This window comes from Rhamphochromis longiceps, linkage group LG4, assembly GCF_057381845.1.
Source record: "Rhamphochromis longiceps isolate RC_006_pf linkage group LG4, R_longiceps_female_GT1.1, whole genome shotgun sequence".
In the NCBI taxonomy this organism is placed as follows: domain Eukaryota; kingdom Metazoa; phylum Chordata; class Actinopteri; order Cichliformes; family Cichlidae; genus Rhamphochromis; species Rhamphochromis longiceps.
This window is the reverse complement of record NC_140560.1, coordinates 13,679,926-13,824,104: the sequence shown is the minus strand read 5'-3', so window position 1 is coordinate 13,824,104 and position 144,179 is coordinate 13,679,926. Positions and strand designations below refer to the sequence as shown.

Here is a 144,179-nt window from a genome sequence, read left to right as displayed (position 1 = left end):
GTAAGGGAAAAATCTATTTGCCAAAAGTTTTAACATGAAGTACAATATTTATGTATTTTTTTATAGGTTTTCTCCTTTTGGTGGGACTTATTCTAAGAAATCAGGTGAAGTTTAGTTTACAGAACTGCCTGCAAGCCCCCTATTAAAGGCTATGACATCACTTTAATAGACTCTCGTACTAAAGTGCTTTTTTTAACACTGTGTATCTCAGTTGCCATCTTTGCCCCTTTGCCAAACTGTGAAAATGAGTGCTGCTGTTGGAAATAGTTGCAATCCCTATTTATAGCTATAGAGACAACGCCAAAACAGACAAAGGGAACAAAGAAAGTGCAGTTTTGAAAGGTGAGAGAAAGAGCGATATGTTGTGAGAGACTCCAGGAAGAGGTGAAGGGGGAGATGAGAAAAGGGTGCGTGTAAGGACTCAGACATGCATGTGTTGGAGTGTGTGCACTAGAACATTTCGGTCCCACCTGGACCAGAGGTGAGTGTTTGGCAGTGAAAAATAAAAAGATATGAGCTAGTGAGAGAGACCGAGGGAGAAGACAGAGAGCTCAGGAGCAGGAGGGAGGAGAACAGAAATAGCTCCGGCCCATTATCATCACCTCTACCTGTCTGGCTGTCACACTGCTGCAAATAGCACTGAGTGAGGGAAGTGTGTGTATGTGAATGCGTGCGTGTGTTTCTCCTTGCGTAGGTATATTTGCGTACATAGTATCTATATGTAAAATATGGTTTCCGCCCTATTTTTGTGCTTTTACACGACATGTCAAGTCTCTATGTCTCAGTGCCTGCTTTGTTACTGCGTGTGCCTCTGTGTGTGTCTGCGCACACGAATGTTTGTGTGTACGCGTACGGCGATTATACCTCTCCAGTTAACCACCTGACGAGACGCTGCCTGGTGACAGAAGCTTAATCTAATCTTTAATATGACAGCAGCATTTCTGCAAAACTACCGTCGTCACTAAACTGTTGATCTTCAGTGTGTGCATGTCTGTTTAAACAGACTACAGTCACACACACACACACACACACACACACACACACACACACACACACACACACACACACACACAAACATGCTCTTGAAAGCAGATATTTTTCAGAGAGAAACAGTAAGTGTGACTTCATGTGTCGTCTTAAGCACACTGTAAGCAGCCAATGTAGGTCAGGCGTATTGCAAACTGTGTCTGTGACTGTTCTCTGACTTATGCTTGAAACCAAATTCTACCAGCGGGATTATACAGAGACAGGCCACCCACCAACCCACAAACACACACACACACAAAGCATGTGCATCATCATATGAGCACATAAAGGGGCCTTTTAAATCTAGGTCAGCCAACTGGTGGAGACAGTACTGACCTTTACCACAAACAACACACATTACCTGGAAAAAACTACAGGTGAAGTAACAACACAGCAAACAATAAAGGAAAATGAACCAAGTCTCACAATTATTTGAGACTTTCGCTGTACTGTTAATTTGTCTACCTAATAATATCTAAATCCTCACATGTTGCCAAAAAACATCTGACCCATCAGGGCATGAACCTTTGGCGGTGTCCTGTGGGTTCTGGCACAGGGACATGAATCAGGCTTGTTTAGGCTCCTCCCATGGAGGCTCAATACGCTCTCTTGTGTGTATGTGTGTTTCTTTCTTTTTTAATATAATATTATATTGTGGAGGAATGATGGAGTACATTGTCTAGTTTTAAAGCTGTTGCTTACCTCCACCTTTAACCCTGTGTTTCACATTCACTTATCTGTAGGAGAACCCTTTTATGTCTCTGTGTCCTTGCCATCAATCTCAAGGTCTGTTTCTGTGTGTAAACTGCAGAGGCAGCATCATATGGCCACTGACAGCTTCCATACTTTCCCCCTCTGCTCAATAAAACTGCTGAATCCTTGCCAGAGCCTGAGAGCAGAGAGAGAGAGAGCCTGGTAGCTCTGCATCCAGGGCTCCCATCTGTTTACAGCAGTGTGCAGTTTTTCTTGTCAGCGTCTCTGTCAGGTTTAAATGTTTGCTCTCAAAAGCCTTCATGTCCTTCCTTCCTCTGGTTGTGGAGTGGGCGCCTTCAGACATAAGGTGTGCTGTGTACTGTATATGACTGGTGTTTGTATGTAGCTACTGTATGTAAGTATACATCTAGTCTATAGCATGTACGTTTGTGTTTATAGTACACTTTAATGGAAGATAAATTTAAGCATTTGTTTTAATGTAATCATCTGATATGATAATGTGCAGTATGTAGCCTGTGCTCTCTGTCCTATGAGGTCACTGCGTGAGCACCTAACAGATGGCAGCTGAACTTTTTGCTGTCTACTCACAAAGTTAACTCATCTCACTCATCATTTTCACTCATGTTGATTTGTCTGTATTTGGCATCAATCCTCAAAAGCCCAAAATCTTGACTCAGATTTGTTCTACAGAGTTTATATTACTTTCATTATTTTTGCCATGCCTATAACGAGTCACTTCCTTCACACGTTACAGCCTGCAGTTGTTGAATCCCCATCACTTTTTGTATTCATTACTCACGCAGTTGAGTAATGAATTAGATTTGACACATAAACATACATTAAATGCCTTACTATTACAAACTGATGGGATTTTATACAGTTTAAAAAGCAACTATAAAACCCAGTCCATGCTGCCAAAACTACCCCTGCAAAGCTCGATGATAATAACTCATTGTGATGGCTGCACTTACAGCCACACAGTGGGAATATCACCATATTAGTGTAGAGGCTTTTACACTCAACAAAAATATAAACGCAACACCTTTGTTACTGCTCCCATTCCCCATGGGATGGACGTAGAGACCTAAAATTCATTCCAGATACACAATATAACCATCCCTCCCAAACAGTGGTCACAAATCAGTCCAAATGTGTGGTAGTGGGCACATCTGCTATATTGAGATAATCCATCCCACCTCACAGGTGTGCCACATCAGGATGCTGATCTGACATCATGAGTAGTGCACAGGTGTACCTCAGACTGCTCACAACAAAAGGCCACCCTGGAATGTGCAGTTGTGTCTCACAGCAAAATGCCACAGATGCCACAAGCAATGAGGGAGCGTGCAATTGGCATGCTGACAGCAGGAATGTCAACCAGATCTGTCGCCCGTGCATTGAATGTTCATTTCTCAACCATAAGCCTTCTCCACAGGCGTTTCAGAGAATATGGCAGCACATCCAACCGGCCTCACAACCGCAGACCTCGTGTAACCACACCAGCCCAGGACCTCCACATCCAGCAGGTTCACCTCCAAGATCGTCTGAGACCAGCCACCCAGACAGCTGCTGGAACAATTGGTTTGCACAACCAAACAATTTCTGCACAAACTGTCAGAAACCGTCTCAGGGACGCTCAACTGCATGCCCGTCGTCCTCATCGGGGTCTTGACCTGACTCCAGCTCGTCGCCGTAACAGACTTGTGTGGGCAAATGCTCACATTCGATGGCGTCTGGCACGTTGGAGAGGTGTGCGCTTCACGGATGAATCATGGTTCACATTGTTCAGGGCAGATGGCAGCTGAGAATGTCCCAGTTCTTGCATGGCCAGCATACTCACCGGACATGTCACCCATTGAGCATGTTCGGGATGTGCTTGACCGGCGTATACGACAGCGTGTACCAGTTCCCACGAATATCCAACAACCTCGCACAGCCATTGAAGTGGAGTGGACCAACATTCCACAGGCCACAATTGACAATCTGATAGACTCCATGCGACGATGTGTTGCACTGCATGAGGCAAATGGTGGTCACACCAGATACTGACCGGTTCTGGGTCCCCAGACCCCCAATAGCGCAAAAAACTGCACATTCCAGGGTGGCCTTTTGTTGTGGGCAGTCTGAGGCACACCTGTGCACTACTCATGATGTCAGATCAGCATCCTGATGTGGCACACCTGTGAGGTGGGATGGATTATCTCAATATAGCAGATGTGCCCACTACCACACATTTGGACTGATTTGTGACCACTGTTTGGGAGGGATGGTTATATTGTGTATCTGGAATGAATTTGAGGTCTCTACGTCCATCCCATGGGGAATGGGAGCAGTAACAAAGGTGTTGCGTTTATATTTTTGTTGAGTGTACATAACATTGCATTCACATTTGTCTTTAAGTATAGGAATTAATTTACAGGACAAATAACTGGTTTGGTTCAGAATTAATTCACATATCCATGTAACACTGCATTCTAAAATAGGTGCGCACATTTTAGTTTACACTGTTATGTATGATTCATCTTTTGTTTTCTGAGTTACCTTAGTTGCAGCTGCTCCAGTCCCTTGATTGAGGAGTCAAGAGGTGGAAAAGGGGCAGAGCAAGCTTTAAAGAAAGACTGCAAATTGGTTCATTCCATAACTCGGGACCATGGGGGGGGGGGGGGGGGGAATTGGAGTTCATTATGTTAGTTTCAGTTAGGTTTTGTGTGTTTTACCCCTTTGTATTTTTGTGGGCTGATCAGCCACTATTTAAGTTTCCCCTTTGTCTTGTTAAGTTAGGTCAGTTTATTTTAGTTATCAGTAGTTTTGTCAACTTTGAGTAGAGTGCTGTTATTTTGACCTCTTTTATGGGCCCAAGATTTTGATTCTTTTTGCATGATTTAACCAATTGTGTTTTTGGGTTAAATAAAAAATCTTTTTTTGGGGACTTTAACCTGTGCCTAAATTTCCTTCGCTGCTCGGTCCATCACACTCATACATGATAAAGTGGCCGACTGTTTGAAGATCTTACCATCCAGCTAATATTGAGTATTTGAGCAAGTAGGTCCTTGGTCAGGGAGACTGCAAAGTCCTCTGCAGTGACGGAAGAAACTGTCAAAAGATAACTATTTGAGCTTCTCACTGTCAGCCAGGTCTTTATGTTAGTGTATCTTGGCCTGATTGTTTTTGGCTAAAGTCCATTGAAGTTTACCATATTATATTCAAAGAGCACTCAAGACACTATGGAAACCATCCTCTAATGTGAAGAGTCAAAAACTGAAATATCTGAGCAGAAGTCATACCCATCAAACACAGAACAATGCTCATTATGTGGCTACAACCACAGATACAGCGAAGCATGGTAGCGATTGCCTCTTGTTATGAGTGTGCTTCTCAACGGCAGTGACCAGAGCAGCTAATTTCAAATAAAAACAATGATTTACAAATGTGTTTGTAACAAAGACAATGATAAAAAAATATATATAGCAATTTCTACAAATGTACAAATAATGCAAAATCCAACTTGTGTGCTTTTCAGTTGTCTTTGTTGTATCAATACTCGTAAAATATGTTACGTCATGTTTTTGATTCGCGGCCCGTCAAACATGCATTTATCACCAGTGCTGAGACAAACAGAGGGCCGAACGATCTCACCCTTTTATCTTTTTCAGAAGCAGTCTTTTCCTTCCACCCTATCTATCATGTGAGTTGCAAGATGCATGACTGTGGTGCAGGTGTTGCCTGACCTACTTTAAGTGGAGCACATGCACCCCCGCAATTAGAAAAAAAAGATGAGAACAGCAGAAGAAAACAGGGGAAATACTACCATCTTACTACAATGGGCAGTGCTGTGGATACTTACTCTCTCGTGTGTTACCTAAACACCAGTCTGCAACTTTCTAATCACATACTGTTTTTCCAAAGATCCCTTCCACTGTTGTAAGTATATATTAAATTACTAAGAATGAGCTAATTACAAGCTGAGACTTTGCTGACCAAGCCAAATGTGTTTTTCCTGTTTTGTTTTTTTTTATCCTTAATTGCTTTAAGACAATGATAAAATTCTGCAGAGAAGAAGCCATTCAGGTCGAAGCGATACACAAGCTTGTTGGCAGGATAAACGTGTTCTTGATTTCAGTCTATTATCTCCCTGTCCAGATTTCCACAGTGTGCACCATCTTAAATGAACACAGAAGCAAAACCACAGAATGATGGGAGTCTCTACTTTACCCCCGGCCCGCTCACGCTCTCTGAAAACCTTCTGGCATGATCAATGAGTCAGTTGCGCTCCCTTGTACTCTCAGTCAAGGATATTAGAAGGCGTTTGTGATATTCCCAAAGAGTAAAGATCAAGGCAGAGAGCTTATCCTCCTCCTGTTCTGCAAATTCACATTTCCCCTGACAACAGCTTAAAGGTGGAGTTTGAATCTTATTATTTTTCCTCTGATCTCATCTTTCTCCTCATGTCCAAAGTTTTATGTCATAACCACAGAGCCACAGAGTTTCTGGTTCTGGTTTTCTGTTGAGCTATTATAGTTTCTTACATTTTCAGCTGCTTCTTTTATGCAAAAATATCAACTGTGCAAGTATTATATTGTTTAAATACTATGCTTGGCTTCACAGGTATTGGATTAACATTAGAGTAGCATAAAAATGATTTGGGGAACTAGATATGCTGGTAATTTAGGGCAGCTGTGACATAAACCCTGGCCTTGCTGGTGGTCTAATAAATTTGTTAAGCACTGCACATACAGATGTCTGTGATTGATCATTTATCAGACTTCCTCACTGGGGAAGGAAAAGGTTAAATTGCAAGGAAGTGAGGTGAACACATGTGAATGACTGCAAATAGAAATGTGCTGATGTCGGCACTCCCACAAATATCCTCATTTCATGTCTTCCTCCATCTGAGGTCAAACTTACACTGTGCATCAGACCCTCAGGCTCTTTGCTCATTCTCACAATCTCTCCTCTTTACTCGTATTCCTCACTCGTTCCTCAAATTTCAAACATCTCCTCAGTTTCCTCCGCCCCTTTCCTCTGTCTGATACTGAGTCCAGACTTAAACCTGTTTCCACACAGATGCCAAAGAAGATTCTCTAACAGGAGGAGGTGCTGCTAAAAGATTAGATGCTGTGACTAACACAAATAGCAATCCCACAGAGCACGCCTCACTACACAACTTGCTCTAAGCTACAATTAACCTACCCAGTACCTATAACACTGTACAGTGAAATGGATTTTGCACCATAAAGCTGCGCTGATGTTCCAATATTTTATTGGGTGAGACATTTCTGACCTCGCTCTTAAAACTGGTCTGCATGAATTAGCATTGCTCTGATAATGTCATTAGACCCACAATGGCCTGAAAAAACAAACAAACAAACAGAAAAGGATCGATATCAGAGCAGGAGAGGCAGAGCTTTTTTCTTTTCTTTTTATTCTCAACTCGTGGTCGTCATTTCCCGCAGAACAGTCAGTCCAGCCCAGTGTATGGATGTGTTAGTTTAGTGCTTATGTCACTTACTTCAACTGGAGCTAAAGAAGCTCTGGAACCCTTGAAACTCACTGCGTCCACCTAGAGTACAAGATAAAACCACAGCGCTGTGATTTTTCCCTTTCTTTCATCCTGACGTGTTCATTCTTGCTGCACTTTGCTAAAACGGGACTTACATAAATTTAGTGCAAATCAAATTTCACTCTTATCTGAACACAACATGAACTCAATCTATACTTAACTTTGCCCATTTTTACCAAAGGATCCAGACACCTCTCCATAATTATTTTTAACACTTTATCCATGTCCTCCAATTATAACTTTCTTCTTTTATAATTTAAAAACCTTATCTTTGCAAATACCATTCTGGATATTGTTCTTCCTCCCGTCCCAGCCTCTACCGTCTCATGTGGCTTCTTTTACCCTCTCTACACAGCATCATTTTGTATTTTACTTATTCACAGATAACACCTGCCAGTTTTAACACTGTAAACAAAAATACAATGAGGGGATTTTATGTATCTGTGAAATACAACAAATAAGGAAATGGGTATAAGCTGCGGTGATGAGAAAATGACATCTTGAGGATCCATCTTTCTAATTTGAGGTGAAATATGTGTACAGACACATAGGAAAGCTTTGCATTTTATAAACCACTCATGGCTTTGCATAAAATGACACTGAATACTCTGTCAGCACATGAAAAACCCAAAGACACTGAAGGTATGTGTTCTTACACGGAATTCAAATGGCAATGCGGTTAGATATGCAAGTCTATAACTGGTCTGTTTCTTATCTATGGTACAGGTGTAGTACATGATCACAGAGCATGATCAAATGTCCTCTTCCATGCAGACTCTTTGGCATGCAGTCCACGCAGTACTTTTGTTGGAGATAAGACAAAAGGTGGGATGAAAACAGCTGGTTTAATTAAGGAAGACGTGTTATTGAATCCAACCAAGCAGGGTCAGTGTTATGAAGGAGGGAGAATTAAAATGGAAATGTATTTTCACTAACAGGCACCACATCCTGAAATTAGACAGTGTTTCTTGAAAGACAATGGTGGATGGAACAAAAAAATGGATCTAGGGTTGAGACTGTGGTTTGGGAAAGGCCTCAGTGAGGAGTGGGCTGAGCCGATCCTCAGAGGTGTGACAACTGAGGATTAAAGTAAAACAAATAGGCTGTGCTGCAGAAAGTCATATACACTCTCAGAACCAGAGGGGAAGTGTGTGAGGTGTGCTCCCGACCATGAAATTCCGATAAATTATCTTCAATTGTTGGGAAAGAGAAATGAAAAAGAATGATCTAATTAGATAACGGTGAACAAATAAAGGTATACTCTGCCTCCAAAAACATCTCGTACACACATAAGCAGTCATTGATTTTTTTGTGCTGTTTTTCTTTAACGTTCTGCTATTAAGTAATAAACCTATCCTTACACTAAGTCATAATGGGATCACACTCCCGCAGGGTATGACTGAAGACCTTAAGGCTGATGACCTGTGTCAGGCCATGCCTCCTGGGTGGGGTCAAAGGTCCCAAGTATTCCCAGAGAGAAAACACAGTCCTCCGGCAGCTTTGGCACCGAGTAGAAGTGGATCCAGTCCCAAAAGGCATTCAGTGTTCCATGTACATCACCCCCATGCACCCTAATACAGTTTTGCTACCTCAGGTGGTTGCCTATATTTCCCAGGTGATCACAAAAAATGTTTACAGCGCTTGCCACTTTTCCATTACACCTCCAGACTTCTGCAGGTCAGTCAGCTATAAGTTCACCTACTGAGTGGCTCATATGTTCACCTGCTTATTGGGCAAAGAGAACTGTTGCCATGGGTTACCAATTGCAGGTCCAGGGCAGAGCACCTCATTTCCTCTCAGAAGTAAACCCTGCTTTAGGGGACATAATAGCAGCAATAGCTATCGGGGAGGAAATAAACAAGCTGCTTAAGAGGAGACAAAGAAGAGGTGATTTAAAAGTCACTCTGTGAAACTCAACAGTTTCTAAGGTTTGGACTAAATGATACAACTTAACAAATTTTGGGCCTGTCACTCAACCCCTGCTGCAGGGCTCAGGCACCAGCACAGCTCTCCCTAATCCTGACACACTGCGCTTTCCACACTGTAAAACCTAATAAGTTCACAGAACTCAAAAATTGTTGTGTAACAGATTACACAACAATTTTTTAGTGATGTTTTTAAAAGTTTTAAGTTTAACTAAAATAAAAATTATAGTTGCAGTTGCCTTAAATTACCTCAATGTTAACTCATAAATGTTGATATTCCTCAACTTATAATTAGGGAGTAATAAACTCAAAATGTTCAATTTTTTCAACTTAATTAAGGTGGGAAATACACTCAAAATATTTTACATATTGCAACTCATACGATGTGGGAAATAAACTCAAACTTTTTCATATTTTCTAACTTATAATATGGGAAATAACACTTAAAATCTTCAATATTTTTTAAAATACTGTGGGAAATACACTTACAAATAATTCTAAACTGTTTACCCAGTAAATTATAATCAGCTAAAAGTGTTAGAAAACATGAAAGTAACAACACTAACAATTTAACAACTTTTTATTAAACACAATGTGCTTTTAAAAAGGCACAAACAACAGAGCTCACTCATAAAAAAGTGCTTCATAAATAAAACAAGAGAAAAAGACTCCAAGGGTCTCCATCTCAATTCTAAAATTCAATAACATTTTCAGTATTAACAGCAATTGCAGCTATTAGAACATTGATGCATTTAACACTTACTGTACCTTGACAGCTGCAGCTCACTTTCTTTTTTAAAAATACATAAAAAAAACAGTACTGGTTTCCACTGCTGTACTTATAGGGAACAAACATCAAGGCAGTGCATTTACGTATTAGGCAACAGAACATTAAACATGAATAGTGAACTGAACAGTCATTCATCTTAAATGTGAGGTAGAAGAGGCAAATGATTAGGAAAAAAACAAACAAAAAAGCTTCCTCAATACTCAGCTTAACAAGTAGTCCATTCTGAGTGATTCACTCATTGAACAAATCATTCTTCAGCATCAGTAGACGCCCTTTCAGTGGTTTGTTGTCCTCAAGGCACATCACAACCTTCTGGATAAATGTGAATGTAAGCTCAAGTTTCTTTGGGTATTGTAGGTCTAATGCATAGATGTACCCAAAGAGCAGGAGAAATGAGTCAGCCAGATTTGTGGGACCATTCACAAGTATTTCATCCTCAACGACAATGCAGATGCTTTCGGGACTGAAGAGGGCCGAATCAGTAGTGTCATCCGTGACAACTGTCAGCAGAGCCACAGGAGTGTCAGTGAGGTCTGGACCATCTGCTGACTGCAAAACAAAAATAATACAAGAATGAGTTCAGCCCCACAAGGACACAAATCATGCTATTGATTAGAGGTGTGAATCTTCATAAGTCGCACGTTTCTTTTAGGATTATAATGTCAACGATTTAATTTGATATTGCGATACATCATGATGCATTACAATAATCTTAATTTGGGTTTGGTTTCAAAACATATGTGTAAATAAATGTTTTCAATAATAAATATATGCCAAGATATTTGTTTTTGTTATTTACCAAACATTTCTCTGACCACAACATGGCACCTCCAAAAAAATAGAACACTTGAATTTTAAAAAGGGAGATAGTTTTTATCTGCAGATTTTTTTTGTATAATAATCTTTCAACTATTTTCATGTTTTCTGGTTTATGCGTAACAATCTTCTTGCAATCTTATTCAACAATAGTTGATATATGGGAGAAAACAAGTCAGATGAGGACTGTGTTGAACATCCTTCCTGATATACACCCTGGTTCTCCTTGAGTTCTGAGCGATGTCATATGGTTGATGCTGAGGCCAGTACACTTACATCACAAGTCCTGAATAACGTGGAGGCATCTTCACGCAGGTACACAGGAAGTGCACGAAGGACGAGGGCCCGTCTTGTATTTACATCATGCTGTTCCTAGATGAACACACAATATCTATTAGAATAGTATTTACACAAATGCAGAGTAAAAACAAAGTGTTGGATAGCCATGTTCTGATTGTCATTGTTATAGATCAGGGGTGTCCAAACTTTTTGTGTAACGGGCTAAACCTGTCAATCTAGAAGGGTAACCCAAAAAAAATCTAAAAATTTTGAATAATTCAAGGCAAAATTCTCTAGTTTCTTTGTATTTATTTTTTATTTAAATTGGGACACAAATTATAAAACTCACCCACTGACAACTGGTGAAATGTTGACTCTCTGTAGCGCTCTTTGCAGTCTGATATCTGTAAACAATATGTGCACAAAGACGACTTATTAATGTTCAAAAACATTTTTTGCACAGCACACACACACAAGTAGTCAGCTGATCTCATCTGATGCAGATCTGCTCCTTGATCAAGTGACATTTGTCCGGATTTTTGGCACGAGTGACGTCGAATCAGCACCGCAGCTGGATGGCCCGATTTACATACCCAGCGCAGCTGATACTCACTACAATAATTTACTAAGATTATATGCACTCCTGTTATTAAGTCCAGTTCAGTCTGTTAATGTTAACCGTTTCAAACTAATGTTGATAGGTGTGTTGCTAAGCTTAATAACTTAAATAACAAACTTGAAATTTACCCGTCCTATTTTCCCTTTTATTGTTTTTTCTCTGTGCTGTAAATCTTCTGTCTAAGAAGAAATCTGAGGCTGCTGTTCTGAAAATAAGCTACCAAAGCTTTTTCTGAATGAATCAATAAAGATCCATTTATGGAAAGCTGTGATGAAAGCAGTTTTGTCTTTAATTATATTCAACAATATAACATATTCGACCACGATTTTGTGATCTTTAATACACTTTAATACACTAAAGTTAAGGTTATTTACCTAATTTCTAGTAAGTAGCCCTCAGTGAAAAAAGTTTGGACACCCCAGCCTTACAGGTTAGGGAGTATTTGTGATCCGCACAGTCTGCATCAATGATTCTTTCTTAGCCTGGGAGCAGAACGCGGCTCTTTATTTTCATTTCATTTCAATTTATCTAGCAAAGATCGATAGGGTCTGGCTTAAAGGTGTCAAGGAGGCGCCTCAGTCTGGCTGGTTGAGCCTTGTCGAATTAGCGCGAACAATTTAGCTGAACTTCGTTCGTAGCACCGAGTTCGACCAGTGTATAATGTTAGGCTGAATCAGGCGATGCATTTTTCCGCAAGGCTTGACTTGTAGAGCTCGCTTAGTGGAATACCCCTCTAAACTGTTAAAAGGATTTCGAGATTATCTCACAACCACACATTTGAGACTACGAAAAAATACAAACATGTCTAATTACCATCATGATAACACACTCATGTTGTTTATTATTGTTCGCTTCATGCTAGCACACACACACAGCTCAACAGCGTAAACTACTGACTGTGTAACACGGACACTTATTGAAATAAGTATACTCACAATACGCACGTACATTACCGGCGAATACGACAACCAGTGGAAAGTTTTAGTAGAAAGTTCAAATGCATGGAGCTAGAACTGCCACCGTCAACTTCCCGGGCAAGAATACAATGCATTATGGGAAATGTTGTCCCCCACGGAAAACCGCCAAAACGTTACATCATTCTAATTTGAAATAACATTACGTATTTGTCACATTAGAAAACTTCTAAAATTACAATTACTTGGATTCGAATTCATTTATAACAAACATTCACTGTGCACAAAGTACGAATATATTTCCAGTAAAAAATAAAAAAGAATGTTTATCGAAATTAAATTTAAACAAAACAAAAACACGTTAGACTTACCAAATTTAGGGCAGTTGATGAAAAAAAATAAGGTGGTGGTCGTGGTGGGTTGAAGTTGGGGACTCTTAATCCACACGGGCTGGCCAAAACTTCCCCGTATCAAGGTAAATTCAAGATGGCTGACTAAGCTTTCCTGAGGGAGCGACAAGACTCCACCCACCAGAACGTCACTAATATATGCTTCTTAAACTTTTTGAGCGTTCCAAAAAATTTAGCTAAAAAATATTGAGCCCTATTCAATTAAAGCTGCATAAAAGCCAACAGAGCTCAATACTTTATAGTTTGCTCAACTACAAAACGACATTTGAGTGTTATGAGCTTATTAGTTATGAGCTAGAACAACTGTTAGGGATTACAGTGCAGTGAACGCTCATAAAAGCATGCTAACTCTCTGAGCGGTGTTATTGTGTCTCATTTTAAACCTCTGACTAAATCACCGCATGCATTAAATAGAGGTAATATCTTTGCTGTAATTTTGGCTACATTTGCAGGTAAAGAGATTTCTGCAGGAGAGAGTTAGAAGCCACAGAAGGTCTGTGCAACTCTGCTCTCCATCACTCTCTGAATCTTCGCCGCTCACCCCATGAACACTGCAGGGAGAGAGAGAGAGAGAGAGAGAGAGAGCAGTTTTCCTGCACCAAGAGAGCAAGACATCATTGCAAATCAGCAGTCCTCTGTGCACAGATAATTCACTGGGCCTTTTTTGAAAAAGAAAAACGAATGGTAAAGAGAAAAGTGGCTAATTATAGCAATAATGAACGAAACTGAAGCACAATGATCACTTCTGTGAGTGGGAGGGATGTCAGATACACAAATTGAGACAAAAACAAATATGCGAAGTCCGAAATTGAAAATCAGATAAATGAACAAACATCCAAGCAGTAGAATATTTAAGTATAGCTTTACTAAACAAGCTAAGATCTCTCATTGTGCTGTGATTAAAGGCTACCTTCAGCTTCCAGCAGCAGAAGCCTGCTGCAGCTTTTATGCATTTGGCGTATTAGGCATGATTGGCATCTCACATTGTGAGATACCTTCGCTCCAGCTGGTTAGTTTTCGTCACCCAATTTTGTCTGCTTTTTCACATTTTGGATTTGAGAGCCTCGTCTGGCCTTTCTTTTTGGTTTACAGAGCACAGGAGGCATGGAGGGTTTGTAAATGAATTTTTGCCACCAAACCTTCCTTCTAGGTGTGTGGTGACAATTCTGGAAGACCTGAATATATGATAAATGGTAAATGGATTGGTAACCTACCCCTCACCCCAACCGATCGCGGCAGATGGATGCCCCTCCCTCAGCCTGTTTCTGCTGGAGGTTTCTTCCTGTTAAAAGGGACTTTTTCCTTCCCACTGTTTCCAAAGCGCCTGCTTATACGGTGCAATATGATTGTTGGGGTTTTCTCTCCTATATAAAGCACCTTGAGGAGACCGTTGTTTGGATTTGGCACTACATAAATAAAATTGAATTGAATTGAATTAAATAGCACCTCTCTAGTCAGCTTCTACTGCAAGTCTCATTCATCCAGTCACACACATATTCATGTGTGTGACTCTCACACACTCCAGTAGATGCATCTGGGCCTGTTTCTGGGCAGTTTCTGTCATTTGTGCTCCATGAAGAAGAGGAAGGAGTTATAATATCTGGTTTGCCCCATTGTACAGCTGGGCTCTGTGAATAGTAGCTATCAAACTGAGGGAACGGCCCACAGTATTCATACAGTCAGCATGAATACTGTGGGCCATTTAGCTTGAATATTCCCTTTAAACTTTTAAGCAGTATATTTTAAACCCAAATTTGGTCTAAAATAAGCATTCTGCAGTTTCATAACAGACAAGCAAAAGTAAGACAATAGTGTCAAATGTACACAGGACAATGGATCAGGTTTGGCTGATCATATTTCATGGATCTCATTTATTTTTGCCTGATTTTCTTGCATATTCTATGCCAAAAAAAGGGAATAACAATTTTTGATTTCCATCAACATTTAAAACATTTAACTCTCACTAATTATTTATTTTGACAAGAATTTAGACTGGGCTTTCTTTAGCATAGCAATGGTATTTACCTCTTTAGCACATAAGGCAAAACAGGGACATCGGAAAGCCCCTCTCCAGTGCTGCATGGGTTGCCTGCACAGAATTGATTTCCAATACATGCTTCAGCAGGCAGGGTGATTTGTGTCTGGCAGCATGCTATTTAACTTGTGATCACAGTGTCAGGCCTGCCAGATAACTGCAGCCGAGCATGTAAATACAGAGGCTGCAGTGATGCTGGATGTAAACAATGTTTTGGTATTTTCTGTAAAAATGCAGAGCCCCGTGTCACCACTTTCTTTGGGAATTTTTATAATATGAGGGTTATTCTCTAAATAACCATCTTCTATGATCATCAGCTGTCACAGAACGTGCTTTTCCAACAGGAAAGTGGTTTAAGCAACAAACATTTTTTGCCTCAGAAGATTGTTCCCCAGTCTTTCTGTTTCCTCTCTCATCTTCTTGTTATCCTGATATAACCGCAGCATCAACATATTGCAAATAGTAACTGGGAATATCCTGCTGTACAGCACAGTAAGAAAGGAATGAGACAAAATTGGATAAATACAGATAACTTGATAACCAATATCAATCCATGATGATATTTTTCTCTTTTACAAACCCTCTCAGAAAGGAACTAATCGACCCTCATATTGTCCGTAACCCACCGAACAATCACGCTGAAACCTGAAGCCACTCCAGAAGATTATGATAACATTGAGAAAAATGAAATTATAAGAAGAATAATGAAATACAGGCACAAGGAATGATTGTATGCCATCACTTGGAAGAGTTATCAGCGGGCTCTTTCTTTTTTTTTTAAAGAAAAGAAAATTCAAAGAAAAGAAAAGAGATCAAGTCCTCCGGCCATGAAAGAAAAGGCTGAGTGTGGATTCCAACGGTTCCATAAAGGGAGAATACAACTTCAAGCATTAATGTGATGGAAAAAGCCGTAATATCTCTCTCTCTTTAAGACCAGTTGAATTGCCTGTCACACTGTAAAATGACAATTAAATATTCATGATGGCATAAAGAGCTTTAAACAAAATGGTACAAAAAGAGATCAAAGAGCCTTTTATCTTTATGCGGGAATAAAACACGTGTCATCTCAGCAACCAGCTTGCTGATTGTGCTTTTTTGTAAAAATATCATCTAGAACACAATCAGACGAGAACAGCGAGACCTGCACTAGGACTCTCTTTCTGATCCATTTGAATAAAATGTGTCCATTACCCAAGCCTTTTGCTTCTTGCATGCAGGAAATCTATCTATCTAAATGTTACTACGTAACATATTGAAAACACACACACACACACTTACAATGCTATAGACGATACAGATTTCCAGTTGGTGTTAACATTTGCCTCAGTTGCCTGTCCCATCTATACCAGTCATTTATGTATTGGAGAAGACAGAAGGAGCATGTCAGCATGGGTAGCGACACCTTGGCCTTATGTTTCCATTGTGGAGGTAAGCACAGACGACACGGGAGCTCTCAGTTCTCACTTCAGCTTTATTCTCCACCTCACATCAACTGAACACATAGCGCCACAAAACTCAGCAACAGACTTCCTCAACACTGGGTGTGAGTGGAGCCCTCTAGTGGTCCACCACACCATCACCATATATCTTTGCCCTTTAGTGAAACATATCTGTCCCGTGTCTTTAAATGATTTGTGGCATTCAATATATCCAATACCCTACTGTTAATACTGGAGGTCACACATTTCAACTATCAAGCCAAACATTCTGTGTTTCAAGTGTCCATCAGATGTTCACTGCTTCACTGCCGCTTGTCAAGTGGTTTATGAGTGGTTGCAGACAAGCCAGCATCTTCCATGCAAAAAAATAAAAGGTGACAGCAGCAACCAGCTAGCAACCAAAGCAATCACAAGGAGGTTTTTCGGTGCAGCACTGTATATCTTTGTGAGCAATTTCATGCTAGAAACTATCAGCAACATCCTGCAACCAGTGGAAACCTTTTTGCCTTTCTTGACTGGTGGTTGCCCGGTGGTTGCTAGGCTCTAGGTTTTTGTTACTGAGGCCTTATACAGCTCAAAAAATAAAGATAAAAACAATTCCATATTTGTAAAATCCTTTTGTCATAGCAGTTTAAGTGATGTTCACAGTCCAGTTTGCAGCCAATCACAGAGCAAGCCTTCCTGATCAGTTTATTCAATCAGGTTGTTTTCGCTGCTAGTCTCAATGTGTTTTTCTTTTAAGCTTTTTAATTGATTTCATGGTTTTTTTTTTAAAATATAATAAATTAGGACTTATTGGCCTTTATCTTAACCAGGCTATGCCAGTGATGTTCCTATTTACCACACCCGAGTCTTCCTCGGCCCTGTCCCTGTAGGTTCATCTTTTGATGATCATTCATCCTCAAAATGAAATAAATGTAGCCAGTCAAGTGAGCCTCTCAGTCTTGCTAAACTTCTCAAAGTACAGAAAACTTTGAAACTGAATTAAGCTCCCCAGGCAAATCCCAGGGCAGCAAATAAGGAACACTCAAGAAACAGTGGAGACGTGATGAATACCTCACTGAAGGCAGGATTTTCTGGTCGAGTGCATTAAATCTGATCACTGGCAAACAGGTGCAGTCAAACCAAAAGCTTCTTCTAGGAATTTTCCTCATTGTCTCCTGCGTTATTTACTTGGGTTATTGTTTGTAATTTTCTCTTCTTACTCTGTACCAGTTGCAAAAGGTTTTTATTTTTGCTGTTTTGTTTATTTGTTTTATTTTTAGATTTTCTTTGCTGTACTTTTTTAAGTGTTATACTTTCCTCTAAGGACTTTTAATAATACACAAAATTATTCACACAAACAAATATTTTTATAGTCACAAGCTATAATTTGAAATTCTTTCATTTTGGTTCCTAGACTTGAGTTTCACAAATGAAGAGCACAAAAATTCAAGAATATTAAAAACATCTTTATCTTCAAGTTTTACAATATTAAGGGCACCGTATTACATTTAATTACAAGTTTATATAAAAGCTCATCTGTCTGAGCTCATTTGGTGTGATGCAAAAAGACAGTAAATAGGCTGCTTAGACTGGCTTACAGGTAATATCATCCTATTACCTAACCTTAAGTAAAACAAGTGAGAGCTTTAACATATTAATTTCAATTAAAAACTGCAGCAGCAGCAACATGCTCATCAGCTCTCACCACAGATAGGTGTGTACATTAAAATTAAAATTGGTAGCGCTTTTTGCATGTGCTTCATGTCACGTAGTCAGTACTGAGACAAACATTTAAAGATATTTGACAGACACACACAGCAAAATGCAAATGACATGAATCAGTTTGCATCGACAAGCAATCAAACTCAACACGCTTCCACCTGTGCTTTCTCTGACACACACAAAAAGCTGACAGCGTGTGCTGAGGGGAAGCCTGGTAATGGGGGCAGTGGGGTCGATAATAGAGCAACAAAAAAACATGCATTAAAGCCGTTTGCATCAGTGTGACCCTATTGCATTAGAAAGCTGAGCTCACAATGATCACAGCTCAGCAATAGTATACAGAGGGTCAGGACATATTAGGACACACACAGTCAGTGAGACAGAAGAAGTTAGCGTGCTAGTAATTTGATTGTAATACACTAGCATGGCTATAGCGTGCGTCAATGCATGAGGTCAAGCACTTGGCAAAATGTACAATACAGTATAAAGCAGCTATAATCTATTAAATGATAATGTATGACAACTTGACAGCAATATGTGCTGTGGGAGGTCAGCTGGTCTGACTACCCCTAGTACAATTAGCAGCTAGCTAGGGAACAGAGCCATCTCCTGTATAATGCTTAAATGTTAGCAGAAAGAAAATTAAATTAAAATTTCACTCATTCCTCTCTGAATCCTAAAAACAAGCAAATGTTTGCTAATGCTCTTATGCTAATGTTATGCAAACAGCTTGTTCCCATAGACCAGGGGTGCCCAATCCCGGTCCTAGAGAGCTACCGTCCTGCAGCTTTTAGATGCATCCTTGTTCCCACACACCCGAATCAAATGAATGGCTTGTTATCAGGCCTTTGCCAAACACGATGGCCTGCTGAAGAGGTAATCAAACCATTTGATTCAGCTGTGTTGGAGTAGGGATGCATCTAAAAGCTGCAGGATAGTAGCTCTCGAGGACTGGGATTGGGCAGCCCTGCCATAGACAGTATAAAACACTCCAGGTTATAAAAACGAAGCCACCGCAGAAGTGCCTTAAATTTGCATTCAATCTGACTGCCACCAGGGGGCGATAGCTGTGATTGTTTCCTGAGGAGTCTTGGGCCCAGTCACTTATATTGAGTAATATTTATTAAAAAATGGAATCTGTTTTGTAAATCTTGGTCATACTGTTTCAAAATAGAGATGTGGTGTGTGGTATGAAACACACACACTCACTGGCCAAAAGCTTGAGACTGACAAGTTGTTAGCTAGTGAGTATGCAGTTTCACAGTCAGTTTCCTGCCTCTTCCTTTAAATCCGAGTTTTTTACAATCAACTTAGCAACTGCAGAAACACTCAGTATGTGGCTTCAGAAAAACTTCTCAAACCAGTGGGTGACAAGGGTCTGTCTTCTATGGTTATATGTCTGTGTAGGTTCTCAGTTATCCAGGTCATCATAGTAATCTAAGAAGCTTGAAAAGAAAAGCAACGCACACACAGATGAGTACCAGTACTCTTTGACTCCCACAACCCTCTGAAACACAAACTTGGAGCAATCAGGATCCTGCAACACCGGGCAGAAAACATTCCCTCTAAGCCAGAAGCGAAAGAAAAGGAACACACATATGTAAAGAGAGCTCTTAAAACATGTGGTTATCCAAACTGGGCTTTCATCAAATCAGCAAAAATGCCTAGTAAAGAAGGTCAGACACCAACTGGGGAGTAACAGTAGGACAATCGGAACAGCATTGTATTGTATCCCAGTGCACTTCAGACCCAGCCACACATTCTGACAAAAAACAGTTCATCCCAAAGGCAAAACTCCCAAACACAAGAGGAGTGAAAAAAGTCATCTATGTTCACTGTGAACGACCATCTTTAAAAAGAGGGGGTGGTTTTCGGCACCAACTGTCTGCCACCTACAATCCAGTTTTGAGGTCCCTTCCCAGACGCCTTAACGCCCACTCACATCTCGCATCAGTTGATCTCTATAAGTCACATGATAGAGTGAGGCAAGGTCTTGCTTCAGCAAGTGCGTACACTAAAATTGGATTATGATACACAGAAGATTGACGCACACCCTTTTTCACACCTTGGCTCATGTGATGAGGCAAATGATCAAAAATGGGTCAGCCATCTTCTTAAGGCACAACTCCCGCTATGGATTAAATACCTGGGAGTCTCCATGATTTGGATGAGAGGTGAGACGTCTTTCAGAAACTTAAAGAAGTCCAATTACTTTTTTTCCAAGCTCCTTATATTATGGCTGTTCCCCAACTGTTGCATTTGTATGTAATGTAATTGAGAATTCAAGGACAGTGAATGTTTATCATGGCCTCATAAAATGTCCTCAATCATATGATTATAAATTAACTATTATAAATGACTCTTGATTATTTTAATAACTAGTACTTTTTGAGGGTTTTAGTTATGAACTACAGTAGAATGTAAGAGAGCAGACAAGTCAGTGAATCACCACAGTCATCTGGATTGATCCCCATGTGACCGCAGAAGTCGAAACAAATTTCACAGCAATCCAAAAGGATCAAAGTGTTGGATTCAGACCGAGCGTCCCTGGAGCCATGCCTCCAGAAAAGCTAAAAGGATGTGAGATTGCAAGGAGGAAGGATTGTGTTATATGTTAGAGAGATAAGAGAGTGTTAGAGAGAGGTGGGATGAAGAGAGAAAGAAGGGCGAGGTAAATTGCAGACGTTCTATATTTAGCAGAGGGGCTATTGTTTTCTGGCTACGGGGGCTGGGAAAGGCAGATGCCTTGCCAAAATGAGCTTTCTCACTAAACCTTTTTGCAGCGCACTGTTGCTCACATATAAATCCAACACATACAAACACCTACAACACATATACAAATGTCCCATACGCGCTGTGTAACAGCTCCACTCCAACAATTTTAGTCTCCAAAGGAAATGTCCACGGGCTCTGTCTCGTGGCTGGAACTCATTATTATGAACATTATTCAGATGCTGACCTTATCAGAGTGTGATTTATTGCTGACTCCAGTACAGTATTATTATCATCCCCTCCAATCTTACAGATTTGGTGGCCTGGCCTCTCTGCATCTCATCAAAATCTTCTAATGAGGATTCCATATTTCCATATTACTCCATATTACCCTTGCATGAAGATATGTTGTTTGTTTTTTATAAAACTTTGTCACGTATTTTCAGGACAAACAACTGTGGCTGGGACGATATAACCACTGATGGGGTTTTTTTCCAACCCTTGTGAAAAAGCCAGTAGCCTTGCTTCAGTCTACTGTAGCTCATAGCAATCTACTCGATGCTACTGTGAGTATGTTTACCTTTAAATCAAGATTTGTAGTTTCCACTGGCAACTTCTGAGTGACTTCTGGGTGACAATTGATAGAATTAGGAATAAGGAATGCAGAAAAATACCATCAGATTTTGATCCGCAATGCAATACCATCTGGAAAGCTTCTGATTGGCAACAGCTTCATTTTTCAGTATGAAAATGACCACAAATGCACTGCCAATGGATACATGGATAGAAAAGCACACAATGGAACACTGTCAGTCATGGATTGGCCTCCCCAGAGCCCGGATGTCAACATTATTGAAGCAGTGTGGGATCATGTTGACAGAGAACAGAACAAAAGGCAGAAACATCCAATGAAGAGCTTTGAATGTCCTACAAGAAGCCTGGAGAACTATTCCTGAAGACTACTTTAAAGAAATTAGCAAAGCTAGCCCAAGAAATTTCAGACTGTGTTGAAGAATAAAATGTTCCCATATTTTTCAGTAAATCACCTGGTTGCTACGTTCCTGGCAAAACTTAAAGAAACGAGGGGTGGATCAAAACCTTTGCACACCAACACATTTAAATATACAATATACTGTATAGTGGTTGTGCAAAAATTGTGTCATGATTCATATGCAGTGTCATTAACATTGATCAGCGGCTGCAGTAGTCAATGGCCTGGTGGCAGTTGTGTGAGAATGACTTCACAGCAGTCAGAGGAATCAATGGTCAGCCACAGCCTGATGCTACACAACCAGGCAGAGCTGTAGCAAGTACTCAGTGTTATCACTGGAGGGCTTTTATGTAATAGTGTTGTGTCTTAAAGCAGCATGTCTGATTTTGTTGACGAACCAATTAATGCCAACGGAGTCTCATTAACTCTGCTGTATCTTTCCTTTTTTTTTTTTTTTTTTTTTTTTTTTTTTGGCCTGTCCCGTTTGGCTCTTTTGCCATCAGAATTGTTGTCTAAAGGCAAAGAAAGATGCCCAACGGATTTACTTTACCAAACTGACCATCCCAGCCTTGCCATAATGGTCCATTTGATTCACCTTTTATTGTTTATTTTATTTTCACTTACTGAATACGGGACAGACTTGACTGGGGGAAAGAAGGGGAGAAAGAAAGAGGGAAAGAGAAACAGCTGAGAAGAGGGACGGGGGAGAAGGGCAAAAGACAAAAACCAACAGAACGGGCAGAGAAAAAAAAATGCATATATCAATCACCTGGGTCACCTGCTGAGAAAGAAAAAAGAAAGCAAGCAGAAGAGAACAAGAGTAATAGAATAAACAACATCACAATGATATATGGGAATATGACAGTAAATACTAAATATTAAACATTATTGTGCAGCACATAAGATCAACAGAACACAGTGTGCTTTGAGGTAGGAGCCAAAAAGGGTGTAGTTTGTGGGTGTGATCACCAGTGTGTACACCTGTGAGCATGGACGCGCTTGTTTTTTGTTTTTTTTAAAAGGTTCCTTCATGTAATAATCTGCTAGAGGGTGTGGGGGGGCCACAGCCCCGTCCTCCAGGGCGTGAAGCAGGTGTGGAGGAGATCAAAACTCCAGACATCCAGAGGCCCCCAGAACACAAGAGACCAAGGAAGACCAACAGAGGGGCAGCTGCGCCACTGTCCCGGAAAGAGCTGAGGAGAGTCCCAGATGAGGGCTCACTCAGCAGCCGCGGAGCAGAAGCCAGGGGGAGTTGCAGTGACGCGCCCGTGAGCTCCGCCGGCAGCCAGCTGCGCCTGAGTGACCGAGCCCCAGGCCGAGAGGCCGGGGGCACCCCACCTCCGAAGTGGCCCGAGCGAGCCCCAGGCTCCAGGCCCCGATAAGCGGCCGCCAAGGAGTGAGCCGGTGTGTACCTGGACGCCCATCCCCGGACACAAAGAACCACCAACGCACCGATGTCTGAGGGGGTCCGCCACTGGCAGGGAAAGTGGTGGTAGGGGGAGATAGGCCTCCAAACCTTGGAGGGCCTGAGATGTCCCCAGAGAGGTGGCGCCTGACACCCAACCTGACATATAGACACAGACATACAGGCACACACAGATACAAACATCCATTCCCACCCTCATGCTCTCATATGCACTCACTCCACACTCAACCAACGTGGAGACAGACATAAAGAGACGTTGTACACACGATCACACTCCCCAAGTGTACTCTACAAACCGGGTCTAAGTGCCCCCGCCCCTGGAGGGGGGAACTGCACCCAGACCCAGGTGGTGTTTCCCTTTTCCCTGCGGTGGGGGGAGGCAGACCGCCCCGACTCCGCAGCAGCAGGAAGGCTCCACACTCCAGACCGCAGTCGGACGGTCAACTCCTCCTCCTAGTCCTAGCCCCCCTGCTCCAGCAGGTCGCAGAGAACGGGGGTGAGAGAAGACTCCGAACCTCCCTCCACCCGCTCATTGTAATGTTGATGCATGTGTGTTCTAAGGTGCATTTAAAACCCAGGAGGGCTTGGAGCTACCTGCCAGAGAGCAGCAGGTAAGCGCATGGTCCCTCCTGCTAGCCCTCAATGTCTACGTGTATTTAAAATTGAGAGGTGGGCAACGATGCCAGGGGTGGGGTGTACACCCTGATGGTACTTTGGACTCCGTGTATCGTGCCCACCCCCAAGATCCTATATGTATGTGTAATGAGAGTGTGAGTAATGTGAATGTCTAAGTTGTGGGATAAAATTGAGGCAGAGGCAGCCAGAAGGGGACAGAGGGGGGGGTAGCCTCCTCTGCACCCTGGTGACATACCCCTACTCCAAGGCCCTGCATGTGTGGGTGGTTGTGGTGGAGCGGGAAGAGGGAGGCAGCTGGAGATGGGGAGGGAAGGAAGGGAGGGGCAAGTGACCCCTCCCTGGGGCCAGCTCCCCCGCTGACCCCAGTAGGCACCCCCATACTCCGCGACCCGCCAGGGAAACGGGGCCCAGGCCCATCCAGACCGGGCCCAGTGCAGCAGCGCCGCCCGGCCCCACAGAGCCCGGGACAGTCCACCCAACCCCACCACAGAGAAAACTGCACCCACCCCACCATCCACTCATCTTCCAGACTACATAAGACAATAAACACCCAGGCTGAGATCTTCCTCCACCTCTCCTGTATCTCCCCCTCCTGCAGAGGCAGCTCCTGAGGAGAGGAAAGCTCCTGCAAGATGTGACAATCTCCCCCACCAGTTGAAGAGCCCCCCAGGTGGCTCGACGCACCGGCGGCACCCTGCTCCAGGGCTGGGCCCCCATGCACCCACCCGCCCACAACCCCGGCAACACACCAACCAGGACCCAAGCCCCCGAGGCCCGGTCCGGGTCCCAGCCCAGAGACGGAGCGCCCCCAGAACCTCACGCCCATCCCGGACCCACCCAGGGGCAGCCAGGCTACCAGGTCAGTAACCCACGTCCGTCAGCACAGACCCTCCCCTAGCCCCGCTGCACGCAGTCGCGAGGAAACAGTCACCGGAGAGCCAACAGAGCCCCTAACCGGACATGACCGCTACCCCGGGTTGAGCCCCCCAAGGAAGATGCCTCCGGGGAACCCCCCGACGCCCTAAGCCTGTCCCTACCCCCACACCAATCACAACAGTGAAGGCGGGACCAAACTATGACCCCCCCACCCCCACTAGGTGATGGAGCTGATCAAAGGAGCCCAGAGCAATTGATCTGATGTGGTGGCAGAGGCTGTATCAAGACTAATGTAATCTAATAGATAATTTCTATATTGGTTAGAATTAAGATTATTTTTATTTTTCTAGTTCATGAGGACTGTTTTCTTGGCTATGCATAGGGCAGTGAAAACCATATGGGCGATATTCTTTTCTGAAGTGACATTATCTAAGCTGCCCAACAAACACACTAAGGGGGAAGTTGGAATGTTACATTTCAGACACTTCGATAAGTCTTCACATATCTCGCGCCAAAACTTCTGAACTGGTGGACAGAACCAAAGAGCGTGGATGTAATTGTCCGGTGAATTGGTTTGGCAGTGTGAGCAGTTGTTGGTAGACGTAAAGCCCATCTTGAACATCCGATGACCTGTATAGTGCACTCTATGTAATATTTTGTATTGAATTAATTGAAGACTGGGATTTCTAATTAGATGAAAGGTTTTTAAGCAAATCTGAGACCAGAAGTTTAGGTCTAAGTTAACTGATAAATCCGCTTCCCATTTTGCAATAGGAAGTGATATTGATTCATCTGTTTTAGAAAGCATTCTGTATATTTTGGATAGTAATTTGGGGGGTTTAAGAGTAAGAAATTGAACCACACTTGGTGGTGTTTGTAGTTCAACTTGACCCGGTTTAAATTTCTTTTTTACTATGGATTTAATTTGTTGATATTCTAAAAATCTTTTCTTGTTGATCCCATATTGTGTAACTAGTCCGTCAAATGAAATAAATTCTGTTCCTTCTAGTATATGTTCTAAATATTTGATTCCTTTATCACTCCAATCTGAAAAGTTTATCATATTGTTGTTTTGTAATATGTCAGGGTTGTTCCAGATAGGTGTACGTTTGCATGGGATTAATGAAGACGCCGTCAATTTTAGAAACTCCCACCATGCTGTCAGAGAAGAGCTGATGTTGATGCTTTTAAAGCATTCATGTCGTTGGATGTTTGAGCTGATAAATGGTAGGTCTGAGATCTCTAGATTATTGCAGAGTGCTTGTTCTACATCTAGCCAAGGTTCATCTAAGAGGGTGTGTTTTAGCCATCCTGAGATAAACTGAAGCCTGTTGGCTAAGAAGTAGTGCTGAAAGTTAGGCAGTTCTAGTCCTCCTTTATCCTTGGTCTTTTGTAGTGTTTTTAAGCTTATACGTGGGGGTTTATTTTTCCAAAGGAATTTGGACATACATGAATCTAGAGATCTGAACCAATCTTGTGGCGGTTTAGTTGGGATCATTGAGAATAAATAATTTATTTTTGGTAAGACCATCATTTTTATAGCGGCAACCCTTCCCATGAGTGATATGGGTAGAGATTTCCATCTAGCCAGATCATCTTCTACCTTCTTTAAAAGTGGGATATGGTTTAATTTAGTTAGATCTGCAAGCTTGGGAGAAACATTAATACCTAAATATTTTATATTTCCCGATTGCAGTGGTGTAGAAGAGGAATTATGGAAGGAGCAATTAATCGGTAGGACTGTAGATTTTGACCAGTTAATTGAGTAATCTGATATTCTTGCAAAAGAGTTTATCAATTCAATCACCCCAGAGATATTGGTTTGTGAATTTTGGAGAAAGAGTAACACATCATCCGCATAAAGGCTGATTTTATGTTCCACGTTCTTGCATTTTATGCCCTTAATTACTGAATTCTGTCTAATTGCTGCTGCTAGTGGTTCAATAAAAATTGCAAATAGTGAAGGGGAGAGTGGGGATCACTGCCTGGTGCCCCTCAAGAGACAGAAGCTGGAGGATGTCTGGTCATTTGTTCTAACACAAGCTGTTGGGGAATTATATAATATTTTTAACCAGTTTATGAAAGAGGATCCAAAACCAAATTTGTGTAAAGTTGCAAATAGAAATTTCCAGTTAACTCTGTCAAATGCTTTTTCTGCGTCTAAAGAGAATATTGTAGTTTCTAGGTTTTTACTGTATGAGTAGTCTATCAAATTAAGTAATCTACGTGTATTTGTTGATGAGTGCCTACCTTTTATGAAACCAGTTTGGTCAGGATGAATTAAGAGGGGGGTTATTTTCTCCAGTCTCTTTGAGAGAGCTTTGCAGATTATTTTAAGGTCTACATTTATAAGGGATATTGGACGATAGCTTGAGGGATATACAGGGTCTTTGCCTGGTTTTAGCAGGAGATTAATGTTTGCAGAATTCATATTTGATGGAAGTCTGCCCTTTTCTTTAATTTCCAACAACGTTCTGTAGAAAACTGGTGCTAGAATCGACCAGAATTCTTTGTAGAATTCTGCAGGAAAGCCATCTGGACCTGGAGCCTTATTATTGTGCATACTTATCAGGGCTTCCTGGAGTTCACCTGGTGTCAGTGGTGAATCCAGTGCCATTGCTTGAGTGTCCAATAATTTTGGAAGAGTTATGTTGTCCAAAAACTGATCAATTTCTTTTTTAGATGGGTTTATTTGTGGTGAATACAACGTTTTATAGAAATCCCTGAAAATGTTGTTTATTTGTATCGGATCATATATTGTGTTCCCAGATAAATCTTGAACAGCAAATATAGTTGTTTTTTTTTTATTTATTTTTAGCTGGTTTGCTAGAAATTGACCGGATTTATTACCATGTTCATAATTTTGTAAGCGTAGTCTTTGTACTAAGAATTTTGTTTTTTTTTTATCAATTATCTCATTTAATTCTAGTTTTGTTTTGCGTATTTTGTTCAATGTTTCCTGATCTTGGTGGGACGCGTAGGCTTCTTCTAGTGATTTGATGTTTTTTTCTAATTCCTGAATGTTTTTGTTTTCTTTTTCTTTTTATGTGATGAGAAAGAAATTATTTTACCTCTCATCACAGCTTTCCCTGCTTCCCATAGAACAGAAGCTGATGTTTCGGGAGTGTCATTATAGTTCAAATATGAAGTCCACTCTTTTTTAAAATATTTAATAAAGTCTTCATCTTTAAGTAGTGATATATTAAATCTCCAGTTTTTTCTTGGCGTAGTATTATTCTTGTGCATTAGTGTTAAAGATACAGGACCATGATCGCTGACAGCTATAGGGTGAATCTCAGTGTCTGAAATGTCACACAGCAGTGAGCTGCTGACCAAAAAATAATCCAGACGAGAGTAGGAGTGATGGACATGTGAGAAAAAAGTATATTCCTTACTGGTGGGGTGAAGGGAGCGCCATGCATCGCAAAGACCAAAGTCGCTCATATACTGTTTGATTATATTTGTGGACTGCCAATTACGCTGAGTTCCCGCTGTATTGAGCCTATCCATGTCTTCATTTAGTCCAAGGTTGAGGTCACCTCCAAGAACAAGTGTGCCATCTAAGTGTTCAGAGAGTGCACTGAAAAAACCGTGAAAGAATGAGGGATCATCAACATTTGGACCATATACACTTGCAATACATAGCTTTTTATCACGTATAGATAGTTTAATGATTAAGAATCTGCCCTCTGGATCTATAACTGTATCGAGTACTGTGAAATTAATATTTTTATGTATTAAAATTGCTGCTCCCCTTTGTCTAGAATTATAACAAGCTGAGAACACATTAGGAAACTCAGGTGTTTTAAGTTCATTCGAACCTCTAAGAGGTCTGTGGGTCTCTTGTAATAGGACAACATCTGCCTGTAGTTTTTTGAGTTGGTTAAATATTTTTAACCTCTTTTCTCTGGAGCCAGCTCCATTTATATTCCATGTAATGAACCTCAGTGTACCCATAGATGTTTGTGTATAACTAGGGATGTATGCTGTGTGCGTTGCTTAGACAGGTGGAGAGAATACGTCACTTGTTCATAAATAAAGAGAAGGAGAGAGAGAAAAAATGTGTGGCGAGATGCTCCCTGAGTCTGACTTTGTGTATGCATAGTTACTAATATGAGTAGGCTTGGCTTAAGTGTGTGTGTATCTTATATGACTGTGTGCGCTGTCTGACTGATGTAAATGTGCTGCCGTTGAGCGCATGGTGCGTATGTGTCGAAATAAAGGATGTTATCTTTCCATTTGACAGAGCAACCGAAACCAGCTGCTTTGGTGACAAGCTAGACGAACGTATGAGAGAAAGCCTGCTGACATTTTACAAATGTATCGCAAATGAGAAAAATTAACAAAAGCCACCTGCTTTTGACTGTTTTTGACTCCCAAATCATCAGTGAGTTGCCAGACTTGAAAGCAACAATACCGCAACTTTATGCCTTGAGGCAGAAATGCATCCCTAACATCCTGCTTAGTTAGCTCACTCCCAGCATTTCCCTCTCATCTTGGAGCTGTCTACAACAAGACGGCATGTAGCCTGAGGCTCAGGTGAGCTGCATGTTGGGGAGCTGTTGCTTTGCTTTCCTCTTTTTTTAATAACAATAATGATTTGAAGAGTGTTTGGAACAGGTGGCTCCTATAAATATACTTTTTCCATCTCTATCTTTTTGCTTAAATATTTTTTGGAAGCTATTTATACGGAAATAACATAAAGGGAAACATTCAAGTCAAAGGTTTCACGTATCATTTTATTTGTAATCAGTACATGTTACAAAAAACAAAAGACTGTGTTGAAGTCTCTTTTTTCTATTGTCTTGGTTTCCGTGGTTACCTGAAGGCCACCAATCACGTCTTGGCCTGGAGGGCAGAGGGTGCACTGCTTCCTCAGGTTGAGTCAGGAAGAGAGATGACAGATTCAGCTCACTGACCCAAACATGGAAGATATTTCAGCTGCGGTTTGCTCTGCAGAGCCACCTGGCAAAACTAACGGCATTCCCATCAGGATCGTCTGTACTTTCTTAAATAACACAAACACGTCTTAAATATTAACGTCACATGTTAGCATTGCTACAGTCATGTTGGTATTTAGCCAGAGACAATAATCTTGAATAGGAAAAAAGAATTACATAATGGCAAAGATGGCAATGATCTGTCTATTCCCCAAAACAGTCAAAACCAGAAAGCAGATCTTGTCCACAGGAGCGGGTTGTGGTGGTTTTTCTCTCTTACTTTGTGAGGATAATTTTTGCTCATTTGTGACGATGAGAGCACTTGATTGTGTCGACTTTCGGGATTAAGCCATTGATAAAGCCATATTGTCATGTAAGCCACAGAGGGAAGGTCTTTCTCCATCCAACCGTTCCAAATAAGCCACAATGTTCAGTCTTTTTCTAATTGTGCTGTCATGAACGTTAACATTTAACATGCTAACCGAGGCCTGTAGAGGCTACAGATTGTTGCCGATCACTCAATCAAGTGCATTTGATTGGAATTCACCTGGCTGAGAGATTATAGAGGGAGGGACATGACTTTTTTTTTAATCCATTTTAAATATTCGTATTAAAATATTTTTATGTAGGCAATCTTTTAAATATTGAATGCTATGGTATGGTTTATGTCATAAACAAGAGACAGAAGAAGAAATTGATAGGTGATACAAAGCCTACAAAACTCCCACTCTACTACTTCTATGAGACATGCCTATCAGTGTGGAGAGCCCCATGATCCTCCTTCAGTTCAATGAATCATCAGTGCATTCGACACTGGGGTTCTTAATCTTTTTTTTTTTTTTCAGAAAAGCAAAGCAGTAACCATTTTCTGAACCGGCCAATTCATTGTGCACTGACCCATTCATCTATATCAACCTGGTTATGTTGGCTGTAAAGCAGTCAGCAGAAAGTACCAGAGCGAGAGCACGGGGAATGAGATAGCTTTTAAAAATCAATGAGGATGTCAAGCAATATTCTGTTTCTTCGTCTTTTTCATTCCGGGTTTAATCTCGAGACAGAAATACTTAGAAAAAACCTTTGTAGCCTTGTTGCTCCTTAGAATGTCCTTAGGGGGATAATTTGGGTGGATGCACAAAGTAGACACATAAAACAGGATCCGTTAATAGCACAAATGGGCAACACAGTTCAATTACAAAATGTCTCTATCAATATCTATATCAAATTTCTTTTTCTTAGGTGCAATAAAGACAAAGCGCAGGCAAAAATTACAGAGAAAACACAGACAGAAATTGAGGGATAGAAGGGTGCTAGAAGCATTTAATTGCTAATTAATAGGATAATGTTTGGGTTGCAACAAACTGTGAAGTCTTGTGGGACCTCTACAGTGGCTCCTTATGGCACTGCCTTTAAACTGCCAGTGGAACACTAATTAATTCACATCCTGCTGCTAATTAATTTGGCAACACTAATTAAACTGAAAGGCACCTTCTTTTCACCCAGTCCTTCCTCATCCCATAGCGCCTCTGTTCTTTTCTGTTTTCTCATCCTCGTGCCTTAGCCTCCATTGATTCAAGAGCTCTTCCACCAAGCTGAAAGCTTGCTTTCCCCCACAGTGTCTTCACGGCTGACAGCTGATGCTATTATTGTGTTATATGCCCCCAGCTTAAAGTGAAACATCTTGCTATTTGTACCTTTAAATGCTTTCACCACCAGGGCAATTGTTAGCAGGATGTCAAATACAATCACTCTCTAAGTCCCAACACCACACTCAGCTTATAGGATTCAACCTCTTGTCTCCCACAGTGACAGTCAGCAGCAACGCATGTGGGGAATGGCTCTCACAATTATGCAGTTATACAAGACTTATTTTGCCCTAATGATGAGAAATGCTGCTAATTGCTATGCCAGAAACAAAGCTGTTTAACAGAAATGTCTTCTCACGTCTTGTGACTTTTATGGGAATGAAAACCTTTGCTTTTTGAGCCTGTAATTATTTTGTTGGGCACCATCTCTGTAGTTAGCTGCAGCACACTGTGGTTCAACTGCAGACACCGAATGAAAGAAACCTCCTGACAACAGCAGTCTTCAGTTTTGCACAAGAAAACCTAGATGCACAGTTGCTGATTTGTGAGAGTGCTGACTGGTGAGTCAGAAGACAAATGTAAGGGGATCGTCTGTGTTTCTGTGTGTGTTCACATTTTGGCTTCATGACTGCTGCATAGTTTCTCTTAAAAAGGTACAGTCAGTTGTTTTTTGCTGTTATTTGATTTTTTTTTAAAGAGAACTTTGTACTCATAAATATAGATTGGTTTATGAGTAACTACATCTTCCAACAAACTGGTATTTCATAAACTTTTAATCCATTAAAAATACATAAGAGCAAGTATAGGTTTGTGGAAGCCACATGTCGCCCCCTTTTGAATAAGGTATCTGAGATGGCCATTGCCATTCTGCCCAATTGGGTTTATGTATGTGGCTAAAGACTGGACACATGCATAGTACATCTTATAAGCTATGTTATAAGATCACAGATGGCTCCTTCTAACATTATATAACTACTGAACATTTCTACTTGTATATTTTCATCCTCTGTTTCTCATTATGTCTTTCTCCTCCTCCTCTTCAAAACTACACTCTCTTCTCCCTCATTTCTAGCTCATCCTCTTCCTCCTCACCCCAAGCATCAAGTCCTGAACTGAAGTCAGGGCTCTAACACATGGAAGCATGCACAAACATGTATATTCATATTGCCAAAACCACTCCGCTAAACAGCCACCACAAAGCAACAAAAGAAAAACACAGTTCAACAGTTCAATCCCCCGGTCCAGTGGCAGCAAACACAGTTCTGGCGGCCGACCTGTAGGACGGCAAAACAAGCGGGACCCGCTGCGGGTTAGGCAGTGGCGGCAAAAAAGTTCAGGTGGCCTACCTCTAACCCCTTGATGGAAACGCAGGAGCTCCGGCGGGCGGCCATGGGTCCGGCAGCCGCGGTGGAACGGTTCTGGTGGCCTGCCACGGGTCCGGTGGCGGCGGCGTTGTAGCTCCCGCCTCAGCACAACCCATGATTCTCGATGTACCGGCCGGGCTGCAGGACGTGGCGGCCGGGCTGCAGGACGTGGCGGCCGGGCTGCAGGACGTGGCGGCCGGGCTGCTGGACGTGGCGGCCCCTCCGGCACGCCGACCTCCAGCTCTGGCTCAGCGGATCCCTCCGGACCTCCGAGCTCCTCCGGTGGCAGCGCGGGCTCACCAGGCTCGCTGAGCTCCTCTGCTGGCAACGCCGGTCCCTCCGGCTCGTTGAGGTCCGCCAGCAGCGGTGCGGGCTTCTCAGTGGGTGGCTCGCTGAGCTGCTCCAGCTCACAGTGCTCCTCCGGCATTAGCTCGCTGGGCTCCCCCGGCTCACAGTGCTCCTCCGGCATTAGCTCGCTGGGCTCCCCCGGCTCACTGTGCTCCTCCGGCTCGCCGAGCTCCTCCGGCTCGCTGAGCTCCTCCGGCTCGCTGAGCTCTACAGCTGGCGACGCGGGCTCCCCTCGCTCACTGAGCTCCTCCGGCTCGCTGAGTTCCACAGCTGGCGACGCGGGCTCCCCTCGCTCGCTGAGCTCCTTCGGCATGCTGAGCTCCTCCAGCATAAGCTCGCTGAGCTCCTCCGGCTCACAGTGCTCCTCCGGCATTAGCTCGCTGGGCTCCCCCGGCTCACTGTGCTCCTCCGGCTCGCCGAGCTCCTCCGGCTCGCCGAGCTCCTCCGGCTCGCTGAGCTCTACAGCTGGCGACGCGGGCTCCCCTCGCTCGCTGAGCTCCTCCGGCTCGCTGAGTTCCACAGCTGGCGACGCGGGCTCCCCTCGCTCGCTGAGCTCCTTCGGCATGCTGAGCTCCTCCAGCATAAGCTCGCTGAGCTCCTCCGGCTCACAGTGCTCCTCCGGCATTAGCTCGCTGTGCTCCTCCGGCTCGCCGAGCTCCTCCGGCTCGCTGAGCTCCTCCGGCTCGCTGAGCTCCTCCGGCTCGCTGAGCTCTACAGCTGGCGACGCGGGCTCCCCTCGCTCGCTGAGCTCCTCCGGCTCGCTGAGTTCCACAGCTGGCGACGCGGGCTCCCCTCGCTCGCTGAGCTCCTTCGGCATGCTGAGCTCCTCCAGCATAAGCTCGCTGAGCTCCTCCGGCTCACAGTGCTCCTCCGGCATTAGCTCGCTGAGCTCCTCCGACACGCTGAGCTCCTCCGGCCCGCTGTGCTCCTCCGGCTCGCTGTGCTCCTCCGGCTCGCTGAGCTGCTCCGGCACGCTGAGCTCCTCCGGCTCGCTGAGCTCCTGCTCGAGCACGCTGAGCTCCTGCTCGAGCATGCTGAGCTCCTCCGGCTCGCTGAGCTCCTGCTCGAGCATGCTGAGCTCCTCCCGCTCGCTGAGCCCCTGCTCGGGCATGCTGAGCTCCCGCTCGCCGAGCCGCTGCTCCCGCTCTCTGGGCTCCGGCTCGCAGGGCTGCACGGCTGGCCGTGCGGGCACCTCCCGCTCCCTGAGCTCCTGCTCCGCTTCGCTGAGCAGCTCCTCCCGCTCTCCGGGCTCCTGCTCCGGCTCGCAGGGCTCAACAGCTGGCCGTGCGGGCACCTCTGGCTGCGCTTCAGCCACAGATGGATGATCCGGAGGCGAAGATGGTGATGCGGTGTCCGCAGGTGGGGAAGGTGAAGGTAGAGCCGGTGAAGAAGATGGCCGAGGGGTGACTGCATGCGGATGGGATGATGACGGCGCTACAACCGCAGATGGTGAAGCCGCCAGTGGCGTGGAGACTGCTGAATGAGGCCACGCTAGTTGTACTGTTGGCCGGCTTGCAGCAGCGTCAGCGGTGTCACCATCCACTGAAAACAAAAAAGCAGATGGGGTGAGAAATGAAAAAGTGTCCTTATTACTCACCACAGCCGGTTCTTGAGATGTCCGGGAGGGCGGCTGCGGTGAGGAACGCCGGCGGCGCGAACGCCGTTTCCGGGTAGACGTCGGGGCCGGCGTATCAGGCTGAAGAACCTCAGGCTGGCCGAGTGGGGGGGGCAGCCTGGATCGGAGAGTGGAGGTGAAGGGTGTTGAGCAGGAAATCCGCCACAATCGGAAAAAGATTGTCCAACACCCAGGGAAAACAAGTCAGTGTTTCCTGCAACCGCTTCTCCACAGCACAACGTAAACCCTCCGCGTGCGCTTCCAGCCACAGTTCACATAGACGATTTACTTTGTCTGTCACCTCCCTCCTGAACCTCTCCGAAAAGTCCGCTGGGTCCATCTGGCAGGATCGTTCTGTCACGGTCTGGAGGGCAGACCGTGGGGGATGTAGGAGAAAGGACCCAAAACGCAGACTTAATGGAATGAACAGTGGGTTTATTTACAGTGAGGTAATTGTACACCACACATTAAATCTCCAAAAGTGCTCCCTCGACTCCCGTGACGTGTCTTCTCCCAAGTGCTGGTATCCCGTGCTCTCTGCCCCTGTGCCTTCACACACCCCGTGTGTCTTGCAGTCCTGTGTTCCGCTGTCCTCCTGGGGAAAAACACAGACACAGCCGTTATGGCACCAACTCCGGCAGGCATACACTTTAACAACACTAGAAACACTGACATGGAGTCTAACTCAACGATCCTGCGCCGGAGGAAGCTCCATCGCTCTGTTAAGTAGCTCCCCCGACGATCCTGATCAGAAGCAGGTGTGTGGTAAGCTAGGCGTGACCAGCAGCTGGCAGGGCCACACCCATCAGGCCTGCAGGTGGCTGTCCTTCATCCTCCAGCCTCACACACACACACACACACACACCAGCATGGAACACAAGAGCACAGTGCAGCAAACATACATCCAATACACTAATAACAATAAAGGTCCACACTGTTCACGAACCCCGAGTCCCCGGCACCGGGTCCGTGACACATTCACACCTAGTGGCAATTTGGATTATCCAATTAACCTATCCCCACAAGTTGCATGTCTTTGGACGGTGGGAGGAAGCCAGAGTACCCGGAGAGAACCCACGCAAACACGGGGAGAACATGCAAACTCCACACAGAAAGACCCCGGCCTGATGGTGGAATTGAACTCAGGACCTGCTTGCTGTGCGGCAGCAGTGCTAACCACCATGCATGCCAAATACCCTTCAGTAAGATACTAACCCCAAGTTGCTCTATGGTGCATCTATTGGAGTATGAATGTTGGACAGAAAGCACTTGCATTGAAAAGGATACAAAAAGGTGGTGGTTGTGTCAATTGGTGAAAGAGGCAAGTGGTTTAAAGCACTTTAAGTGCTCAGGTAGAGTAGAAAATAACTACGACTAGTTTACAACAACAAAAATATTTTAGAATAATGGGTTGAATGTACAGGGTGGGCCATTTATATGGATACACCATAATAACATGGGAATGGTTGGTGATATTAAAGTCCTGTTTGTGGCACATTAGTATATGTGAGGGGGCAAACTTCTCAAGATGGGTGGTGACCATGGTGGCCATTTAGAAGTCGGCCATCTTGGATACAACTTTTGTTTTTTCAATAGGAAGAGGGCCATGTGACACATCAAACTTATTGGTAATGTCACAAGAAAAACAATGGTGTGCTTGGTTTCAACGTAACTTTATTCTTTCATGAGTTATTTACAAGTTCCTGACCACTTATAAAATGTGTTCAATGTGTTGCCCATTGTGTTGGATTGTCAATGCAACCCTCTTCTCCCACTCTTCACACACTGATAGCAACACCGCAGGAGAAATGCCAGCACAGGCATCCAGTATCTGTAGTTTCAGGTGCTGTACATCTCATATCTTCACACCATAGACAATTGCTTTCAGATGACCCCAAAGATAAAAGTCTAAGGGGGTCATATCGGGAGACCTTGGGGGCCATTCAACTGGCCCACAACGACCAATCCACTTTCCAGGAAACTGTTCATCTAGGAATGCTCGGACCTGGCACCCATAATGTGGTGGTGCACCATCTTGCTGGAAAAACTCAGGGAACGTGCCAGCTTCAGTGCATAAAGGGGGAAACACTTCATCATGTAGCAATTTCAAATATCCAGTGGCCTTGAGGTTTCCATTGATGAAGAATGGACCCACTATCGTTGTACCCCATATACCACACCAAACCATCACTTTTTGTTGTTCCAACAGTCTTGGAGGGATCCATCCAATGTGGGTTAGTGTCAGACCAATAGCGGTGGTTTTGCTTGTTAACTTCACCATTCACATAAAAGTTTGCCTCGTCACTGAACAAAATCTTCTGCGTGAACTGAGGGTCCTGTTCCAATTTTTGTTTTGCCCATTCTGCGCGCCGATCTGGGTCATCCTGGTTGAGATGCTGCAGTAGCTGGAGTTTGTAAGGGTGCCATTTGTGAGTAGCTAATATCTGCCAAAGGGATGTTCGACTAATGCCACTCTCCAGTGACATGCGGCGAGTGTTACGCTGTGGGCTCTTGCTGAATGAAGCTAGGACAGCCACTGGTGTTTCTCTATTAGTGACAGTTTTCTTGCGTCCACATTTTGGCAAATCCAACACTGAACCAGTTTCACGAAACTTAGCAAGCAGTTTGCTGACTGTAGCATGGGAGGTCTCGTAGGGTGTCTTGCATTGAAATGGTAAATGGACTGGTTCTTATATAGCGGTTTTCTACTCTGTCTGAGCACTCAAAGCGCTTTATACAACTAATTCATTCACCCAATCACATCCATTCACACAAGCACTTCTAAGCTTAAGTGCTAAGTATCTAACATTCACACACGCTCTGCCACCTGAGCTACAGCCACCCCATAAAATCTGCTGCAATGACCCGGTTACTGCGTTCACCAGATATCAACACAATTTCGTTCCGCTCCTCACGTGTTAACCTCTTCGACATGTCAATGGCTGTGAACAAAGAGAAACTTGTAAATAACTCATAAAAGAATAAAGTTATGTTGAAACCAAGCACACCATTGTTTTTCTTGTGACATTACCAATAAGTTTGATGTGTCACATAGCCCTCTTCCTATTGAAAAAACAAAAGTTGTATCTAAGATGGCCGACTTCTAAATGGCCACCATGGTCACCACCCATCTTGAGGAGTTTGCCCCCTCACATATACTAATGTGCCACAAACAGGACTTTAATATCACCAACCATTCCCATTTTATTACGGTGTATCCATACAAATGGCCCACCCTGTACTTATATGGAGATCACTTATAGAACTTTTGATATAATCAAGCACAGTGGCCTGGTTAGCAGCTCAGGAGACTACTGCAAAAGCACAGAAGCCACCAGTGAAGACTTCGAGGTGTACTGCAAGCAGGGTCTGCAACTGTGAGGTTAGTGAAGTGAAAATATGATTCAGGACAGGATACAGGGAACACAGGAGGCTGAAAATCAGCGCAGTTGAACATCTGATGGGTCGTAGCATTCTGGAACAGGTCAGATGTTGGTTGGGAAGGCAGACTCTAAATACTTGGAGGTCAGCTAACTCAGCTACGAGATTCCTAACTCTTGGAAGTAATTTGTTGAAATCATCCAGCTCAATGGCAAGCTTGGTCAACTCTTGGGTATGGGGGACAGCAAAATCAGTCACTCTGGCTTTGGTGAGCTAGAAAGTTCACTGGCAAATGAGGACGCTGATAGTTAGTCTCAGACTTTTGTCAGAAAGCTGCAGAGTTACCTCTAAGTTACCTCAGAGGGTTACCTCTGATGACCTGTAATTGTCATAAATGAGCTTTGATGATAATTGTCACTTGACTTAAGGCACACGTGTCCAGCTTGTGCTCAGTGTCCTTAAATTTTTTAAAATTCCAATAAAACAAGTCTCTCTACAGCAAGTTTCTTTTACAACTTTTTTCTTTTAGGATCTCCAAAGTTTTAAATAATCAACCTGTCCAGTTCAAACCTACTGAAATAGGTTTATTTCACACATAAAATCCACTTATAGCCATGTCATGTTTAATCTTTTTATAAGACACCAGCAGAGTCTGTTCAGTACTGTAATTAGAATATTACAGTTTTCACAACGTATCCTCCCACCAAATGATCTTCCAGAAGACGAGTGCTGCGCTGTGCTTTAAATATCCATCCACTCACATCAATAACAATTACGATGATGATTATGATGATAAAGGATTGTGCTACAGTCCTCTCGGGCTATCGTGTGATTACATTAGCAATGACAAAGATAATGAAATTCATACACAATTGATTATATTTCCGATATTTCCGATATTGTAATATATATTGTAATATATCTATATCACTAAAGCACTTCTGGATGGATGCAAACTGCATTTCGTTGCCCTGTACCTGTGCATGTGCAATGACAATAAAGTTGAATTCTATTCTATTCTATTCTATTCTATTCTATTCTAAACCTTTATGGTGATGTCAAATTCAGATCATTATTCTGTATGAGAGAAAGTTTATGCGTGCTTTGGCTGACTGTATCTCTGCATCAAGTGTCACTATAGATATAACAATGGCCCGCTAAGGACTAATAATGATTGTATAAGTTAAGGGCTCGCAGCATGCAAATCGAGCTCTTCGTTTGTGCATGCATCTGCTTATTTAATGCATTTTGAACTTCCTGTTAATGAAAGCTGGTGAAATATGACACATCCCATTCACAGCATTACACCAGCATCATACTGTACACTGTACAGACATGACATATGGTGGAAGCGTCTCTGTGTGAAGCTGTGTTTGGGTGTGAAAACTACCAGAAGTATGTGTGATAGGAATAATGGGAATTGCTATTTAAAGATGTCTCAAGTATAAAGTCAAGCAAATATTATTGTAAAGGAAATACTATTTTTCATGTTCAGTTACATTCAGCCCTTTATGATATGTCTGCACTGAGCCCGCTGGGAGATGTTAAGTCTGCATATTAAAAAAAAGCATCTGCCTTTCTATCGCAGATGTGGCCTGGATCATTTTTCTCTGTCTTCATTTTCAAAACACTGCAATCCTTTGGGGAGGCCTCATTAGCAATCTCACAAAAAATATCCTCAAAAGTTAAATAAGTGTCATCTCTATTAAACATTTCTTTCACACACTCAGTTCAGATGTTATAAGACAATAATTGTTCTTCATAATTTGGTCTCAGTTTCATACATGTCAGGGGTAGATTGTGATATAACCAGTCGGCTGCAATCATCCATTGTAATCAGTAATAAATACATCCTGAGCCAGATGTTGTAAAAGAAAAAACCCTGTTGTGTTACATGTCTTATTAGGCGAGAGTTGGGAGTTCGCCTTGTAATCGGAAGGTTGCCGGTTCGAGCCCCTGCTTGGACAGTCTTGGTCGTTGTGTGCCAGTGTCTGGCAGCCTCGCCTCTGTCAGTGCGCCCCAGGGTGGCTGTGGCTACAATGTAGCTTGCCATCACCTTTGCTGTTTTGGTGCACATTGTCGGTCTGTGTCTTTGGCTGGCTTTTCCTGTGCTTCATAACAAACATCCTTTAAATTTTCTTCAGTTTTATTTATATAGCACCAAATCACAACGACAGCCACCCCAAGGTGCTTTATAGTGTCAGGTAAAGATGCTACAGTATTAATGAGAACAGGCACTAGGTAACGGTGGGAAGAAAGAACTTCCTTATAACAAAGAACCTTGCTGAGAACCATTCCAATGGACAGTCGGGCATCTGACTGTCCATTGATCGGGCTGGGGTGTGAAAGAAACAAGGAAAAAGAAGCGCTTTGTCAACCTGTGCATCAGTGGTGACCTTTTATTTTATAAATCTGGGTTTATCTGTCTATTCTCTATCTGCAACAATAAACGGATTGACTATTCCCACTAGGAGCTCAGTCTGAGTGGAGTTTTTTTTCTCCTCCTCTTACCTCATGTAGTGTATTTTCGTTGTTTTTTCCTATCAGCCTACCTTTCTGACATGTCTGCCCAATGTGATGTTTGTGTAAAGTTGGTCAGAAGGTTCCTTTGTAAGTGCGCATGCGCCATTAGCGTGCTGCCTGCTGTAACCCTAATTTCCCTCGGGATGAATAAAGTATTCTGATTCTGATTCTGATTAATACAACCTGATATGCTGTCACCCTACTACCAGATAAATGGACTTGTGCACTGCTAACATAAATGACTCCAACTCAGGGCTAAACTGAAGTGTCAGTAGTACAGCTGAAGCAAGCGTCTGTGGTGAAAATTGCAGCTGCAATCTCAGGAAAAATTCATGTGGGTCATTTTAAGTGTTTCACAGTTATTCAGCTTGTTTAAGGAATAACTGTATCAACCTATTCCAGCATATTTACAGGGAATTAAACTGAAATGTAATAATGATGCAATTTTTTCTCCCTTAGCAGCGATTCAGATATTCCTGTTCGCTACACATGAGGACATCATTTTGATTCAGATTTTTATGATAGGTCGAGATAGTTCTTGCGATGAACCCATTACAGAAGAGCTTTGAAACTTGAGTGGGATAATGAGGTCACTGCAGCAGGCTTTGATGACGACAGAGAAAACCTTTCTGTCGCTGTTTCTAGCTCTGAAGACTAATGAGTTCGCAATATGAAACACCAAAAGGAGACTTCACCTTGTAGGACTTTAATCCACTTTGACACAAGCTGGTTTGACTGTAGCCTAACTGTTTTCAAAGCTTTCCATCTGTCGGGAAAATGTGTTGTCAACATCAGGGGTTTATCAGAACTATGGTTCCAAGAAAGCTCTGATGCACTCAATGTGCTGCCAGACTGTTGGTAAAAAATAAAAAACACAAAAAAAGAAATCTTTTTAAGGAAATGAATAAAACTCTTGGTTAAGTAGCTGTATTTGCTTCTCTTTATCATTTGAGAGCAATAAGAAGCAGACATGCTTCGACTCCTACTGCTCACTGACACCAGATGTATGCAAAATATGTTGCCTAGAACTGTTAATTACATATATATCGTGACTAAATCGGGTCTGTCTCATTGAATTATATATGTTGGACCTCTCTGAATGAATATTTGAATGGATACATTAAATTATTTGGGGGTAATTTTGAATATTCCAGTGTACAGCTCAACCATTAAGCATGCTCTGATCTAACCTCTCTTACGGAGAAGGGAAAAAAAGTAACTCAGGCATTGCCATGAGCCTACTTCACTCTAGTTTCCCTTTGAAGAAGTTTAAAGAAGAGGAAGCCCTGACTTTGATAGTGCTATCTCAGCATGAACATTTTAGATTAGATCAGGAAAAATATCCCTTCAGAGGCAATTTGTTTTCCAATATGCTACATATTTACACACTATATGGGATTTGGTCTGGTTCACCCTCCTTCATGAAAGCTTCCAGGTGCTCATGTGCTCTTTATGGCATGTATGTAACAGACTGCACAAGAGCCGGAATGCGTTTCTGGAAGTGTGGCGAGATGATAAATATAGAGTTGGATAAACAGCTCTGAGGAGAAGCACTGTGAGATGCATGGTGATGTCATAAGCGGTTCTTTTAGTTTAGGAGCCTGGGTGATGAAAACATCAGCCCTAAACTAGGCTAATCCACTGAAAGCCACAGATTCACTCACATACAAAACACAGACGTTCTCTAAAATCAAACGAGTGCCTGCACAGATCCTTTCAAATTCGTTAGAGATTTTTTTTCACATGTGCTAATGCATGTGATTTACAGTCCTGACACTGCATAGCTTATCAAACATGCTAATTTAATGACTTTACACCTCCAGCCATGTGCGTGTGCGTGCACACATCACTAAGCTGCAATGAAAGTCTAGTGGATTTCACAAATCCGCTTTGTGTCACAAAAGTTTAACAGAAACAGAGAGCCGAGGAGCAGGGAGAGCAAGTCGGGGAGTGTCAACATTAGCTCCATCCAAAACGAAAAGATTCAAACGAGAGGGAGTTACGAAGACATGAAAAACGACCACAAAGAAATGCAAAATGACATGGGTGGACGTAGAAAGCACACACACAAACCCTGGAGGTCTTTTATGAGATGCATAATGAAAACGAAGACACATAAAATGACAACATGCACAAAATGAGAGACTAAATTATCTTGAAGAAAAGCACATTAAAACATCAATTTCACTCAAAGTCTAAAAACTCTGAACCTGATTAAGATGGATGGAAGTTTAATGAACTATTTAAAGTCTGTTGGGGGTCTCTTCTGACATTTGTGCATCAACTCTTCTTTATTTCAGCCTCTCCTGCCTTATTAGTTTCCCTAACGTCTTTGTTCATCTGTAGGTGACCTTATTATCTTTTTCACACACACACACACACACACACACACACACAGATTCTTTCAACACCCCTCTTTACTCTAACCCCTTTCTGAGGCACAAGCGAAGACAGATCACATCTCTGACTGGGTGATTGAGTTACTGTGTTTGTCCCCATTGCCACATACACAAACACACACACAAACACACGCACACACACTCACACACACTGTGGATGTGTGTGTGTGTGTGGATGGCTGTCCGGGGGATTCAGACTGCATTAGGAGGAAACAGAGGCAGACAGCTAATAATGACCTAGACCTCCTGTAGCGACGCAGCAGGATAATGCTCTCTGTACTGGCTGAATTTACAACTAGCTCTCGACCCTTGGTGCTCGTGTTGGATGATTAGGAGTTCTCAGTTCGTTCATTATTGATCACTGAGCAGCCGTCCAGTCATCCATTATCAACTGGAAGAGTCCAACTCACGAGGCACTGATGCTATGAAGGGCCAGTGCAAGCTCAATACTTATGCTTTCAATCAGTACTTTTGTAGTTATTGCAGAAACAAGCAAATTTCAAGTTGCTGCTGCTCAGTCAAGAGTTAAGCTTGTATATTGCATCTGGTTTGAGTGAATGTAGAGTGGTGTTCAGTTATTAGCAGAACACCGGATCATTGATTATCAGCTATAACAGCCAAATTTAGTTAATGCTACCACAAATAGTCAGAAAGTGATCTTTTATTATGGAGTTCACCATAGTTCTCATAACTCCACGCTACTAGTTACCTGCATTGCAGCCAAGCATTCATGTTTTATTTGAGCTTGTTGTTGTCTCCATATTTGCCAGTAATGTCTTTTGCCTTGTTCATTGTACATCCAGTGACTTTCAGGTTCAGAGGTCTTGATGCAGCTGTTTTGGTCTGTTAATGAATTAGAGTTTGAATGAAAGGGATTAAACACCACAAGTGTGAAAACACTGTAAGAGTAAGAAATCTTGTTAGGACGTTGAAACATGTTCACCGCAGGGGAACAGGGCTGGGAATTTATCTCTGTATCATAGTCTGACTGAAAGCAGTCAGGGTATGAGGGGCCGTACAAGCCAAAATTCATTCTTTCACTCTCACACACATATATTCTTCGTTCACATACATACACTTTCACTCTCACATAGTTTTATTTTAATTTTTATATTTAGATATTGTTATTCTCATGTACACATATTTAACACACACATTGCAATATTGTGCTCTCTTATACATGTATTTCAATGTACATATGTACAAATTTTCACTCTAACATGCAGGCATTTTCATTTATGCATTCCTACATTTTGCTCCCATTTAAATGCATTCAATATGCATTTAATCTCACAAATAATATATGTATGTAAGAAGAGAATGTATGTGAATGAAAGAGTATAGTGGAAACGTAAGGCTGGGTGTCTGTACCGCTGTGATTGGCTGAGAAGCACGCACGGGTCACTTTCAAGTGTGACAGCATGGAGGGGGGAGAAGAAACTTGAGTTCTTCAGCAAGCTATCGGGGTGTTAAGAAATATTTTATCATCTCCTGAAAAGGTCACATCGTTGTCCTCGTCACTTGATCGAGATGGGACGGGCTCAACTGCACCCAGTGTTACCCACAGCACAGTGGAAAGTGAGATGAGGGAACTTTTTAGACCAGCTAACATCCAGGTAGCTTCAACAAGCCAAGTAGCTACACGGAGTTCGACTGGAGTGGGGCAGTCGTTTAAGGTGTTATTTTTGTGACACTATGAGCGCACGTAAAAAAAATTGCAGGTGCAAGTGTTGCATTTTAAGGAGAAATTTATTTTGGCATCTCCGAAAACGTTAGAGCACTTTTGCAAATATGTGATGTCTCGATAAATCGAGCAGATATTTGAAGTTTACACAGCACCATTCTGGCATGAAAATATCTTAAAAGTTTCTTTTGTGACCCAGAAAGAGTAATATTTCAAACTCCGCCACTCTGTGTTCCTCCGCCACTGCCTCGTTTGAGTTTTGGACGAAATGGATTCTGGGATATTGCATTTCGTCATTTCGAGCTGATTGGAGACCAAAACAGCCAATCAGATTTTTTTTGCATCCAAGTCTGTGATTGGCTGGTTTTGTGGCACAAATATAACGGTGTACAGAAAGAGTTGAGCGCGCACGGGCAGAAATGTTGAGACCGCGAGCAACACATTTGCGCTTGCTCGCAAGTGCAAAAACTGAGCAAGAGGGGCTGCTAGTGTGTGTGTGTGTGTGTGTGTGTGTGTGTGTGTGTGTGTGTGTGTGTGTGTGTGTGTGTGTGTGTGTGTGTGTGTGTGTGTGTGATAGCAAACACTGAAATACATTTTTTGCACACAGCAATGAATTTTGTTCACTCAAATTTTGCTTTTCTTCGCTCAAAATAAATTTCTCCTTAAAATGCAACACTTGCACCTGCAATTTTTTTTTACGTGCGCTCATAATAGTGTCACAAAAATAACACCTTAAACGACTGCCCCACTCCAGTCGAACTCCGTGTAGCTACTTGGCTTGTTGAAGCTACCTGGATGTTAGCTGGTCTAAAAAGTTCCCTCATCTCACTTTCCACTGTGCTGTGGGTAACACTGGGTGCAGTTGAGCCCGTCCCATCTCGATCAAGTGACGAGGACAACGATGTGACAGTTTCAGGAGATGATAAAATATTTCTTAACACCCCGATAGCTTGCTGAAGAACTCAAGTTTCTTCTCCCCCCTCCATGCTGTCAGACACTTGAAAGTGACCCGTGCGTGCTTCTCAGCCAATCACAGCGGTACAGACACCCAGCCTTACGTTTCCACTATACTCTTTCATTCACATACATTCTCTTCTTACATACATATATTTGTGAGATTAAATGCATATTGAATGCATTTAAATGGGAGCAAAATGTAGGAATGCATAAATGAAAATGCCTGCATGTTAGAGTGAAAATTTGTACATATGTACATTGAAATACATGTATAAGAGAGCACAATATTGCAATGTGTGTGTTAAATATGTGTACATGCGAATAAAAATATCTAAATATAAAAATTAAAATAAAACTATGTGAGAGTGAAAATATATGTATGTGACAGAAGAATGTATGTGTGTGAGAGTGAAAGTGTCACGGCTGGCGGAGTGAGCCGTGTGGAGTGGAGGAAAAGGAGGACCCAAAATGCAGCAAACTGATGATACGAGTGAAGTTTATTTACACGGTGGCAGTGGCAAAAACAGGCAATGAAGCATGAGTAATGACAAACCTAAACTGGGAGAAACTAAAGAGCAAACCTGAAATCTTACAAAACGGAGAGCGGAGCAGAGAGACGCAGACCAAGGACCAGGATACCAAGAAACACAGACGAGCCGACCACGAACACAGACAGACACCCACTATATATACACACACACACACACACGGTAATCGGGTAATCGCACACAGGAGGGAAGAACAGCTGATCTGAATACACATGATGACTGGAGGACACAAGCTGAACACAATGACAACAGACACAGACTTTCAGAACAAAACAGGAAATCTAGAACCCGAACCGGACACAAGGGGGGAGGACACAGAATAACTAGAACAGAGGGAAATAATCACAAAACACAAAACGCTGGGTCAACGACCCAGGACCATGACAGTACCCCCCCTCCAAGGGCTGGCTCCAGACAGCCCAAAACAAAAACAGACGACCAACCCAGGGCGGGCGGCGGGGGCCCAGGACGGAGGGACCAACACAAGCTCCAGCGAACCGAGAGAATTGTCCAAAACAAAAACACACATGCTGGAGCACGAGAACAAAACACAGTTCAGGAGGCCGGCCCGGAGGCTGACAACTCAGAAGTCCAGGACAGTTCATCTTCTGAGGCCGGCCACGTCGGCGACGTAGATCCATAAGCCGACCGAGCGGAAGGCAGCGGTGGCGGAGTGGAGGCAGTTCAGGGGGCCGACCGTGCACACGGCAACGGCGGCGACGAGGAAACCGTTCAGGCGGCCGACCGTGCGGACAGCAATGGCGACGATGACACAAGTCTGGAGGCTGGCTAGGTTCTCCTGAACCTCCAGCTGACGAGTCTTGAGGCTGGACGGGCTCCTCGGGCCCCCCAGCTGACGAGACAGGAGGCTGGACGGGCTCCTCGGGCCCCCCAGCGAAAACAGTCTCTGGACCAGTGGGCACCGGGGCCCCTGGAACACACAGGTCAGAACCAGTAGGCGCACGGGCCTCTGGCAGGCACAGTTCAGAACCAGCAGGCGCACGGGCCTCTGGCAGGTACGGGTCAGAACCAGCAGGCGCACGGGCCTCTGGCAGGTACGGGTCAGAACCAGCAGGCACACGGGCCTCTGGCAAACACAAGGCAGACTGCAGCTGCACAGAGCATTGACCCAGCTCGGGCAGCGACAGCCGGATACAGTCCTCAGCTGGCTTCTTAATCTCCAGGGGTCCAGAGTCGGCCGGGGGCTGGGACCCAGCCTCTGGGGAGGCCCTGGAGTGTGTCACAGTCTCTGGGCTGGCCAGCTTTTGAGGACTGATTACAATATTATGTGGTGTGTCTCTCTGCTTGACATGAACAGGTGAAAAATAGTTCTTTCCGGGTTGGATGGACTTAACTTGTTGTGCAGGAGGAGTTGGTGACAACGATGGCTGAATAGGTGATAATAAGGCGGATGAGTCTCTTGTCAACTGAGCTATTGACTGAGCTATGGATTGTAACCAAGTGTCTAATAGGTCTGGCTGTGACTGTAATGGGGGTGACGGTTGAGTGGCTAACTGAGCTAGTGGCTGCTGGGCAGCTAACTGAGCTACCGGCAGGGCAGCCGACTCAAAAAACACAGCCCCGGAATAAACAGACACACAGTCCAAAACAGAAAAAGGGTCCTTTTCACTCACCACAGCTGGTAGTTCCAAAGTCCTAGTCTTCGGCTGTGGGGTGATGCGCCGACGGCGCGATCGTCGCTTCCTCCCGGGCAAAACCTCCGGCGGGCCGGGCAAAACCTCCGGCGGGCCGGGCAAAACCTCCGGCGGGCCGGGCAAAACCTCCGGCGGGCCGGGCAAAATCTTCGCCGCCGGGCTGAGTTGGGAAGCGGCTGGTGGGTGAAGGTGCAGTTCGTTGAGTATGAAGTCCTGTGCGAGCGGGTGAAGAGAGTCCAGCAGCCAGGAGTGAGCAGAGATGAGCTGCTGTAGCCTGGCTTCTACAGCGCGGAGACACTCTTCCCCCTCATGCTCGAGCCATAGGTTAACCAACCTGGAAACAGAGTCAAGTAGTTCCTCCCGAAGCTCCTCGGGAGGTGCGGATGCCGCTGGGTCCATGTTTGGTCGGCTCGTACTGTCACGGCTGGCGGAGTGAGCCGTGTGGAGTGGAGGAAAAGGAGGACCCAAAATGCAGCAAACTGATGATACGAGTGAAGTTTATTTACACGGTGGCAGTGGCAAAAACAGGCAATGAAGCATGAGTAATGACAAACCTAAACTGGGAGAAACTAAAGAGCAAACCTGAAATCTTACAAAACGGAGAGCGGAGCAGAGAGACGCAGACCAAGGACCAGGATACCAAGAAACACAGACGAGCCGACCACGAACACAGACAGACACCCACTATATATACACACACACACACACACGGTAATCGGGTAATCGCACACAGGAGGGAAGAACAGCTGATCTGAATACACATGATGACTGGAGGACACAAGCTGAACACAATGACAACAGACACAGACTTTCAGAACAAAACAGGAAATCTAGAACCCGAACCGGACACAAGGGGGGAGGACACAGAATAACTAGAACAGAGGGAAATAATCACAAAACACAAAACGCTGGGTCAACGACCCAGGACCATGACAGAAAGAATGAATTTTGGCTTGTACAGCCCCTCAAAGTCAGGCAGTCAGTGTCGATACTTCTATAGTTAGCATGTTGCTCAACAATGCTTTCATAGTTGTGGGATGATGTTTATACAAAACATATAGTTTAATAGATGAAGCATCTGTTTATTGCCATTTCTAAAAAAAAGTGCTGTTAACTAGAACCTTGTTGGCCCGAAGGATGAATGTGGTTTTTTGCTGGAAGCCGGACGGGATGATGTTAATCTGCAAATCATACAAAAACTGAACTGCGTCAAAAGGTAAATAGGTTCAAAATGGTTTGCATTTCTCGAAAAAAAAAATCATCAAATATAGCATATACTCTGTGTGTGTGTGTGTGTGTGTGTGTGTGTGTGTGTGTGTGTGTGTGTGTGTGTGTGTGTGTGTGTGTGTGAAACTGAAACTGATCCACACTGTTAATGTGAGTTTAGCACAGGGCTCTCCTTACAGCGCAGACAGACAGGGCGAGCTCTCCACACAAACAGTGATCACAGTACGAAAGGGGCCACAGCTGGGAATTAGACCCAGCTGGTCCACATGGGAGATTCTTCAACTAAAAAAGAAAAGAAGAAAAAAAATACTTTCGGCTGCTCTCTTATTCACGAGCGGTCGCCACAGCGGGTAATTCCGTATATTTGATTTGGCAGATTTTTACATCGGATTCCCTTCCTGATGCAACCCCCAGAGGGATCTGAGACACATTCTGCAAATAAAAATTTTATTTAAAGAGAACTGCAATGATGAGAGCAGAGAAAGACATTTAAACCTCCAGCGAGACAGTCTAAAATGTCTTATTTTTGATATTAAAAACTGAAAACTGGAAAAAAAAAAAAAAGTAGAAAACTAGCTGTAATAGTAAACTGAAGTAAACTGAGTTTGTTAGCTCAGGCCGAATAACTGCTCATGGTGGTTTGAATTTGTGTAACTTGGAGTATCTGTTTTTCCGTGCATCCTCTCATGGCCTGGCCTGACTTGCTGTCATGTATCTCCATCCATTTACTCTGCCCTGAAACAATCCTTTGGGAGTGCCTAGCTATAGCAAGCAAAAGAGGAGTGACACGGTGCCGAAAGAATGCTACATTACAAGGAAAAACAGAGTGGAACTGACAGGAGTGGCGTGGTGCTACACATGCACTGGAATCTGAGAGACACGGGAGACAGTTTGATGAGAGGATACGAAAGAAAGTGAGGTGAGAGATGGAGACAGACTCAGGAAAGGATAAAGTAAAAGTAAAGAGGAGACGTGGTTTGAAGTGGCAGCGGAGATGGCAGGTGACAGAGATGAAAACTGAGGTTAGCTTTGAGGAAACGCTTCTATCCTCCTTAAATTTGAAATGAAATTTTCCAAAGGGTGAAGAAAAGGGAAGGAAGAGAAAGTAAAGAACGGAAGTGAATGATGAGGAACGTAAGGGAGAAAAAGAGGGGAAGAGTGAAAAGCGAGGAGGATGAAAAGATAGAGGCAAAGAGAAAAGTGAGAAGAGATGACATTTCTGCTGTCTTTGAAAATGATCCTTCTGATGGACTTAGGTTCATTTCACTATAGCAGCAGTTCCTGTTTATACAATGCAAACCGGAGCTACCAGTAACAAAAAAACTTTGAACCAGATGTTATGAATTCTTTCAAAAATATGTAACTTTCACTGTGGACTGCACTCATGTCTAATTTTATTGACCACCAACAAACAAACCGACAAACAAATGAGCATTCTGGAGCAATAATGAAAATGTGTGCTCTGCTGATTAAAACCCAAAGTAAAAGCAAATCGAGTGCTCCCTAAACCAGGACCTGCCACATGCCGGCATGTGCCGGTCACAGCTCTTCTCTGCACTGTGCAGCTTGAAGTTTCCTGCAATTTTCTGGATAAGTAACACTATGCAAAAAGGCAGACATGCAACAAAAATCAAACGCCTGGCACAACAGAAGGTGAAGCGCTTGTCCCTCGAAGCGGATCATCATCTGTTGTCTGCAAATACTTTTGATTTAACACAAATAATGTTCCCTAAGAAGAAATCATCTGCAAAGAGTGCTGCATGTGTGCTGCAGTGACACTGACTCAGACGCCCATGAAAGCGAGCCTGTACAGCATGTCAGCGTATTCATCCAGCTCACAAAGACGCACCGACAGCTGTTGATTATTTTGCTTCCAGTTTCACATCCATCATGCAGACACAATGAAATGAGTGAAAGACTTTATATTATTTGTCTGCAAAGACTATTTTACAAATTTTGCAAAGACTATTTTAAGGAATTTAAGATTCCTTAAATGAAATATATAGCACAAAGTAAAGGTGACATGGAATTCTTTTTGGTAGCACTTTATAATAATGTCACACTTTTAAGCATTAGTAAGGTATTAGTAAATGTGGAGGGCGTGGCCTGCGGCTGCGGGGGAGGTGGACGCACCTGAGCGGCATCCACAATCACGCCTCGCTGGCTTAAAACAAGAATGAAGGTCTTGTGGTGCTGCTGATGTGTGCGCGGCTGGCGACTCTGAAAGTGTTCGCTCTGAGCTTGTGGGTGTTGCACTATCAACCAGTTGGTCCCAAACTCTCTTAACTCCTTCCAATTAAGAAAAACCAACACAATCATTGGGCAACACTCCACTAATTTTTTCCACTAATCACAAGGACGTTGCCATCCTGTTTCTACTCTAGTGTAACTGAACTAAGTAGCTTATTTGTACGATTGGAAACAATCAGGCTGCAAATTTTCCTAAAGTCTGACAGGTTTGCATTAAGCTAACTGTCTCCAATCAAAAGCTGATTTCCATGTTTTACACAAACTGCCCTGATTACTGTTCGCTGTGAAACAGTGCAAACAAAAAGAGCTGTTGGTTGGAAGGGAAAGAGAAGCTTCAAGCAGTGAGCAATGAGTGAGTTTGCATGAATGAATAAGGTTAAGTGATTAAATGAAAACTGCTGTTATTTGACTAAATCACTGTGCTTACTTTCCCAGAATAAAACATCGTGCTACATTAAAAGAATGGAACGTTTTTAATCAGCACGGTGAACTTATTTTACATACACTGCTATATCTAATTAATGCTAAGGAGAGTTTTAGTTCGCAGACCTGAACTGATGGTCTGTCCACTTAACACACATCTGTATGGTAGTTGATAATTAAACCCAAAAGTCCATGCGGTTACAAAAAATTGGCATCTTCAGCATCTGAGTACAAAATTTACTTTATTGGAACCCAAGGTTACCTGAGCAGACTCACCCAAACTGTAACACGGCAGTTCTGCAGAGATGTGTTCAAGTTGTTCAATCAACACATTCATGCTGTTGACTTTTGTGCATTGTAACTTTCTGTAAATCAAATGTCTTTTGTAGAGCACAAATGTGTGCGCTGGCATTCTCAGTATCTGACACAAAGGTCCTTAAATGTTACTGTAAGGCTGTCCTTGTTAAGGGAGAAAATAATACATGCGTATGCATCCTAGGTAACATCACCAAAGAGCAAAGCTATGCAATGCAGAAATGGGAGTCTGCGTGCTGTCAGACCATAGCCATGCAGAAAAGAAGAGAGAAAGTGAAGTGATTTAAGATCTCCCATTCAATCTGTTCTCTGCCCGCCATCGTTCCCCTGGGGCCATCTTTGTACCTCTTCATCCATTTTCATCCCTCTTTGCCTCCTGTCCTGCTCTTCAGCCAACACGCTGTGCACCTATGTCTCACTGCCTTTCTGACCACTGAAAAGCAGCATCTTGCCTATCTGAAAGCACACCAAGCTTTCAATCACACTGACTTTGAATTTTTTTTCTTTCCTTTTAATTAATGACCTTCTTTAAATGAGAGAAAATATGCTGAGGACACTGCCAGACAGGAGGACGGAGGAGGAGGATTAGCTGATTTGTGCCACGTAGCGGTGGTGTGAAGTCACCGGAGCGTGCGTGTCGGCATGAATGTTTTCGTGTACCTTTGAAGTATGCACATGTGTGTTTCTTTGACATAACTCCTGACGCGCTTTGCCAGAGATTTTAAGCGAATTTAGGCCGAGAGGGTTGGACAGAGTACACACAGCAAGAGAACATGAGCCTTGGGCTTGCAGGGGCAAAAAAAAGAGAAAAAAAACAAAGGATAGCGTGACTCAAACACAAGAGTCTGTAGTGAATGTGTGAGAGAGGGGAAAAGAAAATGGATGATAAGAAGATAAACAAAGATAAAATAGAGAGGGGGTGAGAAGGAAAGTATAGGAAAGCTTTAAAGCTTTTATGCAAAAATGATGATGCTTGGCCCCTTCAAAGCCAGACCCAAAGGCACTACTTCTTTTGCTTCTTTAAAAATCTGGCTCACATTCCGCATTAAATCTGTAAGTATTCAAAATTCATAATCGTCTGCTTCGCCATCTCTCTTCGGTTCATCCTGGAAATTTTCTTGGAGACTGTCCGTCCCTGTTCCTCTCCTGCCTTTCCTGTTTCTTTCTCTCCACGCCCAATGTCACCTTCCCTTGAGATGGTTTTCCTCCTACCTGTCTGCTCCCTTCCTATGTATATCTCTCGCTCCCTCCCTCACTCCTACTATCCCTCTGTCAGTTCCTATTCCACTAGCTTTCTCCATGTTTCTTAATCCCCCTCCCTTTCCTATGATAATTCCTCTTCTCTTTCCCTCCCCCTGCTCTATTCTGTCAAGCCACCCTCTTTCTTTGGCAGCCGCTGTCCTCTTCTCTCCTCCCCTCTTTTCTCTCTCTTCCTGCCTCCTCCTTCTCCTTCCTCTCTGTTTATCTAAGTCTTGTTTCCTCTTCCTTCCTTCCTTCCTTTCTTCTTTACACCCTCTGTCAGTGCGCCCCAGGGTGGCTGTGGCTACATTGTAGCTTGCCATCACCAGTGTGTGAATGTGTGTGTGAATGGGTGGATGACAGGTTGTGTAAAGCGCTTTGGGGTCCTTAGGGACTAGAAAAGCGCTATACAAATACAGGCCATTTACCATTTACCATTTCTCACTTCAACCACCGCTCGCTCTTTCCCTAAATCAGCCCTAATAGACTGCAGTGCCACGCATGGTCCAAACATGCTCACACAAAGACGAACTGTGCAGAGGTATTAGCGCAGTAATTACGCTGAGGCACAAACACGCACACATTGCAGATGAACACACCAGCATTCCTGCACATTACAACGTGCTGCTCAGTCAGCATCAATTCTTCCTATATGTTGAACTGTGGCATTTTGGAAAAAGGAAAACAGCACAGAGGAGGGAGAACCATGGAAAAATGGGCAAAGAGAGTGGATAAAGCATAGGAACAATGGAAGAATGAAAACCCAGGCACAGGGCACCGGACATAGATAAAAGAAACTGAAAAGGTTAGAAAGACAAAAGGCAAACGGAGATGAAAAAGGACAGAAATAGAGGTAACCTGAAACAAAAGGGACAAAGAGTGAGTGTTGACGAGGCCGAGACAAAAACACAGGAAAAATCAGGAGGAGGGAAAAAGAGAGAGGGAGAGAGTGTCAGTGACACATAATGAGGGAGGGAGGAGGAGAGTGAAAGGGAGAGTCAGCAAGCGGGAGCTGTGTTCATTTGCGCACAAAAGATATGAGTGAGTATGGATGTGTGTGTGTGTGTATGTGTGTGTGTGTATGAGAGAGAGAGAGAGAGAGAGATGCTGAGAAGGAGGGGAGGAGTGAGCAAAAGAGGGAGGAGTGACTTGGGAGAGGGAGGAGTGAGAGCGAGAGTGCGCGGGATATTGTCATCTGGTCCTGCCAGAGCAGCAGCAGCAGCAGCACTGCGAGCATCACCAGTGGACGGGATACACCCGCTGCAAGCAGAGTGAGGCGACGAGGAAAGGATGGAATACACACTGATGAGGAAGCAGCAGCAACAACAACAACGGGGAAACATGGAATAAAAAGAGCATTTATAGCGTCTCCTTTGCTCTTCACTTCTGTTTGGAGCATCCCACAAGCAGATCACCAGTGAAAACACATACATATGATATATATATAAAATTCCTATACATATATATCAAATTATGCCTGTTTTCAAAGAAGCTGCAGCCGGACAAAGGACTTAATTGACAGCAAAATGTATGAAAATTGGGGGATAATGTGCAACATTTGCTTAAAAACTGTTGCATATTAATGCTTTAAGCTTTTTTGTAATTCATTCTTTTTTTTTTGTTCTCAGTGGGGAAAAAAGACAAATTAAAAAAAAATATATATACAATGATGCTAACGGAAAAATTGAAAAACCTGCCAACTGAATAGTTGAACCAGCAAGAGCGAAGCTCTTCTGCTGCACGCAGCTCTATATTTCCAAAAGGGGGCTTCTTTTGAAAACAGGATATTTTTTGATCTGCCCTCGGTGCCACTCTGCTGTTTGGCTGTCGCATCTCCACTTGTCTTTGTCATCCAGCTGGGCTGCGGGAATATTTATTCCAGCAAGGCTCGTGCAAGTGCGCTGGCTGAAAGTGCAAAGGGCAGTCCACGGGCTCTCTGACCTCACAGTGATATTTCCTCAGCAACAACAAACAGCCCTACTTAGAGGCTGTGGGCAAACAGTAAGGTAAGTTGTGGAAGAGACAGAAAAAGAGAAAATTATAAAATAGAGAAGATAGAGCGAGATCAGAGTGTAAAGAAAGAAAAGAAAAGACTGAGCCAAACACAGGAGCAGACACAGCCATTAAAGAACAAACCACTCCACTCCTGGTCAAGTATTTCCGACAGGTTTATCTTTCTCACGGCTTCTCCAGAGTCTCGGCTGCAGCAGCACCAAGACATTAAGATCACGACATCAGCCCTCCCCTTTCTCCCCCCCTCTCTCTCATCTCTCCTCGCCTAAGCACTTGAAGGGCAGGACTGAGCGGGCTGATAGACAGAGTACCCAGCTGGTGTCCTGGGTCTGTTAGAGACCCTGGGATCCACGGAGAGGAGGGGTTTCAGTGGAGCACACACAGAGCAGCAGCAACAGGAGCCCGGTGCCCGCAGAGCACGAAAAACCACTGGACTCTTGTGGGTCGCTTAAAAGAGACTGACACTGACAGTGTGCTATCACCAGGGGGATTGGAGCTGTATGTGTTCACAAAGTGAATGTGAGATTACGTGTACGCGAAAACACGCCTCAGGTGCAAGAGGGACGCTTTTGGACTGTAATCACCACAGGATTTTAGCTTGACGAGACCCTGGAGTAATTTCCCCAAAAAAACAGAACAGCTGTTGTTACCTGTTGGCTCTGACTGGAAATAGAAAGGAACTATCCAATACTGTCTTTAGTCATAAAAGCTGAATATTTAACAATACAAAAACTTCAGTGGATGAAAGACTGGAGCTGCGCTTCTAGGAGAGGAAGTAAACACCCACCAAAGTGGACTCAGGTGACAGCAAAAAGATGCCCACTACAAAAATAAAAAAGCTTTCTGTGAGCGCCGACGGTGAGAGTAAGAGGATGATGGATGCAAGTTAAATCTCAAGAGGGAGTAGTGGGTGACGAAGACAACTTAAGTGAAAAACTATTGATCAGAGTTTTTTTTTATTCCCTTTTCTTTCTTTTTAATGATATCGCAACTGATTTGGCTCCATTGCCGAGCATTAGAGTTTTTTCCCCACACCGGAATATGAGTCCATCTTTGGAGTGAAAAGTTTTCCACGTGGGAACCCATGACTGCCTGCAGGTTTCAGAGATATCTGCCTTTACAGCTAGCAACATCAGGACCCCAGACTTCCCACTTTTTGCGGATTATTCGTTCACTCTGCGGGGGAGCTTACTGTCAGAAATGCCAGAGGCGAGTTCATCCGTAGGTAACGCGGCCTCCTAAACTGGATTCCCTCCAAGCCACCAGCTTTGGATTTGTCTACAACCGCCTCTGCTGTCTGCCGATGACATATGGCTTTGTAAAAGGTGACAGAAATTTTAGAATGCGCTTTGACACACACACCTACACGTATTTAACTGCCGAGGACTATCGTGTGTCTCTGCATGTGAGTTTCCGCTCACAAGGGCCCACGTTTACTTTAGCTAGGAGCATGTTAAAATGGGAGATTCTTTTTCCTCACTTGTTCTGCTCCCACAGTGACAGTTTAGTTTTCTGTAAATCGGAATTTTAATAACTAGTTAATGAAGGCTTTTTTAAAATGCTTCTTCAGATTATCACTCTGGGAAAAATCTCTTGATCTCTCCTCTTCAGCTTCCTGTTTCACTGATACTGTATCTCATTAAGTTGCACTGCTTGCACAGCAAAAAGATTCATTTATTTGCTATAACTAACAGCTCTGGGCAAGGAGGATATTTAACTCTCTATTTCTTTTATTTCTAACACCTAGGTGCTTTCAGTTGGAACTGTCATTAACTCTTACACATCAGGACTAACATCACAAGATACTGGAGTAAGACCAAGATGGCTGCCATCATTCATCCACTCTTGGTGAACTTATCTTTAGCCGTCCTCCTGGGTTTGATCTCTCTGGGAGGTCTGAACTTTCAGCCGTCAGGTCAGGCTTTGGCGCAGTTCTCTTCCAACAACCAGACAACAGAACCATCTACGTCACCAGAAGCAGCGCTAATAACCCCGACACCAGACACAGAGGAGCAAGCAGGTCCGACTGGGGATAACCGCTGTTGGGGTTACTATGATGTGATGGGCCAGTGGGACCCACCTTTTAACTGTAACGCAGGTATCTACCTGTTCTGTTGCGGTTCCTGCTTCTACCGCTTCTGCTGCCAGTTCAAAATCCACAGTTTGGATCAGACATCCTGTTCAAATTATGACACACCTGTGTGGGCAAACACGGGACGACCGGTGGCACCTGTTACAGAAGCCCAGGAGGAACCGGACCGGGATCGGACCCACATGATTGTGTATATTATCTGTGGAGTGGTGGCCATCATGGTGCTGGTGGGGATTTTCACCAAACTTGGGCTGGAGAAGAGTCAAGGAGGGCAGACCGACATGACCAACTCTAGGTAGGAACTGAGAAAAGTAAAACAATGAATGAAGTGATATGCAATAGATGAATGATACTGGGCATCGACTAAAGAGTTAAGTAAAAATATTTTTGAGGAAATTAAGTTTTTTGCCAAATGAGAGATAAATGTCTTTAAAGTTGCTAAAGCTAGCAGCCAGTTAACAAAGCTGCTTTTCTGGGTAGTATTCTCTATGTGAAGCTAAGCTAACCTTCTACTGGCCACACCTACATATTCAGACAATAAGTTGGTTCTGATTTTAGCAGACTATAGGGCTAGCATGCAACTCCAACAGAACCAAAGTAGCAGTGCAACCAAATTTTATTAGACTCATTTTGGTAATTTCCAGCTCTACATTTTATCCACTAAATCTACTAGCGTAGCTTTGCATGACTGGGTATTTGTGCAACTCCCTACCTAGTATCCTCTCTCTTTTAGACAGCACTCCCTTTAAGACAGCGTTTTCCTGATTGGTTGCTTCTTGCAAACAACGATTTTGATGATGGGTGGGGTTCCTGTGCTCTCAGCCAGAGAGAAATGTCAAACTATGGAGTTGTATCACAGAAAAAGAAGAAAGTTTCTTTTCTGTGAGAATAACCCTGCTTATTTGCAAACATGTCTTTGAAACTCATTTCAATTCACAGCCATAACATCCCATCTCCGTGTCCAAGTCATTCTCTGAATGTTCAAGTATTTATTCTCAACATATGTGAAATGGGAAAACACATGGCTGAGAAGGTCACCAGCTCGGTAATGAATAAAGTGAGTGAATCACAGTGAGGTGATAATGGGTGTGAAGTTTGCAACCACGAGGGAGCAATGGATATGGTGATAGGGTGGGAAAGAGCGAAAGACCACAGGATGGAGGTCAGGCAGCAGGATGGAGATTCCAAAGGACAGATGATTTCGGAGGAAATGACAGTGAGGTTGCGTTGTGTTTTCTCTGCATCAGTGTAGCTGTTTCACATTGATGGGTGATTGATTGCTGTGACACAACTATGACTGTGGCAATGTGTGGCCTCCAGAGAGCAATGAGAAGAGAGAGGTTTTTTTTGTTTTTTTTTTTGGAAGGGTGGAATATTGAGCGGATCTGACTGGAATGCAGCCAGTGGCTAATTCTAGTACAGAGAACGGGTGGGGGTGGGGGTGGGTGTATGTGCGTGGATGTGTGGGTGTGTGAGAGAGAGGGAGTGCTTGGTTTGACCGGATAGCCTGTTGGGTGTTAAGAGTAAGAGCTTCTTTAAAATCCTGTCATCGCCGCGTTTCCTCTCAACCTCCCCAAAGCATGATGAAGAGGAGAAGAGGAGGAGAAGGAAGAAGCAGTAGACATCAGCACTTGTTAATGTTAAACTGCACCATGCCACCAATAACACAATGAAAGATGGCATCGCTTGGCACATTTTATTACCCGAATCAAACAACTGCGTGAATTTGAATTCTTTAGTCCAAGGATTATTTGAGAAATCCTTCGGAAATCTGGTTGACTGTCTTCACCACATTCAAGGCATAATGTGAAAATAAATGTTCAGAAATGTTACGTGTATCCCTTTAATCGGCAGAATAGAAGTGACATAGGTTGATCACATGGTATTTACTGTAACTGTCCATCCTATAATAAAGCAAACAGCTTCATGGTAATAGTGCAAATTTTTCATGTAATGCAAAATTTATTTAAAAAAAACAATCAAGTCAATTTTCTAAGTCTAAGCAAATATCACCCCAGATTAAAATAATTAATATTCATTTTCAGCATTTTTATTAACAAACAAGCAAAACCACTTACTCCCTCCAAAAAAAGCAAAATCAAAGAAGTGCCAGTTAGATTGTTCATTATTGTAGGCTCATTTTAAAATAAAATATCTCATTTTGTCAGTTTAGGGTTTTGTTTCCTATGTTATGCCAGGCGATGGAAACATACTCATTATAAAAGTAATTTAACTGTTTTAAAGTATTTCTACTTTTCGTCACAGTTTTGCCAGACATAAATCAACGCAGCAGATAAACATCATCCACTGCTTTCTGTTAGGCTGATATCAGTAAACAAAGCTAATATCAGCCAAGACCAGTACTGCATACAGTATATACGTATTGTTACATAGACAACCAACAGAAGATTTTTAGATACTACAGCAACATCACATTATCTCGTCTAATGCTTCACTCCCTTTAAGAGTAAACATAGGATAACCTCCTTGAGACCAGCAAAAATAAGGGGTTGCCGGTAATTGCTGTGAATTGTTTTGCATTCGCCAACCCATTTGGAGTAGTTATGGTGACCAATTGTACATCTGCAAAGGCAAAGCCATTGCCCAGGTTGTCTAGTCTGACCAATCACGTTTTGACTTGGAGTGACTGGAATCACTCTCACACCGATTGCCAACATGGTGCAATACATCTGAGTCAGTCTGTGTGGATGAGCTCAATGTGTTTCTATGCGGTCCCCAACCCCCAGGCCATCAACCGGTACTGGTCCGTAAGTTGTTTGATACCAAGTTATGAGAGTTGAGGCTCGGCTGTGAAATTTATGGTTTTCAGGGTTTTTATCGGTTTTTATCGTTAACTCGGTTTCCCTGGGTCTTTTCCCTTGTGTTATGAATAATTCTTCTCTTATTTCTGATTAATGTGAATTTATGTTTATGTGGATGGCCACAGATTTGCAACAGAAAGCAACAGATCTGTAGTTTTTGCACATTTATCACAGTTAATAGCTGTATCATAGCAAATACTGATACTGTTGGTACTGTCAGGCTATCAGGTTGTTTCTATGATGAGGTATAGTTTCCGGTTCACAGCAAGTCAGTGAACATGTCACATCTTCTTCTTTTATCAGATATTTTATATGCCATAATGTATTTATTTATCTTAGAGACAATACTGTATACCTTTTTCTTAAATGAAATATATATTTTTATGTCATAATATACATTTTCTGAACCGAATAATAATTATCCAATATTTTGCCTGTGTACTTAAACTTATCATCCTTATATTGAAATAGAAAAGTTCAGAAAAACAAAATTTAATCAAGTATCCTATTAAGCTATTGTAGTGAGACAGTGTGCACAGTACTGAAGAAGATCTAAATGTAACTGTAATAAACTGGGGTTTTTTTTATGTTTGCTGTAGGCCCATGTTACTTGCATCTTTGCATTTTGGAATGAGGGCTTGTTGTTTGGTTTATGCTCAGAATGTAAAACTTTCAAGGGTTGTACATGATCATAGAGACAGCTAAAAAAGACAGGAAAAGATATTCTTGTGTTTAAATGTCACATGAGTCTGACAGTCAGCGAGGAGGTAAAATTTCCATAATAGCGACACAAGGTGAACATTTGATTTGCTTTCTTTAACAGATTCAATAGTTTTAAAGTTTCACACTATTGTAAAAGCAAATCTGTCTTCATGTGTTTTTTGAAGCACTTGTTCATTCACCTTGAACATGCTTGCCTTTAATGGAAGCACAAAATGAATGCAGACATCATGGATTCAAGCAAAGGTCTCCAAGCAAGCTTGTTATTAACTCACAGGATGGGAAAGAGGTCAGAGACAGAGTGATGACCACTGCAGGAGAGGGACAAAACCAGGAGTGAGAAGATATCCAGAGGGAACAGAGGGATGATATTAAGTCACACCGGGGACTCGCTCATTTTACTATCCCATTGTTAAACACAGCCATTTACCTCATATCTGCCAAAGTATGTGTGTGAGTGTGTGTTGGTATAGGAGAAAGAGGAGAACCCGAGATATGACACATGAGCTAACCACTTCACTGATGTGACCAAAGACCAGTAATGAAAGGACAGTCTGTAGTAGCATTATTATGTGGTGGATGGAAGGATGAGAGGAACAAGCCATGAGAAAGGAAGCTTTTCCGATGAGTGAATGATTAATCCAGAGGGATTCCAAGACATTTTCACTCACAATGTGCCACAGAGAAACACCATATTTTAACACACAGGTACCTCTTTAATATCGACGTCCAGCGTGAGGTGGCATCTCCTACGATTTCACAAACCTACCATTCTTTTTCAGTTCTATAATTTCTATCACTGTTTGCTTTTCTGACATTAACTTGTTTACCATGACACTCTTTGGTTAGTGCTCCCTTATTGATGACACCAGCAGACCACTTTCCCCTGCAGTCAGATGTTAAGGGACTCCTATCGAACCCTATTGAAAAATGACACTGAAAGGGAACTCACTGTGTTACAATGTAAAGGCAACAGATCCTGACCAGGGTTCAGTATGTGATAGTTTGGGAGTGTGAACAGGCTATCAGTCCTGCTGACAGTAGTAGCCACTATAAAGTATACCTTGCTAGCATCATGTTGGACTGTCATTTGCCTTTTAAGCTAATGACGTATTCAACAAGGTGCTGGAAACATTCCTCAGAGATTTCAGCCAGTGTTGACATGATCCCATCACACGGTTGCTGCAGGTTTGTTAGCTGCACATCCATGTGAATCTCCCGTTCAACCACAAGGTGCTCTATTGGAGTGTGCTGAGGCCATTTGAGCACAGTGAACTCAGGTTCAAGAAACCAGTTTAAAAATTATTGGAGATTTATGACATGACATGTTATCCTGCAGGAAGCAGCCATCAGAAGATGGGTACACTGTGGTCATAAAAGGATGGACATATTCAGCAAAAATATTTAGGCAGACTGCGGCATTAAACCGCTGCCACAAGGCAGTGCCAGATTCTGACCTTATCATCTGAATGTTGTAGCAGAAATCAAGACTCATGAGACCATACAACATTTTTCCAATCTTCTATCCGGTTGTTCAGTGATGACGCGATGAATCCTACTTCCGGGCCTAAAGTAGTCTGCGTTTAATATGGCTTTTGTGTTGTTAACATGTTTAATGTTATGTATTTTCTTCTATTTGATCTCAAAAAGCTCCTAAAACAGTCAGTGATCACTGTTGACCTCCCTCGGCTTTTATTACCTCTAATCATTTATTTAAGCTCAGTTTTTAAAACCTTAGGATGTAGCTACAGCCCAGCCCATGCAGCAGTATATGAATGACTAACCTCGTATTGTGGATGGATTATCTCAGTTGTTCTCCTGGCTGAAGTTTGGTCCTTTTACAGCATCCTGCCATGCGATTACATTTGTTCCTGAGCACCGAGAACACTCACGTTAACCTTTATCGAGTGGAAAAAAAGTTAGCTTGTTTATAGTATGCTAACATAGCTGTGTCGCTAGCGGTCACGTAGCACATCATTATATACCAGCTAGCCAAACTTCAGTAACCCTACAAATGTCACTGCTTTTTAGTTTTCTGTCTTCATTTATGTTGGAAGTGATAGCAGAGCTGTACGTTTTAATTTGTTTCCAAAACCCCGCAGTCAGGACATGCTATATTGTATTTAGATAGAAGCTAGCGAGCTAACTCCCTGCTAACTTCTAACTCCGTTAAATGTCATAAATTCCATTTTCATGGATGCCTGGATGTTAAACTCAATTGTTACACCTGGTAGAGCAGAATGCTGATCATTTTATTAAAGATGAAAGACTTTAGACAGTTTTTCAACTCTCAGTAATGCCATAGTGATCGTTTGATATATGGACCTGCAGCGGAGTTTAGGTCCAGACACGGCTAGTGACGTCAGACTGAACAATCGGATTGTCCAATTGTTGACCATTCTGTTGCCCGTCTGTTAGCACAAAGCTCTGTGGCTTCTGACCTTGGGCATCAGCAAGGTGTTTCTGCCTGATAAACTAGAACTACTTACTGGGCCATTCTCTGTAAACCCTAGAGATGGTCATGCAGGAAAATCCCAGTAGATCAGCAGTTTCTGAAATACTCAGCCCAGTCCATTTGGCATCAACAACAATGTCACTCTTAAAGGCACTTAAATCACGTTTCTTCCACATTCTTACACTCAATTTAAACTTCAGGTTGTGTCAAACATGTCTACAAGCCTAAATGCATGTAGAGATAGTTATTGGCTGATTAGATATCTGCATTAATTGCACTTGAACACTTGTACCCAATGAAGTAGCCAGTGAGTGTAGTGTCTGTTTTGTCTGTAAGAGACACTTTTCTGCCAGGAAAGGCTGCGCCTCCGTGAAACTGTTTATCACATCGATTGCATGTCCATCAACAACTGAAAATTCATATTCAGCCTGCATACATTTGACCGAGAGACACCTTCACCTGGTTGCGGGCGACAAATCTATGCGTGTATGTGAGTTTGGGTGCATGTGTGTGTGCAGTCAACGAATAAATCCAGCCACAAAGCTGTTAAGGTGGTAATGCGCTGAAACCCTGGGTCAAGCAATCACAACAGCCAGTGGTGCAATGATAGAGCAGAAGACACACATGTGCACCTGGGCACACACACAAACCTCTCATTACGACCCTACAGTGAGCCCTCTCCCCCTCCTCTATTGCATAGCTTTTCGCCTCCCCAGTGGTTCTTGGTATTTTTGCTTTGCCGTCAGTCTGTCTGTGTCTGCACCTGTTGTGTGGGAACTGCTGCGAAGCAAAATTAAAAATGAATTGTATCTTTTGATACGTGATTCATCTGAGGGAATTAAAATACCACATTAATAAGAGCTCAGCTTGTGATTTTGTGGACTGCAGCAGCACTGAAGGCGCTGGAGGAAAACAAGTTGCTGTAGACAAGGGCCATTCATGGACCTGTACAAGATCACATTACCAAAAAAAAAACAAAAAAAACGCCTAAAGATATGTCTCCAAATAATCTATGCAGAAAGCACATTGGCTAACATGCTGATAATGCCAAAAATTAGAAGGCACTTGTATTGGGAATGCCTTGTTGTAAGCCCACCTTGCACACTATAGTCAGTTTATTTGTACAGCATTAATCAAAACACAGTGGCGCATTAAGCAATTATCATAAAACAATACTTAACAAGCAACAGCATTAATAATCCGAGTGCATGTTGTGAATTAATGGCAGAGTTAGCAGGATAAGCACAGCATGAAAACAGGTCAAATAAAGTGCATTCAAACTCATAGACTCTCTCAACAATTAATACTGTTTCACATATTTTTTTTATACATATCAAGTTTGCTGGGACATTTATACTGGCACCACTGTTTTTGCCAATTGATACAACCTCACTGGTCTAGTAGTACAATTTTTCTTTTACTGACATCAAACACTACGTTTGATGTCAGTAAATTAAGATTTACCGAAACATGCTCCGGCTTCCTGTTCGGTAGCTTTTCTGCCAGTGCTGATTGGATGCAACGAAAAACCATTTTTAACATTTCTGTGCCAATTTCGGTGAATGCTGGAAACAAACCAAAATAGAACTATTCTTATAACCTTTCTATAAAGTCCAAGTTGCAGTTGCATTAAGTAAGTGGGCTCTGGTCTGAATATCATTTAATGTTAATTTTAGTAAATATTAGAAATAAAATGAATCAACCGGTGTCTCATGTAGAGATGGCACGATACCACTTTTTTATGTCCGATACCGATACCGATATCATAAATTTGGATATCTGCCGATACCGATATGAATCCGATATAATGTTTTTTAATCAACAAAACTGTTTTTTAAATATCTTGCTGCATTTTGTATAAGTTCATACTCAAGTTTAAAACAACAACTACACTAAAGCTATTCTGTTATACCTGTATGCAAAAAAAATATTTCATAGTTCAGCAATACTGATCAATCTAATAAACTCAAACCTGCACCATCCTCCCTATTCTGGTATTTTAAAGAGTACTTAGCATAAATATTAAGCAACCTAACTAATAGGGTTCCAACTCCCAGCAACAACAAAAATAAATAAATAAAAAATAGGGAACCACCCCTCACGCTCCACCTCATGATGCTTAATCGACGTAATCAACCTTAATTTGATGCAGTGTGAAAAAAAATGCACAGAAATCAATTATTTTTCAAGAAATATTAAATAGATTCAACATCTCTCTTCAACAAAATTGCAGACTGCACAGATGGTACCTTCCCAAAGGAAAAAGTACTATAGCTTACTAGGGTATATTAGACTTAACAGTTACTATATACAATAATGGACTTCTATACATTTTACATCAGATTAAAACTTTGGGTGTAAGATTCAGATAATTATTTAATAACAGCCAGACATTTTAAATGAGAATAAGAAAGAAAAGTATGTCTTTGTGCCCCCTTTTCCCTGTTAATGCCCTATCGGCCCCCCTGGCTAAACTTTGCTAGATCCGCCCCTGCACAGTTACCAGCGTCAGCTACGTAGAAAAAGATCCTGGAGTAGAAAGTAATATTAAATAAATTCTAACAACAGCTGATCAAGCTTAAACGTGCTGCTGTTGTTCAGCCGCTGGTTTCCTCTTTCTGGTGCAAAGTGGGCCAAAAACAAACAAGAGACACGGACTTGCGACAGAAAAGCCGATCAGCTGATCATTAAGCAGTTTCATGATTGAAGTAGCAGCCGGAGAGCGAGAGGCAGTCGCTAGTTAAGCTTAACTACAAACATTCAGAGATGGACTTACACACTTGCTTTACTTCTCTCGGGATAACTTTGTCAGAGATGAAATGCCGGGTTGCTAGCGAAGCTCCACATGCTATCCAGACCACCGACAGGTCCCGCATGCCACAGCGGCTCTATCACGTGATGCATACTGCTCCGACGTGCTAACGTTCTGAGGTGAGTTACGGCGTGTTGCAAGTTTTGTGAGGTGCTTTCGTGATATTTAATGGATCGGATTACATTTTTTATTTTTCTCCGATATCCGATCCAGTAATTTAGGTCAGTATCGGACCGATACCGATACGTAATATCGGATTGGTCCATCTCTAGTCTCATGTCATATGGTTATAAAGTTACAGGCACAAGAGTACGTGAAGTGCACACATGAAACTTGGTGAAAATAATTATGGGAATGGCAGAAGAAGTGAGACAGAGTAGAAAGTAGCAACATGTTGCCCCCAATTTGTAAGGATGATAGATGTACTTACACACATACACACACACAGGGCACAATGCACCACTTATCGGAAATTGTTCCACTGGAGGGCTGCGTGTTCAAGGTTACAGGTGATTGAATGACACACTGGGGATCTAAACAACCGTTTCCGTCGGCCATTCTCCTCCTTTACAGTATTGTGTTTCATCAAAAGTGCTTTCAATTTCAGTTATTGTTCAGGCACAGTGCCACTTTTTATCATTGCCTGACAGGTGTTTAGAGCCACTGGATAAATATGTGCACACAGCTCCAATTGTTTTTCTGCTTTTCTTGAAATAGTCAAAGCAATAACCAGATGAAACAACACTTAGTGGGTTGTGGAGTGCAATTAGTGTAATTGGTTTGTTTCTTAGACTATAGGGTGATGATGAGACTTAAATTTGTTAAAATAACAAGATATATATTTTATTTATCCCCAAACTTAGGGCACTACAGTGTTACAGCAGCCAAAACATGAACTGTCATAGAAAGAAGCTCAAAAAGGTTAAAAAAAAAAAAGAGAGAGAGATTAATGAATACAAACCTAAATATAATATAATAAGGGGATCTTAAATCTCAAATTAATGCAGTTTTTGTTGTATGAGATGGTGAAGCTTGTGTGTATCTGTCCTTGTCAAAGCACTGCTGTCTTCATCCCCTCACCAACAGCCAGTCATAGCAGATGGCTGCTCTTCTATTGTAGGGTGACTGTTGTTGGCGCCATAGACATAAAACTGAATTGAACTGAATACTGGAGAAAGTGATCAGCTGCACATCCAGTAATTAGAATAGGGGGTAGTCAGGTGGATAAGCCACTAATCATGGCTACAGTCAGTTTAATGATTGCTGCGTCAGCTGATGGAGGAATCCAAACCATGTGTTTACTCAAAGATGCCTCCTGAATGGAGAAACTAGTTGCATGCATTGCTCAGGTTTAATTTTGGCTTCAAATCCTGCAGGTTCCTTCTGGGACAACTCTGAGTTGTAGTTCTGCCCATAGATTTTCACTTGGATTCAGTTCAGGTGATTGGCTGGGTCACTCTAGCAGCTTCTTTTTCTTTCTCTGAAACCACTTGAGTTTCCTTGGCTGTGTTTGGGATTATTGTCTTGCTGAACTGTCTTCCCTGGTTTCATCTTCATCATCCTGGTACATGGGAGCAGATATTTATCAAGAAAGTCTGGGTACATTTTTCCATTAATCCTTCATTCAATTATATGAAGCGCGCCAATGCTGTATGTTTAAAAACAGCCCCGCACCATGATGTTCCTGCCTCCAAACTTCACTGTTGGTATTGTGTTTTTGGGGTGATATGCAGTGCCGTTTGAACTCCAAACATGGTGTCTATTCTGGCATCCAAAGAGTTAAATCTTGGTCTAATCTGACAGACTATATTCTCACAGTATTTCCTAGGTTTGTCTAAATGTTGTTCAGCAAACTTTAAACACACTTTTTTAAGATTTTTACTTACTGATTCCACCTGGTCGATTTATAGTGAAATAATGTTCTTTCCACTTCTGGGTTATGACCCCAACAGTGCCATAATCCAGAACCTGCAGTAGTTTAAAATTCTTCTCTAATCAATGCCATCAGTATGTTTCGCAACATTACAGTTTTGAATGTCTTGGTTTTAACCGTCATGAGCGGTTTCTTGTGTGACACCTTGGTAATAAGACACGTTTTTATAGGCCATCAGTTGGGACTGAACCAGCTAATAGGCACCTCCCTTTCTTCATGTGTTCAATACTGTTTCCCTGTGTGATTTCTCATTACTGTACATGAATTTATTTATGGGCATCTATAGCTTGATTTCTTTGGATGTGTGGATTGGATGTGTTGTTACCGAGAGCTGGTGAGAATGTCATGTCAATAGCACCTTTAGAAATATACTTACTTAGAAAATTGGTGACGCGTTCAATACTAATTTTACTCACCGTATGTCTGGAATAACACCACTTTTCAATCACAACCGCTGCAATCCCTCCATATTTCTTTTTAGATTAACATCCCTGTCTTTCCAAAAAAGTCCTGAAGCTATGTAAGGTCACACTGTGGTCTGAGAAGTGTGAATGTGACAATGTCTCGCCACGATGCTCTGTGACACTTCATGAAGCTCCATGATAAAGTCATTATAAATAAAACAACCACAATGGAAGCTGCTGCAACAGGCAGAACAACACCAGGAAAAAACAACTTGATAACAAAATAATGTGTAAAGTAGTTACCATGAAGATGTTTAGTGACGAAACCTGACAAACACAGGGAATGCCTTAAAACCAGGTCCTTCCAACTGACGTGTCTGTAACTCATCACTGATGTAAAGCATGCAGCAGTGCTAATATCGCCTTTGTTGTCAGTGCTGTTGTTATTCTCACCTTTCATTAACATAAGCGTGTTTTGGCTTCTATCTCGAAAACGCAGCAAGGCTGAGTTAGCTCATTAAATGCACGTCTCCCTCAAAGCTTAATCTGAAAATAAATTCTTTGATGCTGCTGCGGTATGAAAAATAGACTTTGCCTTTCCCAAAGTGCACAGCTAACTCAAATCAGCAAGGAATTATTGTTTATCCGTTTTATCGTCTTCTTTAAGGAGATGCTTACGGTTGTGAATATTTTCTACCTCAGTCTTGTTTGTGCCATCAAAGTCCATTACTGACTTCACTTTGTGTTTCTGTTCTTCACTTTGCCACTAAATCCACAGTTTAAAACACATAACAATGCCAAAGTTATCACCAGCAGCTCAACTCTAAAAGCGGTGAGAATATGCAAACATAAAAAGCACTAAAGCACACATTTTGCTTTTAGCTGACTCTGACTTTTATGTGCCAGCCTTAAAATTTTCTTTCATGTGTTTCAGTTATTGGAATGCTGCCCTGGAGGATATCAGGTCCATGTGTTTTATCCAGAAACTAGACTGACACATTCAGTTTTCTGGATATCACGTCTTTATGTGCTTATATTTCCATAAAATTATGTATGAATATCTTTTACTTGTAATAGAGTACTGTTTTGCTTTCATCATTGCTACTCTTGGTTGATGCGTCCTTCTGGAAATGCTTATCAATACTTTGCATTTCCGCTTATACGGTGTGAATTTTTTACCTATTAGAGACGGCTGTATCAGTTGCGTTGTGATTGTAACTCCACACCACACCTCAGTGCAGCAGTGAGACCAGACTGCTGCAGAGCCCTGAAGTTCTTAAGCTCAACTGTTGCTGCAGTGGCTGTGAACCACATCAGCCGATTGCCAGACTTTCTCTGAATCTTAAACGTCCCCCTTCCTTTCTCTTTCACTATTTCTAATTTCCTGTTTGTCTTCCCATTTTTTTCCTGTATTTCCTCCTTCTACCTGGTTCCCCTCTCATGTTTCATGCACAACATCAACACTCTTTGTGGCAAAAACTGGGCAGTAAAATGTGCATGATAATTGATATACAGTACTGGTGTGTACATTATGCACACTGTTAAAATACTGGAAACTGTTGAAAGAGTTTTAAGAAACGTATTTAATTGATTAGTACCAAAATATGTGAGATAATCAGATGATATGCAAAATCTGTACGTCTTCAAAGGTGTAATTTCCACATTTTACTTTAGGTTGATCTTCATGCATCTTAAGTTTCAAGATGATACAATCTTTGTATACTAATTTCTGTTGCACTCAGTTATTTATGCCCTTTCTCCCTGGGTGTTGAGTTTTAGGTTGTATACAGACTGCTCTTTCTGATTGGTCAAGGTTTCTGGTAGATTAAAACAAAAACACTTTATCTATGTATGTTTCAGCAAACACCTATATCAAAAAACATCAATCCTACAGACTTATTTTCATTTAAATAAGCGCACCAACGTTACGAGAGTTTACAGCACGTTTACCATAAAGAGCTAAAGCACCACAGTTCACTGTCTGTTCAAAGAGAAACCACAATACAGATAAATGGAGTGTGATCGCTTCATAATGAGAGGTTTATTTTTGAGCCTAGCTGTGGGCTGTTAACAACAATCTGTGTCACTTTTGACTTTGCAATTTGGAGGCTCTGTAGGAGGTTTGTGAAGGCACAATTGCAAGTGGATATACTTACGTCTATATTTTCTCTGAAAGTACTTCAGTTAAACTCCGCTGACTGTGTGAGTCGCATTGTGTGTCTCTGAGCTTCTTTGTGACTGTGTATATTTGTGTGGGTATAAGTCTGTGTACAGTCTACATGGAGTTGGGAACATGCCGTCCAGCATGGGCTCTATTTTCACTCCAGTGATCCTAGTAATGGTCTTGTCCCACTGTAGACTGATGCTGGCTACAAGTCGACCTGACAGAATATCAACTGCTTACATGTAGCTGTTTGCTGAAGCGCACACAATAGAAAGCATTATCACTCACCCTGTGCTCTCTCTATCTATCTATCTATCTATCTATCTATCTATCTATCTATCTATCTATCTATCTATCTATCTATCTAGAATATTTATGAACTAACTACGGCATTTACAAGCATATTGCAACATGTATTTTTCAATGAAATAAATATGCGTGTTATCCTCAGTCTCATATTTTCCTCTTCGGCTGCTTCAAACAAATGCAACAGTACAAACAGCTTAATTAAAAGCTCCTTCCACTTGGCCAGCTATGATATTTAACTTCAACACTTAAGGTTTCAAATAGTCTACAATTGCAAAAGCCCAAATGCTGTCAATTTAAAATGATAAATAAGTATTCGTCTATATCGCAGCTACTAAAGATTCCTATAAAGCAGAGTTCAGTATGCTTCGATTATGCACTTTTTTCAGCTTTCTGCAGGGCAAATCTCCATAAAGGGAAGGAAGCAACTCTGTTACATTGACTGAACTCAGCAGCAGACCCTTTCAAACTCTAATAGTTCTACAGCATCTTGGACCTCAGTTTTAAATACTAGCTGCACAATAACTGGCAATGGCCTTCATAACTGTAGGATGTCACAAAACACAGCCCAGGCATTTACCTGCAATTTAACAAATTGAAGGAAGAGGCTTTACAGCCTGAATGCAGTTAATTCTTTTTTATTTAGTTAATGGTAGTTTCCACTGAAACAGCTGTTCATGGTGGTTTAATGAAAAGTTGGAAAGGAAGACATCTGGATCCTTTGTGATAAATACTGCTACTAAACCACGTATGGTGATATTTAGGTCACTTAAGTTAACAGAAAAAAAACAGCCATTCATTTCTAAATGGTTAAAGGACAAAATCTGTATCATCCAGTTAGCTTTCTCCATGGGAGCTCTGTATTCACAACTAGCTCACTACTGTGAAGATAGCCATCTGTAAACAGAGCAAATTTGAGTTGAAAAATTAAGCTCATCAAATGTTTACCAGTTGATGAGGCCCGCATAGATGATTAATTAGCATATTATAATGTCCTTGTTATAGGGCTGTGCTATATGACCAAAATCTCATATCCCGATATAAGACATCTATCGTCCGATAACGATATAAATCACAAAAATGTAACATTTTCTGTAAATTCTGTGAATCTCGAGCAGCTCGACTTGCGTGAAGTGTTTCCAGCTGCGTGTTGTGTAGCTGGAGTCGAATGTTTTAACCGATGCATGAAACGATACATTTTCAGACATAAGTTGTAACGGCCGCCGTTTTCTTTGTGAATATTTATTACACGGCGTGCTGCAGGGAAAAGCCTGTTCTAACGTTTGAGTCTAAGGTTTATTTTTAGCACCTGCCGGGCCTTTTTTGCTTCCCATCCGTAAACACTGCATACTCTTTCATGTGATTCAGTGTATTTTGAAAAGCCTCAACAGGATCTTGAGCTTTATTGTGAAAGGTTTATGTGGAAAATAAACAAGCGGACACGCGATGGTGGTGTGGTTATATTAAATATAAGAGAAAGAGAGAAAATTAATATAACCACTACAGTGACCATCAAAACGATGAAAAAATATTGCTGTAAACAGTTTATCTTGTAACACCACGAAACAAACGACAGCGTAAAATGAAACGATAGATGTTTGTATATCGTCATCCGATATATATCGTTATATCGAACAGCCCTACCTTGTTACTATATCATCAATCAATAACACAGGAAGTTCAAACACTTTTATCACTGTCCTAATTATCCTACGTGCATGTCTGTGTGGTTACTAATAACAAGCAATAGGGATATACACCTTATACTACACAATTATTTCATTCAAGGTGTTGTATTCTAATACAAACTTTAATTTTCTTTACTTCTCCGTTATAAATTGTGAGATCCCAGCCACTATTTGGTGTTTGGGATGTTCCAAGTGTTTTTCCCATTCTTTTATCCATCTTTTGATTTCTTCCATGGCCCTTGTCCTTCTCAGTAGTGACTTTTCAGCTCTTATCTTACAGACACTATCAAGCTTACACATCACAGAGGATAAAATAATCGAGAAGGACCTGTTCTCTGTGAAATTTATCGTTTCCCCTTCATCATTCTCCCACATAAACTTCCCACTGTTCCATTTCTATCTGTCCGTTTGCTTTATAGTCCCAAAAATACCTTCCTTCAAATCTTTGTGCAGTTTCAACATTGTGCAGGAACAGAGATGAAATAAAGAGGAAGATGAGTGCCACGGAGGGGAACCACAAAAGGAGGAATGGGATAACACAGCAGGGAGGAATTCACTTCTTTGCTTTGCTATCTACATTCATCCCCTTCTTGTTCAGCTTCCATTTGCTTTTCTTTTGTGTGCTCGTCTCATTCCATTGTCCTCTCTTCGTCTCAGTCTTTATCCTTTTCACTTTTGACTTTTTTTCTTCCTCTCATTCCCATTTCTTCTTATTGCAAATAAAGACACCAATGCAATCATCATCTACTAGTGATTCTCTTAACATTGTAGCAGGATCAAAAGACACAAATTAGTCTCATCTAACTGGCACGCCTTGCTTTAGAGAGCAGTATTGTATTGCTGCCATCTGTATTATACATGTGTTTTTTACACAAGTTAATGAATGTGCTTTATCGTAACCATGTTTGTTTCTTGTCAGCAGTAGCAAACACTTACATACTCACCCATTCCTAACCTTTATAACGTTGTTATATATTTAATGCAGGCAAAGTGAGCATGCAAATCGATTAATTTCCCCACAGCATGCGTTATGCAAGTGCACCTGCCTGCACAACAACACACAAATATCTTGTTAGAGACCATAGAGTCCAGCACCTATATATGTTGTGACCAATCTATCCAGTAGTTTCTCACATTTTTGACTGAAAAGCTGGGTTGTCCATCTTCCTCCCACAGAAGCTCAAATTCAGAGAAAGAGAGAGAGAGTGAGAGAAAGGGGGAGGGAAAAGTGGAAAGTTCCTACATTTTTCCAGTGCGGCAGTTTTCCTGGTATTTACTGCAGCTCAAGAAAACATGGTGTAACTATCAGTAAGATATGAATAAATCTGTGTAATATCCGCTTCAGACTGCTTCATTGCTGTAATCAGAAACAAAACACTGCGGCTGCCTAAATCACGGAGAACTGACCTAGAATGCAGAAATGAATGAACTGAAAGTGCTGACTGAGACTGTGTCTCACAGAAAATAATGACACGCCTCAGTCTGATTTTTAAAGTACATTTTTGTGCGAGATGCCAAATGCTGGTGCACTTTTGATTGTCGTTATGAGTTTGTGCAAAGCTAGATGGCTGGATATCTTTATAAAAGAAAGGACAGCATCATCTTTAACCTCCTAGGACCTGGCGTCAACATATGTGGACATCACATGCTTTTGCTCTACAGGAGCCTGGTATCCACCTACCAGAACATTATAACTGCCACTGTTCTATCAAAATTTAAAACGAATGTCCTCATATGTGGATCTCATTTTTCTCAGAAACAGAAATCAGGTAAAAAAAAACAAAAAAAACCCCAGGTAATTCTTTGTTTTTACATCCATCAGGTCCCAATTAGCCCAAATAACAAAGAGAAATTGTAAATCTATGCCATGAAAGAGTTCAGATCTTAGGAGGTTGAAAAGAGAAAAATGTTAATCAAAATCCTCTAAGAAAGAAGTCTCTTCGCCTGGAAGCCATGTTAAACAAGTCCAACAATTTCAATATCTGGGGTCCCTCGTCGAGGAGAAGAAAGTGGGATCATCAGCGGAGATACGCTCCAGAACTGGGCAGGCGGCGGCAGCATTCGCCTCCCTGCGCTGGTGCGTCTGGAAGAAGAACAACATCTCATTAGCAACAAAGATCCGCCTTTACCAAACCCTGATCCTGCCCATTCTACTTTACGGTGCAGAGACGTGGACAATGCTCAAACACGACCTGAGCAAGCTTGAAGTTTTCCAAATGCGTTGCCTTAGATGCATGCTCGGCGTTTCCCTTCGCGACCGTCATTCGAATGACACCATCCTCACCAGCTGCGGCAGCCAACCGACGATCGACGACCTAATCCAGCGCCGCCGACTCCGTTGGTTTGGCCACATTTGTCGAATGGACCCGAGCCGCTACCCCACCGATTGGAGGGTGCATCGAAATGCACCAAAGAAGACATGGATGAAACAAATCCAGGATGATTTGAAGGCCCTTCGACTTGAACCCGAGCAGGCAAGAACCATCGCCTTAGATCGAAAAGCGTGGAAGATAATCGTTGGTCAAGCAAGAGAACCTGCGGCACCTACACCTACACTGGTTGCGCGGCAGACCACCGCCGCTGGTCGCCTGCTAAGGACAAGAAGAGGAAGCCATGTTGGCAACAGAGCTTTGCAGTTATTCCAACAGTTAAGGAGAGAGCCATTAGATTAATTGGTCACGCAAAGACGATGTAGAACCACCAGATACCAGTGTGATCTCTCTTTCTTAAAATATCTTTTAAAAAACATCACCAAAACCTTTAAATGTTGTGAAAACCTTAGAGATGATACAAAATTGAAAGAAAGGAAACTAAACAGGGAACTGCAGGTGACCTGTCTGCCCCCTGAGATCCTCTGCGGCTCTTATAATGTATCAGAATATTTTCAGCTCCCCCGAAACAGGAAGCCTTGTTAGTGCTGATCCTAAAGGAAAGCTCTTCCTGCTTTGTCTATTAATAAAGCCTAAACCTTGCCACAGCAACACCTGCGCCCTGATATTCTTACTTTAAAAAGGAGTGCTTAGGGGGTTGAGATCAGCTTGACTCTGCTCAGGCTGAGGGAGAGTAAAATGTATGAATACAAAATGAGCTACATACATAAATACACATCATACAGAATAATCAGTGTATTAATCAGACACATAATCACTTCTACGTCAAGCAAAGGTTATGAATCTGTTCAATTACTGTTAGGCAGCTTAATAAGAATTCAGCTAGAGGTTACTGGTGTGTTAAATAGCCATTCAGTGATGCAATGGAACTAAAAGAGATACAGTGTGAGATCAGAATCATGTGAGAGCTGTTCAGGCTGGTTTTCTTCCTACAGCGTGTTATTTTTCTATGCTTTACTGTGTATATCAGAGGTGCAACATGCCGTATGATCGATGAGTCCGCAGAGTTTCGGGGCTTACAGTCGATACCACTCCTATATCATTTCTGTCTTTGGCTCCACTCCCTTTAACCTCTCCCTTCTTCCTCACACCCATTCACACTCATAAGAAAACAGCAGCGATCTACAGTAGCACAGACAGCACAGAGCTGTGTTTACCATTTGCACACTTGCCGTCTCCAAATAGAAGTTTCCTGTTTTACTAAAGGAAGCACTTTGTTCCTTAAAAAAAGGAAAGAAAGAAAGCAGACTGGAAGAATACAAGCTGTTTTCCAGGGAATTGATGCCTTTGCAAACTAGCAAACATGTATCCGATTAGCACACACACTCAACCTTACTTTCTCGCTCTCTCTGCCTCTCTAACAAACACACACACGCACAAACACACACGTATGCTCAGCCTTTAAAAATGCCTTGAAAACGAATTTGTTTTAAAAAGCCCAGATATAACATCTACCCCCGCCTCTTATTGTTTGTCACGCCCCACTTCTGTCACACATGCATACACAAACGCACCAAAGCACAAATCCCAGGAAGAACACTGGTTCAGTTTATGCTGAATTTTCATACAAAAATTAAAAAATGTACAAAAGTCTGCAGACAGACTTCAGCCAGCTTCTTTTTTTACAAGACGTCAAAAACACCTTACAAAGTGTGAGAAAGCGTCCCTGCCCTGACCGTGGCTGCGTGTTTTTTTGCACTCAGGAACAATAACACTGTGTTTGCGCTATAATGAAAATCAATCAGGACCGTGCCCTGCAGTTACAGCACATGACGACACTGTCATAATCCGCAAGAGCCCCTGTGAGCAGGAGCTGCCGTGTCTCTTGCTCCGGCTAATGAGCCAAGTATTAAATTCAGTATGTTACCTGGCTATTTGGAAGTCTCCCATCATCACTGGAGACATGCCCAGTTCTCTAAAACGCTGTCATCTCTCCATCTCCCTTTACTTCTATTTTGGTAGGCTAATGATAGCCAAGCTTGCAAAAAGCTTGCAAAAAGTGTGATAAATTTAACCCTTAAGTGAACAACTACCTTGAAAAGTATCGCATAAAAATTGCTGTTGACTTAATATGACTGTTCTGCAGACATGTGAAAAAGCATACAATCACACAGTCATATTTGGCAGCGGTGAAACGATTGATATACGTGTTCTAATTATACTGATGTTGTATCAACATTTCAATGTCAGCATGACGCAACACTGGTGCTGCCGGCCAAGGGAAACCTGGCACTGTGGGTAGAGCTGGGAGTGGAGTACAGTGGGAGACACAGAGAGTGAGAGAGAAGGTGCATATTGGCATTTAGATAGACAAGGGAAGAATGAGAGAGGAAAAGAGATTATGATGTCTTGCCCTTGAGCTGGAGTGAAAACAATATAATATTCCCCATGGGCAACAGTGAAATAACACAAAGTCAATGGAAAATGACAGGGGATCTGAGAATTGTCGTCCCTACACGACAGCCCTGATGGTCAAAATATAATTCACCTTATCCATCCGCTGAACTCTTTCCCCAGTCATCTCTTTTTCCATTCATCACCTTCTTCCACGTTTTATGCTTCTTCGTTCCCTTCTTTCCTCCCCGCCTCCTCTGTTATCTTTCTCATAAACTGTCTGGGCCTCTCAGGTGTCTGAGCCTATATTACTTGCCAAAATGTCAACATTGAACTCGCACGACGATCGGTAATCTTTAAATCTACAGCTGCAGCTGTGCCTCCGAGTCAGTGGCCATCCCGTGTCCGTGTGTTTTAACACGTTTTCGTCTTAGACGCCTGAATAAAGAGGATTTTTCACAGACTTTACTTAAAAATACGCAGATCAACACATTCTAAAGTCAAATATATAACTAAATGCACTTAATACACATACATTTAGCCTTGAGTTTAGCCACAGGAGCTAAACTTATTAACATTTACATGGTGCAGACTGTAAAGTCATCCATCTGTACAGGACGCTCAGTTGTGGTGGCCTGTTGACAACTTAATTATGAGTTTTTTCTTTAACCCTAAGCCTTGTTCTTACCCATACACTGACGACATCGCACATCCACAAGAATCAGAATTGAAACATTAATGAGTCGCTGCACTCTCTCATGTCAAATTTATCCATACTCAGAAAACCTAAGTAGTTGTTAGGTGAAACAAGTATGCAGGCAAAAGTGCAGGTGACTCAGACTAAGCAGGCTGAGTTTAAATGTTTAAATGAATGGCATTAATTTAATGTAACTAAGGGCAATATTTGCATTTACACTCTTTCAACGTTATATTAAGTACACCTTGCTAAGTACTGTGGAGGACCCCCTTAATGCTTGTGATGGAAACATCCCTCAGAGATTTTAGTCCATATTTATACGACAGCATCACACACTGGCTGCAGATTTTTATGGATGCACATCCATGGTGTGACTGTCTCTGTACCATAGCTGCTCTATTGGACTGAGCTCTGGTGACTGTGGAGGCCATTAAAGTACAGAGAAGTCACCGCCATGTTCAAGAAACTAGCTTAAGATGATCTGAGATTTGTGACATGCTGCTGGAAGCATCCACCTGAAGATGGCTACACTGTGGTCATAAAGGGAGCGACATGGTCAGAAACAATACTCAGGTAGACTAATGTGTGGAAGTAATGCATGATTACTTAGAGTTAAAGGCCCTGACCCTGCCATCAAAAGGTCAAAGCAGAAATTGATGCTCATCAGACCAGCTTCATTTTCCTGTACTTAGCTGACAACAGTGCCACCTGGTGTGGTCTTCTGCTGCTGTGGCCCATCTGCTTCAAGTTTAAAGTTCTGTCTGTTCAGAGATGATCTCCTGCAAATACCTCGGTTGGTTACTGCTGCCTCTCTCTCAGCTCAAAGAAGTCAGACCATTCTCATCCTCTGAAATCAACAAGTCATTGTCAGTTAAAGAACTGCTGCAGACCACTATCTGTAAACCCTACAGATGGTCGTGTGTGCTGATCCCAGCAGATTAGCAATTCCTAAAATACCCAGGTGAGCCTGTCTGGCACTAACAACCGTGTTAAAGACAGTTAAATTACCTCTCTTCTCCATTCTGACACACATTTTGAACTTCAGCATCTCATGAGATGCTGATACCTAAATGTATTGCATTCCTGCCATATGGTTGGCCAATTAGATGTTTGTGTTAACAAGCAACTGAACAGGCTTACCTAACAAAGTGGCAGTTAAAAGTGTATATTGCAGCTGTATATAGATAACTAAAATTGGAGCCCGCTGAGTAGAAAAAACACTTTTACCAGATCATTAACAAGCATTACTGGGCGCAGGCTCTCTGGCAGGCTCTGCTGAGGGCTGGAAACACAGATTTGAAATGCTTTCTCTGTTCCAGGTTCTGGTAACATCCAAAAACGCTGGAGGACAGAATGAGGTGCATTCTCCTAAAAAACATGTCTGGGACATACTCGGGCTGCTGTGTGTTAAGCCATTTGAAAGGAATTGGCAAGCAGAGAGGAAAAGATTTGTCCAGATAGGGGATGCTATTTCTAATAATAATAATAATTTTTTTAATGAAATTTTCTACATGATGGATCCAAAAATACTAAAATTGGCACAACTCTGTGTTTGAGAAATAATTAACAGTTTGCTCTCCATTTTATTTTCCATTTACTATGAGTAAAATAAAGCCCAACAGTGCATCACAACTATTATACCACTCTACTGTGATGGGAATCTTGGCAGGCACTACACAAAATCCACAAAGGTATGATATCTACGAAAAAAGCCCTTAATGTTATGACTGTCTTCTGGGTTTTGCAGAAACTAATGTGTGAAAAGCACTCTTGAGTGCAACTGCAATTCTCCAGCAAACAAAGACACTTCATCCAGCCTGCTTTGTCTTCAGGGAACAAATAAATACAGCTAAAGAAAGCTGCTAGACCCATAACCAATAAACCCTCCCCTCATTCCCAGTATTTAGCTTCACTGTTAAAACATACAGGGTCTTTATTATCTTGGTGGAAGTGGCAGAGACCATTTTGGTAAGGATCTGATATCTAGTAAATACAGGGCTGGTATTATCGATATCCAGGGTAGTAGCTACTTGCGTATTTATTTTTCTAACACCTTTTTTATTTCACACAAATACCTGTACTTTCTACAACTTCCATTTTCAAAACAGGCTCGTTCAAACATCAAACTTAATTTGAGCCTAAACAGTGAAAATGAAAGTCAGTCCTAATGCTGAATCACCAGAGTTATCAGAGTAAGGTTTTCTAAGTAGCAGGTCAAACACACAAATGGTTTGTGTGCAGTCTGCAACACACTGTGTCTGCTAGCTAAAGGTCCAGCTGCAAAAAAGAGAGATAACCTCACACTGAGATAGAGAAAGATAAGACAGGAGAGGAAGACAAGAGGTTATATTGAAAGATAAGGACTGCTCAGTGGCATTTGATGAAGTGCGTGTATGAAATTTGCCCAAAAAAACACTGATTTGCCAAATTGTGTCTTTTGTTATAATGTAGCTATCAAACATGGCCTGTCCAGCCTCTTTTTGACAAGAGGCACGGTACATCCTGCACAGCTTGTTAGTCAACAAAATGCAAGTGGACGCAGGGTTCATGTTGCTCAGGAAGATGAACGAGTCATCTACTAATCGGAAAGCAAGATACTGAATCCCAAACTGCACCATCAGGGTGTGAGTGTGAGGGTGTGCATGATAGAGCTTAAAGGGACAGAATAAATTGTTATGAATGGATGAATGAGGCTGTAGTAAAAAGTCCTTTGAGGTCTCTGTTAGAGTACAAAAATATTGGCATCAGCAAATGCTACCCCTCAGCCTCCTAGTAGATCCACTTATGGCATCAACTAGATCAACCTGGTTCTCAAGTTGTTGCAGTCAGGACACTTGACCTCTGACCTTGACCTTGAGGTCACTGATTCTGGCATTAGTCCACTAGTCATCCAACATGCTACAAGTTAAATAAGAAGCTTTTTCAAATCATAAATGATTATAAATCATAAAAATCATCAATAAAAATGAACAGGCAACCTGAAGTGACTCTTTCTACTCCCCCCCCCCCTCTTTAAGAGCTTTTTCTCCTCTGCTCACCTTTTTTGCACATCTTCCGTTCACTCCCTCGGTTACTCCGTGTTTGTCAGTGGGAAATGTGTTGAGACATTGACATTCCACTTACGTTCCCACTCCTCTTCACTTTGGGACAAATGAATGCGATAAATCTTAAGAGGGAGGAGGAGTGATATGTGTGCTGCATATGTAAAAAAAAAAGGTATTAGAAAGCTTTGTTTTTCTTCCCGTAGGAAACAAAAATGAAAAACTGCAACCTTCATTGGGTCAAAGGATGCATACATATTCTCTCAGTGTTCTCTCTGTTGAGACTCTAAATACAAGACTGGGTTAAATTATCTTGAATCAATGTTTTTTCTTCAGTATTTGCTGTTAGTTTTAAGTGTTTGAGTTGTGGATTTTGTTTCAGTTAAACAACCTTTCCTTTAAAAAAAAAGTGCCCAGTCACTTGCCTTGCTCGCTGCATGTAAAAACTGATATTTGACTTGAATATTGTTAATGGGAAATGTCTGAAATGACTGACTGAATGCAACTGTCACCTCTCTGCCTCCCTGACTTGCCTTTTCCTCTTCCATCTCCAAGACACTTAAAAAAGAGGCCATTTCAAAAGGCACGTCCACCCTGTTGACAAACCTCCAATGCTTCTAAGAGCTTGGAGATGAAAAGAGCAGGCCAGCCAGCAAGATGCACAACACTCAAAACATTATAAATTGTCAGTGCAAGAAAAAAAACCCAAACAGAACAAATGTCCAAAGCCATAATTACTCAGGGATTTGCAATTTTAAAGCACATTTAACCACAGTATGTTTGTGCATTGCTATAAACATTTTTCTACACCTCTAGCTCAGTGGAGACATCCACTACATCGGGTACGCCCCCTCACCTGCCTGCTCAAAAAGTCTAATCAGCTGATCACAGCAACACAATGCAATTAGATGTGTAGACATGGCAGGGAGGAAAGGGGATTACAGTGACTTGGAAAGTTTAATGACTACTGGAATTTTTCCACACAGCCATCTCTGTGCTTTACAAAAATGGTCTGAAAAAGAGAAACTATGCAGGGAGAGGCAGTTCTCTCAGTTAAGATACCTGGTTGATATCCTGTCAGAGGACAGGAATGGCCAGTCAATAACTCAAATAACCAACCAAGGTATGCAGAAGAGCATTGAGGGACTGACCTTAACTGAGGCAAGTGATGGCTGCAGCTCTTCATGAGTTGTCGATGCACTCTTGGTGTCATTTTAGTATGCTCTTTAGGACGCCAATCCTGGGAAGGTGCACTAATGACTCACGTTTTCTCCATTTCCGTATTAAAGTACTGAAAATTTTGGTTTTAACCCTTTAAGACCTTCCATAGAACCAAGTCCCCCAGAGCTTATATTATATTTTTACATGTTGTAGTGCCATTTCTGGGAGCATTTCAAGTTGATATACATCAATACAACCGTTATAGCCCAAATTTTAATAATATGTATGCATTAAGTGCATAGTACTTACATAAATTGCAAAAAAGTGCAAAAAAACTACAAAAACATTGAAAATTGTTTTTTTAACATATATTTCTATCCATCCATCCATCCATTTTCATCCGCTTTGTCCGGGGCCGGGTCGCGGGGGCAGCAGCCTAAGCAAAGAGGCCCAGACCTCCCTCTCCCCAGCCACCTCCTCCAGCTTATCCGGGGGAATACTAAGGCGTTCCCAGGCCAGCCGAGAGATATAATCTCTCCAGCGTGTCCTGGGTCTGCCCCGGGGCCTCCTCCCGGTGGGACATGCCTGGAACACCTCACCCAGGAGGCGCCCAGGGGGCATCCTTGTCAGATGCCCGAACCACCTCAGCTGGCTCCTTTCGATGTGGAGCAGCAGCTGCTCTACTCTGAGCCCCTCCCGGATGGCTGAACTTCTCACCCTATCTCTAAGGGAGATATATTTCTAGTTAGACAAATTTAAGAGGCTTATCCCTCAAAACTGTAAATACAAAAAAGTTGCACAAACTAGTTTCAGGAAATTTATTTTAAGTGTCTTCATAGTTTTATTTTTGAAATACACCAATTTTTATATACTGCAGGAAAAACAAAAATAAATATTGTAATGCAAATTTGCAAAATAACAGCATCTGCATCAAAATAAACTATTTCCAGCAGAAACGACACAGAAAGTCATAAAGTCAAACATAACTTTTAAAAACACAAGTATAGGCTCATAATGCCCCGATGGTAAAAAAACTACATTTCCGCAAATGTTTCATTTCCGACGTCACTTCCTGTTTTGGGCAAGTCATGGCGGACATGCGATAGTTCACGCTGATGGACGTAGGAAGTGTTATGAACAGCTGATCGGATCGGCAAAGTGTGTTTCTGGAATATTATGTTTTTATGCAGTTTTTGTAAAGCTATATGTGGAAGGAAACTGTGACTTAGGACAAGCTGATGGCATAAGATGTAAGTAAAACTCCTCCGGTTTCATATGCAAAAAGAATTATTGCGCTAGCTTACGTGGTTGCAGTGCTACCGGGATTTAAAAATAGTTATGCAAAATGGAGTGTGTCCGCTCTGACCGGCTTTGATTTTCCAACACAACAAAATAAACTTCCAGCTTTTGATATTTTTTTTCTTGGATACTGACCGTAAATGTGCCTGCGTCTTTAAAGGACTTTAAAGCTCAACTTCGGTTATGGGTTATAAATATGTGATAGACATGGCAGTCACGGCAAAAAGGTTCAGATGTTTTTCATAGTGCATGTTTGAGGCATATTTTTTCATTATAAAACATTAATAATTTAACATAATTCAGCGAGCTACATACTAAACTTGGAGCTTAGAAACAAAGTACCTATTGCGCTGCTATCAATCCTATACCAATACCAGCATTGGTATCGATGCTATCAGTATTTAGATTTTTTTTTTTTTTTTTTTTTTTTTTTTTTTTTTTCTAAATGACATCAGAAACAGCAGTATGCGACATTACGTGATGGCAGAGCTTCAGTTCATCCTTTGTCATTTTTTTTTTTTTTTTTTTTTTAAATGACATCAGAAACAGCAGTATGCGACATTACGTGATGGCAGAGCTTCAGTTCATCCTTTGTCATTTTTTTTTTTTTTTTTTTTTTTTTAATAAATAGGACAGGGGGAATGAATGAGAGAGAGAGGGGGAGAGAAAGAAAGAAAACCAAAGGGGAGAAGAGACGGTGAGAAGGGGGGGGAAGAGAAAAAAAAAAAAAAAAAAACTCCTGGGTCACCTGTATGGAGAAAAAAAAACAAACAAACAAACAAACAAAAACAAACAGAGGAGACAGCAAACAACAAAGAGCAACATAATAATAGAGAAAACAAAGCACCATCACAATAAACTAGCTAGTCATAGATATCAGTATTTACTAAGTAATAAACGATATTGTGCAGCACGCAAGATAGACAGCGCACAGTGTGCTTTGAGGCAGCAGCCAAGAAAGCTTTAGTCCGCGTCTGTGAATACCCATGTGTGCATACCTGTGTGGATCAGCATGCTTGCATTCCAAAGGTTTCTCCATGTAATGATCTGCTAGGGAGTGTGGGGGGGCCACAGCCCCATCCTCCAGGGTGTGAAGCGGGTATGGAGGAGATCAAAACTCCAGACATCCAGAGGCCCCCAGAACACAAGAGACCATGGAAGACCAACAGAGGGGCAGCCGCGCCACTGTCCCAGTAAGAGCTGAGGAGAGTCCCAGATGAGGGCTCGCCCAGCAGCCGCGGAGCAGAAGTCAGGGGGAGTTGCAGTGACGCGCCCGTGAGCTCCGCCGGCCCCCAGCTGCGCCTGAGTGACCGAGCCCTAGGCCCTATTTAGATTGTCCTCTAATGAACTTTTACGACCAGGTAGGCTTGGAGAGGTTTTTTTCCCTAATAAAACAAATCATCATTTATACTTTAAAAATTGTTGTTCACAGCACTGCAGTTGCTGGCTGATGTCAGGGTTGGAAAAATTCACATTATGTTAATAAGTGTCCTCATAAAGGCGTTTCTCTGTCTATCAAATCTATCTTCCTTCACTCATCTCTACTTCTGTAAAAGAGATAAGCATTTCAGACGGTTAGCTCATGCTAAAAGCTTCAGCCATTAAGGGGATTTATATCCGTCCTTTGCTCTGCCAGCTATAGGAACTTTACTACTCCTAATCAATCCATTTCCCCTGCATATACGGCATGTAGGCTGTTTTGAGAGAAGAGCAACCATTAATGAGGTGAGCACAGCACAATCCCACATACACCTAGAAATGCTGACTTGACTCACTTCAATATAAATTGTTTAATTAAATAAATGATTTCTTTTAATGAACACAATGATTAAATAAATGGAAAACGTTCTAAAGACTGAACAAAGGATCTGAAAGATTTTTGTAATATGAATAAAGACAGAGGAGATTAAAAGGAGAGGAAAAAAGATTAATAAATGAGTTGTGATGGTATGTGAAGCTGTAAAACAGACAAACAAGCTCCAGGACACTCACTCAGAACACAAGAATATGTAACATCAGCGTACTATATGAAGTCTGCTTATAGCGACACAGCTGTACAAGGATACTACAAGAGCACTTCTTTCAATTTACTGTTTCAGAGGCAGTAACCTCAAATTTCTCAAGAGTAATTCATAAAGCAGATTCTAAAGGTGCCACTAGAAGTAGGCTGGAAATTGTGCATCACTGTATTATTGTGTGTATGTGTGTTTATCTGTGCATCATCAAATAAACGCAGGGAGCGAGAGGTGGTTAGGTCAGAGTTTGAGTCTGAGAAGACGCTGCTTGCGTGTGCGCTTATACGCTCGTGTCTGTGTGTGCATCTGTGTGTTTGTATAAGTGAATCAGAGGGCAGTTTGTCATGTTGCTGCTCCAGAGCCTTGATCCGAGCTGACAGGTGAAGCTAAGCGCAGAGAGAGAGAGAGAGGCAGCAGGAAAGTCCAACAAGCAAATAAATGGAGAATTGGACAGAGAGTGTGGGAGATGAGGAAAGAGGGATGACAATAAAGTAAGTGTGAGAAACAGAGGGATAGTCGTCAGGGTTAGAGAGCCAGAAAAAAAGAAAACGAAGAAGTGGGAGATGGAGAGTGAACTAGGGCAGAACAGAAAACTTGGAAGGAAAAGGCTGGAACTGAGATTAACTGGTGAAAGAGATTGGTTAATTGGCATTTCATCAAAAGAAAGAACTGGGCGAGTTAATTTTTCATCCCCTCGCTCCATTAATCTGGCTCCCTACCTCTCCTTTTGAATGTTTTCCTCCTTTCCTCTCCTCTATTGTAAATGTAGGAGCAGATTCATTAAATGGTAAGCATTAATGTGATTTTTAATCAGCATTTTTTTAAATGAAAAAGAAAATGAGAAACTCATAAATAAGTCCAGAGGAGCTTTGACTATGCAATGCAGGTTACAAAATGTTTTAAGGTTAGAAAAATGGGTTTTGAATCAGTTTCTAAAACCAGGAGAAGTGAGGTAGAGAGTCTTCCAGGTTATCTTCCATAATATGAGAGAGGGGAGAATTGGTAAATAAGGTGTAAGGGCAGAAGCAGCTTTAGTGAAATGGAGCACCTCAATGAAATTGTGAGACAAAGACGGGTTGGGTACAGAGGTACGCAGAGAAAGCAAGAAAGGGAGATGTGTGTGGATGGAATTAAAAGCAGTCAAGCTGGACAGGTTGATAGATTAGACTCATTGATGTGACCCACCCTGCAGGACGGCACTCAGTCATGTGAAGGGAAAAGTCAAGATCATAGTCACAGACATGTTTGTGTCTATGCGTGTATGTGTGTGTGTGTGTGTGAGTGAGTGTTTGATTAATGACAAATTAGGGGCAAGTACTGGCTGTGAGAGCTGCTAATCCATTAGTATATTATACAACACTGTCAGCGTGCCCTTGCACTGTTTGTAGGTGTGTCCGTAAACCCTGTGACAAACTACGTAGTGCGCATAGCCTTGCCACGCATGTGTTTGTGCGTGTGCACAAGGCTGAACTTTGAGTTGTGAAGGAAATATCTGTGCATGTGTGAATGCGCTATGAGCAAAACATAGGTTGACTGCTGACTCCTGTTTCTGTTGTGCCGCTCTGCAAAGCTTTTTGTTGATTTCTGGTGTATTACAGCGCATTGCATCAAATATATTGAACAGCATCAAAGAGAGCACGGAGTTTGTTTTTCAGTGTGTGAGCAACCCGGCTGCAGTCATCAGACGAGGTTAATTTAGTCTTTGGGGACTGAAGGCAACAAACCAGGAGAAGGTGGTTCATGTAGGTGTTATAACAAGATTACTAGTGAGATATCTGGTACACAGTTCATGTTTTCCAGGGTGTGTAAAGCTTAGTCCATAAGCAATAAGAGTACGAGTCCAATGAACAGATGCTAGTTCGTGGAAACTAAAAGACTAGTAAAATATTAGAAGTTGATTGCTGAGGTTTTCCCTATACAGGGAGTGCAGAATTATTAGGCAAGTTGTATTTTTGAGGAATAATGTTATTATTGAACAACAACCATGTTCTCAATGAACCCAAAAAACTCATTAATATCAAAGCTGAATGTTCTTGGAAGTAGTTTTTAGTTTGTTTTTAGTTTTAGCTATTTTAGGGGGATATCTGTGTGTGCAGGTGACTATTACTGTGCATAATTATTAGGCAACTTAACAAAAAACAAATATATACCCATTTCAATTACGGTATTTATTTTTACCAGTGACACCAATATAACATCTCCACATTCACAAATATACATTTCTGACATTGAAAAACAAAACAAAAACAAATCAGCGACCAATATAGCCACCTTTTGTCGGGATCTGCGGAGGCAGACCGTGCGGCGGTGTGTGTGGTGGACCCAGGTGCGAACACAACGAGAGTAGACTGGAGTAAACTTAACTGAAAGCGAGCCTTTATTTTGTCTGGTGACAAGGAGTGCAGACAAGGCAGAAACGCAGTGACAAACTAAACTATGACTAAACTGAGAAAGTAAAACTAGGAAAAAACTATGAAGACACAGGAAACCATAACTATGAATACTAAGACTGACTGTGACAACATGGAGGGTGGGAACACAGACGACACAGACTACATGAAACACAGAGACTAAATACACATGAGGGATGATCAGGGGAAGTGGCCACACATGGGAGCACAGCTGACACACATGAACCTAACGACAGGACAGGAGAAGTGACACTGAATACGCTGACAATGAATACAGACTTTCAAAGTAAAACATGGAGATTAGACATGACAAGAACTAAACATAACCACGCAGACATGACACATGAACCAGGGAGACTTAGTACAGGGGGAGATGACATAAACAACTAAGGAACAAAACTAAACTGCAATCTAGAAATTAACTAGGTGAACTAAGCTAGGTGCAAATGAATACAAAAGATACATGAAACTCAAATACTGGGTCGCTTGACCCAGGACCATGACACCACCCCCCCTCTAAGGGCTGGCTCCAGACAGCCCCAAACCAAAAAACGGACCACCGAGCCCGGGCAGGCGGCGGGGGACCAGGACGGAGGGCCCAGAACAGGAAACAAAACAGCTGACAGGAAACATTGGAGCACATGACAAAAGTCCAAACAAAGTTCAGGGAATCGGCCTGGAGGGCGGCAATACAACAGGCCACGCCATCTCATATCAGGAGGCCGGCCGTGCAGAAGGCAGCAGCGGTGCAGTTCAGGAGGCCGACCCGGAGCTCGCAGGCACAAGAGTTCATAGGTCAAACGGTCGGGGGGCCGACCAGGTGGGTGGCACAGGCGATAGAGCTGGTCCGGAGGCCAGCCGTGCGGAAGGCAACGGCGGCGATGACGTAGAGACAGGTCAGGGGGCCAACCGTGCGGAAGGCAACGGTGGCGACTCAGGCGAAGGCGGTCTGGGGGCCGACCACGACGGCGATGACGTCCGGCTGGAGGCCCAGAAACTGGCCGACGATGCCGAGGCGCTGGATGTACTTTGGACGGGGGTGTAACAATCGCTGGGCCAGGCGTGGAGGACGAAGGCTCGGAGGCCGGACCAGGCGTGGCAGAAGCGGAGGCCGCGGCTGGACCAGGCGAAGCACAGGCTGGAGCTGGACCCGGCGAAGCACAGGCTGGAGCTGGACCCGGCGAGGCAGAAGCAGAGGCTGGACCAGGCGAGGCAGAAGCAGAGGCTGGCCCAGGCGGAGCAGAAGCAGGACCAGGTGACAGCGAGGCAGCTGCAGGTGGTGGCTGGACGGGCTCCTCGGGCCCTCCAGCTGAGACGGGTGGCCGAACGGGCCCCTCGGACCCTCCAGCTGACGAGGCATGAGGCTGAACGGGCCCCTCGGACCCTCCAGCTGACGAGGCATGAGGCTGCTAACTGGTCAGGGAGCTGAGCTGCTAACTGGTCAGGGAGCTGAGCTGCTAACTGGACAGGGAGCTGAGCTGCTAACTGGTCAGGGAGCTGAGCTGCTAACTGGACAGGGAGCTAAGCTGCTAACTGGACAGGGAGCTGAGGTAAAGGCTGAGGAAACACAGGCTGTTGAGGCATAATCCCACACAGAGAGAGAGCAGGTGGAAAACAGTCTATAGGGCTTACTATCTTAGCACAGGAGTCAAAGTGAGCAGTGTTAATGACCACCAGTTCCGAGCCAGCAATCTTTAGGTTCTCAGAGTCTGCATCAGTTGTAAGTGGCTTAAAGGCTAATGGCCCAGTCTCTGTAGTCACAGGAGGACTCAACATAAGCTGGTTGGACTTAATCAATGGTAGTGTAAGGCTCAGAGGGGCTGGTTTAACCATATGAAAAAGAATCGCCACTCGACCCACAAAAACAAGGCTTAGACCATCAGAGTGTGGCTCCTGGACAAACATTAAATACTCAGGTATGGACCTAACTGATGGCATAGTAGTAGCATGACTGTGATATGTTGGACAGATGCGTTTTCTGGAACCCGCACCCGTAATGATCTGTGACTTCGGAGTGATAGCTATATTGAGTTGAGAGACAGACACAGGTAAAACAGTACTTGAAACATTAACTGAAGCAGGTGACACTTCAGGCTGTGAGTGCGTGGTAACACCATTGTTCGAGGCCAAAATCTTATCTAGTGATGTGTTCACAGAGACAGGAGAAAATGGTGTAGACTGTGGTTTGGTTAATAGTTCATTACTAACCATATCTCCGGCTAAGTCTGTATTCACTTCACACGCCTTCCACTCAGAGGTAACTTGGGGTGACAGAACAGTTTCACTCACCTCCGAGTGTTGGGCGGTGTGACGGCGACGCGAACGCCGCTTTTTCTTGGCTGTGGACCCCGTTGAAGTGGACGGTGAGGCCTCCTGCAGTGTCGCAGAGGCTGAGGAGGTGGGTGTTGGCGGAGCGGTAGGCGGGAGCTCCTGGCAACTCTCACCGTAGTGAGGAGCGAGCCATGGCTCCCCCCATAGCTCCTCCTCCAGTTGTGCGCATGCGGCGCGCTGCCGCTCCTCGAGGTCGAAATCCATTACCTCCACAGCATCCTCGTGTTGCTCAGTGGAGGGCGAGACATGCCGTCGCGATGAGCAACGGCGACGTGAACGCCGCTTCCTTTTTGAAGTGGACGCGGACGGAACTTGGATTTCTGTGGCGACCGGCTCCTAGTCTTCCGACCACATCCGTGCCAGATAAGAAGCGGGAGAAGAGTAGTCCGATCGAGGCGGCGAGGGTGGGCGGCCGGTCCGAGGGTGGGCGGCCGGTCCGAGGGTGGGCGGCCGGTCCGAGGTGGGGCGGCTGGCGGGAGCCCCTCCGCGGAGATAAGCCAGGGCTTCCAACGGAGCTCATCCTCCCGATACGCCTGTAACACCTGCTGCCGCTCCTCCTCACCGAAGTCAACAGCCTCTGGCATCTCCGTGCAGTCAGGCGGTGGCGAAGATGCGGAAGCCGATGAAGTGTGAGCCAATGGTGTGTCGGTGGTGAGCCTCACTGTTCCGACTCTGACCGCTACTGGCTCATGAGGCAACGGGGCAACGGCGCAACGGCACGGCTCTGGTGAAGGTGCACGCACACCGGGCCGCTGCTGCTGCGGGCGGAGTCGGAGAGCGGAGACAAGAAAGTCGCTGATGAGGGGGTGCAGCGTCTCCCATAACCAGGGGAACACAGACACGCACACCCCTACCTGGCGGGCTAACTCCTCCCGTTCCTCCTCACTGGATCAGTGCAGCCACTTGTCGCATAGCGACTCCACTGTCCGGACAATCTCCATCCTTTGTGTCGCTGGGTCCGGCATGGTCGTGTCGTACTGTCGTGATGAAACTCAAATACTGGGTCGCTTGACCCAGGACCATGACACCTTTCTTTGCAAGGACACTCAAAAGCCTGCCATCCATGGATTCTGTCAGTGTTTTGATCTGTTCACCATCAACATTGCGTGCAGCAGCAACCACAGCCTCCCAGACACTGTTCAGAGAGGTGTACTGTTTTCCCTCCTTGTAAATCTCACATTTGATGATGGACCACAGGTTCTCAATGGGGTTCAGATCAGGTGAACAAGGTGGCCATGTCATTAGTTTTTCTTCTTTTATACCCTTTCTTGCCAGCCACGCTGTGGAGTACTTGGACGCGTGTGATGGAGCATTGTCCTGCATGAAAATCATGTTTTTCTTGGAGGATGCAGACTTCTTCCTGTACCACTGCTTGAAGAAGGTGTCTTCCAGAAACTGGCAGTAGGACTGGGAGTTGAGCTTGACTCCATCCTCAACCCGAAAAGGCCCCACAAGCTCATCTTTGATGATACCAGCCCAAACCAGTACTCCACCTCCAGCTTGCTGGCGTCTGAGTCGGACTGGAGCTCTCTGCCCTTTACCAATCCAGCCACGGGCCCATCCATCTGGCCCATCAAGACTCACTCTCATTTCATCAGTCCATAAAACCTTAGAAAAACCAGTCTTGAGATATTTCTTGGCCCAGTCTTGACGTTTCAGCTTGTGTGTCTTGTTCAGTGGTGGTCGTCTTTCAGCCTTTCTTACCTTGGCCATGTCTCTGAGTATTGCACACCTTGTGCTTTTGGGCACTCCAGTGATGTTGCAGCTCTGAAATATGGCCAAACTGGTGGCAAGTGGCATCTTGGCAGCTGCACGCTTGACTTTTCTCAGTTCATGGGCAGTTATTTTGCACCTTGGTTTTTCCACACGCTTCTTGCGACCCTGTTGACTATTTTGAATGAAACGCTTGATTGTTCGATGATCACGCTTCAGAAGCTTTGCAATTTTGAGACTGCTGCATCCCTCTGCAAGATATCTCACTATTTTTGACTTTTCTGAGCCTGTCAAGTCCTTCTTTTGACCCATTTTGCCAAAGGAAAGGAAGTTGCCTAATAATTATGCACACCTGATATAGGGTGTTGATGTCATTAGACCACACCCCTTCTCATTACAGAGATGCACATCACCTAATATGCTTAATTGGTAGTAGGCTTTCGAGCCTATACAGCTTGGAGTAAGACAACATGCATGAAGATGATGATGTGGACAAAATACTCATTTGCCTAATAATTCTGCACTCCCTGTATTATTGTGCTTTAAGGTTGAATGCTGTTGCAATTTGGCGTTATATACTGTAAATAAAATTAAAGCTGGCAGCCGGCAGCAACATCTGCAACAGACTGTATAGAAGTCTTACACAATAAACTGAGTGGCAAGCAGTGTTCATGTGCTTCTACAAGAAGACAAATCAATCTATTAAGTTTTATGATTACTTCACAAACTGCCATGTGACTGTGCTGTCCTTGGCAGCAGCATTGTATTTATCATTAGCTGAGAGATTTCTTAATTATTGTTAATTGAAAAAGCATTTCTGAGAGGGTACGAATCTGGAACAAGCATCTGTGCATCTGGATCCAAGCATCAAGCATGTCGATTAGATCAGAGTGTGCTGCGTGCATGTCCATTGACAGCTCGCACTGCTGGCTAACCAGCTGCATCCCCTCACCCACAAATAGCGCCCATCTGGGAGGCGCGGCGCTGCTGCATCTCATTGCTCATGCAAAGTGCGTTCAAAACGAGCAGAGTTAAGATTTGCCATTCATCCATCCGTCCTGTTGTGTTCTTTCAACTGTGTGTATCTCACCTTCATGAGCAGAGCACACAGCGCTCTGGGCAAACTGGCCATGCCAGTGCCATGTGTCCGTGCCTGAGGTTGCAATCCAAGGTCACTTAACTCCTCGGTTCACACGCATTTACTACAGCCTGTCACTGTGGACAGACGAGGGAGTGCTGTGGTGTTTCTAATTTGTCAGTGCTGCCTTAGCCGTGTCATATTCACAGTACATACCATGAACAGATGGGGCACTGCATTCATAAAATGGACAAAGGAAGACTTTATCCAATTTTAAAGGGTGGGTAGTAAACTCAAATGGCAGTTTTGCACAACTGCAAGTTGAATGTGCAGTTAAATTCAACCCTTACAATCGTATTAAAACCTCTTCATATGAGATATATAACTGAACCATGCGTACAAATCTAAATATTACATAAGAGATTAAAAAAAGAGTAATGAATGCATATGTTAGAAGCTCCTGCAGTGAGTGGTTCAAGATGTTTAGACAGAAATGTGGCAGAAAAGATCAATACCATCCAGTCTATGTCCACACAAAGATGGCCGGCGCTGAGTCGATAGCACGCTAAGTACCTGCGTATCGTCGGAAATATTAAGGCTTCACAGGACGATAGGTGTTCTGCTGACAAACACGCGTCTGTGTGTGGAGGTGTATTCATGCGTGGGTTATGTGTGCGTCACACTGATGAATGTTTGAGAACAAATCCCTTGAGGAGAGTGAATCTTTGTGTGTGCATGCGTGTGTGCGTTTTGTTGTTTCTAAAATAAAGATGGCCCAAAATAATGAGTGCAGGCAGTGACTCAGAGGCTGACATATGGTATTTTTCTGTGACATCATCTTTAGCAACACCACAGCCTCAGCATTGAGATGCTGCCAGCAACTGGTTCATGCAGCTTGAAGCAAGAGGGCTTGGATTTGTTTCCTTTTTCAGTTTTTGTACTTAGTTTCTTTTTATTGCGTTATCAAAGCACTTTAGCACATTCAAATTTAATTTTCAATAATCGTATGTAGCTACCAGGAATATCTATATATATGACGAACTGTATTTAAAAGGCACCTCACATGAGAACTTCAAATTGTTGTTCTGAAGTTCTCACACTGTTGATGTTAATCAAAAACAAACTCTACTGTTTGTGGGTCACCACTCAGATTAAGAGGATAAATTACCAGCTCTATCAGATAAAGCTACTTGCTACAGTTTAAAATTCAAACATTTCATTCAGCTCCTCCAACATTTCCTTGGTTACCACAGTTAGTGCCCTGCAGTTACCGCAGTTACTCGTTCCACCACAGGGATGACCCCAGCAGAGCACTTTTGCACTCTGGCTCATCACATCTGCTTCAAGCATTCAGGGACTCGTACTGAACTCTATCAGCTGGACCCACAAGTTGACAAATGATACTAATAATCTGAAGCTGACAGATTCTGACCAACACACACCATCTGGTGTTAGAGTGTTAGGGGTTCTGTCTGCGGTAACAGCATCAGCTTTGCCATTGCTTCCTGAAATTTAACAGTCTGAAGCTATATCTGACTATAAGACAGGCCTGAGCTTACTTAACTAGATGTGAAGCTCATGTTGATTAAGTAAGATGCGAGTTTAAGTTTTTGAGTTATTTCATTCAGCTCATCTCTTTTCCTCTCGCTTTAGCTCTTCATTCAGAAAGTTTTCAGTTTATTCTCAAGTTTGTGTGTGCATCTCCGCACTGTGGCCCCCAATAAACTAAATTCCTGATTAAATAGATGTTTCTATTCAAAATATGATACTCATTTTAAAAAATAATCTAAGTGGACCAATGACCAGTGTGTGGTCATCCAAATCTACACACACGCTCATGTAAGCGGATGAGAGCGCGCGCATGAATGCAAACAGGCCCTGGCACAGCAGGCACTCAGCCATGCCAAGGGACATTATTTGGCAGCTGTCAGCTCTAATAGGAATATAGCAGGGTGGGAGACAGATCCAGGCTCTGTACCAAGCCTACAACGGCGCACTATCTGGCAGCAACGGCATGTTTGTGTGTCTGCTGTGCGCCTGTATATCTGCTGTGCGCCTGTATACGTGCATGCATGCGTGGCTGTTTATGTGTCAAAGGTACTGGGTTATCAAACACCCCTGTGATAGGATACATGCTACCACTTATCCCACTGCAGTGGCCTTTATGTGGGGGATCTTGTCCTCCTGTGTGTGTGTGTGTGTGTGTGTGTGTGTGTGTGTGTGTGTGTGTGTGTGTGTGTGTGTGTGTGTGTGTGTGTGTGTGTGTGTGTGTGTGTGCGCGCGCGCGCGCGTGTGTGTGCGTGTGCATGTGCATGTGTGTGTGTGTTGTCTTCCTCTGACAGCAGTAGTGGGATGAAGTGCTGTGAAAAACTGATGAAAAGTGACTTCAAGTGTTGACTCTGTCATTTCATAATGCTCCAAGACAAAGAGAAGGAAGGATAGATGAAGAGGCAGATAAATTCATGCAGCGCGCGCACACACACACACACACACACACACACACACACACACACACACACACACACACACACACACACACACACACACACAAACACAAACACACAGAGCTAGGTTTGAACTCCAGTAAATCTAAATTTCTGCCTCCTCCTGTTAGTTTCAAAGGTATCATTTTGCATTTTTTGCTTTAAACAGCCGGTTCAAAGGCAACACTTTAGAAACAATAACTCTGAACTTTATTTACATAACAATCAGCTGCTTAAAAAAAACCTACCACTACAGCAAAGGTGCAGGAGTGTGGAAATCATGTGTACTGTAATCAATTTGCTTGTGAAGTTATTTTTCCTGGACATAAAAAAAAACAAGCAAAAAATACACAAGCACATTATGTAATATTCATCATGAAGCTGGGAAATGATTGAGAAGTGGTTTGTTTTGTTTAATTTGAGGTCTTAATTAATAATGACTTAAAAAAAACTGTTTATGGGGTCATAAACCTGAGTAAACTCTCTTTTGTTCAGTTTTTAAATCTGTTTTCTGCCCCCCTGAAAGATTCAGGGTTTTTTTTTGTGAAATCATTGCTAACTACACACTTCCACTTGTACAATTCCCGCCTACTGTAACCTCGCTAAATTACCACCCCTGGGAATTAAGGGATGAGTCACATTTCTATGTGGCATCAATTAACTCCCCCTAGGCACAACTGTAGGTAGGAGACTGGCAGCTGCGCGTGTGTGTTTGTGTCTATCTGCGTGTGCATGAGTGGACACAAATCAGTGTTTGTGTAGGTTAGTCAAATGGCACAACTGTAGGTGGCAAGCGCCATCACACACAATTATACAGCATACAGTCGTTGGAAACAGCAGGGCTTCAGCTCCATGCTCTGTTTCATGCTAGGTTACTGGCCCCTGGAATCATCCACGGGGAGGGGGGGCCTTGTAATATAAACTAACCTGCTGTGACAGTGAAGAGTGATTCAGCCACAAAATGCTGTGGTAAAGACCCAGGGGAGTAAATGCGTGCGTGTGTGTGGAACAATACTGAATGTCTTATTACATGACCGCGGGGTATTTTTCTCACTTTATTTTTAGCATCAAACGCTCTTTGACAATTGAAAACAATAGTGCGGATTTAGTTATACAACAAGGACTGGGCCACGGCAGGGTTGTGAAAAACAACTGTACAGATGCAGTGAATTAGTTTCACAGTGTTTGACTCTATGGCCCTGTTTGATATGCAATTTGACCATGAAAAAACAAAATTGGCCTTCTTCCTCTCGGTGGAGGGAAAACTGTGTTTTCCTGGAAGCGAGAGCCGTGCGGTTTTGCTGAAATTGCCTACAGAAAGAGTGCGTCTTGAATATTTCTTTTCTTTAAAGGTGGCAAATTGCACTCCATCACAAACCACTTGTTAAGCTGATGTCACAAATTCCCACGTGCATGCAGCTGAGTGATTGAGACAAGCAAGTCAGTTGTGGCTTGATTATTTTGGACTTCAACACACCCGTTTGAATTTTCTGTCATGACACAACAGCGAGAGAATAATTGCTTATAAGAGCTTATAAAGATAGCCTTTAGCTGCTCTGCTGCTTCATAACTGTACAAAAGTCTTGAGCTGCACATTGTTTCTTCATATTTTGTTGGAAAAATGGGAAAGAGATGCAGCAATTTATTAAAATATGTACACATGCACACAAAATAGTGTTCAGGAATAGTTCTCCAGGCTTCTTAAAGGTAATTCAAAGCTCTTCTTTGGATGCTGGCTGCCTTTTATTCTGTTCTCTCTCTAGATGATCCCACACTGCTTTAATGCGTCATGATAAGGCTGATTACAGACCCAGTGAGCAGACCAGAACAGCAGACAGTTTTGGAAAGTTTACTAAAAAAAACAACAAGAGCAGCAATGAGAGGGCACCGGAGAAACCACAGTTTTACAGATTTACATAAGGTGAATCTGTCAAACAGGAAACAGGGAGATAACAGGCGATCAGAGGGAAACAGGCACAATGTGGTCAGTGTAATGATAGTCGCCTTTCCTAAGAGAAATGTGTGGGGAGAAAGGTCTGGGTGGCCCAGTGTGAGAGTGGGCAGGCCGGGACACAGAGAGGGAATACTGGTCAACTAGCAGAAGCAAGGAGAGACAAAGCTGCTTTCAGAAAAGTAATTGAGTACACCTTAAGGATGATGACAATCTGACAGGGGACCACTGCAACATCTCCAGAATGAGAAACGGGTGCAAAGGTGTTACTCCAGGATAGCCCTTCCCACAGGTGGACTCAGCAGAAGGACTCGTCCTTTCCACCTCAGACTACAAAAAACAAAACGCAAGATCACCAGTCGCACCACGACACATTAATGTTGAGTTCTGGGCTCTGGGGAGGTCAATCCATGACTGCTCCCCTGTGTGTTTTTCTATCCAGGTATATTTTTCTTCTGGATTAGAAGTGTATTTGGGATCATTGATCATAATGCTGAAAAATTAAGCCAGTGCCATTAAGATGCTTTCCACATAGTGTTGCATGGTGGATCAATATCTGATGGTACTTTTCTGCATTCATAATTACATCATTGTTGACAAGATCTCCAACACCACTGGCTGAAACACAGCCTCAAACCATGGCAGAGCCTCCACTGTGTTTTACTGGTCGCTATACGCACTCAGTGCTGAACTCCTCGGTTAAGATTTGACCAAAAAATTTAAATTTAAAAAAATCAGACAGAATAGTTGAGTAGATAGTAGATAGTTTGTTGGGTTTTTTTTAGAACTGACACTTCTTTTTTGCCCTCCACTTGTCCAGTTTCCTTAATTTTTTAAGTGCACACTGTACACCACGCTGAGATGTGGCACACTTTTCAGTTAATATCTCTTAAAGAGTCACCGTGTTGGTGCAAAAATGCTATTTTATTTCCATCAAACTGTGTTATCTTTGGTGTTTTTATAGACTACAAAAATGGGAACAAATACCAAAAATTCCATTTAAAATTGGTCTATTTGTAGGCAGCAAACAATTGTAGACATGACACTAGTTAATCCCTTGAATTGGTCTCTTTTTTATGCTTTAATGATTCAAAGCATTCCTCTGAAATGAGTCAGGTACAAGGACTGCACAGAAAACGAGTGAAAAAGCAGCCAAGGTTCAAAGAAAACCTTTGAACTGACAGAACTTCAGAGATCAAGGAGCACGATCGCTCACTTTTAAAAAGTGCCAATAAAGTCTGGCATTATATAAAGAAATTAGCGGTGCTCAGGATGTTTCACAGTATTATTAAACACACTGATATTTTAAATCCCTTTTAACACAAATCACATTTTATATTAAATCCAAATGTTTCTAATTCAACACATCCTGTGGGTTTGTTTATCTTCATGTTTTGAGGATTTTAAGTTTTTTTACAGTTGAAGACCGACTGCAGGAGCGAATAGAGTAAAGGCAAGGCTGAGGGACAGTTAATCTCAAAATATTAAAAAATCTGGAGGATAAGAGGAGTTCCATCAACAGTAGTTTAATGCCATTTCAGGTAAAAAGCAAAGTGGAACACCTTTCATAACTGTTTCCTGATGAAATTACAGCTGTGAAAATGAATATCGCAGGGACATGAAAATGAATTCTCTCTGCCACTGAGGTAAAATAAGGCTACTATTTGAGAGTGGGTTTTTTTCTTGGAAACTTCACCCACACACCCATGTGCTGCTTTAATTTAATAACTGAATATTGTGACACATCAACAGAGTTGACCTAATAAAAATATACATGTTTTTATAAACTTGTGTGGCTTTCAGTGCAAACCTCTTATCAGCCTGTCAGTGTGTCTCGCACCAACATGTGCTTTCAGTAAAACAACGATCTCTTTCTATAAGAAATTACTCACATCACACACTCCTTGGTGTTGTGAGGTCTCTTTGATTCTATAGAACAATACCCTATAAAAATCACAGTACACATTATTCTATATTTTTTTAAAGGCAGCTTTGTCAGTCTCCTCAGCTTCCATGTGTGTAAAATTAAAGAGAAAAACCTTGTCAAACACACTGACTAATCAAGCGCCACATGTTTCACCCTTGAGAGGGTTCACGCTGCGTGAATATCAGCGCAATTTCCAGAGACTAATCCTTTTCCCTGCAAACGTCTGAATGATCACTAATTGCGCACGACTGAAAGGATTCTACGACGGTAGATGGCTGACTCCATTTGAAGCAATTACCGCACATATTAAACTGCTTGACTGGAAAACACACTCATGCTTGGTTGGTGGGCTCATAAGGGCTTTTAATTTGTCCCTGTTATCAGTCTCAACAGATCCACGCCTGCTAGCTTTTTAAAGTTGATTATGTTTTATCAAATATAATTTCGGGAGATATCAGGAGCAGCTTTTGTGTTTTCTTACTCTGCGGTGTTCAGGAAGTCCTGTTAGGGAACAAACTGGGCATGTGGTGCTTTGAGCCTATCAGACTGCCTGGAGATGTTTCTTTGGAGTTTTCCAGAAGTTCTTCCAAACCTCACTGGAATAATCTGTATTATCTGTAGCAGATATTTTTGTGCATTCTGCTGTTTTTTAAATAGCATGTGCATGAACTTTTATTTATTATTCAGGTTATATAACATCATGTGTTGCAGAGGAAGTCCATTTGGAGTGTATATTTGATAGCATAAAGTTCTGTATGGCTGTGTATGTAAGAGTAGAAGAGCACTATATAAACACAAATCCATTTACCAACGTCATGCCTCCAGAAGGACTCATAGCTCTAGGAAATGAATGAATGAAGGAATTTAAAGCTCACATTTCACAGAGAATATTGGTTAACCTCCAAAATGCTCACTTTGGAAAAATAACCTTAATTGTTCTTATTCAATTACAAACTTAGGCAGGCGCAGGATATAGTGTGTACTTAATGTGTGTCGTGTGTAGGCCTACCCACATGCATCTACCCAACTCTTATCGCTCTTCCCCTTATGACAAAAGGGCCAGATTTCCCTCAGCGTACAGACTGGGGGGATGCTCTTCTGATTGGAGGTCTACATGGTATCTGAATTTTTTTCCACAATTTAAGCATTTTTCCTCTACGTTTTAGCCGTGCTGCTGTGACGTACCTCATACAGCAATGTAGAGATAGTCAGAAGCAGGAATTAAACGTATGCCTTTAATGCAAAGTCCGATCAGTGTTTGAGCCCTTTTGTGAATCTGAATATGCAGCTCCGATGTCCTCGCATCACTCAGTCTCATTTCAAGAGTGCTAATATCGCAAGTTGGGATAGTTTGTGACAGTTTCCTCAGGGAGGGGAAGAGAAGCAAGGGAAGAAGGGCTGAGGATGCTAAAGGGAAAGAAAAGGCTGGAAAAGAAAGTGGGCCAAAGGGTGAGAGACTGAGAGACGGAGCAGACACAACGGTGAGAGAGTGCAAGACAGGCAGAATCAGAGGGCCGCGAGGAGAAGGAAGACAGAGACGATGGGTTGAGGAAGTGATACAGGGAGAGATAAAAGGCTCATAGCAATGAAAATAAAGATGTGGGAGAGATAACGGGTGTGAGTGTTGGGGGGGGGGGGGGGCAAAGTCAGACCCAGAAAGTTGGGGAGATAAAACAGAATTAGAAGAGAAGCGAAAGAAAGAGAGGATGTTTCCAGGGAGATAGGGGGTGCAGTGAACAACAAGTGCTCAACAATAGCCCTCATAAGCATTCTGCAGGCTGAAGAAAATCAAGAGACAGTGTGAGTGGGGGTGGAGGGATGAAAGAGGAAGACAAATGGAGTAATTGATTGGAAGTGGACACGTATTAATGAGAAAATGTATTAGCTAGCAAGCGGAAAATCAAAGGGCAATTGAGATGCATGTGTGGATACATTATGTGGCACACACCATCTAGTCTGTGGGTACTGCTTATACTTCCATGTCCCTTTAAGCCATCAGTTACACAATATCCCTGTGGAAATCTCATTCTTGTTCTCTAACTTCAAACTTTGTGTTTTTAGCCATGCTAGTTTCAACCAAATAATGCTAGAGATAAAGGTCTAAGCTAATAGTCATGATAAATGATGACAATTTAAGTAATAATTTCTAATAAAACTGCTGAGTTGCTCAATTTTTTCCTTTGTTGACAGTAAGCTCAATCTAATCACATTCAGCCCAGAGAGCATGTGTCATATGTGAAATTCCACTAAGTTGAATAAAAAAAAACAGAAAGAAAGAAAAACAGAAAAAAAACAAAAAGTTATTCGGCTAGAAAATTATCCAGGGGAGGTTTGCTGAGCTGGGTGCTTTACAGCAGCACCTCCCTTCATATTCACACCTGGGAGTAGCTGTCGTAGGCAGCCATCTTTAAACAACACAAAAAAAGCCAAAATGTAAAAATTGACAGCTCTCACCTCTTTGTTCTAAGCTCCTCCCACCAAACAAGATTTGAGATTTAAGCCATGCTGTTCAAGGCTCAAGGACTCCATCTAACCTGTTAAACCACCACAATATACTGCTTTAAATGCTTTTCTGGCATATCTGTCATATTATTCTATAGTCTCATCTGGTCTGGTCCTGAGAGTCCTGTGATTGGCTAAAGTCTGCGAAACATCAAAGGTGAAGAGCAAGTTTTTAGGGTGATTTGCATATTGAAAGCTAATGAATAGATTTCAATTTAGATCACATTTCTGTGAAGTTAGTATTTTTGTTTGATTGGAATAGATTTTGCTTAAGATAAATAAACAGAAAAGTGAAGAATGTATTTCCTCAAGGGAAAGATGTAGGACTAGAATATCAGTTTTATAGATGTTCACTGCATGGCAGAATGAACATTACCGGTGACTGCTGACTCAGTCCAACAGACCACAAACTTCCAAAAGAAAAAACAAAACTACTGATCCACAAATTTTAGCAGTACAGTTATAACATAATGTCAAGTGTCAAATAATAATAAGCTACAGTATAGCTAATTTTATGCTAAGTCTCATAAAGGATTCAGGATCAAAGTCAGGACACTGAGTCAGGATGTTTAAACAAACAGAAGTTTGGCAAAAAAGTTGGGTTGAATTAAAAAATCAGTAAAACATTCAACCAAAATAAATGTGAAAGGAAAAACAGGATACAAATTCTAAAGGAATAACTAAACTCTATCGCTTGTTATTGAAGACTTTTGCTATTACTTCTATACTTTGAAATTCTCTTTTGAGTACATAAGTTCTCTCTGTCAACTGCCCAAGAGCACTCATAACAGCTGAGTGGAGCTGAGTTGTGAATGCTCCATGCTTACTGCTCTCAGTCCTCAGTTCCCCTCTCTTCTGATTGCAGCAAAGACTTTGAAGGAACGTTAGCACTGATAATGCTAGCAAGCTAACAGCAGATTTTCTTCAGGCATTGCAGGCACAGCAACACACTTTATGTGCTGTAGCATTAATTCGTTTTTCGTGTAAATGAATTTACATTCACAACACGCTGCAAATGTTCCTAAAATGCAGTAGCTAGCACCACAATCACAGCCAACATTGCAAATGTTGTTGCTGGTAAGTGCACGGTTTGCTAAGAACAACCAGCGACAGTGGGGTTGCCAACTTTTTAGCTATCAAATAAAGGACACTGTGGCGTGCCAGAAGCACAATGGACAACCAGCTGGGCATAATACAAATATGTACTCTATGTTCATATTTTTATAATAAAAATGCAGTAAAATGTTGGTATTCAATTAAATCAATACCTCATTTAAAACAATCAATATGGCATTTCCTTTGAAAAATAAGCAAAAAAGAAAAAATGTTTAAATAAAATACGGTAAATGGGGGATTCAGGTACCCTGGTTGATATGCTACGCAGACCAAACGGCACCATATTTTCACAAATGACGTATTATTTCACACATCTGGTGCACATGACGGGTGTCACTGAGGGCTGTGACTAGAGCAGGGCGATATGGCCAAAAATATTTATCACGATATATATTTGAAAATTTGCGATAACGATATAACCGACGATATAATTGATGCGAGACAAAATACAACTCCACAACATTACTAGCGCAAAAAGACAGCCTTCCATTTATTTTCACTTAAACAAGAAGCTGGTTTTTATGTACATTAAAGCTTTATAAAAATGTAACAGTGCAAATGCAAATTCCTTGCTGAAAGTTTAACCAAAAGGCATTTCCAGTAGAAATGGGCTGACATATCCTGAGCATAACCATGTATAATATCCACTGAAGTTAAAAAGAGGTGCTTTGCAACATTAAACTGCAGTGTGCAGTACGCATTTTTCGGACCATAAGGTGCACGGGATTATAAGGCACATTAAGCGAAACAAAGCAGTCAGATAAATCAAACTTTATTAAACTCATTCTTCTTGCTTCCTCCACTTCTGTACCATTGATTCATTAATGTTGAATTCTCTGGCAGCTGCTCTATTCCCATGTTGTTGCAGTATATTAATGACTAACCTCGTATTGTGGATGGATTATCTCAGTTGTTCTCCTGACTGAAGTTTGGTCCGTTTACAGCATCCTGCCATGCGATTGCATTTGTCTCTAACCATGAAGAACCTTCACGTTAACTTTTATAAGTGGAAAAGTGTTAGTGTTCGTCCTCCAGCTTCACTGTTTATGTTATGCTAACATAGCTGTGTCGCTAGCGATCACATAGCACATCATTATATACCAGCTAGCCCAACTTCAGTAACCCTACAAACGTCACTGCTGTTTAGTTTCCTGTCTTCATTTATGTTGGAAGTGATAGCAGAGCTGTACGTTTGATTTTTTTCAGAAATCTCTCAGTCAGAACATGCAATATCATGCTTAGGTAACTAGCGAAACTAGCGAGCTAACTTCCGCTAGCTTCCTGCTAACTTCTAACTCCGTTAAATGTAATAACTTTTGTTTTCATGGATGCCTGGAAGTTAAACTTTATAGTTACACCTGGTAAAGCAGCAATGCTGATCGTTTTATTAAAGATGAAAGAATTTAGACAGTTTTTAACTCTAAGTGATGCTGCAGTGTTGTTTGACCTGAAGTATACGGAGTTTAGGACCCAGATTACTCCCAGATTTAAGAGCATCTTAGTCCGACAAATACGACAATAACAACGGCCGCTTGCATGTTCTGCAAAAAATTGTGCTTTGTTGTGTATCTGACGGACAAACACCAAACCAGTTCCACATCACGGAAGTTGCACCATTTTTACAAACCAATTCTGGTTCATCTGTTTCACTCAACAATCGGCCATGTGCGTATGAAAACAAAGGCACTGCGCATGCGCGTTTTACTCCCATTCTATCGCAATATTTCATTTTCCTATCGTTGCCTAACATTATACCGGTATTACCGTGAACGGTATAATATGGCCCAGCCCTAGCTGTGACACAAGTACTCGTCCAGGTAACGGTCAATATAAAAGGAATATTTAAGTTAGAGTAAAGGGCGAACCAATTTTACTCATTAGACGAGGACATCCTGGCTAAAACGGGACAGTTGTCAACCCCAAGCGACAGTAATGTTTAAATTCAAATAGGCAGGTAAGTAACTAGTGTAGGCTACTAGTTATAAGACTGATATACTGCATATACATGAACATTTTATAAAGAAATAAGACACAGGTCACAGTAATGATGGTCGACCAGATAAACAAAAAAAGCAGGAAAAATGCACAAACACATAGTCATCACTCCTTCTAATATAGTGTTTTTCTACTATGGTTGAGCACTAAAAGCATTTTATTCAACAGGTCGGTTCACCAGACACTTTCCACCTGACCATCTGAGATTTGCCTGAGAATAATTTGTTTATATTGAAGCTTTTATTTCTCATATGAATTGATTTTAAAGAACATTACGTGTACTGTATATGTAAAACTGCTTTACATAATATTTCTACGGGCCTCCAAATCTGCTACCAGAGATCAAACAAGTATTTCAGGGACTTTAAGCATCCACCAATCTGTGTCAACTGCTCAATTCAGATTCATAGAACTAAGTAAATTTTCTGGATAATGGAATTTCAAAATGGCCACAAAACTGATGCATGAAAAAAATAATGACAGACATTAAAATTTTGCATAATTCCTATTAAGAAGTGCATCTTTCCATGTGACTGTCACATAAGAGTTTCCTTTTTTAATTATTAGAATTTAAATTTGATGAATTGAGTTTGAATGACCTGCAAAGACACACAAAGCTGGGTGCGTTCATTGCCTCTTGCACGTGTATTGTGTTTGATTGCACTATATTGTGCTGATGTTAATGTTTTCATGCTCACTGCTCTCATGACCACAGGCAACCATTTCACAGCAGGCTAATAGAAAGACAATTGCTTTAATGCATTTTGGGAGGCTGTGTGAAGGTTTCAACAGTGAGATTAACAGTGAGGAAATATTTATGGGTCTTTTGAAAGCAGCTCTGAGGTCACAGCTGATTTGTTGACTATGTCACAGTAATTTCCTTGTCAAAAACGACACGTTGATGGCGCGCTTTCTCCTGCCATGTACACAAAACACTAGAAAGTTTGTAAGAACCAATTATAGACTCCTAAGTCAGCAGTGGCATAGTGTATAATTCAGTGAGTGTTTCTTTTTCTTTGGCCTTATTAAAAGCAAATAGTGGATTTTAGCAATTAATGGTGATCAAGCGGGGCAGGAATTGCAGTTTTGAAACCAACATTTTCCATCTTCTCCGTCATTTTTCCATCTTCTCTGCCATTGCTTCTCCAAAAATCTTTGCTTAGCTCTTTCAGCTTGTTTGTTCCATGTGACTTATTCTGGACTAAACCTTCTTGCAGACATTACATCACATAAGGTCCATTAATTTAAGTTAAAGTTACAAGTGGGATATTTAGAATCTGGTTAGGCTTAGCATTTTTAATGAATTAAATGTATGCACACCACTGAGAGCAGTCTTCACATATAATATACTGCATGTAAACCCTATAAACAGTAGTATACACGAAGCCCTGCCTGTCATACCTGACTAAAGATGTTTTTTCCCAAATCAGCTGTGCATTTCCACAATTTTTACATACAGCACATCCTGAAGCAAGTAAGGAAGTACCCCCACGATGTAGTACACCCACATGGCCATTATCCAGTGTCTTTAAAACATTTAAAGTAGAGTAACGCCATACTGTGCATCAGATATAACTCTCAGTCCAAGTCTTTGTTTGCAGCTGAAGTTCTGCGTGCTCCCAAAGAGTTAAATCTGCAGGCCTTTTCCTGCCCGTGTTCCAGTTTTCAAGCGGCATCAGAACTTGTTCAAAGGCATCAAACAGTAAAAGACAGCAAGAGGGGAAGCTGTCTTATTTCTTATAAATGATTGACGCTCCCAGCTGGCAAACAACCAGAGACTCATCCTTTTTATCTTCACTTCCACTGTCTTGAATTGAATTCAGAGAATTTTGTGTGTTATTGATGTAAATAATCTTTATCCGCAGGTAAAGCTGTTGAGATAAAGTTGTTTTGCTAAAAAAAAAAAAAATGGCAGTTCATATTATATGCACATCCATGTTTTGTTTTGTTTTTTCCAATTTTTATTATCTTTCTGACAGTCCCAGCTAAGCAATCTTTCAAACATTCTCCCTCTGGTCCTCTTTGTTTCAGCGCTCTCTCTCTCTCATTCTTCTATCTTTGCCTCATATCACACTTTTCTCCTCTCTTCTTCCCTTTTTGTGGATGTGCGTGAGTGCACTTGTGAAAGCTCGTTAGGCAATTTGTTTGTCTACTGTCTCAGATTGTGTGCAGGATGCTCAAAGTGTGTAAATGTTGTTTTTCTTCTTCCCTCCAGGACTTTGACAGAGCTTCTGAAGCAACCCGGGGAGGGCGGAGCAGTGGATGGTACTGGTGTTCATCATCCTATAGGCACAAACGGCATCTCTGCCAGAGCGCTGCGCTCCAACAATGGCAAGTTTTGTTTTTTGGCATGTATGAGTTACCATACAAGCAAACTGAGCTGACAGAACATGGCTGATAACATGATAACATGGCGCTACCGAACTCTTAGCTCTAGCTAAAATTTTCACCAATTCAATTTTTAACTATTTAGCTGCAATTTCTAGATTTACTTTGTTTTAAAGATTTGTACACACTTTAAGTTACTATTGATTTAGTGTTACGATTTCATTACCAGATGAAGACCCCAAAGAATTAACTACTAAAACTACTAAAAAAAACCTACTAAACACAAAAACTACTAAAAGTTTTTTCACTTACAATAGTGGATGCAAATAATAAATATGGCCATAGTATTAAATAATAAGATGAGAATTTCTGTAATTGCTAAAGTCTGGAAGCTAAGATAAAAATTCTGGCTTCAGACTTCAGTTTTTGCTAAATTTGGCTCTGCACAGTGGTGATTCTAGGGTTTGTTGGGGCCCGGGGCAAAAATCCTTCCCACCGTCATCACTACTTTGTTATAAATTATCTGACACCAGAAACAATAAAAGTTGATAGGCAACACATTATAATAGAAATGGCAGAGACCTTTTTTTTTTGGTAATGATAACTAAACCACACTGACTGGTTATGAAGTGTTAATACTGCTTGCCAGCAAGTGTAGCTAGCTAGCTACAGTAACAAGTGGATTGCCGGTATCGTGTCTCTGACTCCTGGATGAGCATGCTCAGTTAGGTCATACTCCAGCTAGCAGAGCTGAACACACTTCCTGCTCGGCTAGCTAACTTAACTAATGCTAAATGCCAGAATAATTTACATGAAATAATGTGATTCTAGTGGAAGTTGCATTACATCCTGTCTTTCTCCCATAGTTAAGACTAGACTCGCAGCATTTAGGTATTTAGCATTAATTTAATCATTATTATCTGCTCCACTCACTATTTGGGCTAAGTTAGGCTAGGCTAGGTTGCTTTATTTGTACTGTAGGTAGATTTTTTTTTTTTTTTTTTTGCCTGTCCCGTTTGGCTCTTTTGCCATCAGAATTGTTGCCTAAAGGCAAAGAAAGATGCCCAACGGATTTACTTTACCAAATTGACCATCCCAGCCTTGCCGTAATGGTCCATTTGATTCACCTTTTATTGTTTATTTTATTTTCACTTACTGAATACGGGACAGACTTGACTGGGGGAAAGAAGGGGAGAAAGAAAGAGGGAAAGAGAAACAGCTGAGAAGAGGGACGGGAGAGAAGGGCAAAAGACAAAAACCAACAGAATGAGCAGAAAAAAAAAAAGGAAAAAAATGCATATATCAATCACCTGGGTCACCTGCTGAGAAAGAAAAAAGAAAACAAGAGGAAGAGAACAAGAGTAATAGAATAAACAACATCACAATGATATATGGGAATATGACAGTAAATACTAAATATTAAACATTATTGTGCAGCACATAAGATCAACAGAACAGTGTGCTTTGAGGTAGGAGCCAAAAAGGGTGTAGTTTGTGGGTGTGATCACCCGTGTGTACACCTGTGAGCATGGACGCGCTTGTTTTTTCAAAAGGTTCCTTCATGTAATGATCTGCTAGAGGGTGTGGGGGGGCCGCAGCCCCGTCCTCCAGGGCATGAAGCAGGTATGGAGGAGATCAAAACTCCAGACATCCAGAGGCCCCCAGAACACAAGAGACCAAGGTAGATTTTTTTCTACAGCAAGTAAGGTTATTTCATCCTCACATGCACATTTTAAAACAAACACAGACAATGAACAAAAGATAAACATGATGTAACATACTGAAGAAATAAATAGCAAATAATAACAGAGAACCCACACAGCATCACGCGGGATAGCAAAACTGTGATTTCTTTTCTCCTCTTTTACCTTTTTCTACTTTTTTTTCTCTCCCTGAAGTATAACTCTTTCATCATTGTCATTCGGTTTGTTTAAACTGAACTATGCTTGCCACTTGCAAACAGAGTGAGTGGAGTCAGGCAAAGTCCCCTTAGTGTGGTCAGGTCTCTTCTACTGTCATTGTAAACTTTGCACATTGCCTTTGCTGAAGTTTGAAGTTTGTCAGCCCTCAGGGTCTCCCGTATTGACCTGGGGCCCCAAGTTGTTTGCCTGGTGGCAAGCAGTGCTTCTGGCTCTGCATAATGTCAAAAAGACCAGAAATCTTCAGGGAAGCTTAGTCCTTCTCTGACTGCTGTTCAACAGCAAGGGTCAGCCAATCAGGTAACAGAAACTGTTTCAGCCAGTGGATAAACTAAATGTGGATTATTCTGAACCATGAACAGTGCAAAGCTGCTAACTACAACCAATACAGAGGTGGAAATGAGCATAGTATGTTTTCACTTCTTTTTCAATTATGCAATCGTGTGCACAAAATAATAAAAACTTTATGGAGGACTTATGTTGTGTCCAGATCCATACAGTATATCTAGATCGATCAGATTTTTTATTCAAATGTTATCCTTTTTTTAGCTAATCATTGTTATTCAAGTATATTGCCTGACAAGTTCCCTCTAAATTGCAAGTATGTCCAGGGGATTCAGAAACAAGGGGCTGGATCAACTGGAAGGATTTGAACAAAGTTTAACACTGACTGTGGCACTCATCATCCTCAAACACACAACAAGCTCAGGAGACACTGAAGTTCATCATTTAAGCACAAAGTTCATGGAAGCATAATATACAGATACGCACACACATTTATATTTCTGTGCTGCTCTTAATTTCAAACTAGTGAACAAGAAAAGACACTTTACTCTTATACTCGCACTCTCAGCTGGTGCGTCTTCATCACACACATAAACACATACATGTCTTTCATGGGCGGGGACGTGCAGGGACAGACAGGTCATATTTAATTAAGATTTAATTAGCTGTTCCAGCTCCAGACCCACAGAGGGAAAACTGTGTGACCCATCTGTCTGCCTTCTTCTCTAGACACTTGGATCACACACACACACACACACACACACACACACACACACACACACACACACACACACACACACACACACACACACACACACACACACACACACGGTATACATGCTTAATATAACCCTCTGCTTCTTCAGTGGGTTGAGACCTAAATTAGTGGACATATTTCCTGAGGGCTCATTTGTGACAAGACTGATGGCGTGTTTAAAGGACAAAGGTCCCTGTTGGCTCACAGTTCTGCTCTCACTGTCGAACACAAAGAGAAAAAGTTGCCTTTTTGTCCAGTTGTATTTATATCCAGGTTGGCTCTCTATCATGTAGTTTTGCACCAGAGGCAGATGTGAAGCCATATGATGATAATAAACACAACTCACTAATGATGGCTGCTTCATTGGATGTAAAAGCATCTATAGGATGTCCCAGATGTTCCTCTCTGCTTTAGTTCCCATCAATTATTTGCATTTCAGAGTAAAAGTCTGTTTGTTTCTCTCACAAACCATAGAGGCAATATTCATCCACACAGCTACAAAGGGGAATTAGTGGGACTTCTCCCTTTACTTTCATCTTCCCACCACTGATGTAAACAAGTTTTAGCCATCTTTTTCACCACATACTGTGCTTATCAACTCTCAGCTTTATTCTGTCATCATCGTCTCCTTCTGTAACTGTACTCTAACACAATGAGAGACAAGCAAATGAACAAACACAAATACAGGGAAGCACTGGATCACCTTGACAACACCTACTGGTTTTGTAGACTCTAATATTTATATTTTAATCTAAATGAGATCCAATTTTAAAAAGTGGACATCATGCTGTCTTAAACCAGTGATCAAGACTATAAAGGCATCAAGACAGCATCTACTAAGATCATAAATCCTGTAAGCAGTAGGCAGTAGGACTTCACTCTACAGTGGGATTTCTTTTAGTAACAAGACAATTTGCCCCTTTTTGCTATTTGTAAAACAATCCAGGTTTATAAGGTACTTCTGTACTGATATCAATCTTCTTTTATGTAACCTGTGAGATAAATACAACCATACAACCAACTAAATGACCTAAAGAAACAGTGCAGGTGTGAGCATAAACCAACTTTAAACCACACGACAGAAGGGATGTCAAACATCTACACAGGCATTTTGACATTAGCCCGCTCATATTAGCCACACTCTTTTAATATTTCACGTGTGCAACATCACGCACAGCACCACATGTTTTAGCAGCATTTAAAACATCATTTGATTATCAAGGAATAACAAATACACATACAATATGTACAGCACCAGTGTTTAACTTCGCGTATTGCACTGGTCTCGGTTTTAACTGTTTTCTGAGTGTTTTTGCTAACTGGTAACAAAGCACACACTTTCAAATCAACCCAGAGTGGTTGACTCTTAAGGGAGTGAGAAATCATGTAGGAAAAAGGACAAACCAGTGAATCAGAGTTTAAATTAGACAGCAAGCTAACAAGGGGAAGGGAAAGAGAGGTGTGAAATAAGCACAGACATATGGAGACGTGGTGTATATCATCTAGAATGGGGTACAATAAAATAAAGCCTTCCTGATCCTGCTGGGTCAGCTGTCACATAATCACCTCTTAATTAAACACTTTTAATCCTCCCGGCCACTTAGACAGGGACAGCGACAAAGACAGAGAGAGAGGAGGGGGCATGAAGGAGACAGAGAGGAACTGGGACCGGATGCTTTACAGAGGTGTGAAAATTCATAAGAAATTACTGGAAGTTTGAGTAAAGGAGCTTTCATGTATAATAAAGCTATTTTGTTTCATGGTTTGAATTTTGTGGAACATTAATAGAGCTTTTCATTCCAATATTATTCAATCTGCTCCTTTTCACTGTTATAAAGAGTCAAACTCACACTCGAGCCAATCACCACTCACCCAAACAGAGTTTATTTGTAATCAAATCTAATCAAATGCATTAGAATGTCATCTGTATCCAGCCATTGAAACATTTTAGCAATGACAGCAGTCTGTAATGTTGATTCATTGAGTGGGTCTATCACTTTGCACCAGAGTGAAATAACTTGACAGCTATTTTGTCCCCTGTGGGCTCCACTATAACCTTTTTTGTGACCTTTGCTGTAGTGCGTTTACTATACTCACATATCAACTTGCACAACTAACAAAATCCTGTGTCAACATTTATATCTGCATGGAACTGCAGATTTTGAACTTTGACAGAAATTTAAACTTGACACAATAAATAAACTACTGTGAAAAAAGTCTCGAACCACCCCAAATTCTTTATATTTTGCTTCCAAGGAGTCGGACTTTCTTGTGATTTCTCCAGGCTCTCTGAACTTCTTTTACAGGCTCTCGTCACGATCCTGGGCCATTTGACCCAGCGTTTTGAGTTTTAATATATTTTGATGTTTATGGTTTATGTTTAGGCTCATTAGGTTCTCTAAGTTCATTTCTATTATGCTTAGGTTGCTGTTATTTTTCATTCATTTTTCAGTCACTGTGTTTAAGTCTCCCTTGCCCTTCGTGTGTTGTCATGTCTGCCTCTCATTATGTTTCCTGTTTTATTTTGAAGAGGTCTGCTGTCCCATGTTCATTGTGTCTAGTTTCGCTTCCCCTGTTATGTAATTATGTTCATTTCAGTCTGCTGTTTCCCCATGTGTTTCCACTTTCCCTTATCACCTCCTGTGTGTATTTAGTCTGTGTGTTTTCATTCATTCCTTGTCAGGTCATCTGTTGTTTCACACCATGTTTCCAGGTCTCATGTATTCATGTCCAGGTTTGTTCACATTTACGTTCACGTTCACTTTCATGTCAGGGTTCTTCATGTTGTATTTTAGTTCACCCAGTTTAGGTTAATATTTAGTTTTGCATGAGTGTGCGTTGCCCTTTGTTTGTACCTTTTTATCAGCCTTATTAAACGGCTCGGCTTCTGTGAATTCGAGGTACGTTCCACGTTCTGCGTCTGCGTTTAGGTCCATTGTTCACACTCCACACAGTCCACTTCCACACACTGTGACAGTTTTCTTTGGACACTGGTTACGTTTTCAATAATGAGACATAATTTTTGTTTTTTATTGTTAAACCAGTCAACACTGACCTACGAATCATACAGTTATAAAAAAGACACTTAAATCAAGACATGAACCAACATCATATCTACATATAACAGACAACTTAGAAAAAACAATTTAAAAATGTTTCTTTACACGCTTTGTTTAATAGCAGCTTATTACAATAATTTGTAATTAGAATAATGTAAAATAATACAACGTGCCCCCATTTCTTTCACTCTTGACATGGTTTGCAGCGTGTCTTAAACAAATTGAGGAAAAGGAAAAAATCCTCCAAAGACTTGACACTGATCCGGAGAGATGCATCTGGACCTCAACTGGATCCATCTGCTGTTCGGTGAAGCTTCAGCACTGATGTATTGTGGCTGTACTTTCAGAGTGCACCTGAATACAATGCTAATGCAGCTAAATCATGTTTTCTCCTCTACGCTTCCTCATTTTCAATACAGTATAGTTTTAATACCATATAAGTCATGAAGTAAGGCATAAAAGTGTCAAGATGTAAAGTGAAAGGCTGCTATATTTGAAAGGAAAGAGGAAGGGGAGGGGGAGAGGAGTATCACGGTCTGTTTTCAATGATTGAATGAGTGAAAGTGCAGAGCAAAGAGTTCCTGTGGGGTTACCAATGACAGCTGATATTGCGGAGGGAAAAGAACAAGAAACTGCTGTCACTTCTTTAATTTATTATAGCAACACTGTGCTATAAAAAAAAACACAGTATTGTAACATGTATTATAGCATTCAGCAATAAAAAGTCAGGATTATGGTGCAGTATAGAAGCTTAGTTTGCCAGTAATAGACCACAGTTGTTCTGCATCAACGCTTCAGTTTTCAATAAGACTGCATCTGAGAAAGAGTTCTTCACATTAATGTTAATAAAACTATCTGAAAACTGCAGCGATGTGCTATAAATAACAATGGGTACTTAATAGTAATGGTCCACTGTTAATGTCTAAAGAGTCTCCTCTCTACAGTTTCAGTAATGAATAAAATATAACAAAGTCTACGCCCTGTCTCAAAGCATCATCGTAGGCGTTTAATGGTAATATCCTGAGCTGCCTCCCAAACCAAATGAGACTAAACATGTGAAACTGATTTAAATTAGAAAAAAAACGGTTGACGTGAAAATTTCTTGAAACCCCTCTTTGGATTTGGTTTCTCTTCTTTTCTACCTTTTTGCTTTTTCTCCAACATAATCCCAGTGAAGCACCTACAGCACGTAACTCCACTTAAAATCGCCTGAACTTTCAAATATCATTGAAGTCACCTTGCTACAGTTAAAAAAAACATGCTTGGATTGTGATATCTCACAAAACAATCTCAGGGTCTGATATAATCAGAGCATATGGGGGGGGGCTCAGAAGCGACTGTTATCATGATTTACAATGCAAGTGGAGCAAAGGGAGTTTGTTTACCAAACCCATTTAATATTAACGTACTGAACACAAAACAGAGCTGTGCAGGTTTATGAAAATAAGGTTTACAACATTTAGACATGCTCTGCAAGCTGCTCACCTCCTGTGAGATTCCTGACACCCCTCCCCCACCCATCACCTTCACTCAATACCAGGTTGAGATGCAAATGAGGAGACTTCCCTCAGGCAAGTCTGCTGGACCAGACGGAGTGAGTCCCCTTGTCCTCAAGACCTGTGCCCCCCAGCTGTGTGGAGTCTTTCATAAACTGTTTATGCTGAGTCTGAGTCTGCAGAGGGTCCCGGTGATGTGGAAGACATCATGCCTCGTCCCTGTACCAAAGACGCCTCGTCCCAGTGGCCCCCAGGATTACAGGCCCGTGGCACTGACCTCCCACATCATGAAGACCCTGGAAAGGCTCATCCTGGACCAGCTGCGACCCATAGTAAGACCACATCTGGATCCCCTTCAGTTCGCTTATCAGCCTCGTCTCGGAACAGAGGACGCCATCATCTACCTGCTCAATCGTGTCTACACCCATCTGGACCAGCCGGCGAGCACTGTGAGGGTCATGTTTTTTGACTTTTCCAGTGCTTTCAACACCATCAGGCCGACCCTCCTGGGTGATAAGTTAGCAGCGATGCAGGTGGATGCTTCTCTGGTGTCCTGGATTGTTGATTACCTGACAGGAAGACCACAATATGTACGTCTCCCACAGTGTGTGTCTGACAAGGTGATTAGCAACACAGGGGCACCACAGGGGACTGTCCTCTCCCCCTTCCTCTTCACCCTCTACACCACAGACTTCAGCCACTGCACAGAGATCTGCCATCTTCAGAAGTTTTCTGATGACTCTGCGGTGGTTGGATGCATCAGCAGGGATGATGAGACAGAGTACCGGGCTGTGGTCGACTCCTTTGTCACGTGGTGTGAGCAGAATCATCTGCAGCTCAACGTGGCAAAGACCAAGGAACTGATCGTGGACTTCAGGAAGACCAGGAAACACTTGACCCCTGTTTCAATCCAGGGGGTCAGTGTTGACATTGTGGAGGACTATAAATACCTTGGAGTACACATTGACAATAAACTGGACTGGGCTAAAAACACCACAGCACTTTACAGGAAGGGCCAGAGTCGTCTCTATTTTTTGAGGCGACTGAGGTCCTTCAACATCTGCCAGAAAATGCTGAGGATTTTCTATGAGTCTGTTGTGGCCAGTGCGATCCTCTATGCTGTTGCATGCTGGGGGAGCAGGCTGAGGGTCGCAGATGCCAACAGACTTAATAAACTGATCCGTAAGGCCAGCAATGTTGTGGGGATGGAGCTGGACTCCCTCAAGGTGGTGTCGGAGAGGCGGATGCTGTCCAAGATAAAGACAATGTTGGATAACACCTCCCACCCACTCCATGACATGTTGGTCAGTCACAGGAGCACGTTCAGTGAGAGACTGAGATTACCGAAAAGCACCACTGAACGACACAGGAAATCATTCCTGCCTGTGGCCATCTCCCTGTACAACGCATCCGCTTAACACACTGTTTGCTGCTACAGCTACACATGTTTCTTTTCCAACTATTTATTTATAAGTGACTTATGTATGTATGTATGTATGTATATATATGTATATATTGTACTATTCTTAGTTAGCGTATTGTCTGTCTTGTCTTAATGTTGGTTTAAAATGGAGCACTGTAACAAAAAATAATTTCCCCCAGGGATCAATAAAGTATTCTGATTCTGATTCTGATTCTGAATTACAGTCAGCAGAAGTGAAACTTAGATCTTAATAATCTTAATCTGAATGTTACTGGCCTTTTCAATTGATATTATTTTTCCTGTAATATGTAGCATCTCTTTCCACTCCTGCAAGCAACACAGTCACCTGTTGTGTGTGTGTGTGTGTGTGTGTATTTAGGTCGAAAAGCATCATTATTTCCTCCATTCAGAAAGGGTGTTACATTAGTGTTAGTATGTGTAGTTTTTGAATGTACTGCAGGAGATAATCACTGTATGAGATTAAGAGAGGTCTAAATTAGTGTTAGCATCACCGTGTGTGTGTGTGTGTGTGTGTGTGTGTGTGTGTGTGTGTGTGTGTGTGTGTGTGTGTGTGTGTGTGTGTGTGTGTGTGTGTGTGTGATAATGAGAAACAAAGCCGTGGAGAAACTAACAGCTCTGTGGAAAATAAGGAAGTATCCAGTGTACAGTTGGGTCAGAACAATATTTTTTTCCAGAACAATGTGTGAAAGAGTGAGAGCAGAGGCTAGAAAGAATAAGACGGTGAGAGGTACAGGTAAAGAAAGGTAGAGGAAGGAAGGATGAACACAGTGGTACATAGAGAGAACAGATAGAAGAGAGAACATACTGCTAGCTGCGAGGGGGACAGCTGGTCAGCTGCTGTTCTGCTCTGTTCTGGTGTGGAGAGCTGCCCTGAGGACAGTCACCCTATTCTGCGCGCACACACACACACACACACACACACACACACACACACACACACACACACACACACAGGCAAAGCACATACATGGCTTTGCACGTCATTACAAACGTGCGTACAGTCTGTGCCAACTGAGCATATACCGATGTACCCACTGTGGTATGAACTTTCATGGAAATGTTCTTTGTATTTAGTGTAGAGATGATGAGTTAACAAATTGAGAAAAGAACGCGAAGAAATAATGAGTGAAGTGTTGAAGAAATGAGGGAGAGGACAAAAAAAAGTGGGGAAAGTAAAATGAAAACATAAGGTGCGTGTAAGTGAGCCAGTGAGCGATTATATAAGAGTGAGAACCCGAGTGGAGAGGGTATCAGGCGATGGAATGTGAATAAGAAAGTGTGGCAGGGGAGGAGGAGTGAGACAGGAGCAGATGGCAGGGAAGAAAAGGAGGGAAGGAAGATGGAAAGCTGGGAATGTGCGTACACTCCCTGATCACTTATAGCTGCTGTCAGCCATGCAAATGTTGCCTAACTGTAACAGTGACTGCAGCACAAAGAAGTAGAGATGCTTCTTTTCTTTCTTTTGTTCATCAAATTGCAATCAGCTGAATTCAGCACCACTTAAAACAACATGAAGCAAGAACCAGTCAGCTTCAATCTAAAGCATTTAAACATATTATACATTTAGACTTTAATTTACAGAGCTAGCATGTCTAAGAATTTTACAGAGTGGAGTTTATTGTATTTTGCATATACTATATTTTCTGGCTTTAACAGCAGAACTTATTCAAGAGAAGTAAAAGACTGGCCCATAATAGCAACAGATACTGTTTTGAGCACTCTTTTTAGCCCCCATATTTCTTCCAATAATAGCATGACTGGCACAAAATTTGAGTCAGCAAATGTCAGCCTAAGAAGGCGAACATCATTTCTGCTTAGAATTGCATTTTCAGAAACCTACCCATACAAATGGATTGTTGCCATTATAATAGAAACATGTGATTTGTTACAGCTACAGCACTGTACATGGTCTTTAGCAAGGTCTTGCATGCAAACATATATAGACTTATATAAGGCTAAACAAAGTTTGCACAGTTCTAATGTGCTTGAAAGTCAATATTTGGTATGACCACCTTTATTCTTCTACACAGTTTGAACTTTCTTATTGTTTCTTTTAGTGGTCCTCAGGTGAGTGTAGCAGGACACAAATCATTCAGAAAGTTCAACTTTTATCTAATCATAATATTTTCCCAGAAGTCTTGGAGCTCATCAAGATGTGTTTTGGCAAATGTGAAACGAGCCTTGTTTTGTTTTTGATCATCAGTGGTTTTCTCCTTGGATCTCTCCCGTGGATGCCCGTCTCTTATGTGTAGAGACAACACCGGTTCATCCCTTGAGTTTGGTGCCTTTTTAATCTTTGAATAATTCATAGGTCAGTGTTAAGTGGTTTAACAAAACAAATGGAAACAGTCAGGTGCAAGGAATGGACTGAAAATGAGTCATAGTCGATGTAGAAAGAAAACTTTAAAGGACCTTCAGAAAGCCTGGAGAACTACTGCTCAAGACCACTTTAATAAATGAAGAGAAAGTCTGACTCCTTGGAAGCAAAATATAAGGAAATGAGGGGTGACTCAAGACTTTTGCACAATATTGTACATATCTATAATGTTACACCTGCTTTACAATAATTATGTCCTACAATTTCAGACTTTGGATGACTGATGAATCTGTGCAAACACACAAAAAAAGCCACATATGTCTGTGCTCTACTTAATATTCCAACACGCTTTTACAACACATTAAATAATCATGCTTTGTTCTGTCTCAGTAATTCAAATGCACACATGTGATTCTTTATTCAGAAGTTCTCACAGGTAACCTTGTAACAAAAAAACTCCCTGTGCTATAAAAGGGGAAATATCTAAGCTCTTCTTCTCCACTGGAGGTCTCTTCTGACATGGGTATGGTTTTGCATTTGTGGGGCATAATTTGCATGTCAGTAGCCTTCAATAGAGGCCCCGAAAAAAAAAGGGAGGGGGAGGCATAGATAGGGAAATAAAAACATCAGAGGGAAAGAGAGGCGGAAAAGAGGAAGAGAAGAAGAGTGAGAGAAAACTGAGAGAAACAAATGGAGCAGGAAGAGAAGGATTGTGCTTTTGATGCAGAGGGAGAGCAAGAGAGAGGGGAGGAGGGAGAGATGGGATCAGCCTGACATTGAAATCAAAATAAGGAAATGGTTATCACTGCAGCCTGCAGGACGGGTGCTATGTGAAAACACATCCTATAGAGGCAGGGGGATCGTGTGTGTGTGTTAGCATCTGTGTGGGTGTTTGTTTACTTGTGTGTGCCCTTGATTTCTGTGGATCGTCACTACAGTGCCACATGGGGACGGTGCCAATTATAACCGCGCTGAGCGTCAGCAACACACCACCAGAGACGGAACGAACGAGAGAGGGGGGTTAAACACAGCAAAACTGAATTAAGGCTATATTAAGAAGTACGTGCGTCTGTATGAGTCAATATTCATACAATCACAGAAACACGCACTCGTGCATGAGTGTATTGTACACCGTGTAGATCAGGTGGAGTTTTCTTTTAAATTAGTTTGAAATATAACTCCTGTCAGGCGTTGTGTTCAAACACCTGACAGGATGTGCGCATGAACCACAAAGTTCCTTGCTGACCTTTTGATGACTGCTGTAACCATTGACCAGCCTTCAACTTCTGACCTCATGCAACCAGATTTAATCCTGAAGAGCAACACATTTTATGAGATCTGGAATATGTCTAATCAGGCTTGGCAGCAATAATACAGGAACAGAAACGGCAACCCACTAAATATCGCTGAGGCCTGTGCACAACAAGTTAAAAGGATCTAGTGTAAATTTGCATTCATCTGCCACTTCATTAGGTCACCTGTAGAGCTCCTCATTAATGCAAATATCTAAATAGTCATAGCAACAAGGTGGACATTGTCAAAATAATCCAATAAAGTTTAAAGTGAGTGTCAGGATGGAGAAGAAAGGTGATTTTAAACATGGCCTGGTTGTTGGTGCCAGAACATGCCGGTCTGAGTATTTCTGAAACTGCTCACCCTCTTGCATTTTCACACACTACCACCTCTACTGAAAATATACCGTGAGAATCAGTGTTCTTTGTGAAAATGTCTTATTAATGTCAAAGATCAGAGAAAAACGACTAATCATAAGGTCAGACTGCTTTGAGCTGATAGGAAGAGAAAGGTCACTCAAATAACCCCTCACTACAACCAAGGTATGCAGAAGAGCATCTCTGAATGCACAACACATCCATCTTTGAAGCAAATGGATCTTCGTCAGCTAAGAACAGATAACATAGGCTACAATTTGCATAAAAGTAATAGTACAATCAATACAAGGTTGAATAAATTTTACCTGGTCTGATGAGCCTTAAAAATGTGAATTTAGCATAAAAAACAGCATAAAAACATGGATCCATCATGCCTTCCACAGTTCAGGCTGGTGGTGGTGCTAGAATAATGTGAGCACCTTAGCACCACCTGAGCATTGCTTAAACACCTATCATGTGATTGCTGATGGCCGTGTCCATACCTTTATGACAACAGTGTACCCATCTTCTCATGGTTGCTTAAAATAGGATGTGTGGATGTCTAGAAGTTCAAATCACTGCTGGGATGTGGTGAGAATATGACATTTTGGATCAACTATATGATGCTGCCATGTTGCTATAATGGACCAAATCTCTGAGGAATGTTTTCAGCACCTTGTTGAATCGATGCTGTGAAGAACTGGGTCACTTGTGTGGAGTGTGCACTGTGTTGCATCAGGTTCAAGTCAAAATCTGAACTAAAAGCATTCCTTACATCCTCAGCTGTGCAGTTTATGAATAAGTAACTTGATAAATAATGTGATAAAATTATGAATATCACGTTTTAAAAGTGAAAGGAATCAAATATAAAAATGAACTAAATATTGTAAATATTAAAAGTGTTGATTCCAAAGCCTGCAGCAGGAACACAGCACAAGCCTTTTGCTGTATTATCCATGTCAAACCTGTTTATTCCTATATCTGTATATGAATATGCGATTTTCTTTAGTCATCTTCATTCTCCCAGTTTTGCTTTCTCCTCCTTCTTGCAGCTTATTCATTCTTCTCAGTTTTTCTTTCTTTCTCTCGACTTTCATATGGTCGAGAGGAAGAAAGCAATGATCTATTATTGTCTGCAGAGAAAGAGGGTTAGGGAATGTGATTCTGCATTTCCCTCATACAGAAACTTCGAACACCTCATTTTCTCTCCCCTCGGGCCAAAATATCTTTATCTTCCCCTCGAGCTGAAATTATACCGATGCTGCCAAAACTGCCCGTAATGAAGTACTTGAAAAGAAAAATCCCAGTTATATTTTCTACTAAGTTGCAGGTGGTTTCATGAATTTATTGAACATATTGACTTGAATGTCTTTTACACTGACTTTCACTGTTTTGTGAAGAAGAATTTTCCCTTCTTGGCTGTTTCAAAACTGTTACTTATCAGTCTCTGACTTGTTTTGTTAAAATAAAATCCTCCCTGATTGCTGGGCAAATCAGGTTTAAATCAGGCTAATAATGCAATAGTGCTTCAGTCGCTCTGCTCTTCCACTGCAGTATCATTTTATCTATCACAGTATTTCCAGTTCCCTCTCATTAGTTGCCAATCTTCTCTGATCTCCCGCCTTCTTTGTGCTCGCAGTCCCACTTCCCTCAAGGCCTCTCTTTCTTTTTTGGTATTTTCTGTCACTTCTCTGTCCCCTTCGCCTTTATCTCATTCTTCTCCCTGCTTCGCTCTTTTGCTCTCTAAATCATAGCCTCGGTGTCTGCAGACTGAGCTGTGTTATCCGTCATTTTCTCACTGAATTCTAAAGTCACCCAGAAATGATCACAGAGCTTCAATAAATAGATCTGATATCCCCTCTGGTGATCTCAGGTGTTCTGGAGTTGAGCTGCATGGAGTTGAAAGCAAATTTGTTGGGGGGGGGGGGGGGGGGGGGGTTACAGGGCCAGAACCTGAAGGTAACAGTAGCAAAGCACTGGGATAAAGCAGAAGAAAAGCCATGAGTTTGTGGGAAACATGTAGTATTTTTGGTTTATCTCATTTAAAAGAAATCTTTTTTAAAAAAAGTGTTAAAGTGTAAAATTAATATATCTAATAAAATGAACTCATATAACAAACATATGAACAGGTTCAGTAGCCTTATTCTATCCATTCTAGTTCTGTGTTGATCTGTCCGCTGACACTGCTGAAAGTCAACCAACTCACAGAGGAGAAATATCCAGAATAAGCTTATTAACAAGCCAGGGCAGCAGCAGATTACAGCTTTAGCGAACGGCCAAAACAATGACACAAAACTGACAAACAAAGTCACGCAGTCAGATAGACAGAAACCCGACCAGAGGGTCAGTGGTCTGAAGGGAGAAATGAATACTGTGTGGTGGAATTCAAATCTAAAGTTAAAGTTTTATATAGATAACAACAAAATGTATCCTACATAGGGATGGGTATCGTTTAGGTTTTATCCGATACCGGTGCCAAACCGGTACTTTTGAAACGGTGCCGGTGCTTAAACGGTGCTCAAACCGGTGCTTAAAGAATGGAGAACACAAAATTGGTCCAAAAACCTCTGTTCAGCTGTTTTTTTTTGTAAAAAGATAACAATGTTAGCCTTTTCTGCAGCTATAGGGCATATAGAATAGAATAGAATAGAATAGAATAGAATAGAATAGAATAGAATTCAACTTTATTGTCATTGCACATGCACAGGTACAGGGCAACGAAATGCAGTTTGCATCCATCCAGAAGTGCTTTAGTGATATAGATATATTACAATATATATTAGCAATAATATAGATATGTAAGTATATTACAGAAATGAGTCTATTATGGTATGTTATAATGTACACGGTATGAAGTATGTTGTGAATATTCTATAACTATAAGTATGTACAGGCTGTAGTGAGTACAAGCTATGTACAGGATATGAACAGGATATAAATATGAAAAACTATACAGAATATGAAATAAATAACTTTACAGAATCTGAGATATACAGCTATACAGAAATGGGAACTATGCAAGTTGTAAACAGTTGTAGGGTTAAAAATTATCGAATGTACAGAATGATTATTTACACAGAGCTATACAGTAGTGCAGTTAAGATAAGTGAGGGTGTAGATAGTTTCTACAGAGGCTATATAAAGTGCTAGTGGTTGTGAGTGGTGGTTCAGTCCATGTTATTCTTGTGTGTTTGAGGGTACAGTTGTCCATTGTGTGTGTGTGTGTATGTTCAGTCCATGTGTTAACATGGGTCAGATGTCAGGAGGCAGAGTTCAGGAGTCTGACAGCTGTAGGGAAGAAGCTGTTCCGGTACCTGGTGGTCTTAGTCCGGAGGCTCCTGTGGCGCCTCCCAGAGGGCAGGAGGGTGAAGAGTCCATGTGATGGGTGACTGGGGTCTTTGATGATTTTCCCAGCCCTTTTCAGACACCGCTTCCTGTAGATGTCTTTCATGGCAGGAAGTGGTGCTCCGGCGATGCGCTGGGCAGTTTTCACGACCCTCTGCAACGCCTTCCGGTCCGAGGCAGAGCAGTTCCCGTACCAGACTGTTATACAGTTGGTCAGGATGCTCTCGATGGTGCAACGATAGAAGTTCACCAGGATGTCTGAGGACAGGTGGTGATATATGGTATCACTCTTGGCTGGAAGCAATCAAAAACAATCGAAAAAACACAAACTTTGTCCTAAACCTCTCATGTTTAGCTGTTTTCCACTTTTTCTTTGGTCATTTTAGCCTTTTTGGCCAGGGTGAAGGGAGTATCTGCCATCAAACAAGAAGACAGCTGCATGTAACTACGACGGTGTTCGCTAGTTCACCTTACATGCATTAATGTAATAACGTGGTTAGCCTACTCAACGTAAATTACACACGAACAACATTAAGCTACTCACGCAGAGAAGAACGGCTGCTGCTGCTGCCATCATCATCCGTCATCATTTCTGCTACACTGGCAGGGCTAGGGGCCAGGACTCTCCTCTTCGGGTTTTTGGGGGATGTTGCTCCGGGTCCGATAACAGGCAACCCATTCGCAGTAGATGCGCTCGGTGTGAGGTCTCGCAGCAAGCTATCAAATACGGCGCATTTTTCGGCTTTAAAAAAACGCTATGCGTCGCCAGGTGTTTCATCGGATTTGAGGTGTTACCTCCTTTGACACTATCACAGTATCAGCTTAAAGCACTTGTTGCATGCTGCTGAGTTTGCATCTTTTGCTGTGAAGTACAGCCAGACTTTTGACCGCTTCGCCTTGGGCATTTTTAATCTGTAGCTCTGCTCTAACAGAACGTACGTACCTGGACCCGCCTACTATCCTCGGAAACGTAAAATGATTGGCTAGAATTCAAAGTGTATCACGTCTCAGGCAAAAAAAGCACCAAAATAAAGCACCGAAATGTGCACTGCTTTTCGGTCTGGTTACTACCGTTTATGGGTCAGAACCGATACCGGTACCCATCCCTAATCCTACATCTATTTCTTCATTCTGTATTTCTAGTTGCTACTAACACATTTTGTTTTTATGGCGTCCTGTTTTAATCTTCTGCACAGGTTAGGTTTTACGTTGCCCACAAGATAATTAACAGTAATTCAGTATATGCATCTCTAATGACTTCTGATGTGCAAAGCCACCATATAATGGGGAGAAATCAGCTAATGAAGTTTTAGTTTCAACTCAAAATTTCTATCCAACAACGAATTCATCGATTTTCTTTACTGGTTATCCAACTTAGGGTTGCAGGGAGGGTGGAGCCTATCCCAATCCCTATTGCCAATATATGGTGCGTTTGTGCAGCCACAGTCTTTACACACAGATGAATTTGAGTGAGTTACCTAGATTAATACAAAGGCATTCCCGAAATGTTCGGCCTGTTCATGCTGCTGGAAAACTGTTATACTTGTTGCACTGAAAAATATGTGCTTTAGATGTGGTTTATATGCTAAATTGATTATTTAGCTCATCACTAGGTATGTTAGTATGATAGCATTAGCGAATTAACACTGTTGTGTGGTCGCTGACCAGGTGACTTTAACTTTGGACTTCTGACAACCAAAGTTGGGTTAAGTGAATAAGGCCCAAGTCACACAGGATTAGAGACCAGTCTGCAGCCAATGGCAACCACGTGGTTGTGAGGGAGAAATGGGTATTCAATAATCAGTTGAATATTCATGACATTTATGTCAAGTTGGCATCTTCCATCGAAACTATGGGCAACCGAAACAACTTTTTAGCAACCAAAATAATCATAAAGAAGTTTTTTGTGCAGTGTCCTCTTTGGACATGTTTTGAAACACTTGGTAACCAGTTGGGTAATACACATGTATCCCTAGCAACCACTGGTTGCATCACGTCGAGTATGAAAGACAACTCTTCAGCATGACATCGCATGTGAAACCTCATATAATGATTAAGTACGTTGTGAAAAAGCTAGAACAAAATTTAAAGGTTCACAGGAGCCGTTATTCGTTAAGACATTTTACACATTACCAACATGTTACCCTCAGAAAAGAATAAGTTCACGCCTTGATATTTAACCATACAGGAAACCAAAAAGTGCTTATGATGTCCAAACAGCCACATTTAAAGATGGAGTAAAATTCAGCTGCCACAAAAAGAGCAGAGACACTATATCATTTAAATCGAATGATAAAACATTTTTCAGTATTTGCTGACATACACACTGTAAGTGTTGTTGTACTGAAATTCTATTACACTCAGTTGTTTATGTAAAAAAAAAAAAAAAAAGAGTAGTTACGCAATGAATGGAAAAAAAAAGATCCCGGGTTATTTTCCCACCTTAGTTGTGTGGAAATGGGTGGAAATTACAGGTTATCATTTTCAAAAATGAAGAGAAATTGCTTTGTGTTGAGTGGTGGTTTTAGAGGCTTTTCAACCTTGAAGCAGAGGTCCGTACAGCTTTATAGTGGCACAAAAGAAAACATCTGTAGGATGCATGCTCTCGGATGCCATCAGTGTCTGTACAAAACTTCATGTTAATGTAACGTGAGTGGTTTTCTGTGTTCTCTGCTTTCAGTACGGTGTTCAGGCCTCTGTAGCTGCTGCAGAGGACATGTGAATTTAGAAATGTATATAGCACAGGTGGGGGGGGGGGGTAATGTATCTTTAGACACATCTCTATTTTCCCATGTGTGTGAAGAGTGAAGATGCTTGTTTGTGTGAGTGTGTGCAGCTGTGTGGATTGCTCCAGTGTTGTGCAGTGGACTTTTTTTTTTCATCTCTGTCATTTGAAGGACACAAGAGTCCACTCTTAGCCACCACGCACCGAGCAGTCATAACAGCCCCCTTCCACACGCAGACACAGCAAGGCCAAGCATCGTGGGTAGCGTGGACAGACGTTCTTATAAATTGGAGCTCAATGGAGACAGATGACAACACCTTGCCAGTGTGTGCTGTCTTAATGTGCAGTTTATCGTGCATGAGTGTGTGTTGAGTATTAGAAATGTCAAGAGAGGCTTAGGGAGGCTTTGTTATGTCTGTCACCACCTGCCTCGAGCCATCCCTGGGGTTAACCATTATGAATTGAAACATTTTTACACATTTGACCTTAGAAAAAGCGCAGCAGTGTGAGTTAGCAGCGCTGCATGTGATGCTTGTGGTTGTGTTGTCCGTATTTGTCTCCCAATGACCAACATTTTTCAGTTTTCAGTGGATGTAAAATCGTCTCTCTGGTTTAAGTGAAACAAAGCAATCCTCATGACATCATTTTTGGAGGGCTATTAAATATCAGCAAATCTTACCATTGAAGAAATTGTGAGAATTGTAACGTCTTTGTGTTTCCAGGTTTTATTTGCTCAGTGAGTGTGCATGCAAAGACACCTACTGTAGCTCTACTTTGTAAGCAAGAAGTGGCTGTTTTCTATGTGTTAGGTGCAGTGAGGAGTAAGGCAGATCAAAGAGGGATGCATGCATTTCATGGATGCAAAGAGCTTGTGAATGTGTGCGCATGTGAGTATTTGTGTGTGTGTCTGTTGGATACTGATAGGAGCCTCTGCTGAGCCCCTGAGTGAGGCGCAGTGTGTGGCTATACATTAAATAGCCAGGATTAGCCGTGACTGCTGCAGGCTCACTGATAGCATTACTGTTATGAAGCGACTGGAAGGAATCGGACTCCATTTTGGCTCTGTTATTCTGTCATAATGAGGTATAACCCCTGTCAAAGAGGACTCAGTGGCTTCCTGGTTAATGCATTAGGGCCAAGTGCAGCTCTGGAGCTGGCTACCAGAATAGGAGATGACACACACTGAAAATATTCCAGCAAAAAGAAAAAAAAAGTTACAGGAAGCAAATATATATTCTATTGATGGTCCTTATAATTGGAAAATAATTTCAGTAATTTCCAAGTGTACCTGGCTGTTAAATTAAACTAAAATACAATATATACACACTAAAAAAAGCAGGCTAAATATTGAATTTGGTCACTGGTGCACAATCAAACTTAAGACAAAATACGGTGTCAGTCCACACCTCCGCAGTGAGACACAGAACTACTTCTTCTGTTAAGTGGAAAACCAATACAAATTAGTTACAGTTCATTAACACGAGCAGTTGTGCTCAACATCCTCCTTATGCAAACTTTGTCTCTCTTGCATTGGGCACAGGAAGTGTAGCATCACCTGCTAGTTTTTGTGGAAGACTTTACTGAAAGGTTCAGATTTGGAAGATTGGCCATCTTTATTTGTTTTTTGTTCTTTTTATTGGACATGACAACAATTGTGCAACGAGGGCAGCACTGAGGACTTACACGGGCCGCTTTGGAAATAAAAAATGTTTAAACAGTTGAATATTAAGCACAAATTATGAACTGATGTCTTCTCAGCTGTTTATGATCACTTCATATGTTAATATTTTTAAGCCTTCCTGATTATATTACAATTTTAAAAATCTATGTAGAGAAGATTAAACATGAAACTGAAAAGCATAGTTTCTCTTTCTTAATTCCTCTAAAAACTGCACAACATTATTATTAAGGGCCCAATGTGCAGCAAGACTAAGAATTTTCTAGGTTGGATGTTGAAACACACAATTTCATAAATTATACAGAATACACAGGATACTATGATGACAAAGATATGTTGGTTTCATCACTTGGTTCCATATCTATCTATGGATGTTACCACAACCAAATGTATTTATTATTTAACAATGGAGGGCACCAAAAGTAGAAAAGCAAAAGTTACAAAAAAGTTGTTTGTTCTCTAGAGCAGGAATATCTTCATACAGTATACACTCTATCAGGTCTTGGGTTTAACATATCAGGAGAGAATTTAGAAAATAAAATATTTAGCTTTAAAATTAGGCAAATACAACCTCACATGAATGACAAAACATGTCATTATTTCTTTAACAAAGTCAAAGTGCAGAAGTTGTGTGAAAAGCTAATTACAGCCCGTGATTCGGTAGCTTGTAGAACCACCTTTAGCAGCATTAACTTCTTTATTAATCGCTCACATCGTTCAGGGTATTTTGGGACACTCTTCTTTAAAACTGTGCTTCAGTTCGTCGAGGTTTGCTTCTTAAGGTCCCACTGCAGCATTTCATTCAGGCTGAGGTGGACTGCCACTGTACCACCTTGATTCTTTTCTTTTTCAGTCATTCTGGTGGAGATTTGCTGCTCCTGTTGCATGACCTAATTTGGACCAAGCTTTAGCTGTCAGACAGATGGCCTCACACCTGACTTTAGAATATTTTAGTATACAGAGGAGCTCATGGTCAACTTAATGACAGCCAAATCCCCAGGTACTGCTGCAAACCTCCACCACTGTGCTCGAGTTGTGGATGTATAATATGATGAGCTAATATTTTTTAGTTTTTTTCAAATATGGTGATGTGCATTATTGTCACAGGACATGCAGTTTCTCTGAGCATTGCACAAAATTGCAGATTCCCTGCTACTAGGAAGATAAATTCCAAGTTAAATAGTAAATGGACTGATTCTGATATAGCACTTTTCTACTCTACCTGAGCACCTAAAACAACATGCCCAATTCACACAAGCACTTTTGTTTATAGATGTAAGTGCTTTGAACTTAACATTCACACTCCAATTGATGTATCATAGAGCAACTGTGGGTTAGTATCTTGCCCGAGGATATCTGACATGCAGACTGGAGCAGTCAGGGTTCAAACCACCAACCTGCTGATTAGAAGATAACATGCTCTACCACCTGAGCTGCTCCACCCCATCAGAGTAGAGGTCAAAATGTAAAACACAGATAGCATCACTGAAAACTGTTTTTCAAACTTGTGATTCCAGTTCAAACAAACTAACACACACACACCCGACAGTCACTAGAAATGGTGTTGTAGGTGAGCTAGCTACCACGAGATGCTCTAAGGTGTTTGTGGAAGAGTGTGAGTATATTACTTTATTCCTGCTGGCCCTGATAATGCTTTAATTATCTTAAATATAAGAACACTGGTAGGGTCACCAATAAGAAGGTTGGTGAATCGATGCGTGGCTCCTTCTGTCCAGATGTTGAGGTACCCGTGGGCAAGATGCTGATGCATCCATCAGTGTGCGTGTGTGAATGTTAGCTTTTATTAATCTATATGCAAACAGGTAAAAGACACTTGCAGTACACAGTGCTCCCTCACTATAACGCGGTTCACCTTTCACAGCCTCGCTGTTTTGCAGATTTTTTGTGTGCAATTTTGCATGTCTTTTTTTTCTACAGCGCATTGTGTTCTGCGTCCTGATTGGCTGTAGACCATTGTCAATCAATCTCGTGCTGTGTCTCCTTGTCATATTTACATAAATCTTTGCTCGCTAGCAGTGTGACTCTGAAGTGCAGTACCGTATGTTTGTAAGTTTTCTCCCCAACAGACACAACAATGTTGATGAAACGTTTTGCACCGTCAAAGGCAACCGCCTTTGGTTTCATTCTATAATACTGGACTTATTTTTCCACGAAGGTTTGAACTTTGAAAGTGTTTAAACGAAAGAGAAAAGTGTGAACACGTTCATGCCTGTCTGAGAAAAGTGTATAAAGTGTGTAGTGAGAGGTTTTACAGCCTTAAAACATCTATAATTATTGTAAAAAATAAAGTTGGATTTCACCTACTATTATTATTATTATTATTATTATTTTATTTTATTTTATTTTTATTTATTTTATTTTATTTTATTTTATTTATTTTAAGAACGTAACTTTTATTTTAAGAACGTAACTCCCGCGATAAATGAGGGAACACTGTAAAATGTTTTGAGGGCTCAACTTGCATAGAAAGGCATAATTTAAGTACCAGATGATTAACATTTACCCGCCATTCATTCAGAGTGACAGAGGGGCCACAGCATTTGGCTGAACTAATCTTTCAGATGCGATCCCACCCTTTCATATTACACAGAAACATATTAAAAGTGTAAAAGCATTACAGTACATAACCAGAATTACACCTTTTCTTTTACCAGTGCATTTAGGGTTTTTACCCTGAAGCATGTGCAAACTGTTAAACACCAAGCATTCTGATAGGATGGTGACTATAGACGCATCTACTCATGTGCCATACAGCCAGTTAATTTCCTTTGTTCCACATCTCTCAGAAAATCTCTACATGCATTCCTGTCATGTTCGCTGCCAACAAGAGTAATTTTTTTCTAGTCAACCAGCAATTTTGTACAAGCTCGAAATGTTGATTACAAGCTCAAAGATAAGATCAGACGAAAGGACAACCTTGTATCTCGATTCAGCGCCACCATACATCATTTGGCTTAGTGCTGTAGCTATATCGCATTTTGACGGAAAATAAATTGTTACAGCAAGATTAAAGGTGTCATTTTTTTTCACAGGACACGACTGATTCATAAGCAGAAGTACGCAAACAAAACCAATAAGAAGTAACACGGGGGGTGTTTCACCGATAACGTCTCCTGTCTGTGAAGGTTGCTCCCGCTGTGAGCTTAAATTGCCGTAGTTATCACTAAAGAAACAGTGGCTGATCTGAACTCTACATGGTGGCTCTGTGTCTGCATGTGTGTGTGTCTGTTTGTGTGCATTAGTGTGTATGTGTGCCTGTGTGTTTAAGCTAAGCCAAACAATGCTGTAACATAGCTGATTGAAATCAGTCTCACACCCGACACCCAGAGCTCTTGGAAACATGGGAGCCCTTGAACCACACACACACACACACACACACACACACACACACACACACACACACACACACACACACACACACACACACACACACAGAACAAGAGTGAGGAATCACAATCAGAAAAACACACTTTAAGGGCCTAAAGACACACAAACCCCTCTTTGCACACGTGAGTCCATCACATGAAAATGACAGCACACATTAATGACACATACTCTTTCTCTCACACACACAGGCTCACGTACACACACACACAGTGCCACATCCCATCAAGTCATTTCAGAGAGCGTGTTTAACCTAATCACACTCAACCATGCGTGATCCTCAGAGGGAGAGTCAGGTCTGTTATGACAGCCGATGTGCTGTGTGACAGCCACAGGGTTTAGAGAGCACCGACCAGCAGCCTGTCTTCAATACACACACTGGCACAGTGGCTTTACATACACATGGCAAAGGCCTGTGCAGGATGACAGCAGAGGCGGACATGTGGACGGACAAAGAAGAAAGCTGAACAGACAGGACTGCAAGGCAACACTGAGTGACTAATTGTACGCTTCATTTCAATATCACTAACCTGGGAGCAGACAGACATCAGGGCAGCAGCTCTTACATCTGATCAGATTTGTCCCGTGGAACTTCACAGGGGTTTCAGTGGATTCTGTGTGTTTACCTGTGGGGGAGATAATGGGACTGAGACAGGAGCGTGCATGTATTACACCGTAGTCTATCTGATGTGCTATTTCCTGATGATTTCAATCATGAAAACAAGTCCTGAGATGAACAATATAAAAAATAGAAACAATAGATAAATACCCAGAGATTCTGCTGTAGATGAGAGCGAAGCATATACAGAATGTGTCCAGACCACTTTTAGATCAATCAGCTGCATTATTAACGACAGCCTGTGATGATATGTGACTGACGATTGATGTCAGAGGGCCACACAACCTCCACTCAAAGCCAAATGACACCCGTTTCAAAAATATAAAGAAACCCATTCATACCACTGATGTACGACTGTCGAGTAAGTTATGTCCCCGTCACATCATGAGCTTGTTTGTATGGGCCTCTGGTCTGTCACAGTGCATAACAATCATCCTGCTGACGGTTCAATAGAAGCACTATAATGCTGGACCGAATATGTTTAATGCAACAGCTGGTTCACCTTGTTAGGAACCTTGTTAAGGTCAAACGTACAATCACTGCATGGGACATTCTGTTATTGTTCACTCTGTATTTAAACATTTAGCCGTTAAAACAACAGCTGGGTGTCATCAGGACATCTACTACACTTAAACTTTAGAAGAAAGTTTAACCCTGTCATGCCGATTGCTTCATATTCGATACTTGATTTTTTGTGATCACTACATCATCAGTGATTTTTTCTCTTTTTTTCCTGAAAAACCTGATGTGTGTTCAGACTGATGCGGCGCTACTGCGAGCAATAAATGTCAGAGGTAGAAAAATGGAAAAAACATTTATATTTAATTAATTTTTCTCCTAAATTTTCTCAGCAGGTTCAACAAACACTCAATTTTTTAAAAATAGAATTTTCTGCCAATTATTTCATGGATCAGGCGTTAGAAGGTTAACACGATTTACACCAGACGTCTAAGAAAACTGCTCTTTGGCTCTTTGTTAAACTTACAGAAAATCGATGTTTTGCCAGGATGATTTTTTTCCTCAAGCAATGATAGTGAATTGTTCTAGAAGCATGCAGCTGCTGCACATCCTTATTTTATTAAGTTTGTGTAACATCAGTAATATTGATTTATTAAACTAGCATTAAGTTATTTTTCGGTCACTTGAGAGCAGCAGAGACATGAACAAAACACCTACACATGATTGTCTTCTGAGATGATACAGCGATACAGCAGCACAAGCATTCATTCAAGGCGAACGCGTCACAATATTCATTAGTTTTCTATTTTCTTAGTTATTTTTTGTTTGTTTATTTATGAGCACAGTTTTTGAAGCCTGTTTCCTTTCTACTGCTGCGCTGTGTTGTTGTTTTTGTTTGGGGGGTTTTTTTTCCAGGGAGTCCTCTCTGTCTCTATAAAGCCGTATTGACTAGTTGGGTTCAGTAGTGTCACAGATACTACAATAGTTACATCAATCACTGGACTGAACCTTCGCAGTACACATGCGTGTCTGTGTATAACAAGCAAGGTGAGACTGTCATATAACAAAGTGAAGCCATACAGCACTGCCAGTATACTGCTGTGTAAATGACAGATATCATTTATCTCCCAGCAGCCGACGGCGAGATGTTCGCTCTCTTGCGTTCTCTCTTCCCTGTCACAAACACAGACTCGTAAACACTCATATTTTCATATCCTTATTAAAATTAAATCTCTCCCTTAATGGATATGCTAATTAACTACCATTAACTTAAAGCAACATTCTCATCCCAACACAATCACCATATGTCAGAGTACACTGCTGCAATCCCAGAGTGCCAGTTACAGATCTGCAGCACAAGGACAAATAACTACATCGCTTATTTTATGCCCCAAACAGAAAAGTGTTCTACATCTGGGTGCAATTTTGATAATTAGCTATTAAAAAGTCATCCTTGTGTTCACACCTGGAAATTATATGCAGATGATACCTGCTACCCTGTGTTTGCTGTTTTTGCTTGAATCCAGATGACAGTACGGTAAAACTAACGCAGTTGAGATAAGATTGTTACTTTATTGTTGCAGCCATTACTGATCAGCCATCTGCTCCAAAACAAAGATATAGTTGTCCTTCTATTAGCACCACGCTGTCACTGTCATTGTAATTCCTGTTATCAATCATCAGGTCTGTTTTGTTGGCTTTAGTCAAAGACATTTCTTAGCAGTGTTTAAACACTCACGGTATTTGGTGCCACGGTTACCCATGGCACCAAAATACTTTTGTCCATTCACAAAACTAGTGCAGCCACTTCAAAGATTAGGTGATGCACTTCTACAGTCTGTTTCTAGAAAAATGTGGCATTCTGACTGTGTGTGCAGCCTTTAAACTGTATTGGACTGAGATGGACACGAAAGACTCTGTGACATTAAGTGTTATATGTTACTGTAACACTTTACTGTAATCGCGTTGATTTTTTTTCTGTAATGCAATACAATAAGATCAATCATAGAGTCACAGAGTAATCATATATAGAGAAATGGATATGGATAGTGCAAGTTTTTCTGCCCACTTGCACTACTACTAGCTTACTTTGATCAGGTATGAACAGTACTTTAATTTTTATTGCACAAGAAGAGGAACATGACAGCAAAATGCAAAGAGTGATCATGCCAGGAACATCTATATATAATTTCACAGGCATAAAATTGTATTTTTGCACCAACAAGCTAATTCAAAAACAGCTGTTAGCTGAAATTTAGCCTTGGTGTGCAGTGTGTGCTGAAAAAATTTGAGGAAAATGGAAAAGTGGAGGACAAAAGAAGGATCTGCCTTTCAGATGAACAATATCTGAAAGACACATCTTTAAGATAGGTCTTTGATGGCTTTTTTCCCCTAACACTCGACTTTAGAGATGTATCTGGCCCTTCGGCTGATTCATCTTCTGTTTACTGAAGCCTTATCAGAACTAGTATCAGTGGAAGGGTGGCTGTCACGAAGCATTTATTTAAGAAGAGTAAGGAGCAAAGGCTGAGGGATGCTAAATTACACACGAACTTCACTGAAAATCTGTGGCAACAGGTCTGTGTACAGAGAAGGTCAGAAGAGAGGTACAACAGTGAGTGTCTACAGTGGAGGCTCTGTATACCATGTCCATCTGTCACCTATCAACCCAGCATTTTGCTAACATTTGCATTAACACATGCAGTAGAGATGGAAGTACTCTTTCAAAGTCTTAAAACATGACTTACTCTGTTCTATTAGCATGTCATATATTTTCTGAATATATATTATATTAAGTTAAATAGTAAACCATTCATAACCAGTGAAATTACTGCATGTCTCACAGTTCAATCCAAACTGGTGTGTTGTGGGATTTGTTCATCTATTGCTGATCTCACTTGAATTTTGTTTACTTGTTCTGGTCTCTTTCTGTATGCATAGACATGCAAATATGGTAAGATTTTAGAATATCGACTTACTACATTGCCAAATATTTATATCTGCACTCTTTTTAACAGCATTGCTTTTGTCATCGGCTGTCAAAAGATTTTTGTTCACATCAGCTTGGCCTTTCCATGGACACAAAATCAATTTTTAGAAGTGCTTCACTCCAGCAAAGAAATTACCACTTCCCCAATATCGAGAGTATTTTGGAGCTTTTTCTCCCCTTTTTGTAAAATAGAAGCGAACAATCTGCACTAACCCAATGCAGTCACACAGAAGAAAACCGCAGTGGATATTTAATGTGCACTGAGGCGCTCCTGCTTGGGAGTGTGTGCCGGGAAAGAGTGGGAAGCAAAAAGAAAAAGACAATAAATAAATCACAGAAGAGCAGATGACAAGATAGCAAGAGAAGGCACAGTGTGGGGTTGAGAAGGTTGTTAAAAGTGACAGAAAGATAACACAGCTATAGACAGAAAGAACAATGACGGCGAGGAATAGTGAGAGAATGAGATAATCGGACAGGCAGAGAAAGCAGAAAGACCAACAGAGGAAACGGTTCCCTGGTGACACCTCACAATTGATCTTAGCTTGTTGCTCTGAGAGAGAGGCTTCTCTGACATCAGGCTGAGCACTGACACAGCCATCAGAGTGCATTATGGGGGATCAGACAGAGGCCAGCGTTGGCCGCTGTGCATGAGCTGATGCTTGAGGGGGGGCAGAGAAAGTGGGAAAAAGAGAGGCGGAGAGAAAAGGGGTGCGAAAGCGAGGAGGAGACAACACTCTGCTAAACAGGATTTCCAATCACAGCCTGTCATTTGCTTGGCATCTCAGTCGTTACCATCTTAAAGGAGAGAGATGGAAGGGAAGAAGGGCGAGGTAAAAAACAACAACGTGGAAGCAGCGAGTAAAGGAGTGGTCACAAGGAACCTGAAAATAAAAAAACATATGGAAGAGAGCGTGTAAAATAGCAACATGGTGTGTATCTGTGGGTGCAGATGACATGAGTGTGTGCATCTGTGTGTGACAGTTGGAGGCAATAGGGTGACAATGAGGTGAGAAACATGATGGGGCCCAGGGAGTGAGACTTAAAAGAGGAGAGATGGATAAGGCTGCAGTTACGAGGAAACAAGTGTTTATGTGTGGCAGTAAAACTACTTTAGACCTGTCCATTTCTGCTTTCATTTATTTGATTCTACTATCTGTCACCATGTCCGTCCCTCCAACTGCTGTGTGAAATGTCACTGGACAGCTCACATGCACTGGTTGCAGAGTGAGAGAAATGTCAAGCATTGTAAAAGCCGCTGACTTGTTTGACTACATGAGAGTGCGCTATATAAAGTGTCAGGATGCAAGTCATGCTCAAGCAATGTTGCATGTAGCATGTGGGCAAAATTATAAAATCATACGGCATTAATGTCATCTTTAATTTTCCTTTCTCGTTGGTTATCTTGGACAAGTGGTTAGTGGTGGTTAGGAGCCATGGAGGAGAAAGTATGGTTGTAGTAACATTAGATAATATCTTTAATATCTATGAATCCAGTCAAAAACACTAAGCTTAGTGCAGCTATGTGGCCCTCTGTGAGTGTGTTTTATAATGTACCCTGAGGTGGTACACTTCACCCAGCCCGTCTCCATCAATAACAGGCTGAATCACATGTTACAAATGTCAAACTCCTGACCTTGGCATATGAAGTCACGATTCTTCCTTATAGAGTCTGTTTTTTGTTTTGTTTTTTAAACATATGTTTCATGTTAAATTTAAAATGGAAAGATATGCACAGAAAAGGAACTCGGAAATAGTCCAACATCTAATCTTAGACCAGTGGAGAAAGTCCATGAAGGTACAGTTGGAAACGTACAGTGTGGAAAACTTGACCTCTGCTTGTTCCAGTGGAGTTGATCTCTGACCACACAGTTTGTGCATATCGCAGGAGTGGCTGGAGAATAAAAATGAGCAAAATGCTAGTAAAGCTACTGCAGTTACAGTCGATGTGTTAGAAACTCTTGGGTCGAAGGTGTCAGTGTGGATCGACATGGAAGCTGGAAGTTAGATGACCATTTTATGTTATGTACGCACTGCATCTATTGAGTGAGTGGGACACAGCCGTCATTATTGCTATAAATTACACCAGTTCTTTTTTTTCTGTGATGAGAACCATAATGTCTGCTGTAAAGAGGTTTACTTTATCCCTTTAAATGAATTGGATAGGCAGCACGGTGTCACGGTGGTTAGCACTGTTGCCGCACAGCAAGACTGACTCTGACTCTGTGTGGAGTTTGCATGTTCTCCCCGTGTTTGCGTGGGTTCCCTGCAGGTACTCCGGCTTCCTCCCACCATCCAAAGACATACAGCTTATGGGGATAGGTTAATTGATTAATCCAAATTGCCCATAGGTGTGAATGTGAGCGCAAATGGTTGTCTGTCTCTGTGTGTTAACCCTGCGACAGACTGGCGACCTGTCAAGAGTGTACGCCGCCTCTCGCCCTATGACAGCTGGGATAGGCTCCAGTACCCCCCGCTACCCTGAAAAGGATAAGCGAATGGATGGATGAATTGGATATGACATTGATGAAAGGCAGTAAAATTACATTACATTAGTAAGTGTTTAACAGTGATGCTTAAAGGCTCTGCACACCCTTATGTGGGTGTGATTGTCCGATTTGCCCTCTAACCCAAACTGAACTGACCTTTGCACGGGATTTTTAGGAAACTCCTTTCAGTATAAACAAGTACTAAGAGGTCTAATTAGATGCATCTGTAATTTTAACTGGTGTAAAGACAGGATAAGGTTAATTACTAATTAAGAGAGCTGGCATTTACTCACCTTTAGATATAACCTGACAGGATGACAGGTCACAAGGAGAATCTTTTTATAGTAGACATTTTAGCACATCATCTGAAGTGTTCATTAACTTTTTTTCAGAAAGTGTTTTAAAAATCCTCTAATGCCAGGGCCATTCACACTACCTTGCATTCTGCTAACAGTAAGTGTTTGCCTGCTGTAATTCTGAAGTCTACGCTAAAGTATTTTGACAGGATTCAGCTTGTGTTGTTGTAGCTTGCTAAAACATAGCTAACATTCTCACAGCTAACTAGGCTGTAGGTGCTAAAATAAACATGTGGCATAGCAAGCTAATGTTTAAGCTAGGTTTAATAATTTCAGTAGTTTTAATAGTTCCCATCCTTAGTTGCTATTTTAGTGCTAATTGATTTTACCTGTAGCAATTTCTCATGTGATGTCATGGACAGATTACCATATTGGACATTCGAAGTGAAAAATGCATATTCCCTACCTAGTTTGCCATGGGTTTGCAGTAGAGCTGGGCGATATGAGATTTTTTCATATCACGATATGTTTTTTTCATTTCAGGCGATAACGATATCTATCACGATATAAGCCAAATAACTATATTTGTAAGATTTAAATGTGCCGTTGCTCACAAGTAAAATGTGAAATAATCAGCAGCTTGTTTTTATTTAAATATTTATTTCCCATAATAAGTTCAACAGGGTAGATGTACTTAAGGAACATGAGACTTTTTCAGATAAATAAAGGCAAATATTGCAAACTACACAAAAGGCAGCCGCTAAAGCGTTTAAGTTTCAAAATAGAACAAACGAAACAGACTACTAAATTGTCAATTTCACTTAGAAACAAAATATTAATTTTAAAAATAAATCTTAGTTTGTTTTACAGAAGAACAGACAAAATTTACTAACTTTTGTCAATATCAAATAAACTGAGAACTAAAAGGAAATTCTCCATCTCTCCTTCTTGTATAGCTTAGCTTTTCAAACAGTTTTAACAGTTACTTTAGTCTGACAAAAGCCGAATGACGAATTAGCGCTTCCAGTCAGAGACTGAGGCTACGTCCACACGTACACGGGTATTTTTGAAAACGGAGATTTTCCGTTTTCGTTTTAAAAAATAATCCCGTCCACACATAAAGGCAGAAATGAAGGAAAACGCTGCTATGAACATGCCAAAGCAGCAGGTGGCGCTAGATTCCTAACCGTGCAGAAATATTGGCCAATCAGAAGTCTAGAAGCCTCGGTGGGAAAAAGTAAACAAAGCTGGGGCATAGAAGCAGAACCGAGTCGTATGTGTGGACGGACAGTAACTGTGTGTATATGTAAGCATTTAAACACTGCAGAGAGTACAATTAACAGTATTGTAGAAATTCATTTCACCGAAACAATAACGTGGCGCACAGTGTGACGCATGCACCAGTTTATTGTATTTCCAGACTTGCTTTCGGCACAATTTACAGTGCACGCTACTCTGTTTTTTGTCAGACTTGAAATAGCCGAAATACCTTCACACTACGGAACTTCTATGGCTCTTCCGTTCGACAATCTCTCCGGCATTGGAACCATCATCTGTTTTCTCTTCGGTCACGCTCGGTTGATTTTTCTAGTCGGCACACTCATTTCCTCCATTACGCGCTGGCTCCATTACCCGCTGGCTGCTTCCCAAACAAACACACGTGCGGCTTGGCACTTGTGCTGTACGTAACAAGTCACGCGACGTGACGCTGCGGCTGTGATTGGTTCGGCTCTGCGCTACTTAATTTGGATTGGCTGACCTTCTTTTTTTTTTTTTTTTTAAGAGGACAAGAGCGGCGAGGTCTATCGCGATAGCTTAATTTCTCTATCGAGTAAAAGTTATATCGCGATACATATCGTTATCGTTCTATCGCCCAGCTCTAGTTTGCAGATATTGTTGGAAATCATTTGCAAAGATTGTCACGCCATAAACCTTGTTTTTATTGCTTTAGCTGCTAGCAGATTGCTACGGTCACCCCTAAATTTGCATGGAAGACGCCAACTTGTCTGCAAACACATTACAAGTGGCAGTGAAACTGAAAAAGTGCAACACAAACCAGAGAATGTTTGTCTCAGCACTGCAATCAACACATTTCAACAGCTGCAACTTGTACTCGACAAGTTGCAGCTGCTAAAACAGTACTGCGAACTGTCTGTGTTAGCAGTTTGCATTGCACTTTTCCATTTTCCTACTCCTCTGAGAGTAGCTGTTCAGAAACATGTCCATGTGCCCCATGCCAACTATGGGTGCTTGTGGCAATCTGCTAGCAATTAGATTTTTTTTGCCAAACTGTAGGTGAATACAAATTTTGCTTTAGCAAACAGTGACTGTCCTTGGGTTTTCTAGCCCTGTTTGTCTGAGGCTTTAGCAATTGATTTCAAAGCAGCTGCTATCAGCCACTCACCAACCAATCTGGGAATCGACTGGGAATACCCTTTTTTTCCCCTTTGGTGCCAGAAGGTGTATAGGCCTGTGTGACTGGAAATATTGACCACACTGTGACCTAAGCAGAGAGAATATGCCCTCTCTCAAAGTCCTTCTAGAAACAAGTCTTGCTAAATGGAATCCAAGTGCTTTATCCCTGCCTACTAACGTATAATGTTATAATGGAAAAGATTTTTCTGATGTATCAAAATGTCTTTGATGAAAAAGTCCTTTTTCCATTTTTTCCTAATTTGGGGGAGTGGGCGAACACTTGACAAACTGTAACTGGCAATCTCGATTTCAATTTTGCATTTGCAAGATCAGCACGACCTGCCAAATTGACCCTCCAGGATTCAAACCGTCAATCGCATTTGAAAAAGTATTTCAATTAAACACTGGAATCATAAAAGGATTGAAGCGTTCCTTGAATATGACCATGGTTTCATAGAAAAGAATAGCCGATCTTTTTAACAATTGCAAAGTCATTCATAAAAGTGAGAGCAAATCTTCTCAACACTTTGTATTATTTTTAGTATGGTGGCCTACATTTCACACTACCTAAAGGATGACAGCACATGGACAGAGGGGATGTGTAATTATTCAGACCCTTTAAGTCCCTTTTATACCCTCTCTCTTTCTCTTTCCTTATCTCTGCCTCGGTCTCCTTCTCCCCTCTCTTAGGGGGACAAAAAAAGGATCCAGCTGCCAGAGTATGACAGAATCCACAAATCACTGCCTTGGGGGCAAAAAAGGAGGGAGAGTAGAAATAGATAGAGTGGAGGAGGAGGAATATGCAGGATGAGGAATATGCAGGATGAGGAACTGGCGGCCAACATTGGCAGATTAGTAAATAACAGGATTAAAATTACTGATTTTAAATGTGATCATTTTCTAAACATTTTAAGGATATGTAATACATGGGTTGATTTTCATCTTTATAACGTGATACGAGGACTTAAGGACAATGTGGCAATATTGAAAACATGAGAAGAACATTAAAACGACGACAGACTGCTTCACTGCAAGACAAGACAGCATCTGGATGCAGTGATGTCGTTTCCTGTTCTTTTGTCACCCTCATGTCATCCGTTCCTCATTCGAAGCCATCTGCTCCCTCTGTTTCTCTTTATGTGGTGCTACTCTCTCTTTATCTTTCTATCTCTTTGCTGTCACACCTCTATCCCAGGATAAATCGCAGTCTTTCTCTCTTTCTTTCCCTCAGGCCTCTCTATACTTCCCATTGTATAGTTAAATCCCAACCCTAGCCAATTAACAGTCAGTGCAGAACACACTAATAACCTTCTACATCCATCCCCAACACGACAACACCAACTCCCTCCCAGGTGGCCTTTGCTGCACCAACCCATTGCACCGTGTTAACTGGGTGTTGGTCAGAGCATACCAAGAAAGAGACACAAATAGGGAGGTTGGGAGACGGAGGTGTTGGTGGTAATACTGGGATGAAGGGGGACCTGAAGGTCAAACACAAGCATGCACTCAGACTCACCCAAATGTACAGAGTCTGTCTGGGGGTGCGTCTGTGGAGCATCAATCACTGTTAGACATGGTGGGTGAGCACACTGGCAAGAGATTCATGCTTTAGGAAACACAGAGTAGCTGATCCAACAAGACAAAGGGAGAGAGGAAGGAGTGGCTTAGTGTGTGTGTCTCTGTGTGAATGTCGGACCATATAAATGTGTGTGTACATATATAGCTTCTGCATGTTGTGCATTTGTATGCAGTCCTCACAGGCAGTCAGTGTGACCAAGCGGGAAGCATGTTTGTTCGCCTTGCTTCTAAAGCAGTCTGTATGGCCGACGAGTAAAAGAGGAGCTCAGGCATGTTTCAAACATTTTCTCGCCATCTGCCTCCTCAGCCACATGTCGAACATTTGTTATTTTACCGTAATGTGACATATTACATCAAAAATCTAGTGTCTGTATATGTATAATATCTATATATGTCTGAGTGGACAAAACAACAATATATTATTGAATTTAGTTTAATATCGCAGAGGCAAATAAACACGTGTTCAAGTTTGGAGAAATCTCTGGAAACTGGCCTGAGCACTACAAATACCCATTTTGAAGTATTGGTGTCGCATTAAAAACGGCATCTCAAATTAACACGACTTCATTCAAACAAACTAAAAAGCACATCGTGTGATGCTGTCAACCAGCGATTAAATAATGAGTGAGGCTAATTAAATAATTGCTTTGTTCAAATTATGAAAGAAGGCTCATTATTACTGCAGACACTTTTAAATAAATGGTCTGACCTTAGGAGAAATGTGTCTCATTGGTTTCTGTCTAAAAGTTAGTTGGGGAATGGATACCGCTTTCATTTCCTGCTTGTTGAAAAAAGCAAAAATGATTCTCCTACCAGCAGCAGTAAAGCCTGGTTATCTCTTGGTTGAGAGAAATGTCTTTCTGAACTAGTCACAATAGTGGAACCAGTAGTGTAGTTACACCAACAGTCATATAGAGGAAAGACAGAGGGTAACAGATTAGCTGTTTAGCTAGTTAGCCAGGTCTTTGAGCTAGCCTGTAGCCTGTAGCCTGTGAAGTCGTAACAGGGAGCTCTGCTCAGCCAACTCCTGGCAAAAAAATGTGCTTTTTATTATTATTAGCTGGCACGATAGTGTGCTGGTTACTGGTACTGGAAGAGAAGATGAACAGATGCTTTAAGTATGTTTGGAAATGCTTTGAGCACCCCAAATAAAATCCCTTTTACCTGTTTTAGTTATTATTAATCTCTGGCTCTCTTACACAGTGTCTCTTTTGCCCTGTCTCCCTCCCCTAAGTTCAGTCATGGCAAATGATGACCTCTCCCTCAGCCTAGTTCCTGTTCTGGGGTGTTTCCTGTTAAAAGGAAGTTTTTCCTTCCCACTGTTACCAAGTGCTTGCTCATAGAGGGTCGTCTGATTGTTGGGATTTTCTCTGGATTTATTCATTGTCTTTACATTACAATATAAACAACCTCGAGACGACTGTTGTTGTGATTTGGCGTGATATAAAAAAAAATTAACTAAAATTGAATTTACTGTTTTGTAACAGAGGAGAGATCACTGTGTCTCCAAGTCCACACCCAACTCAACTAAGATGCCACTCGGTGATATTTAGACTGAAGCAGTCTGTGGCTATATCAAGATTTAAATGAATAGCTGTCATTAACATGGTTAGCACAGATCTGATGTTAAGTTTCTTTTACTGCTGCATTTACATTAAACAGGATAAGTGTCACCTTGAGAGTTAAAACGAAAAGAGGAGATAGAATCTGTTTCTCATGTTTGAGGTTTTTGGATCTGTGCTAGAGTCATT

General features: G+C 41.9%; 1 protein-coding gene across 1 annotated transcript; it reads left to right on the top strand.

Moving 5' to 3' along the window:
• Positions 1 to 55,916: 55,916 nt before the first annotated feature.
• Positions 55,917 to 112,188, top strand: LOC146671199 (protein shisa-8-like). Its single transcript, XM_085405045.1, has 4 exons — positions 55,917 to 56,664; positions 57,087 to 57,726; positions 107,395 to 107,510; positions 112,073 to 112,188. The coding sequence occupies exons 2-4, from the start codon at positions 57,161 to 57,163 to the stop codon at positions 112,186 to 112,188; spliced, it is 798 nt and encodes a 265-aa protein (XP_085261171.1). The 5' UTR covers positions 55,917 to 56,664; positions 57,087 to 57,160.
• The last annotated feature ends 31,991 nt before the right edge of the window (positions 112,189 to 144,179 follow it).

Coding starts and splice junctions, on each gene's coding strand:
- LOC146671199 (XM_085405045.1), top strand. CDS start 57,161: ATGGCTGCCATCATTCATCCACTCTTGGTGAACTTATCTTTAGCCGTC. Junction 57,727..107,394: donor ACCGACATGACCAACTCTAG/GTAGGAACTGAG, acceptor TCTTCCCTCCAG/GACTTTGACAGAGCTTCTGA. Junction 107,511..112,072: donor AGCGCTGCGCTCCAACAATG/GCAAGTTTTGTT, acceptor CCGGCCACTTAG/ACAGGGACAGCGACAAAGAC.